The sequence below is a fragment of the Dipodomys spectabilis genome, unplaced genomic scaffold (genome assembly GCF_019054845.1).
Source record: "Dipodomys spectabilis isolate Male_0828 unplaced genomic scaffold, ASM1905484v1 ptg000158l, whole genome shotgun sequence".
Lineage (NCBI taxonomy): Eukaryota > Metazoa > Chordata > Mammalia > Rodentia > Heteromyidae > Dipodomys > Dipodomys spectabilis.
Window position 1 is genome coordinate 1,378,019 of NW_024870835.1, and position 144,179 is coordinate 1,522,197.

A 144,179-nucleotide genomic window follows, 5' to 3' on the forward strand; every position below is an offset into this window, starting at 1 on the left:
AGAAAGAGACAAACAAACAAATTGAGTTAGCAAAGAAGCATCCTTGATATCTCCTCTTGGTTCATGACAGCAAAGACTAGACTGAAGGGGAAAAGGTTGAACCAGAACTTGCTAATTGGATTTCAAAAGGTATTAATACATGTTTTACCCGGAACCAAAAATCACCTCTATGTTTCTTGTTTTGCTTTTAATTTCTCTCTCTTTTGATTTCCTTTTGGCGACATCTTAAATTGTTCAAAGAAAAAAGGAAAGAGCCTAATATGTCAATGTATGTTTTTGAAGGGAAAATGAAGTTTGGAGTCAAGATGCCATGAGCTGCTAATCCTCCAACAGGTGAATTATGACATGGCATTTAATATTTTAATGTTCCTACAGTAAATTATGAGCCATAATATCTGTGTGATAATGAACTTCGGTGGATGGAATATTGTAAAGTAATCTTTTGTATGTCATCACGATGTCCTTCCAATGTGGCTTGTCGTATGCTCCTTACCGTATGCTCTGAGCATTATTACACTATGGGATAGATAAGGAAACAGAGTAAATCGCAGACATAACATCCTTACACAGTAAGGATGAGATTTAGAACCTGTTTCAAAAAATAAACAGTTGTTTATTTCAGACATTTGATCACAACTTGATTTTTCTACTGTGTAGACAAAAAAAAATAAGGTCACAGGAACCATAGTATAAATTTTTAAATCCATTTAAAATCGGTAAAAGTGGAAAACAATGGAAGGGGAGACATTGCTTGAGATGCATTCTACTCATTACCGCATTTACAGAATTGTAACCTACTTAAGAATAATTTTGTAGGTGGTAGAAAATGAAAATGATGCCTTAGAAAGCATGTGCAAACATTGTTTTTTGTTTGTTTGTTTTTATCAGCTTTAAAATGGTCCCTTGCTGTGGATAAAAGGTCTGAGGTTTTTCGTGTGTGTGTGTGTGTGTGTGTGTGTGTGTGTGTGTGTGTGTGTGTGTTGGGTTTTTTTGGATGTTTCTATGATCTCTTTATATTCCAAGCAAGCAAATGAGGTCATAATTTATAAAGAAGAAAATCTCAACTGCCAATAAAGGACTTTCTCTGTTGCTTTTGTAAGGTTCTTTGTAAGGCTTTCTAAGGTTACTGACTCTAGAGAACAACAGAAGCATAAAATGAGTGGAAATCCACATGCCAACCAGAGGAACAGGTGTTGGATTTTGAAGAAAATTATATTGATGATGTAATTGAATAGTCATTGATTTTTTTTCTAGAGAAAGTCAACTAATGATTCACGAGTGATAGCACTGATTTTTGAAACAGTGTCAGTTAGACATGCTTACCCTTTTGGCACCAAGATCTATTGGTATAGCAAATACTAAGTCTAATTTTTGGATAGAGAAAACAAATGATCTTAAGATTGCTTCACTTTTTGCCTCTTATCTAGATCTTGCTCAGAGAATATTATTTCAAAAAACGGCAATACTTGTCTTCAAGTTCCTCTGAAGAGATTAGCAAGGGCAAATATGCACTCCTAATTAGCTGAATGTGAAGTAAACACTCTTCAAGGTCTCTTAGACCTATGGTGGGGTGAGCTGTCAGTCAGAGTAATGTGCAACTGAAAGCAAAACTAAGCAGAGCATCTTAGAAAACCATGTGCAGTAGGTTTTACTCAATGGCAAAGGAAGTACTAAATAAATTAATAACAATTCAAGCCATCTGCAGATTAGACTGTTGCAGGGTGAGGAAACAGAGAAGCCACATTTTGAGAGGTTGAATCCAGAGTCTTTACAAAAAGGCTGGTGACTGCATGGTGGGCTCCTATCTCAAAGACCAGCAGCTGGAAAATACACTTAACACTGTTAGGAAACTGAGCCACAAAAGTCAGAGAGGAATAAAAAAACAAAAACAATAACAACAAACCAATTCAGCTCCAGTGGAGACTGAAGTGCGATGACATTATGGAAGAGGCAGGAGACAAGACAGGACACGTACAGGGAGACACATAGCATGGCGTGATGGCACCTAAGCTGGTCAGGGGGCACAGTCACAGGAAACACCCATTCCCTGGCACTGTACTGACAGCTTTAGTAACCTATCAGCCAAGTCCTGGCCCCTGTCTCCAGGGATTCAGGCACACTCATCACCTGAGAGGTAGGGGCTTCACTTTCCCCCACCATGAGACAAGATGCCAGACCCTACCATCCAATACATGACCAAGATGGTGCTGGCCAAACCCAAACTCACCACTTCAGACCATTAGTCAAATAGGCAGCTAAGTGGGCAGAGACACTGCTTCTGCATATTTAATTATTTCTGTGTTACTGACAAATAAATCATCTTCCTTTGCTTTAAAGTCTCATAATTGTATATAATTTAGAATATGGGAAACTTTGTTAACTTATAGCTTCCCAATTTTTTTTTAGTATCATGGCAAACTCAGATACTGAGTTTTAACAAAGAATAGACTATACCAGACACTCGTGGCTCAGGCCTGGCCAGTATCTTAACTACTTACAAGTCTGAGATCTGGAGAATTATAGTTTGAAATGAGTGTAAGCAGAAAAATCTTCAAGACTCCAATCTCCAAAATAACTAGCCAAATATAGAGCTGGAGGTATGACTTGAGTGATAGAATACCAGCTGAGCAAGCAAACTGAGCAAATGCTAGATTCTGAGTTCAAAATTGGGAACAGAATTAATAAGAAAAAGAATGCAATGCAAACATTGTTCCAAAACTCTCTCATGAAACAAGTTGGCATGGTTGTTAAATGGTTCATTGGCTGTAAGATAGGATTTTCAAATAGGTGATGATTTGTGCCTCAAAGTGTATATTCCAAGAGCCTACACCTGAACCCAGCTGCCTACTTCTCTGGACTGGAACATAACTTGTGTTATTCTTGCCTGCTTTTCTTGATGGAAGATAATTTGTCTTCTACAATGAGCTGTTGAAGTAAAGTCACACTGTATGTGTGTGCTAACATGGCTTATCTCTGCTTCCTGTGACTATTGAAGGATGGTCCACTGTTTTCCTCCTCAGGAATTCTTTCATGAGGCTCTTTGACAGAGCTGTTTTCCAACTAGGGTTATATGCTTCCCTGGGCTCCACCTACATGCACAGGCCCCAAGTCATGTGACACCTTAAAAACATTCATGGAACATCAACAGGAGCACAGAGAACTTTTATCAAACACCATCTTTGTGTCCTTCCAAGTCCACTTTATTGCTAAAATAACAATGGAGAATTAGCAAGTAAAATTAGCCCTCAACTATCTCTTCCAGCTCCTAAAGGACCCTTTGTACTATATGCTCTGTGTGGAATAAGAGCAATGGCAGCCACAGAATCATAGAACTCAACACTGGTTGAGGAAAACGAATGTATTATGAATTGCTTTTATTATATTATAGTAGCAGCATACTAGAACCTGACAAGGTTAAGAATCATCTCATAATTTACACTCCAGGAGAACTCACAGAAGCATTCTAAGGTTGTGAGTTCATGGGACCAGAGGAATCACTTCACTAATAGTGACCTGAGTTAGAGGGCTATAAATCACAACAGAAGTTAGGAAATTGTTTTCCAGAATATGTCAGTTCATTCAGGTAACACTAATAATAACATTTTTTCTTGAATATCAGAAATTGTGTAATAAAAACTAAACTGAATTAGGTCTCACTCAGAATCTAATCACGGAGAAGCAATGCTCATAAATACGTTGGACATATATTTCTCATCATTTCCTATGAATATATATGGATATATTCATCAACACCTAACATTATTACGATAGTTTGAAAATGTATTTTAAACTAAGACATGTTTGAATGGTTCCTTTCCTTATTACTTGTATATTAATAGTACTGTGGATTATTGAACTGTTTGCTATCCATATTTATTGAGGGTTAAGTCTTGAACTTAACTCTATTTGGGGTGAATTTTCAGGTGTTAATTAAAGTTAAGTGATGACATAAAGGTGGGGACCCAATCTGACATAACTGCGGCTCTCAATAAGAGGAAGAGAAGGAGAACCTGTTTCTCTTCACTGCATATGGACCTAGAAAGGAGGCAATAGTTTGCAAGCCCTGAAAAAAAGCCCTTTTCGAGAATTCTGATCAGAAACAAAGTTCCTTTTTAACTCCAAGGAAGTGCATGCTTGTAGCTTATGTATAGCCTCTAGTAATCTTTGGTTGTCTTCTAGGCCTTTTTTCCCCTTTTCCTGTAGCCTGGCCTGCCACAGAGCACCTTGGATATTGATGAATTGTATGTATTTTCTTCCTTAAGACAAGGACCTTCCCCAAGCTGCGTGGTAAGAAAGTGTGAACTCAGAACTTCTATGACTGTGTTTGTCAATCTTCCAGATGCAGTGTAGATGTTTAATAGGGTACCTAAAATATGACAAGGAGACTTTAAAGTCACTGATGATCAGTACTCTGCTTTCTGTAAAACAATTGTCAGCTCCATGGATTGTTATATGAGAATTCAATCGCAAGATACTAAAAAGCCACATTTTGGGAGGTCAAATCAGGAATTTTTATTAGAAAACTGGTGACTGCCTGTGGACACATATCTCCCCAAAACTTGCTTCCTTGAATATACTTGACACTCTGAAAACTGAGCTGTGAGGATAGTAAAGAAAAGAAAGAACAGGAAAACCAACCCAACAAACCTGCTCAACTCTAATGGAGAGTTGAAGAGGGATGATGTCATGGTGATCTGAGAAAAATCAAGAGACATGAGGCATGATGCAAGATGGTGGCTGAGCTGATAGGAGCCTTAATAGGGTCATGGTCAGGGACAAGGTCGCAAGGAGCTTGAGAGTTCAATGAGTCCCGAGAGTTCATAATAGAGGCCCAGTAACCTATTGTCCAAGTCCTCACCCCTGCCTCTAGGGATTCATGCATGCCCAGCACCTGGATGTGGGACTTCACCTTCCTCCATCAAGAAGCCAAGATGGCATCAGTTAGGCCCGATTCCCTATCATCCACCACGTTGCCAAGATGGCACAAGTTAGATACAATATCCTTATTTCAGGATCTTTTTTTAAAGAAGATATTTTTATTAGCCTTGAGCGCATTTGTTTGTTGAAGTATAGAGAACAAAAACCATTATGGATCATGTGATCAAGGAAACAATAGACACTTCAGTTAGGAAAGTATATTTGTAGGAAACAAATGGCAGCTGCTTATAAAACTTTCTATAATGCATGCAAATCGTTCACGATAGCGCCCTGAGTAACATTAAGATATTTTATTTACTTACCATTTTGTTACTAGCATTCGATTTCCTATTTGTATTTCAAGGATTAAAATGAGTTTGCTTTTCTGTTTGCATCAAATGGCATCGAAAGAGGCAATTTTCCACATGTGCAGAAAAGGGGAAAGGAAACTCTTGCTAGGATTTTAAAACACAACCCAAATCAAGGCACAAAACCAAATTTCTCCTTAAGATAGTAAGTGAGTTAGCAGCAGGCACTCTTCCAAATGACAGTGTGCACCAGGGTTATGAAAACCAAAGAAGAGAGTGCAGATTAAAGAAGTGTGGAGAGCAAAAAACCGAACCAAACACAGGTAGTGGATCTCACAGGGAGTTCTTTCTCTGAAAGTAAGGGTAAATGGGGGTTAGTAAACCAAAATGCAACTTTTAAAAACCTAAATGATGAAAACAGAAGACCAGACAGTTAACAACTTTTTCAAGGTCACACCAATGCAGAGCAAAAATTCAACTCTCCAGATGCCTGAGCTCGGTTCTTTTTTCTTTCCACTCTATACAACTATAATGTCCCATATTTGCAGATGTGACAGTTTTCATTTGGAAGATATCAAGCTTACATTTACCCATTAAACTTAATCTTCACATAAAAATAGAAAATCTAAAAATAAAATTAACATTATTTTGTGTTTCTACTCCCCTTACCATCTTCTTCCCTTTGTCACTTTTTTTTTTTTTACCTTAGGGATATTTATATAAAATGTTACTTCCTGAGGAAAAAACATAATACCTCCAAATCCCTTAGTGAGTGTTGGTTTAAGTCTTCATCAATTAATTTAGTTTCATAAGCATTCCAGAAGGAATACAAATACCACCTGTATTTAGAATTGATTTTTTTTCCTGTAGTGTCTTGGCAGGGAGGGGGGAAGTTGAAAGAGTAGGACTATTTGGTAAAACTCTTTGCCCTTTTCTTTTTGTAAATGTTGTCTTTTTTTTGTAAATGTCAAGCCCAAATTATAGGTGAGTATTGGCAGAGTTGCAGAGACTATCTGAGACCCATTACAGCCTCTGGCATTTGTGCTGCTAAATTTGTAATGAGTTGCAGGTGTTTGTGATTGAATTTTGTGTTGCCCTTGTGATTGGCTTACAGCTTCACAGTCTATTAAGGTTATGCTTTCTTTGTGAATGTTAAAACTGTTGTGATGGGAAATCAGTTATCAGGGTAGATGGTAAGTTTGAATACAGAAAGGTATATATACTTTAGACCAGTGTCATTGTTCACACTTCTCAATATGAGAACTTACCAATAAAAAAAATATATATATCAAACATACTGATAATAGTTTGACATAATTCGTTAAGATCTAAATTGGGAGATACCATTTGGAATATAGTCTATCCTTTTAGTTCTCATCAGTAGGCATAGATAAAAATTTCAGAGATCTTTGTTTACAAAAGGTGGCTCCTTGTTGCCTTTTTTCCTTTCTCCAATATTAAGACTCCCTAGATGTGGTATAATAGAAGATCCTATGTAATTGAAAAAAAGTGTTCCATGGACAATTCATTTATAGTACAATAGCAAGATCATCTCCTTTATATAGAAGGAATGATGATTTCATGCAAAGGTAAAGTTAACTCAACTAGCCTCATTCCCATTTCAATATTTTGTGGCTTTGCTATTATTTCAAGTTATCAGTGGATTCGATTTGGGACTGCTTTTCATAAAATCCTCATAATTCTTCAGAACAAGCCTTCAAACTCGCCCCATTGATGAGTACTTTTAAAATCTAGATGATATGTTAACTAGAAAGCATTATTATTTTCCACAATTATTGTGGGAAAAGCTTTATGTCTATCATTAATGCTTATGACCATTTCATGTGATGGTTGGTTTTAACATGTACATTTTGAAAATGGAACAATTGTAGTAAGAATGTCACATGACTGGCTCAAGTTTCAAGTAACTGGTAATTGGAAGAACTGTGACTCAAGTTCAGTGTACCAGTCTTTGCGTTAATAACTACACTAATCACAGCAGTTGATATTGAAAAATTAAAAATGAACAAATTTAATCAGTCCATTTAGGATGAGAAATTTTCTCATTCCATTTTGCTATATTTTATATGTTCTGAACATTGTCTTTCCCAGAGACCCAAAGTTTTATTCTTTCTCTCTCGATTTACAAGATATTAGCACTGAGAATTATTTTTATAGGGATTAACAGTGACTGGCATTTATTTCTAACCTAGTGACAGCATAGTATGGAAGTTCAAAGAAATGATTAATTAATTCAGCAATGTGCCAACCATGTATAGTAACACCAATTCAAAGGCATTTGTAACAGGTTGCTTTTCCTTGAGTAAACTATTATCACTTTATTTTAGCTGAGATTTGTGTCCAAAGAAGACTTTGATCCCACTATTCTTTTGGAGATCAAAGTTTCACAAGTAACACTGTAGTTTACAAGGTCCTCATGTAATACACATTGTTCTAAAGTATTAAACTAATGCACAGGAATGATTTGCTTTTATGTTGGGAAATGGAACTTAGATCTGTGGTTTCTCCAACACCCTGTTGTAAACAAAGAAAAAAACATGAATCCAACACATCTTTTCTTTTTTTTCTTAGCAGTTTGCTTCTAAGTTTTAAGAGACAAGTTTGCTTGGTGTGTGTGTGTGTGTGTGTGTGTGTGTGTAAATGTGTTTGTGCATTTTATTGTTTTCTCCTAGATATTTTGGATATGTTGGATGGGGAAGTGAGCATATCAAAACTTCTATAGTCTTTCTTATTCTTTTTAATGTTGATGGTTAAATGATGCAAAATAAATATTATTATCTTTTTCACATAGGCTCAACTCACATGTAAAGGATCCAAGCAAGTATGATAAACATCCTTTCACTCTCAGGCTCATAGTTACAGCCAGTGGGATGCCTTTTTAAAAATCACATTGATCAGAGCAGAACTTTAAGTCTTCATTTGTGAAATCAGGTAGAGTAGTCCTTTTCATCTATCATGACTATAAATGTTCACTACTGAAATGGAGTTACATGTAAAAGTACATATATACAGAGAAAACAGAGGTTATACTGTGGGGGTGGGACATACAAAGCAACAAAGAAATATCTTATAAATATGTTAGAAACAATAGCAAGAAAGAAAAACCATTTGAGTCCTTATCTTGGGTTCATTTCACCTAACATCAACTTATCTGACTGTTTCTGCTTGTCTCAGACATATACTATTTTTTGCAAATAAGGGAAACCATGGGACCTATGATTCTTTGGGCCTGGCTTACTTCACTTAATAGAATTTTTTTCCGAGTCTTTCCATTTCCTAACAAATGGAGCAGTGTCATTCTTTCTGATGGAGACATAGAATTCCATTGTGTGTATATACCACATTTTCTTGATCCATTCATCTACTGAGGGGCATCTGGTTTGGTTCCATATCTTAGCTATGGTAAATAATGCTGCAATAAACATAGTTGTGCTGGTAGCTTTAGTATGGTATAATTTAGGGAAGGGAAAAAACAAATTGTTTAAATAGGGATACACGTGAACCAACTGCAGCAATGAGCTATACAAGACATTATGTCGAAAAACGAACTTTACAACTTTGTGGGGGAGGTGGGGGAGGGATGGGATGGCAGGGATGGTAAGGGGAAACAAAGGAGGAGGCAACAATGCTTGATAAGAAATGTACTCTTTACCTTGCTCATGTAATTGTAACCCCTCTGTATGGTATTTTCACAATTAAAAAAATTTAATAATAATAATAATAATAATGGCAAAAAGTACATATATTAAAAATGGCATATGAAAGACTTTCTTATCCGAATGACTACATACACCCCATTCTCCCTTTTTCTCCCCATCCCTCCATCTTTCTCACTTTGTTCTTTCTTTGTTTTTCTCTTCCTTCAGTTTCCTCTTTATCATTCCTCCCTCCATTGAGGTATGCAGTATGGCAGAAAGATTTACTCTGTCACAAAAATAGGTCAAAATTTTTTAATATATATTTTTTAATTATAAAGATACTGTACAGAGGGGTTATAGTTACATGAGTAAGGTAATGAGTACATTTCCTATTGGGCATTTTTACCCCCTCCTTTGTTTTTCCTCTACCCTTTCTTCCCTCCCCACCTCCCCAACACCTCCCTACCCCCACCCCCCCTCCCCCAGGGCCTGAAGTTGTAAAGTTCAGTTTCAACATAGTGTCTTGTACATCTTGTTGTTAGAAAGGGTCAACCTGTATCCCTATTTTGTTTTATCCCTTCCCCTCCCCAAATCAGAAAAAAGTATATACAAGATGCAGGGCACTGGAATCAAATACAGTGAAAACAGGGGTTATACCATGGGGGAGGAAAATACCAAAGAAACAAAAAAAAAATTTCACACAGTACATTACAAATATGTTAAAAACAATAGCAAGAAAGAAAAAACCACTTGTGTCCCTATCTTGGGGTTTATTTCGCTTAACATCATCTTATATAAGGTTTGGAGGTATGGCTCAATGGTTAGAGCACTTGCTTAGCAACCTCAAGGACCAGAGTTCAAACCTCATACCCTAAAATAAACAACATAAAATTATTTTTTAAAGAACATAGTTCCATTATTTATTTTGAGTTTTCTGTAGTATTTTATATGGCCTGATTATACAACTGTTATAGATTAGGTCTGTGTCTGAAAGATTATCACAGTAAATTAACCAGTAAATAATGTTAATGTTCTGTTTATACTTATAGATGTAAACTATACTGAGAGGGAAGACAGATATTCTACTAGTTCAAAAGGGCATTATCAAGATTTGATTAAACAGAGAAGCCAGATTCATACTTTTAAATATTACTATAGTAATTAGAAGGCTGAGAATAGAAAGGATCATGGTTCAAGGCCAGCTACAGCAGGAAAGTTCATCAGACTCTTTCTCAATAGATATCTGGGTCAGTGGATTATGCCTGTCATCTCAATCTGTATGTGAAACTAAGGCTGGCAAGATTATGGTGCCAAGTCAGCCTGTACAAAGACTGCAAGACTCTGTCTTCATTAAGGGATGCTAGACACTGTGGTATGCACCTGTAATCCCAGTAATAATGGGAATACTAAACTTAAGAAGACTGAGGCTACAGAGCAAGAATCAAAACTTTATGCTAAAAATAATCAACAAATAAAAGGGCTTGAGGATGGCTTAGTGGTATTATTCCAGCCTAACAAATGTGGCCCTGAGTTCAAATCCTAGGACTGCCTTATAAAACAGAAGTTTTTTGTTTTAGCATTTTGAATCTTTTATAACTACAATATTTAAAAGACATAAACACAATATAGAGCTATACAAAATATTTTTTCTAATTAATTTATGAGCCTTTTCTAAAATTACTCCTATTTTTTAAAAACTAGCATAAAATACACATAAATACATATATTAGCTTTGGTCTGTACAAGCTTAGTAGTTTCAGTATCCAAGACATCTTTGATATCTACATTACTACTGAGCAAATGTTTTCAGTTAAATGATAACAATAAAGATACTTCTTTTTGTGATCACTTCTGAAAGCGCTACCTGTGCTTCTTCTCAAGGAAAATATCATTCTCTTTAGAAATAAATCTAGGTTGGTTTGCTTTATACATGTCTTAATTACATGATAGTCCAGGACTATTTCTATTTATACAATTCTTTCAAGGTTAGCATCCTTGTTTCCACACATTTTAAGAAGCTTGTTCAAACCTTCAGAAACTTTTGATAAACTCTTCAATGTAAATGTTTCCCACCTATTCTTCAGCTATGTATTCACTAGCTAATAGTAACTGTTTAGCTCCATTACAATCCTATGGGACATCTAATGACTTGGATATGAAATGTTCCCCAATAGATGCAATTATTGAAAATGTGGTTGTGGGATGATTTAGTTTTTAGAAAATAAGGTAGTGAGTACATTTCTTGTTGAACTTGTTCAGTATTGATAGGTGATGGCAATTAAGAGCTGGGTGCAGGGGTGGTTAGACATAAATTATTAAGGATGTGGTCTGCTTTGAAGTTATCTATTTTTTTCCATCTCTTAGGCCATTTTTGATTACTTCCAGGCTGCCAGGAGATAAGGATTATTTTTTCTCTGAGGAGTTTTCATCACGATCTTCCACTATGGTATTTCAATGTCATTTCAGGCTCACAGCAATTGACACAGATGACTGGAGATTGACATCTCTGAAATTGTTAGCCAAAATATAACTTTCCTTCTTTAGGTTGATGTTCCTCCATGTGTTTCTTCATAGCAATGAAAAATTGAGTGAATCAGAAAGATTATATTAAGAGGCAGAGGTCCTTACTGAAACTTTACCTAACCATGTAATTCGTAAGACTTTGTAAGTCATTTTCAGAAAGAATCTGGAAAAGTTGCTTAGAATGTTGTCAGTAGAACTCAATGAACAATAATTGCATGTCAGGAGACAAGAATGCCAACAGAAGAGTAAAAGTCAAGATTGTGAAGTTTTAGATGGAAATGAGGGCTCCATTGAAAACTGAAATAAAGGCCATTCACGTTACGTTCTGGGAAGGAAAACTTGTCTATATTTTGTCCATGCCCTGAGACTTTATGGAAGATTGAATTCAAAGGCAATAGGCTAGTTTATCTGGTGAAGAAATTTCAAGGCACCATAGCACTCAGAATGTAGCATGCTTTTATCTTTATTTACAGTGCAAATAATGGTATAATGGAAAGATGTGGAGAACTTGCAGTTTGACTAGAAAAACAGTAAGTGCAAAGTTGGGGCCAAGGAAAGCATGGCTGTTAGAGTAGTGTCATTAAGAAGAAGCAAAGTATTTTAAACTTGTGCTATAAGAGGCTGCCTTCAGGCCATTTCAAGAATATCAAGAGCCCAGTGAGCTGGGCTCAGTGCTATAAAAGTGGGCACATAATTGATAACATGCTTGAACAGGGCCACTGAGGTTGTTTTTCTAGGATTCATTTTACCCTGATATGCTGCCCAGGCATGTAGAAAATAGTGCAGAAAAAATCACCTTTTTCCTGTATGAATTTGTGTAACAATTTAGTATCATCCAGATGATGCTTGTTTTTGTAGGCATGCAGAATGCAAGACTTGAAAGGCCACAAAATATTCCACCCAGATTTTAAAAGAAAGCCTGGAGGCGAGGCAATGTGTAGCAGAATCATATTCTCTGTGTCTAGTAGCTAGAGGTCGGTCTGTGAAGACTGGAGCTCTGAGACTGAAGCCAAAGCCTTAATAGAGACTACAGAAAGATAAAGGTGTTAAGAATTTCTGCTTAGGAAACCTGCAGGTAGTGAGCAAGGCATGCCTAAAAGCAAGGCCATGTGAGCTGCCACTGGCAAGGTCCTAGGGGCAGCACTACCAAATCAGAGCACACATCTTGTAACTACATGCTTCAAAAATCACGCATGGGGCTGGGATGTAGATCAGTGGCAAAGTACTTGCCTGGCAAGTGCAACATCCTGGGTTTGATCCCCTGTACCAATAAACAAAAGACAAAAAAAAAACAAACAAAAAACACATGGATTTTCAAGATTGGATATTTGCTCCCATTGGTTTTAATCTTGCTTTGGCTATATTTTCTTGATTTTCTCCTATTATTCCCTTCTGGCCTGGGTATAATATTCATCTACCAATCTATATTAAAAATATATACCCTGAAGTTTTGAATTTTCACATGGTATCAAGATAAGTATTTGTCTGGAGTCTCAGAAGAGATTTTGAATTTGTCTTTTGAGCAATGGTGGAATCAGTGAGATTAGAACTCTTGAAAATGAACTATTATAATTTTTAGTATAAGATTAACCTAAACTTTGAGGGCCAAGGGTGGAATGGTGTGTTTTGATTATGAATTACTACTTTAAATGTTGATGAAGGCATTTTTTCCCAATGTAATGTTCATATATACAGCTTTCCCCCCACCCCCAATCATGGGGCCTGAACTCTGAGCCTGGGCACTGTCCCTCAGCTCTTCAGCTCAAGGCTAGTGCTCTACCACTTGAGCCAAAGCACCACTTCTGGCTTTTTCTGCTTATGTGGTGCTGAGGAATTGAACCCAGGCCTCATGCATGCAAGACAAGCACTCTACCACTGAGCCACCTTCCCAGCCCATATATACAGCTTTTGATAAGAACTCAGACCTAATCAGTAGGGGAATCTTCTGATAGATTAGACTGCTGTATTGGGAGATGGAAACTATGAATAGTGAGGCATGATTGTTGGAAGGAGGTCCCTGAAGGAATGTCTTTAAGGGTGTTCTTATCCCTGCTCCTTTCTCTTTGAGTCTCTTCCCAGCCACCATGAGGGAACCACAAACCATAGACAGAAACCTCTGAAACGGAGCAACATAAATATATTACCTCTTTAAGTTGTTTCTCTAAGATATTTAGTGACTATGTCAAAAATCTGAATATACAAGTCATTGTTATGGATACAGTTTACATGGATAGAATTACTGTTATACAGTACATGAATGAATCTGCTTTTTTTCCTTTAGAGATAGTATCTCTCTATATAGCCCAGAATGGCCTAGAACACAAAGTCCAGATAGGTCTTGAACTTACATTTCTCCTGAATGAAGTAGTAGTATTGAAGGTGTATGCCACCATGCCTGCTACATGTATGCTTTTATTAATGCTCAGGATTTAAATATAAGGATATGCTTATGTACTCATATGTTCATGTTGACCAACTTCCTGGCTCCATTTTTTTTAATGAATCTTCGGTAGTATTAAAGTATCTATCTGAGTAGTAGGTATTTTCTTTTCCTGTTTAACAAGACTTGTTGTTCAGGGTAAACCATTGCATAGATGTTCTAATATAGTTATTCAAAATGTAGTGTCTATAATATGTGAAAATGTTGGTATGCTAAATCTGCAAACTAGTAGACATAGTTATATTTCTACATAAAGGCTATAAAACAAGAAGTATGGATGAATTTAGACAAAGGAAATTATACAGGTAATGGCTATATGTTGAGAAAATAAATGTTTATTTAAGAGTCAGTGAGAAAGTTAGTGTGACTAGAGAAAAAGGTGCAGGAATAAAGGAATAAAGGTAGAAGCCAGGATATAGGAACAAAACTATATAACTTAAACTCTCCTGGTCCTTAACATAATGCAATTCTCCAGTCTAAGCAATGACATACATTTCCTATCTTTACAACATTTCCTTTATTTAGCCTGTGCCCACTGTATAAAGTTGATTTTTTTTTGACTATGGTCATTGACAATTTAAATTACTCAGACATGCTTTGCCAATTCAAATTATCTTCCTAATTTGTATATAGTTTTCCTTTTGACAAATCTTACTCTTATTTTTTCTTAAGTAAAATGGATTCTTCAATTTCAGCTAAATTCATACCTTTCTTAAAAAAACAGAGTCTAATCATTTTCTTTAATAACCCCCAGAAACCCTATTATAACTTCTGGTAACACCTTCCAACTCTGTTTAATAGTACAAAACACTGCAATAGCTGAATAATTGATTCTATAATAGTTCTTTAAAGAGTTTCTCCTTAAAGGAAAGATGAATACATGCTTCACCAGGAAAGGGAGTAAGAATGTCTTTCGTGATAAATATAGGTAAGAGAAGAATTGGAATTTCAGTTAAAAGAACTCTTTGAAACATCTACCTACACTGAAACTGCTAGACCTAATACTATAACTTAATAACAAGTAATAAAAGTATTTGGCAACTAACTTCCCATTTTTCTTTCTACATACAAATTGGGACAATTGATAGGCTGGTCTTATCTGTTCTGTTATACATCTGAAATTTGTTTATAAGAAATCCAAATAGATTGTTTACAAAGAGTCCTAATAGATTGCAATTTGGGTAAGAAAATACAATTGAGTAAGAGTGAGAAAATCTGTACTCTAATTCTCTCTTAGTCTTCATGCAGTTATAGATTGTTAAGATGTTCAGTTTGCATGAAATCATGTATATAAGTTGTTTTCACTTTATAGTTATTATATATTCCATATAATAATATATTAAATGTATTTATTACACATATTTATTGTTATATATTTTATATTATATATATGTGTGTGTATGTGTGTGTATGCATGTGTGCATCTCTGTATTGTATCAACTTTCTGGAATATTTAAGAGATGACAGTCGTTGGGTTACTAGTTAGTTGGAATTTTGTGTCTGAAATCCCTCAAATAGTTCTGATTTCCCTCACCCTCTGAAAGCCAAAAAATTTTGGGTTAATGATTTAATTAACTTATACTATTATCTTTTGCACATTCTTGACTCTTAATTTAAATGACTTTTCTTGGGCTGTGTGTATGGCTCAAGTAGAAGTGCATGTGTTGATGCTGAGTTCAATTCCAAGTACTGCCAAAACCCAAGCAACTATCATAATATGACTTCAAAACTTTAAAACAAAAAGAGAAGAAAAACAGACTTTTTCCATATTGATACTTTTGGAAGAAGAGTATCTTGCTACTAGTTTTTGGCTGGTTAGTTAGTTATAGGAGCCTTTGTCCTGTATTTCTTCATTCTGAATGAAGATCAGATTATTCTTAGCCAATTCAATAAGCATCAGGTGTTATTGAGATATGCACTTGAAATAGAGACTATATCTCTTGCTTGCAATAAATAGATCCTGCTAAAGGTATATGTTGTCCAGATTCTAAATATTATTTTCAGTTTTTCTTTTCCCAGTATTTGCACAAGATGTGTGTGTGTCTTCACACATCAACACTAGCTGGAGGGAAAAATGATGTCTGGCTCTTCACTAGAGTCCCTTCACTGAGATGTCAATCAAAGTATATTAGTACAGTTGCGCGGACCTACATTAATATTGAAATAAACATTAAGGTTTACACAACATTAAGGATAAAGTAGAGAGACAACAGTAAGTCATTGATTTTAATCTTAGATTATACATTCATTTTGACAAACCAAAAAAAGTCACTTAAAATCAACAACAACAGCAGCAATAGCAAACAACAAAAACACAGCTATTGCTTTTCAGGTCATTGCAATAAAGGATCAAGGAACGAGAGATTGGCAACTGTTCTTCTGGAATGTTACTTTATTGTTGATATTTTGCAAACATGGAGCACTTATTATTTGATTTTTACCTTCTTTACAACCTAAGTTTGGCAGAAACCCTGAAGCATATTCTCAGGAAAAGAAAGAAAAAAACTTAGACATTTCAGCCATCTGCCAGATATACCTATCAAATTATTCATTTCTCAGGCTGCTTAAGGTTATTTAAATTCATAGCTTTTCAAACTACTGACAAGGTTTGCACACTGTGAAGAAAATGAATATTGTTAAGGGTTAAATGGACAGCTTCACACTTTAAATGCATTATAAATTCACCCCAGGCACTCTCCTACTGATTTTTCTTTTTATTATTTTATTTTACAATCAGAGACTCTTCATAATTGTGGACCATGCTGATAATCTGCATGATAACGGAAAGACTCAAAGAAAATGGACCCAGGTATAGAACAATAGTTGCATTGTACTTCCCAGGAAACAAGCTTTTCAAATAAATTTTAGATACACAAACAGTACTTCCAGAAGCAAAGTGATACAGTTGAATCTACAGTTTACTTTCTTGTTCACTTCCATTCTGTGCAATTTTCATGCTTTGCCATGAAGACCTACAAGATCACCTTTGTAAGTGTTCTTCATTAAAATGCAGGCTGTCTATCAAGAGAAATTGTCTCTCTGAAAATCAATACCTTAAAAACCCTTGTGGCTAACTGTTCTGACAGACTCTTTCAAATTTTTATAATGCTGAAAACAGTGTAGAGAAAGTAGAGGTTCCATGTCTTTGATTTCTTTTTATCACATTCTGTCAGTGCTCGATCAAGTTTCATAACTCAAAGACATACATTTACCACCAGGTGTAGTTCAAAGGGATGTTGACCTTTGATTTACAAAACCCTTTAGATTTACTCTATGCTTCTCCAGAGAGATTACCCCGTTTTCATGTACCAAAAGAGCAATACAAACAAGAAAAGAACTGCTAAGTCCCGGACAATTTAGGACAATGCTGGCCCTTGCACCCCCTGGTGGTCAAGAGGGCATACTTCATTATCCTTCTTTCTGTTTAGTTTTGCAAAATTGGCTAAGTGAGGAATTGAAAAATCTTTCACTAAACTTTGATGCAAAGTGGCAATCATTCAGAAAGAGGCTGAAAAATAGTGCTTGTTTGGAAATAATTATATTTGGACCAAAAATATAAAAAATAAAGAAATGTATGTTCTAAAGCTACAATAAATAACCACATTGGGCTGTCAGATTTGCTTGGCAAAAGCCTTTCAAATCTTGCCTCAGCACTGAACTTGTTTTTTGTTTGTTTGTTTGTTTTTATTTTTGTCGGTCATGGGACTTGAACTCTGGCTGTCCCTGAGCTCATCAACTCAAGGTGAGTGCTCTACCACTTGAGCTACACTTCCGGTTTTCTGGTGGTTATTGGAATGTCATGGACTTTCACGTCCAGGCTGGATTTGAACCGCAATTCTTAGATCTCAGCCTTGTGAGTAGCTAGGATTACAGGCGTGAGCCAACAGCACCTGGCAAGTGTTTTTTTTTCACCTGTAAAGTGGAGCAAAATTCTATGTAGGAAAATGTGAGACACTTGACCACTTGCAGAGGCTTTAAAGTTCAGAGGGAGTAAAACACACATATCTGTTGTCATGTCACCTAAGTTTGGATTGATTCTGGCTCTATGATTTGAAACAATTTATGATACAGAAGATTTCTAAAAAGGTCTCTGTGCCTCAGTTTCCAATCTGACTACAGGGATGCTAATAGTTTATAGATCTCATAAGGGTTTTTTAAAAGATGACATGAGTTCATATGACATGAGTTTATACCTGACAAAAATAATAATGATAGTAGCTGACAGTATAGTATTTCCTCTATTACTTTACCTGAAGACTGTTTGGTGACATAGTTTAAACTTAAAGAATCCTTTAGTTGGTTATTTTTAAAATGTTTAATTCTGGGGCAATGCTTTAGAATTATCTTCAAGACAATGAAGAAAGAATTAATAAAATTTTCTCTCTCACCCTTAAACCTTTATAATAACCATAATGTAAAGCAGTGAGTCTTTAGCTAGAGATAAAAACAAGATTTCCTAAATCTGGAATATTTTATACACTAAAATTGATCATTAAAGGAGAAAGCAGAATTGGATTGTTAAAAGTTAGAAAGTTGTTTTTGAAGTTGACAATGTCTCAATGATGAGGATGGAAAAACTAACAAAGCATCAAGACTTAGACCTTGACACTATCTCCCTTCCATCCTACAACAGTGAGTAGGGCTACATGCCTATGTGCAGAATCAGAAAACAGCACTTAAATTCCCTACTAGGAAAGTATTACCCAGGAGTGGGAACTTTGCCATTGCTGTGACTAGAAGGACATGATTGTAAACTGGAAAGGCATTGCTTGTTTCTAGAAACTAACTTCACTCAGTGTTTATCTTCTCCAACTACAAACACCCTATAAAATATGTTCAATTCCTCTAGATAAAAGCAAACTAAAAATAACTATGTGAGTGCTTCTCAACTTGAGTAGATATAGATGATGGAGAAAAATCAAAGCTAAAATTGTTGCGAACAAGCATTGGATGTGAGGGCTGTGCAACTGATAGATACGGACTTTTTCTAACAGCCCTCAAAAGGTAGGAAATAGATGATCACTGTGGTTCATATTTGTAATCTTAACCATTTGTAAGGATTGTGATTACAAAGCCAGCCAGGACAAAAAAGTTTCCAAGATCCTTTCTTGATCCAATAGATGGGCAGAGTAGTAATGTCTACCATCCTACCTGTGGTAGAAAGGGTAAAATAGGAGGATCATGGTCCAGGATAGTCTGGGAAAAAAGCAAGAACCTCTATTAAAAATCACCAGAGCATAAAGGCTGGATATCCAGCTCAAGTGGTAGAGTTTCTGCCTAGGTAGTGTGAGGCCTTGGTTTCAAACCCCAGCAACATAAGATTAAATGTTCAATATTTGAAACAAATAAGGTATTAAATGAAAAACAATTGATTTTAGGTAAAATGATGTGTGTGTGTGTGTGTGTGTGTGTGTGTGTGTATGTGCACGCAAGCGTGTGCTGGTCTTGGAGCTTGAACTCAGGGAATGGGCAGCGGCCCTGGTTTTTTTTTTTTTTTTAATTGGAAATAAGAGTCTCATAGAGTTTCCAGCCCAGGCTGGCATTCAACCCAAATCCTCAGATCTCATCCTCCTGAGTAGTTAGGATTAAAGACATGAATTACTGGTACCCAGCTGATAAAGTGATTCTTATTTCTATGTTCAATGACAAAAGCTCTCTCTTGGTTCTCACAAGAAATTGGTTAAATGCTATCCCAATGGTAGCCTTCCAAAGTCTGTAAAAATAGATTTTATAGAGGGGGAGGATGGTTTCCCCTGTAGATTAATAGCAAAATCAAATCTTCATTCCAGCAGAAATAATTCACTGTAATGCTGTAACATGGGAGCAACAATATAAACAGAGACATTTGGACTGTTGGCAAGTATCAGAATTTGAACATTCTATTGAGAACCACAATCCACATTGTCTACTCCAGTTGGAAAACTTATGAACAATGAAGTAATATGGTCTTAACAAAAATAATGAATCTGTTCCATGATTGAAAGGAGAAAAATAAAAGACAAAGGTGTGCAACTAGAGTACAAAATGAAATTGGTGTCTCAGGAACATTGCTTTTGTTCACTTATAGACCCGAGAGGACAAAGTTAGAAACAAGAGAATCTGAATGTGGCATTCTAAATATTTAGGAAGGATTTGTTAACTCCATTTCGATCACAGTAAGAATACAAGTGGAATGAGAGTCCTGATGAAAGATTCTAGTTAGAAGGAGAAAGGAAATGTGACTATAGGATATTAGGAGATTTTATAGCTTCAAGTGGTGGTATTATCTCAGAAACCCTAACAACTTACTATGTTTTTTATTTCTATTGTGATCTGAGATAGATTTTAAATCTTCTTCGTCTTGTATTTTATACTTTTCATTCCCACCACCTATTCTGTAATTTATTGCATTTTAAAACTTGGACTGTATTACTCTAGTTTTATGACATTGGGCAATGAAAGTTATATATTTATTAATACAGAAAAATATTCCTTTTTATTCTTTCTCCCTTCTGCACATTTGCTCTTAGATGGTTTTGTGTATTGTGGTAGGCTTCGTAGAGATTAAGGATGACAGCCCCAAGAGAAAAAACAGAAAAGGGGAAAATATTTTATCTACCAGGTTGACAAAAGGTTTAATTCTTTTGAGGACTGATTTAACAAAACAAAATGGAAAAGCTGAAACATCTATTTTGAAATTGTTGTCATTACATAGGTGACACTCGTAGCAAAGGAAATTGTTTTGTGTTTGAGGAAACAATTCTGTGCTGCTACTTTCTGTTCTTTGTGTAAGAGAATTCCCCCGAAGGTACGCATATGAGGGTGAAGTTCAGTAAAATTAGAGGTTGCCTGACGTGGTGTCAGTTTGAAACTTTGGATTTCTAAATAAAATTGACAAAGTCATTTATAGAAACTTCACATTTTTATCCTTGGGACTAATAGCAGCAGGGAATAGAAACATCCACCCAGCAAGATAGAAAGAAAGGTCCCCTGATGTGTTGTGATTTTTAAATGAAAATAATGTGAAATGAAAGCAAATCTTCACTTAGACTTGTTTGTGATGCCTAGTAATTATGCTTGAGGAGATAAAAATACTCGTTGGAGAAAACATTTAAAAACGTGAGGTCATACCCATGCCAATGCAGCCTTGAAAACATTTCTTTATGTGTCTCTTTAGAAAATGACCTCCTCTCGGGGCTGGGAAGGTGGCTCAGTGGTAGAGCGCTTGCCTTGCATGCCTGAGGCTCTGGGGTCAATTCCTCAGCACCACATAAGCAAAAAGAAAAAAGCCAGAAGTGGCGCTGTGGCTCAAGTGGTAGAGCGCTAGCCTTGAACTGAAGAGCTGAGGGACAGTGCCCAGGCCCAGAGTTCAGGCCCCACGACCGGACCAAAAAAAAAAAAAGAAAAGAAAATGACCTCCTCTCAGTCATCTTCTGAATAGGATTTGAGATTAGGTTATTTTTTTCCCTAGTCATTCAATAATTCAATATTGATCAACATTTTACAACTGCTATTATTATAATCATGGAAGGCACAGATGTTCCTTGGTTTAAGATGGAGTTGTACATTTAAAATATTGTAACTTAGACTGTATTACTCTACTTTGATATATGGATCATGACAGCCTAGAAACCATACCATAGAGTTTTGTTGTTTACCCTGTGATCATGTGGCTAAATGGGAAAAAGATGAAAATTCAGAATTTGAAATAGTTTCTACTGAATACATAGTACTTTAACCTCAACCCAATGTAAAAGCAATTGTAAGTAACTAGGCACTAGTGGCTCATGCCTGTAATTCTAGCTAATCAGGAGACTGAGATCTGAGAATTGTAGTTCAAAGTCAACCCAAGCAGGAAAGGCCATGCAACTCATCTCCCATTAATCACCAGAAAACTAGAAGTAGAATTGTGGCTCAAAGCAAAAGATATCAGGGACAGAGCCCGGGCCCTGAATTCAAGCTCCTGACCAAAAAAAATTATAAATCAACACATGATAAATCAAGGACCATCTGTACTGCAGAGAATATAAGAAAAGAGTAGGATTCTATTTTGTCCATAAATGAAAGAACAATATTCTTACCCTTGCATGCTAAATATTTAGCCTACTCATTTCCTTATAGTCAGCACTCAAATTATGTTGACTTTAATGAAAATAAAAATCTCAGTTTAATGAGATATAGGGAATAGGAGAATGCCAGAAGAAGTGATATTGCTCCAGATGCATTGTACTTATAAATTGAAATGCTAAATTGAAACCCCTTTGTACAAATACTTAAAGACAATAAAATTAAAAATATATACATGGTTAAAACATAGACAATTATGAAAGAAAAAAATAACAACAAGTAGTAGTATGCTTACAATGTGGCAGGGAAGGGGAAAGTCAGTCTCTTATCCAGAGAGGTCAAGAAGAAAGCCCTGGCGGAATGATGGTTGATCTAGTCAAACAGGATGAAGAGGCGGCAGTATTATCCATGAAGAAAGGAAAGGAAGAAAACATAGCCCAGGAGACCATGATATACAAGGTGTTTGTTTTGAAAACTCATCTTGAGTTGTAGATAGCACCAACCACCCAAAATCAGCTTATTCTCTATACTCAAATTAAAATAGATATGTGATCCTGTTAGAAAATTGAAAGATATAAGTAGAAAATACTTGTACTTAGCAAGGAACAGACTATTGAAAGGAACAAAGAAAACATAAACTAAAATAAGTGAGATCTCATTTTCAAATACCTGACAAGCACATTTAAATTATGAATCTAAAACTGTGGTGAAAAATATGGAAAGCCTTTACAGAATAAGTTTTATCAGGCTAATTTACTATCTTTCAGTTTATTTAATGAATCCATTCCTCAACTAGAGATTTAACTTGAAAACATAGCTCAAGTATATACCAGGATTTATTTAACATCACCTTCAGTAAAGATTAATTTGTTAAACAAATGAAAGTACAAAAAATATTAAACAATAATAATCACCCATCAGTTTTAATACTTCATATAAAGTAATATTATCCAACCCTTAAACCTGTTTTTTGAAATATTTTATAATATGTTAGCTTTTCATCACTGTGACAAATATCTGAGCAAAACAATCTAAAGCAGGAAGGATTTATTTTGACTTGTGATGTTTTATTCAGAGTAGGCTGACTTTGTTGCTTTGGGTGTAAAGGAAGACAGAAAATCATGGTGGAAGAAGCATGTGATCAGAAGGCTACTCACCTTCCCTCAGTGGCTCACTACTTCCAACTGGGCCCCATCTCCTACTTTTCTACCACCTCCCAATAATAAATCAAATTTTGATGTCATCAAAAGTCATTGAGAAAGTCCCTCAACTGGTGACTAATCTGTTAATGTAAGAGCTTTGAGGAGAAGCACTTCATCTCCAAACACAACCATCTGCCATAACAGTACCCAAAAGGCTCATGAACCTCTCACAATGCAAAGATATGTACAGTACATGTCCAGGAGTCTGTAAAGCCTCATTAATTCTAATATTGTTCAAAATCTCTTCTGAGTCTCAGGGCAAGCTCTTAGACATAAGCCCCTGTGAAAATTAAGAAAGCAAGGTTTGCACTTCTAGTAAAAAATGATGGACAGTAAACATTTCTGTTCCAAGAGGAATATACAGAGGAAAGATTAGGCAAAAGCAAGAACAAAGCCTGACAGAGAAAATGCTAAATCCACGTCCAGTATCTACATCATGTGTTGGCAGGACATGAGCTGCAAAGGGCTGAGGAATTCCTACTTGTATGGTCCAATGCCAATTGTAGCCTACACATCCATTTTCCTGTGGCTTCCTTGGAGATATTCCATTTTTCTAGCATCTCCAACTTCATGTAGTTTCCATGCTTCTTTGGCTTCACTTTTATACCTTCATACATCATCATCTCTTTGATTGCTTTCAGGAAAATCGACCCTGTCACATACTACCTGGCCTCCCAGGGCTTTTTTTCCTTTGTAATCTAGTTGGAAGCCTTCATGGCTCCAAAACTCCTGCATTCTGTGTGCCTACACAAAACAAAACAAAACAAAACACCATCACACACAGATGACAAGGTCTGATTATAGCTTTAGCAATAGCCAGGAATCCTTGAAACCCTTCACAGGAAATTTTAAACAAATCTTGTAGACATATCTTTGTAGATGGCTCTGTGTGAAGAATGTCCCGATAAAGGTGTGGGTCTGACTCTGCCCCTGAAATGCCCACAAAAGACATTTTCCTTATCATTCAAGTATAGAGTACTTGGCTTTTTCGTTACTGCTTATTTTTTGATTTTGTGATTGAGAAAGGAATTTTCTCTCTTCAACTAGTGATCCTTCTGTTTCAACTTTCTTTTTTTTTTTCTTTAAATTTTATTTTATTTTATTTGAGAACATACTGTACAGAGGGGTTACAATTACATGGGCAGGATAATGCATACATTTCTTACAAGCATTGCAGCCTCCTCCTTTGTTTACCCTTCACCTCCCTTCCCAGCCTCCCCCCTCCCTCCCGCCCAATCATACCCCCCTCCCCCCCACCACACCGACATTGTAAAGCTGGTTTTGACATGACATTTTGTACTTCTCATTGTTGCAACAGGTCCACCTGAATCCTTAAACGACTTGTTTGTCCCCGTCTCTTCCACATGTTATACTGACATCAAATATAGTGAAAGCGGGGGTTACACTGTGGGGGAGGGACATACAAAGCAACAAAGAAATAATCTTATAAATGCGTTAGAAACACATGCATGAAAGAAACAAAAACATTAAAATACATATTTGAGGGTTTGTTTTCCTAACATCACATTATCTGACTTTTTCTGCTTGACTCATACATATAGTAGATATTGCAAATAAGGGAAACCATGGGACCTATGTTTCTTTGGGCCTGGCTTACTTCACTTAATATAATTTTTTCCAAGCCTTTCCATTTCCTAACAAATGGGGAAATGTCATTCTTTCCGATGGAGGCATAGAATTCCATTGTGTATATATACCACATTTTCTTGATCCATTCATCTACTGAGGGGCATCTGGGTTGGTTCCATATCTTAGCTATGGTAAATAATGCTGCAATAAACATTGTTGTGCTGGTAGCTTTAGTGTGGTCTTGTTTGTGATCATTTGGGTAAATGCCCAAAAGTGGGATTGCTGGGTCATAGGGGAGTTCTATGTGAAGTCTTTTGAGGAACCTCCATACTGCTTTCCAAAGTGGTTGAACAAGTTTACATTCCCACCAACAGTGAAGTAAGGTTCCTTTCTGTCCACATCCCCTCCAGCATCTGTTGTTGTTAGAGTTCTTGATTTTTGCTGTTCTAACTGGAGTGAGGTGATATCTCAATGTTGTTTTGATTTGCATTTCTTTTATGGCTAGGGATGTTGAACATTTCTTCATGTGTCTATTGGCCATCCTTCTTTCTTCTTCAGAGAAGCTTCTCTTTAAGTCTTTCGCCCACTTACTTATTGGGCAGTTGTTTCTTTGAGGGTTTGTTATTGGGTGGTTTAATTTTTTGAGTTCCAAGTATATTTTAGATATGAGACCCTTGTCCGTTGTATGGCTAGTAAAGATCTTCTCCCAATCCATGGGCTTTCTATTGATCTTGCTAGCTATGTCATTTGCCCTGCAGAAGCTCTTCAACCTTATGCAATCCCATTTGTCCAACCTTTCTTTGATTTGTTGTGTTTCCGGGTCTCTATTCAGAAAATTTCGGCCTGAGCCAAGGAGACCCAGGGTTTCTCCTATTCCATCCTGTAATGTTTTCAGAGTGTCTGCTTTGAGTTCAAAGTCTTTGATCCATTTGGAGTTGATTCTGGTGCAGGGTGATATATAAGGATCTAGCTTTAGTTTTCTACATGTAGTTAACCAGTTTTGCCAGCACCATTTACTGAAGAGGCTGTCTGTCTTCCATTCTATTGTTTTAGCTCCCTTATCAAAGATTAGATGGCTATAGGTCTGTAGGTTCATTTCTGGGTTTTCAATTCTATTCCATTGGTCCTGAGGTCTGTTCTTATGCCAATACCAAGCTCTTTTGATTACTATGGCTTTATAGTAGAGTTTGAAATTTGGTATTGATATTCCTCCAGCAGTGTTCTTTCTGTTGAGGAGTGTTTTTGCTATTCGGGGTCTTTTATTGTTCCATATGAATTTTTGGATTGCCTCTTCTATTTCCTTGAAGAATGAGGTTGGAATTTTGATAGGTATTGCGTTGAATTTGTAGATAGCCTTGGGAAGTATTGCCATTTTCACAATGTTAATCTTTCCAATCCAGGAGCATGGGAGGATTTGCCATTTTTTAAGTTCTGTCTTGATTTCCTTTTTCAAGATTTTAAAGTTTTCATCATAGAGGTCCTTCACTTCTTTAGTTAAGTTAATACCTAGGTATTTTATTTTTTGTGGGGCTATTACAAATGGAGTTGCTTTCCTAATTTCAGCCACACTTTTCTCATTGTTGGCATACAGAAAAGCCATGGATTTTTGGGGGTTAATTTTATAACCTGCTACTTTGCCAAAGTTTTGAATCAGCTTGAGTAATTTGGGAGTGGAGTCTATGGGATTCTTTAAATACAAGATCATGTCATCTGCAAAGAGGGAGAGTTTTATTTCTTCTTTCCCTATTTGGATCCCCTTTATGTCTGCATCTTGTCTGATTGCTGTAGCTAGGCATTCTAATACTAGATTGAAGAGAAGTGGAGAGAGTGGGCATCCTTGTCTTGTTCCTGAGTTAAGAGGAAATGGCTTTAGTTTTTCACCATTGAGTATAATGCTGGCTGTAGGTTTGTCATATATAGCCTTTATTGTATTGAGGAATGTTCCATGGATTCCTAATTTTTCCAAAACCTTCATCATGAAGGGGTGTTGGATCTTGTCGAATGCTTTTTCTGCGTCTATTGAGATAACCGTGTGGTTCTTATTCTTGCTCCTGTTGATGTGATGAATAATATTAATTGATTTGTGTATATTGAACCAGCTTTGCATCCCTGAAATGAATCCTGTTTGATCGTGGTGTATGATTTTTTGGATGAATTGTTGAAGTCGGTTGGCCAAAATTTTGTTGAGAAGTTTTGCATCAATGTTCATCAAAGAAATGGGTCTATAGTTCTCTTTCTTTGATGAGTCCCTGCCTGGTTTTGGGATGAGGGTTATGATGGCTTCATAGAATGTGTTCGGTAGTGAGCTTTCTCTTTTGATTTAATTGAAGAGTTGCAGGAGAATTGGTGTGAGCTCTGCTTTGAAGGCCTTGTAAAATTCCGCTGTAAAACCATCTGGTCCTGGACTTTTCTTAGCTGGGAGGTCTCTTATTGCTGTTTCTATTTCAATGCTTGGTATGGGCCTGTTAAGATAGTTTAACTCATCTTGGTTTAGTTTTGGCATGTCAATATTTGCTAGGAAGAGGTCCATTTCTGTCAAGTTCTCAAACTTATTAGCATACAGTTTTGAGAAGTATTCCCTTATAATGTTCTGAATCTTGGTTGTTTCCGTGGTGATGTTTCCATTCTCATCTCTGAGTTTATTAATTTGGGTGTGTTCTCTTCTTTTTCTGATAAGATTTGCTAAGGGACTGTCAATTTTGTTAAGTTTTTCGAAGAACCAACTCTTTGTTTTGTTGATTCTTTCTATAGTTTTTTTGGATTCTAATTCATTTAATTCTGATTTAATTTTGATTATTTCTTTCTGTCTACTGGATTGGGGTTTATCATGCTGCTCTTTTTCAAGGAGGTTTAGATGTGTCATTAGATTGTTAGTTTCAGATCTCTCCAATTTGTTGATGTAGGAGCTCAGAGCTATAAACTTGCCTCTGAGTACTGCCTTTGCTATGTCCCAGAGGAGCTGGTATTTTGTGTGTTCATTTTTGTTGAATAGCATGAACATTTGAATTTCCTTTCTTATCTCTTCCATGACCCACTCATGATTCAGCAGTGTGTTGTTCAGCCTCCATGTGATACAGGACTTTCTTTGGTGGCTTTTGGTGTTGAGTTCTAATTTTATTCCCTTGTGGTCAGAGAGAATGCAAGGTATAACTTCCATGTTTCTGAATTTAGACAAGTTTGCTTTGTGGCCTAAAATGTGGTCTATTTTAGAAAACGTTCCATGTGCTGCTGAGAAAAACGTGTATTCTGATGCTGCTGGGTGAAATGTTCGGTAGATGTCTGTTAAGTCTAGTTGATCTATGCAGCTGTTTAGATCTGCGGTTTCTCTGTTGAGTTTTTGCCATTGATTTATCTAGTGGGGAGAGTGGTGTGTTAAAATCCCCAACAATTAATGTCTTTGGATCTATATGGGATTTGAGGGAAAGTAGTGTTTCTTTGATAAATTTGGGTGCTCCATTGTTTGGCGAATAGATATTTAGAATTGTAATATCCTCCTGAAGGAAAGATCCTTTAATTAGTATGTAGCGACCTTCTTTATCTCTTCTCACGAATTTTAATTTGAAGTCTATTTTATCTGATATTAGGATTGCAACTCCCGCCTGCTTATGGGGTCCGTTTGCTTGGTAGATTTTGTTCCAGCCTATAACATTGAAAATGTGTTTGTTTTTACAGGCAAGATGTGACTCCTGCAGGCAGCAGATAGAAGGGTCTTGTTTTGTAATCCAACTAGACAGTCTATGTCGCTTAATTGGAGAGTTCAGTCCATTAACATTAAGAGATAGGACTGAGAGGTATTTGGGAGTTCCTGCCATGTTATCTACCTTCTTGGGGGCTGCGAAAACTGGGTTCTTCCTATGGTTCTTGGATTCTCAGTTTGGGTGCAGTTTCTTGGCCTTTATTGTGGTCTTGTTGGTTTTCTATGTGTAGGACATCTTTAAGAATCTTTTGTAGGGCTGGTTTGGTGGAGATGTATTGTTTCAATTTTTCTTTGCTTTGGAAGGTTTTTATTTGGCCTTCAGTTATGAAGGAGAGTTTAGCTGGGTACAGTATTCTTGGTTGATAGTTGTTTGTTTTTAGGGCATGGCATACATCATTCCAGGCTCTTCTTGCTTTGATTGTCTCTGCTGAGAAATCTGAGGTGATTCTAATTGGTTTCCCTTTATAGGTGATTACCCTTTTCTCCTTGACAGCTTTAAGGATCTTTTCCTTGTTCTGAGTTGATCCTGTGTGGATTACAATGTGGCGGTGGGATGTCCTATTCTGGTCTGGTCTATTCGGGGCTCTAAAGGCTTCTTGTATCTGGACAGGCCTATCTTTTTGCATGTTTGGGAAGTTCTCTGCTAGGATCCTGTTAAACAAATTTCCTAGACCATTAACTTCTGTTTCTAGGTGCTCCTCTACACCCATTATCCTTAGATTAGGCCTTCTGATGGTGTCTTCCAGGTGTTGGATAGATCTATCATATTTCTTGGACTTGTCTTGGATGGTTGTATGTTCTTTCTCTATAATATCTAGGCTGTCTTCAATCCCTGAGATTCGATCTTCTGCATGGTCTAACCTGCTGTCAAGACTCTCTACTTTGTTTTTTATTTCTTTTCCTTCTAGTTGGTCAGCTTTGATGGCTTCAAGTTCTTTGTTGAAGCTCTGTTTTAGGTCTTGTATGAATTTCTTTACTTCCTTAATTTGGTGTTCAGTGTTTGTCCTCAAATCACTTAGTTGATTGGTTATGGTTTCTTTGGGCTCCCATTCCTTCTGTTGGGTTCCATTGAGCATTCCCTTTGTGGTCTCCCTGACTTCCTTCAGCTCTTTGTTAATGGATTCCATGAATACCTTTAGTGATCTTTGTGTGTTCTCTACCTGGTCTCTCAATTTCTGTATTACTATTTGATTAGCTTCCTCCCGTTCGTGGGATTCCTGCAGATCTCTTTGAGTGTTCTCAGCCTGCTCACGCCATTCCTCCCTTTCTCTTTGAGTATTCTCAATTTGTTCACGCAAATCCTGTATCAGTTTTTGAGTAGCTTCCTCACGCTTATGATATTCCTGTATAAACTTCTGGGATGCCTCCTCTCTCTCCCTATCACGCTCATACAGAGTCCTTTGTACGTTGTCAAACTTCTCATTTATCATGTTTGCCAGCAGTGTTTGTAGAGCTATTTGGGAACTCTCCTCTGGATTATTCATTATCTGTTCTAACCCCTGATTATCAAGATTGGGAATTGAGATACCCGAATTTGCCATTTTTCTTGTGTTTTTCCAGCTTACTCTGCCCATTTGAGATGAAGATAGCACCAGTTTTGTGCTAGAACCCTATCTTAAGGCAACCATCAACCAAAGTTTGCATTTGTACAGTCAATAGTCTACAGATACAATCTAGTTCAACAGATACATCTATTCGACATCAAACAACTATATGTTAAAGGACTTTGAATCGCAGAGAAGAATTTGGAAAACCAGAAATTATTAGGGTTAGGGAGAGATGTGGGTAAAAAATAGGAATAGATTGGTGTGGGGAGGCACAGGGAGAGTTAACTATGTCCTAATCACAATGCAGGAAATAGGTTGGGTAGGATGCAAGTAGAGAGAGAGAGAAAAAGAAGAAAGGGAAAGGGGAATGAAAAGAGACCAGAAAAAAAACAGAAACGTAAAAATTAATGTTATTATAGAGATTAAAAGACCATCTATTTAGAGAGGAATGTGAATATGTTGAGAGAAAGGGAGGGACATAGAGGAGATTTGAAAAACTTTAAAAATATGCTTAAAATATTATATAGGTATAAAGAGGTAGTACTGCTATTAATGAATTTAAGTCTCAGAGGTTTTGAATTGAGTAATAAGTTTGTGGATTAAGTGTGTACACAATGGGGGATAGGGTCTACTAGTTAACTACGGGTTTATCTGAGGATGTGCAGGACAAGAGTTAAGTCACACAAAGAAGAACAAAAGAGGAAAATGTGGAAATGATAGGAAAGTGAGAGGAAAAGATCAGAAGTTCAGTAGAGCTAGACAAAAAACAAAAAGATAATTAAGAATGAAAGAAAAAGAGAAAGAAGACAAGAAAAGAAAGGAAAACACACATTCACGTATTCCTAAAATAAAAATTATAAGAGGAGAAAAAAAAAGTTACTGGAAAACAATTATTTTTTCAGGAGAGGCAAAAATTAAAGATTAATAAAAGTTTTAGAAAAGGAAAAAAATTTTTTTATATATATAAAGTAACAAAAAACGAAAAAAAAAAACAAAACAAAAAAAAGAAAAAAAGAAAAGAAGAAGAAGAAGAAAAAAAAAGTTCTTTGATTTTTTTTTGGGGGGAGAGGGGTGGGAAGAGTCCTGTATCTCCCTTTTGTCTGTAACCAGAGTCTGGTTGGAGTCTCTGGTCAGCTTGAGGTCCTGTGCCTTGATTGGTTTCTTAAGTCAGTTTGTTGGAACAGGCAGAAAAATGCTCTGCTTCACCCAAGATTTTGAGATCCCCCTCCCAGGTTAGTTTACTGGGAGGGTGATCTGCTTTGAGAATCACAAAAGAGGGGGATGCAGTGATGAGGCTAGGTTCTGGGTAGAGTTGAGGCCTTTCAACAAACAGTAGCTTTTCCCTGGGGTTATTTTCTGAAAAAAACTCACAGCACCCAGCCTGGAGCCATTCTCAGGGTTTCTGTTTTTCAATTGATTGTGGTGGCTGCTTGAGGGAGGGGCAGCCTCTGGCTCTGGTTACCCGGTGAGGAGAGCCACTCCAATGGCTGGCGCCTGAGCTGGGTAACTTTTCCCTGGATGGAACTGAGTCTGTGAGGTCACTTCGCTGTTAAGTTCTTGTGACCTGCTAAATGACTCGTTTTATTCCAAGGCCTGAGCTGGAGCTAGCCGCTCCTCCGAGCTTTGTCGGTATCCAAGATGGAGATCACCGGTGCTGGGGGGGGGGAGGGGTGGCCTTCCCTCCTCTGCTCCCTGAGAAGGAGTGAGGAAGTCGGGCTTCTACTCACGCTGAGTCTTGGATCCTGGGTCGTCTCTGGTCTGCAAAGTGCAGGATGCAGTTGTCCGCTCCTTGTCGGTTCTTGCTGGTGTTGAGTAGAATCCGCTCGTCCGCTGCATCTGGCTCCTTCGTCCCGGACTATGTCTCAGGTATTCCCCTGCAGCGGTGGTCGCCACCGCGACCCTGCCGCCCCAGCGGCAGCTGCTGGCAGGCGCTCAGATGTGTCTGCTTGGCTTCCCCTCTCTTGACTAACTCTCTGTCCTGTGATGGCACACTTGGTGTGATTCTCTGGCTTGGGACTGTTCACTGGAACTCTGAAACTGCTTTCTATGCAAGAGCTTGTTCAGATTCCAGCTTCTCCTCCGCCATCTTCCTGGAACTCCTCTGTTTCAACTTTCTGAGTACTGGGATTACAGATGTATACCAACATGTTCAGCTCTTGGCTTTTATTGTTGTTGTTGGTAATGGGGATTGAATTCAGGGTCTATGTGCAGTCCCTGAGCTTTTTCTCTCCAAGCTAGTGCTCTTATACTTTGAGCCACAGTAGTACTTCTGGTTTTTTGGTGATTACTTGGGGATAAGGGTCTCATAGGCTTTCTTACCAAGCCTAGATTTGAACCACAATCTTCAGATCTCAGCTTCCTGTGTAGCTAGGATTAACAGACATGGGCCACAAGGACCTGGCTCCTTGGTTTCTTTTTTTTTTCTTTTGGTCATGGGATTTGAACTCTGGGCCTGGGTGCTGTCCCTGTGCTCTTCAGTTCAAGGCGAGCACTCTACAAAGTGAGCCATAGCACCAGTTCTTGTTTTCCAGTTTTTTACTGGAGATAAGAGTCTCACAGACTTATCTGCCTGAGCTACCTTTGAACTATGATCCTTAGATCTCAGCCTTCTGAGTAGCTAGGATTACAGGCATGAGCCACCATGCATAGCCTTGGTTTCTTCTTAATGATGCTAACCCTTCATGAAACAATCTTCCTTACACAAAATTTTCTCACCAAAGACTAAACTTTTTAAATATTTTTCCATTGTGATGTTACTCCCCCAAATCACCATAAATTTGGCTAAAAGTTTGCTCAAAATATAATATTCAATGAATTAAAAAAGTATATGCCACAATATATCCATTGCATTCTAAAAGCAAACACATCTGTTCCACCACCCACTCTATTAAAAAAATTCCTGATCTTGTTTGGGGATTTGCAAGCACATTTAGGAAGTGGGATTGGGATCATCACATAGCAAGTTTGTATTGTGGAAGGTTCTGTACACTGGCGGATATTCCCAAAGAGAGAAAATGCACTGTATATGAAATAGGTAATAATCTTTACAAACCATATATCTGACAGAGGATAATACTCCAACATAAATAAGGAACTCTAACAAGTGGTAAAAAATAAAAACAAACAAGCTAGGCATCATGGCCATACATTTAATCCCAGCTACTGAGGAGGTGAAGATTGGAAGAATCACAATTTGAGGTCAGTCCAGGGGAGAAAATATCAGCTAGATCCCCATCTCAACAAACAAGCCAAGTATGGTACCATGTGTGTATATTGGAAGCAGTGATAGGAGGATTGCAGTCAAGAGACCAGGTTTGATCTGAAAAATTAACTAAAAAAGACTGGAAGCTTGTTTCAAATCATACATAGCTGACCACAAAGCTCAGCAATGCCATCCTCTCCACAAAAACCAACATGCTAATAACTAAATTAAGAATTTCTTTCGAATGCCAGGTGTTGGTGGCTCATGCCTGTAATTCTAGCAACTCAGGAGATTGAGATCTGAAGATAATGGTTCAAAGCTAGCCCAAGCAGGAAAGTATATGAGATTCTTATCTCCAATAAACTACTCAGAACAAACTGAGGTCGTACTGTGGCTGAAATGGTAGAACATTAGCCTTGAGCACAAGGAAGCTCAAGGACAGCACCCAGGTCCTGAGTTCAAGCCTTAGTAATGGCAATAAAAGCCTTTATGACATAAATATATACGAATAAATATTTATAAACATTTTCTTTTATCCTCTCTGCAGCACTAGGATTAACAAGCCCTCTACTACTGAGTTACTAATTTCTATCATTAATATCATTAATCAGTAAAGCTTCTGGGAGACAATTTTTAGGTACTTGACCTGTACATGGTACCATGGTCAGATTCTCATTTGTCTTGGAGCATGTTTCACTAATATGTTCCTTGACTTATCAGCCAAGGCAGATATCAAAATACAAATCCTCAAGTTTCTCTAAATAAAGAACATAGGCCATATATTTATAGCTTTATTCATCAAAGGATATATACATATATATATTTTTTTTTTGAAGAAAAGTTGGAAGGCTATATTCCAAAATATGTATTGTAAATATTGTATTTATATTTTCCATTTTAACCTAATAATATAACAAAAATGTAGCTCACATTGTGTAATGTAATAAATGCCAATGATGAGGCTCAGGTTCTTACAGGCTTTTATATTGAGTGACTTCCCCAAGAAGTCTGAAAGCCACACTTGGGTCAGAAGGGCAGCTAATCCCTTCCTTGTTCTGTGTTTCTACATTGATTGTCATTTAGTTGGAAAATGCTCTTGGGCTCTTACCCTGCCTGTTGGACTCGTTCTCTTTTCTGTGGATGGTGTTGTAAGCAGGAGAAGCAAGGGGGCATACGACAGCCATTTTGCCTCATTTCTGTTAAGATTTAGGGGGAGATCAAGAAGAATTTTGCCAAGAAGAATTTTTTTGCCAAGCTGTTAGCTTGGCACAATAATGCCACTTGTAGGACGGCCTGCTGATTCTGCCTATCTCTGAATAGATAAGACTGCTAAGCAAAGGGCTTTCAAAGCCGGAAGTCAAATAGTTGACCATGGCTGGGGTATACTTTACTATAAACTTTAGCTAGGGTGATTATGTATTCTTTTGCTCCTACTAGGAGACTTTTATGAATAAAGCAGAAAAATACCAAATAGAATAAAAATAGGAATTGTCTATCATACTTAAATTATGACTGTCCTTGGCAAACAAAGATGGCCATCCTAGCTTAAATGTTAATATGTTGCTATGTTGAGCTCTGTCTGACTTGTACTTTTGGTTTATTTACACAAATGAGTCAGTTTTATGATAGGAAGAATGCTATTATTTTTGGTCCCCTTCAAGCCCTAACATTGATCATTTCTGACAGTCTTTTGTTTTCAGATCAATATCTTCTAAAAATACCTTGTCTATACTACTCAATGTAAAAAAATAAATCTGAAAGGGTATACATAAAATGCCATTATTACTTTTTCTGAATGGTAAAGTTTTGAGTTAACTTCAATACATTTCTATATTATCTATGCATACACATGTGTGAAATTTTTGTGTCTGAATTTTTTTATTCAAGAAAATAGTTTAAAATGTGAACATTATGCAATTAGTGTATTTATTGAGTGGTAAGTTTTGTCTATCTTACTTAATTCCATTGGCAACCTGTGATGTAGTTGTTGTTTCACTATTGTATTAATGAGGATACCAGGACTCACAGATATTATGCCCAAGGAATAGTGAAGCAAAAATTTGAACTTAGGACTATTTGGGTCCATACGGTTAATGTCAGTTATACTGCCTCACAGTTCAGCTCAGGATGGCTGATAATTAAGTTGGGAATTGACGGCTCCTTTCTCATTTTCTTCTATGTTATATGAATGGCTCGTGTGTGAGGATAAGTGCACCTGAGCTCACTTCTCAGATCAGCAGTGAACATTCATTTCTAATTAGCAAGAAGAGCTAGTATCATATTTTTTACAGCCATTCATCTCTTTCGTTGTTTCTAACAGCCACACTCCAGTGGAAATTTTATCCCTTGGACTTGTCTTCTACATGGTCCTCATATGATTGACTTCAATGTTTTGGATGTAGCATTTTGCACTTTTCAGTATCTCTTACCTTTATAAAACTCAGCATATTATCTGCTATTTTTTGGTTTTGTTTTTTGTCATAACTTCGTGTGGAATCAGACAAATATCCTGAAGCACATAAGCACAAGATTGATTGAGAACAATGTATTCTAATCAATTGTGTGTGATGACAATTGGAATTAAGTTTCACACTAAATATTATTTTCTCTCTAATAGCTCACTTGTGCTTTTAGAAAAAAGTGTACTTATGCTGAGTAACCAGCTGTGGATGAATTAGACTTAGAGGCCAGAATGAATGGCTGCAAAGGTGGGTGTGTGAGCTTTTAACCATATTACAAATGTTCTTCATTCACTTCTAAACATGTCTTTGCTTTAAAAAGTAAATAGTGTGGGTTTTATTGAAAATAAACTTGACTTGAAAATATTAGCCTTCTGGTGGCTATTAGACGCTGATTTGCTTAGGAATTTTGATTTTTGATACTGCTCTGAGCAGATGCGTAGTAATTGACTCTTAAAGAAGAACAAAGGATAGAAATGAGGTGAATGAATGAAGAAGGAGAACAAACGCAAACGCTTCCTATGGAAGAAGAGTACTGAGGAGCTCTTTCCATTCATTTACAAAACCTTTGATTTGATCTACACCTTGATTTTCCTCATTTAAAATTTAAGTGAGGGTTAGGTTTGATAGCAATTAAAGCCATCTAGTCCTTCTCTGTGTATCCAGGAATATAAAATCAGAAAATGCATAGCTTCTGGGAGAAGTGAGTGGTAGCAAAAGACAAATGGGGATAGCAGTAATTAGCAGGCATACAGTGAAATCTAGAGACACTGTCCTTTTAATTTATAGCAGAACAATACATTGTAACATAGATCACTTTTCAAAAGGGTATGGAAGAGAGTAAGTTGTTCCCACTGGGTCTCCAAGTAGGAGAGAGAAGGCTTGGGTGTTCCAAGGTACACATGCTGGCACTCTTGTCAAGATGAAATTTACGATGGAGTTCTACAAACAGAACTGGAGAAGAGACTGTTGCATTCCTATTTTACTCACTGGTGTCCTGGACAAAATGATCTTATGAAACAATCTTATATTCAAACCATTAACCTCCCCCCAAACCCTAAAAAGGTAATTTTATATATTCAGACTGCAAAGGCCTCCTGTGTTCACTTGCTAAGCAAATGACCACCCTAAAGAATCAGTGTGGACTCAGGAAACTTGTTTTGACTTGGACTGAGATTCATAGATACAGTTCTACTTAGGTAGAAATATGAAGAGTTTGGATAAAGAGGTTGACTTCTCTTCCATTGGGACTAATATCTTGTTAAAGGTATCACCATCAGCAGGTAAAAAATGGCATTCTTACAAATGAAACCTGCTTAAACTTCCCCAGGCCAAACTGAGCTTTTGTCTCTTCTGGAATACGAGGAAAACTTGATTTAAAAAATTGTACAAGATTTTTCTCCTGTACAATTCTTACCAACAAAATAGGCTGTATATATTTAATATAAAACATCATACATGAAAGCATTAAATATTTGTTGTCAAACATCTAAAGGTTTACAAATATCTCAACATGGTTAGCTAAAGAGAACAAGGCTTTTGTAAGTGGTCAAAATGTTGTTGCATTTTTTACTTGTACTCCAATTACATTGGTGTTTATTGTTTAGCATGAAAATTTGAAAATATGAGGGGAAAAATGAAAGCATTCTCTTTCCCAAAGCATTTTACTTTTGTCTTAGATCTCAACTTAAAACAGATCCTTGACATAAAAATTATATTAATAATTCATGGACTATATTAATGGCTGAGTTAAAACTTTAACAAGTTGGTGTTACAAAACTGTCAAAAACGTAACAGCCCTGCCTTCTTTAATTTCAACTGCTGCTGGTGAAGCATAGGGAAATGCTTTCTTGGTGTGCAGTGTTACCAATTATCTGACAGAGCCAGAGTGAATTTCCAGCTAATCAGAAATAAGAGTGCAGAATTAAATCTCCCGTGTGAAACTCATCATTTACATATTTATGATTCAAAAATGATAATAAGGCTAATGAGAAACTCACATACTGCCTTTAAAAGTCAAGCTAATCTTACAGTTAATTTCCAACAGATAAAGCTCCTGCTATATGATTGTGGAGAGACTACATCTGTTGACGACAGCTTAAACATTTACAGTTATTTGCATGGCTGTAGCCATACATTATATAAGAAGATATGTTTTAAAATTACTATTTTGGGGGGGTTAAGAGTGAGATACAAGTTTAATGCAAATGAGTCTAACAAATTTATACACATAGAGTACATTGGGGAGAATGGTATTAATACGTGTGTGTGGTAATAAATATATCTCCAACAGTACTTCATATGTTCCTGTAAGTACCACAGAAGAGGTAACTGGATATACTTTACGAGGGCTCTTTAATGCTGTGAAGAACCCAGAATTGTATGTTGCATTATTTCTGAGTTGAAGCACCATCTTGTATGCTGTGATTGTACTCATTAAATGGAAGTATTGTCAGCGCCAAGGCATTTGAATGTGTTCACTGCTGCCACATCATTAGCTCAGGAGGTGATGTGCTCATACCCCATATCCACCCTCCCTGAGAAATGTCTTCCACCTGTCATCAATTTGCTGAGGCTAGCAGATGACCCTTTCTTGTATAATGCAAGTTTAAGTTCTCTGTGGGTATTCTCATTTGTACAAGATTTTAGGGTATACTTTATGTGGTCTTGACTGTCATGCACTTAACTTTCAAAGTATATTATTTTATTCTCTAAGGTAGCTTTCACTAAAACAGAGTTGAAAAGTTTTTATATCATAAATAAATTTTTAAATTTATTGTACTTTATGATTACTTTTATTTGAGAAGAATTTTTGCACTGGATAACATAATACTGTGTGGCTATGGAAACAATGAAAGATTTGGTAATTTTAAGGTTTGTTATGGTGCTGTGAAATGCTTTATTGTCATAAACACATTATTAAAGTAATGATGTAGCATTATCGAAAGCAATTACAATAGCCTGTATGGTCATGGGGACTGTATTGGGCTCTAGAAGTGAGATATGTAACCATCATATCTTAAATAGAATTTTCTATTTATAGTGAATATTAGTTTTCTGTTGTTACATAATAATGTACAACAAACAATGGCATAACACTATATATATATACACAGATATATATGTATATATATAGTATTACATTGTTTGTACAGTCAGAAGTCTGGGCACAGCTTAGCTCAGTTGCTGCCTCAGGGTTCCACAGATGGAGGCCATAACATTGAGTGGCGCTGTGGGCTCCACTAAGGCTCAGTGTTTTCTTCCAAGCTGACATAGTTTTGATAAAGTTCACTTACTTGTCATGAGCCTGAAACTGTAAATTCCTGAAAGTTGTCTGTAATTTTCTCATATGTGTCTGTTTTAAGCATATGTTGGTGTTCTCCTCAGACTCATGTATTAAGGTTCTAGTCCTCAAAGTGATGGAGTAAGGGGGTGGGCCTATAGGAAATAATTGGTTAATGACAAAAGAGCCATTATAAATGGGATTAATGCCATCTAAGAAGAGACAGCATAGCTCAACCTCTCTTTTTGCTCTCTACCACATCAAGATACAATAAGAATGCCAGGGAGAAGCTAGGTGCTGGTGGCTATGCCTCTCCTCTTAGATCTGAGGATCTCAGTTCAAAGCTAGCCTAGGCAGGAAGGTCTGTAAGATTCTGAACTACAATTAAGCACAAAAAAATAAAAAAAACCAGAAGTGGAAATTTGGCTCAAGTGGTTCAATGTTAGCCTTGAACAAAAACAAAACAACAAAACAAAACTAAACTAACAAACCAAAAACCCTCAGGGACAGCTCCCAGGCCCAGGTTCAAGCCCCAAAACTACATCAAAAAGAAAAAAGAAGAAAAAATAATCCAGAGAGAGCCTTCATTGTATACCAGGGAATACTGGTCCCTTCAACTTTGGCCTTTTAATTTCTCAAACTATCAAAAATAATAAATGAGTGTGTGTTGTATAGCTGTCTCATAACTGATGCTTTGTAAACACCTAGTCAAAATATTGGTTTTATCCATAGACAAGTTCCCATCGTCACTTGATTAAGGGAAAGTTGGTAATTCTATCACCTTAGTCTGCTAAGAGAATTATGAAGTACAGTCTAATCCCAAGAGTATTACCTTTGCAATATTCTGTTGGTTAGATGAATGTCACAGGACTTGTTCTTTAAAGGGATTATTCAAGTTTTTTTTATTGTGAAAATACTGTTCAGAGGGGTTACAATTACATGGGCAAGATAATGAGTACATTTCTTATCAAGCATTGTAGCCTCCTCCTTTGTTTCCCTCCCCCCCCCACCCCCCACCCAACCCTCCTCCCCACCCCTTACCAAAGTTTTAAAGTTCGTTTTCGACATAACGACTTGTATGTCTCATTGTTGCAATGGGTCCACCTGTACCCTATTTAAACGATTTGTTTTTTTTCCCTTCCCCTCCACAAATTATAGCAACATCAAATACAGCGAAAGCAGGAGTTATACCGTGGCAGAGGGACATACAAAGCAACAAAGAAATAATCTCACAAATGTGTTAGAAACAATCGCATGAAAGAAAAAAACATTTGAATACATATCTTAGGGTTCATTTCCCTAACATCAACTTAACTGACCTTTTCTGCTTGACTCAGACATATAAATATTTTTTAGTTGTCTTAGGATATTTTTGATTGTCAAATCACATTCCTAAAAAAAGCAGCAGAGTATAGTGGTTAAGATTACATTCTATCTCATACCTGCTGGATTATCAGCTCTGTCATTCCTTGGCTATATTACTTCAGGAAGGGACTAACTATTATTCTGTCTTGAAGTTTAATTCTTAAAAGAAGAATAATGATAAGGTCAATTCTTAATATGATTGCAAGAGTTAAAAGCATTAGAATGTCATTTCATAGGTAGCAAGATTCCAATAATGATGGTGATGATTTTTTATAGCAAAATAAGCACTTTCACTTCCATATTCTTTTGGGAAGAGGTAACACTGCATGCACATATTCATATTATATATGTGCATAAGTATGTATGTATATAGAGAAGGTAGTCTTTTAGAGAAATGACAAATTATTATTTCATCTCTATATTATTTTTGTTGAACCTGTAACTCCAGTAGAGCTGTTTGAAGAAATTATATCATTTCTTCAAATAACGATGGTTAACTTATATTGGACTTGTTTTGAATTCTAAATACTTTACATATCTTGAGACAAAGCTACTATGATAGCACCCATTTTATAAAGGTTGAAATTGAGGTCCTGTGACCTCAAGGTCTTATCTGTGAGGCTAAGAACTACTAAAACTTGTGAGCCCGTGCACAGACAAGGCACACTGTTATATTTTGTGCTCAGTTTGATTATCATTTAAGCTTGAGGACTAAATCCATATATTTCCAATGTGTTTTAAGAGATATTATTTAGCACCCTAAGTTGGTGAAATGATGTGTAGGAGCAACCATGTATTAGAATATGAGTGAATTCAGTGATCTGAGATTCAAATAACAATAGGAAGAATCGGTTTTGAAGAGTAATGTCAGTAAATTCAATTATCAACTTCATAACAACTATTCTCTGAATTTAAACTATTCAAAAGATGTGATGTATAGTTAAAGCATGACAAAGAATAACATAACCCAAAAATGACAAAATATATTGTCATATTGTGAGAAAAAATGTTGAATAAAAATAATTTTAGGGCTGGGAAGGTGGCTCAGTGGTAGAGTGCTTGCCTTGCATGCATGAGACCCTGGGTTCGATTCCTCAGCACTACATAAGCAGAAGAAAAAAAAGCCGGAAGTAGCGCTGTGGCTCATGTGGTAGTGCACTCAGCTTGAGCTGAATTGCTGAGGGACAGTGCCCAGGCCCAGAGTTCAGGCCCACGACCGGGCCCCCCCACCAAAATAATAAATATTAGGCACGTGTTAGGGACTTATATTAAATTGTACCATAATACAGTATACATCATTTATATTGAGTATAATAACTTCCAAATCAGCAAATGAATAAAACAAAACCATGAATTAAAGAAAATAGTTTTGATAGTAGCAGACAGTAAACAAAAAAAGGGTAAATACAAAAGTCAGTTTAAATGGTGGAAATCAAACTTTACTATCACAAGAAATATAAATGGATTATATATGCCTACTAAAGCCTAAATATTTATCCATAGGAAGAAATTAACTAATGTGCTCTGCTTTTGAAAGATATTAAATTGAACTATATTAAAAAATTCCTAATAAGGAAATAGCAAAAAGTCACATTGAATAGCTTCAACATAATGCTATTAAATACAATTACAGATAAAATTAAAATTATGAAGATAGACAAGTAGATATGTGATAATAAAAAGAACATTTTCCCTAGAATATTATGCCATGTTATGTATATAATAATGTAATCAACAGATTAAAAAGTATCAATAGGATAAAGCTAACAAAGTGAAGATTCTTAAACTCAAGGTATTTTTATACAGAGCCTGACTATAATTTTAAGAGGACAGATCGAATATAATGACCGAGAAGAACAGATATATTAAAAAAGACTTTGCTAATATCTTAAGGAGTGGAAAGAAAAAAAATGAACAACATAGTAAATAAATCATTTAACTTGTGGATATAACTTGTCTTTGAAGTAGAGAAATCTTTCTTCATTTACGTAAAAAGTAACAAGGAAAACAATAAAAAGCTACACAGCATTGATTTCTAGTTTTTTATCTCTACTCATGCAGTAAACACTAACCATAAGCTTTGCCTCAGACAATTTAATGCATTTAAGGAAGCCAAAATAGAAGGGAGAACTGTGATTTTGTCTTAGGTACACTTTTATGGCTGACCTTTTAAGTCTGTTTACCTCCATAAGATACATGGGCAAATGAAAACATGTTCAAACCATGAAAATATGTTCAAAATCATTAGCCATCAGGGGAATGCAAATCAAAATGACATTCCATCTCTTTATTATAAGAAGATGGTGTGGATGTTCTAAAAGGAAGACTAATATACTGTTGGTAGGGATGTGAGTCTAGCCACTATGGACATCAGAATGGAGGTTCTTTTTTACACTAAAAGAAACTGGACATTGTAGAACACTTTTGTAGTATCAGTACTCAGGCAGTGGAGGCAGGAACAAACATAAGATCAAGGCCAGTCTGAGACTAAGGTTAATAACTAAATAATCCTACTTTGAAGAACTTGCCAAATATTATACAAGAAGTGTTTTTATAGATATGTCAATTTATGTCAACTTAATTTTCTTTCTGTTTTTTACATAGCTATAGCTATGTAAAAAGGAAGAAAAATGTTTAACCTAGTCACGAATCTTAAGATAATTTTTTTCATTGTTTCATATTTAAATTGTCTGTAATATAAAGACTAGAAAAGTCCTTATCTCTTAAGGCACTGGAGATCATGAATGGATGGGATTTATTTCTATTTTAGGCTCACATTAAGCTCTGGTATTTTGGGGATAAGGACTGTATTTAAAATTACTTGAGAACAAAAACCTACATATTTGACACCATAAGTACTGTACATTCTTATGGTTTGCTTAGTTGTTAATAAGTTTCTTATTTTTCTCCAAGAATACTTTTAATAGATCAGTTATGAACCATGTTTTACAACTGCAGAGAGTGGTTAAACAGTAAACCACATTCCAATCTCTTGAAGATACAAAATTTGCCCAGCAAACTTCACAGGTAATTCCAATGGACATTTTTGCATTTCATAATTTCAATTTCTATTATGATCAAAATTAACATATGTAGTATGTTATTAAGTTAAATATGAAATCAGTGAGCAGCACAGACTGAGATATGGATATTTGATTAGATTTATATTTCTTGGGTCATATGAATATAGTAATAAACAAAAGTATGTCATAAGGCAAAACAATCTATTACATTTTAGAACAACAGGAATCTGTGAAGATTCCAGGCAAATAAAAAATAACTGTAGCAATATTTCAATCATATTCTAAATTCCAAATTTACTTTGAAGTTTACATGCATATTCATATCACTTTATATCTAAAATTTTCTTTTTAAATTATTAAAAAACAGATTTATTTTCTTATTCTTGATCTTAGAGATAGGAGGCATATCTTCATAGTTTGCAAAATGACATTCTTTTAGAATATAATGTTCATTTTGGGGGTTCATTTTTAAAGAAAAAAATGATATATCACTAAAATCCATAATGTATGGTCTAAACATTTTATCTGTCTTACAATTTTACATAAAAATTGGCTGCTTATTTTTATCTTCTGACATTATGCTAACTAAGCAAATATTTACTGTAATGGGGCACATTTAACCTTTCTTGAATAACAATACTTTTTTCCTATTATTATTCTTTCTGTAAGTTAAATTTGTACCCTATAGTAAACTACAAAATATATACTTTGATCTTCTACAAATAATTGCTATTTCTTTTCCCTGAGGCAAATTAATTCATCTATTATTTTTCTCCATAAATGGTATTCTAATAAGCAATCAAATTATTACAATGAATCATTAAAGTCATTATCTGTTTCTTAATCCATTGACTCAGTATAGGACAGGCAGATAATGAGGTCCAGAAATCTTCACAGAAATGCCATTGAATTTCTGGTTAGATACATGACTGTACATGCAGAGGGCAAAATGCACCCATAATGGACAAGAATAACTTATTAAGGAAGAACAAGTAATGAGATTACTGAATGGAAAACAATTCCCAGACACAATACAGAGTTGGATATTTCTCATGTTGCTGCAAGCTACAGTAGAGAGAACTCATTAATTATACAGAAAACTAAATAGAATCTGTAAGCTGTGAAAAAATAGGGATGGATTAGTTCTAACATGAACAGTAGATCTCTCTAAAAATAATGATAAAAAGAAACCAAAAAGAATCACACCAAATAGCAAATTTGATCTGTGTCTGCCAGCTAAATACAATAAGTTTTAAAGAACTACAACAAATTCCCACACTCAATAAGACAATATTCAAAATGTCTAGTATCCAACTAAAAATCACTATACATAAACTGAAGCAGGAGTATGTCACTAGTTACTAGGAGGGGAAAAAATAAATAGAAACAGACAGATGGTAGAATTATCACTCAAACACATTAAAGTAGACCTCCAGAAGATTCTTTATACATACCATTATCTGCAGGACAACATGAGCATGATATATGAAAGGCTAAAAATAAAGGTTAAGAGATAAAAATATAACTTATGAAATCTAAAATAGACTATATAGCTGAAAGAAAACCAATCTGTATTTGTATCTGTGGAAAAATGGACAAAAATATATTAAACTTTCTTTTAAGATTAAAAAAATCCAAGTAAATGAATGAGACACAACTAGAGTGAGAAATAAAAAAAAATCAAAAACAAAAATTGACATCTACCAAGATGTGTGTCAATGAAATGTTGAAAAAGCATTGAGGAAAGAAAAATATTATAGAGCTCCCAATCCCTGAGAAAATAACAGCGTCAAGGAAAGAAAAATATTATAGAGGTCCCACTCCCTGAGAAAATAACGGCATCAAACTCTTCTTCAGGAGCAATGAAAGCTACAAATCAATGTGGTGATATTATTAAAGCACTAAACACAAAAAAATTCAATCTAGAAATCTATATCTAGAAAGTATACTTATAAAAGCAAACAACCTAAAGCAAAATAGGGATTAATTTTAATGACAATAAGTTGCAATTATTCATAACCATCTGATATGCCTTATGGTAAACATTCAAAGCTTCTTTACCCAAAATCATCCAAGCCAGCATCCCCCTTTGTAAAGCAGTCAGGATAAGAGAGGAATACTTCCAGCCATAAACATCTCCCAGTTTATCTTCAATTAGTGTAATAGATTAAAATCATAAAAAGTGTTTGAAAATAAGAGCAGAAATTAAAGATATGTAAAAACATACTTCAGTAGGAAAAGTGACTTCACTTTTTTTTTTTAGATCACTAAAATGGATGAATCTCTCTACTGAGACTAATATGGAGGCAATTTTATTAATTACTAATGAGCAGTGGAAAAAAAGACATCAGTATAGATTCTACACATAAAATGAACAGGAGAGGGAAGAATGGCAAAGGATGTCTCATTATTTTTTTTATTATTATTATTTTTGCTGGTCATGGGGCCTGAACTCTGGGCCTGGGTGCTGTCCCTCAGCTCTTCAGCTCAAGGCTAGCGCTCTACCACTTTGAGCCACAGCGCCACTTCCAGCTTTTTCTGCTTATGTGATGCTGAGGAATCAAACCCAGGGCCTCATGCATGCAAGGCAAGCACTCTACCACTGAGCCACTTTACTAGCCCCTGATGTCTCATATTTTGATATCTGCATTTGATTCATACATATATACATATACCACATATTACAAAATTATGAAACTTAAATAATACTGTATATTATACATCAATTATTTTCCAGGTAAGCTGTTATCATTTATACTTATTCCTATGTACTATGAATGTCTTACTGAACAAGCAGTGTGTGTGTGTGTGTGTGTGTGTGTGTGTGTGTGTGCACATGTAAATGTATATAAATGTGTGTTAATAAGTTAATATACTATAGAGTTTTTAAAAGTTATTTTCACATTTATTTCTGAATGATCTTTTCCTATTATTATTAAGAACACTTGATTTCACTTTCTTCTTATAGTTCAATGACATAGTTTGAATTTATATGTTTCAGACATGAAATGAAAATAATATTTTGCATGTACATTATAGAAACATTCATTTTATTCATGAATGAGAAATTTCATTACAACCCATAGCTCTTCAGCCAAAAAGTGTGTTTATTCAGCATTTGTATTATGTGAGCAATACTAATTTAATCTACAAATAAACTAAGTTGGTTAGCTGGTATTTTTAAAAAATGTATTTGACAGTGTTAGGATTTTACTTCAGGGCCTTGGAGTTGATAGGCAAGTGTTCCACCACTTGGGCCATACTCTCAGTCATTTTATTTGGTTTATTTTCAGATTGTTTCCCCCTGGGTCCAGTTTTCTATCAGGAATCACCTACCTCTACCTCTATGTAGCTAGAATAATACACATGCATTTCTATGGCCAATTTGGAAATATCTTTCCAAATTTTAGTTTGGAATTACCTCAAACTATAAACATCCTATCCATAATTTTCCAAAGTCTGGAATTGCAGAAATGTATTACCATTGCAAGTCATAAGGTAGTTATTTTTATTATTCATTTTATTGTAGAAGATACTTGAACAAAGAGAAGTGAAGTAACTGTGCAAGGTTATATAGATCATAAATATTACCAATCAAATCTTGTCACCTTGGGGAGTAAATCTTCATCTGACATCCATATTGTCATAGCAACCTAGGAAAATGGCCATTTCTGGTTATTTTAGTTGCATTGCCACAGAGAGAAAGAAGTAAAAATCATGGAAATTGGTCACATTCAGGCAACAATGCAGAGTTTCTGATGCATGTCATGTATTGTACTGTATCTGAGGACTAAGTAATATATCATCTGAGTAAGTACAGTATGAATGATAAAAATACTCATTGTATATTCAACACAAGTTTTCTTGGTCCTTTTTTAAATCTCAAAATCCTAGTTCTTCCAAGCGATAAATTGAGACCTTTCAATATTTTTTCAGATTCTCTACTAGTTTTTAATATTTTTAAATAATGATACTAATAGTGGTTTCCTTTTCCCACTTATGATGAGTAGAAGTTAATTTTGGAATAGAATATTCTTTCAGCTCTTCTTGGTACCTTATAAAATCCTAATAAAAGCTAGTTACTAGATTTTTAAATTTTGAAATAGAAATAAACTCCCACATTTGTACTTAATAGAATTTAACAACAACAAAAAACAGTACACCTGGTTGTTGGTGTTCTTTTCCTTTCAAAATTTTGGTTGCATGTGTTTTAATTAGTTGAATTTGTTTTAATTAGTTAATCGAATTGTACCTTTATTTGAAATTATTTCACTTCCTTGCCTATTAATTTTCCCTCCTGATACTTAAATTCCACCGAAGTGGTGTCTGTCATTTACTTACACATGTGGAGTCCTGAAGCCCTTTGATTTCTGCTTCTTCTCAGCCACAGAGAAGTCATCAAAATCAGAGGCTAAAAGCCATCTTGAGAATGTCCCTAAAAGCACTCACATCTCAACTTCATTGTCGGCTTCTAGGATGCACACTAACCACACAGGCCTAGTTATCCTCACTGAAATAGAATTTCTCTTTATAGTGGCTAGGGAACTTACATTTTAGGAATCTTCTACCGGTAATAGAATTAGACTGTGAGTTAAAAAACTGGACACGGGGACCAATAATGGTTGACATGAAATACAATGTTTTCACAATTCTCTGGACCCCATAGTTCCTTATATCATTCATTAAAGATCTTGCTTCTGGAAGTGCCTTCTTCTTTGTACTTCTCTTTACTTCTGTTTCTCTTTTCTTCTTGGCCAATTCCTGGGCAGTTTGCTCTTGGTTGATACTCTACCACTTGAACAATGTCTCCAGCTTGGTCCTTGCTAGGTAATTGGAACAGGAATCTTGCGGACATTTTTTTCCCCTCAGGATGGCTTTGAACTATGATTCTCCAGATTTTAACCTCCTAAGTTGCTGGGAATACAAGTAGTGTAAACTGACATCACTGGATAGTTTTTACTTTTAAAATATTTATTTCACTTGGGATATGATCTGTTCAGATGGCTTCTGACATTTTCTAGAAACAGAAACCATTAATATTTTGTACTAGGTCACATTATAAAGGCCAAGGGTAGAAGATAGGAGAGGGGGAAACTTTAACCTCCCACATCAAACACTAGAATTTCCCTCATCACCTTGACTCTCCTTCCTAAAAGGACTTTTCTTTGTGATCTTTTAGGAGCATCACAAAGAGCCAGGAGCACTCAGATTTGCTTTGAACAAGAAACTTTTCCTACAGCTCTAATTAAAAGGAAGTTTCAAACCTACAAATTAACAAGTTTAATATGCTGTTCTTGGTGATTAACTGCTTCATTTTAACAGGCATTCACTGTTAACACTGCAACTGTTAATTTTAACGACTTGATTTCTAAATTCTGAAAGGAGAAAAACTGGTTTAAAATTATTCCTATAATTGTTTTGCCATTCGTCTAACATTATTGTTCTCTCAAGAATTCCATCTCTTTTACCTAGAATTTAAGCTGAACAAAAATTTGTTCTCCCTTCCTTCCTTCCTTCCTTCCTTCCTTCTCTCCTTCCTTCCTTCCTTCCTTCCTTCCTTCCTTCCTTCCTTCCTTCCTTCCTTCCTTCCTTCCTTCCTTCCTTCCTTCCTTCCTTCCTTCCTTCCTCCCTTGCTCTCTTCTCTTTCTCCCTCTCTCTCTGACTTTAACTTTGTTAAATCCAAGGGAAAATGTTTTGATAAATTTGTTATTTACTATAACATTTACATGTGTATAGCTTTTGACATTTCATGACAAATTTTAGGAAATACGATTAGTTAATATTTATCTAAATATATTAATGAAATTAAATATACATTGTTAGTTTTGAAAAAGCTATCTTGCAACTTCAGGGTAATTCTTTTTTATTTATTTATTTTTGGTGTGAAAATACCATACAGAGGGTTACAATTACATGGGCAAGGTAATGAGTACATTTCTTATCAAGCATTGTGGCCTCCTCCTTTGTTTCCCCTTACCATCCCTTCCCATCTCCACCCCCCCCACCCCCCGCCCCATGCCAAAGTTGTAAAGTTCGTTTTTCCACATAATGTCTTGTACATCTCATTGTTGCAATGGTCCACCTTCCCCTCCATACCTACATCAAATACAGTGAAAACAGAAGTTATACCATGGGGGAGGGACATACAAAGCAACAAAGAAATATCTTATAAATATGTTAAAAACAATAACAAGCAAGAAAGCATATGTCTGAGACAAGCAGAAATGTTCAGATAAGTTGATGTTAGGCAAAATGAACCCCAAGATAAGAGCAATTTGTTTTTTGTTCTGTTGAATCCCTAGAAGACACAGAGCCCCTGGATAATCAAGGATGATATAAAACCTATTGATATTTCAAAATTTCCTTTTAACTCTAGTTTTTAGTACTTTCCATAAAGACCCTCATTGGAATCTGTTAATAAACAGAGTGGCTTATATAAATCATATTCAGATAGTTGTATCTTAAAACTTGCATTAAGTGTCACATTCTCTCCCATTAATCTTTCTATCATTCACAACATATTTCTGCCTATCTGTTTTTTTGTACATTTTTTATTGTAAAAATACTGTACAGAGGGGTTAAACTTAGATGAGCAAGGTAATGAGTACATTTCCTATTACCATTGTTGCCTCCTCCTTTGTTTGTGCCTATCTTTTATAGAAAACCAGCCTCATTTACTTCTATTTTCCTTTCTGTTTCTTATTGCTTTTTCTGATTCTTTTATAAAAGCGACTAAAAATATATTTACATATGTAGTACATCTTTATGTATGTGAACATATTATCATAAATATTTATCTTTTTAATATATTTTCTTTGTTCTTTCCTACATAAAAGGTAGACCTATATCATTTCCCTTGTTGATTTTTTTTTTTGTCTGTTATGGGGCTTGAACTCTGGGTTTGGGCACTGTCCCTGCACTCTTCAGCTCAAGGCAAGTGCTCTACCACATGAGCCACAGTTCCACTTCCGATTTTCTAGTGGTTTATTGGAGATAAGAGTCTTGCAGACTTCCCTGGCTGGGCTGGCTTTGAACTGTGATCCTCAGACCTTAACCTCCTGAGTAGTTAGGAGGTCCCTGGTCTCCCTTGTTGAATTTATACTAAGAATACAGATCTTGAAATTTGTCCCATATTAATTCTTTATTCTTTTTCTTTTTTGGGGGGGGGGTCCGGTCATGGGCCTGAACTCTGGGCCTGGGAGCTGTCCCTCAGCTCTTCAGCTCAAGGCTAGTGTTCTACCACTTGAGCCACAGCGCCACTTCCGGCTTTTTTTCCTGCTTATGTGTTGCTGAGGAATCGAACCCAGGGCCTCATGCATGTAAGGCAAGCGCTCTACCACTGAGCCACCTTTCCAGCCCGACTCTATTCTTTTATACAGCTATATTTTATTATTCTGTGTATACCAGTGGTAATGCACTTTTCTATGAATAGCTATTCGCTTTATAGTATTTTGCAATTATCAACAATGTGTTATTAGAAATGATATAAATTATAAACCATACGTAGGTTGTTTATTGCATGTCATTTATATCTATTTGTATATATGTATGTATACACATGAATGGATAGAATGGATAAGTAAATATCCATAAATATCTATAGCTTTGTGTCTTTAAAGTTATCATCTTTAAATTTTTTGTTATTATAAAGGTGATGTTATAGAGGGGTCGCATAAGTTTCAGTTACATTAGTCAGATAAATAGTGCATTTTTTTGAACAATATCATCCCTTCCCTCCCTCTCTCCCAGTTTTTCCTTCCTATCTCCACCCACAAGTTGTATAGTTCATTTTCAACATAGTGTCTTATATTTGTTTACATAGTGCTATATTTGTTTACCATATATCCCTCTATTTGTGTGCCTCCCATTACACTTCCAAAAACATATTAATAAATAGGGTAAAAAGAAAAGCAGCAAAAAGTAAAGCACCACAAACTCACAAATAACAAAAACAAAAAACAAAAACCCTTGTTTCCATTTCCTGGAGTCTAACTTTAGAGTTAATTTTAAGAAGTGAGACTGTAATATCAAAAAAGTAAACATGCTGCTAAGCAGTTGTAGCTCACACCTGCAATCCTAGCTCCTTAGAGGTTGAGATCTGAGGATTATTATTCTGGGGAGAAATTCCTTGACACTCCATATTCAACTAACTAACAAAATAACAGACTGGAGGAATGGCTTAGATCATAAAGCGTTGATCGTGGTTGAAAAAGGTGAGTGGAATCAAAAAGGCCTGAGTTCAAGCCTCAGTAACAACACACACACACACACACACACACACACACACACACACACACACACACACACGAGTAAATATGTGAGACTGTGTCTCCCTACAGCTATTGTCATAGAGATTCCTATATGTAAATGAATCTATCAAAACTTGGTTTTATGCATTTTAATTTTTGTCAGTATGATATTTTAGATGTGATTATGACTGAGAAATTACTTTTGCATGATAAATAACAATGTAATATATATTTGTGAATTATTCAAGTAGGAAAATGTCTTTGCCCATTTTTTCTGTTCAACAGAGGCATTTTTGTCTAGTATGTTCATCAAGTTTGTTCTTCATGTAGTGATAGTTACTCTTTATAGTGATAGCTATTGAAAGAATTTCTACTAGTCCTTCAGTGTGCTTTCATGTGTATATATTTTGCCAAGAGTTTTCACAAATAATTTAATAGTATAATTTAACAACCCTGTATTCATTCCATCTGGACTTTTTGTCATAGTAAGGAAACTCCTTCCCTTAAAAAAATGTCTCCTGTCTTCTTTCATTCTTGAATGGTTGCATTATCATTGTGACTGATGTGTGTGTGTGTGTGTGTGTGTGTGTGTGTGTGTGTGTGTGTGTGTGTGTGTGTGTGTGAATCCTGAGGCTTGAACTCAGGTCCTGGATGTTGTCCCTTAGCATTTTTGTTCAAAGATAGGGCTCATCCACCTAAGCCCCAGCTCTACTTCCATCTTTTTGTTAGTTTACTGGAAATAATAGTCTCACAAACTTTCCTTCCCAGGTTGGCCTTGAACTGTGATCATCAGATCTCATCCTCTTGAGTAACTAGGATTACAGGCATCTAGCACTCTGTTGGTTGTGAATATTTTACATTTAGAGTCTGGTCCAGTTACAGTTTTTCTTTGACATAATGTGAGGTATGTATTTAATTTTTATCTTTTTGCCAATCTTAACCACTTGTTTTGGTTTTATTTTTAAAACTCCACGTTTTATGCTTCAGTTTGAGATGGTACCTTTACCTATCATTCTTAAATATCTGTGGGCTATTCAAATGTATTGGGGGGGGCATTTGTCACAATAAGGAAATTTAAAAAGTTATTTATAGATGTAAGGTATAAAACAAAACAAACATGAAACTAGCCTGGGATCACAGACATGTAATCCCAGATATTTGAGAGGTGGAAATTGGGAAGATCATAGTTCCAGCTAGCAACAAGAAATAGTTAGCAAGACTCTACCTTAACCACTCAGCTGGGTAAGATTGTACCCTCTGGAATCTCAGCACTCCAGGAAGCACAGGTAGAAGAATTGTGGCCTGAGGAAGCATGGGTAGAAGGGCCACACAAAGCTAGCCCCAGCCCCCACCCCAAAAGAAGTGGCATCCTATCTGAAAAATATGCCTCACAAGCGGGAGACTCTGAGGGCAAATAAAAAGTGGAAAAGAAAAATCAAAAAAGTAAAATTATCTCATTTGCAAATCTTGTGGTAGTATACATGGAAAACTCTAGGCAATCAATTATAAAACTATCAAGGAATTTAATGTGAATATATCAGAGCAGGAAGTCTACAGTCTGAAAAGAATAATACTTGCAAATATTAAAGATCAGTTTATGAAAGATGCAAAAGTTACTAGTTTAAGATCAACAACATGAGTGTAAAAGTTGTACGAAATCAGGGAAAAAGAAGCCGGTGCCCGGCTTATTCTTCTCTTAGCTAAACAATATTCTGTATGTGTGTGAGAGAGAGTGTGTGTGTGCAAAAGAGAAGGAGGAAAAGAGGAAGACAGAGAGAGAGAGAGACAGAGAGAGAGAGAGACAGAGAGAGACAGAGAGGGAGAGGAGGGAGAGAGGGAGAGAAAGGGAGACTGTAGTGGGGCTTGAACTCTGAGCGTAGGTGCTGTCCCTGAGTTTTATGCTCAAATGTCCAATGGTCTACCAGTTGAGCCACCCATTCTTTTTCTGGCATTTTTTGTGGCTCATTGGAGATAAGAGTCTTATGGACATTCCTGCCCAGTTTGGCTTTAAATCATGATCCTCAGATCTCAGCCTCTTTAGTAGCTACTCTTGTGAGTCCCAATGCCTAGCATTAAAGAATACTTTTATTCTTTTTTAAAAAATATGAAAAACCACACTGTGGTTTTAGGTTTTAAGACATCACTACCAGAGTTACAGAAGCTTCAAAAGCTCAGAGGGTCTGTGTTCACCTATTCTTTTGTATATATTATTTGCAGAAAATGGAGGTGATTTGATGGGACACTTTGGTGCTCTTCTCAATCCTCTGACTAGGTAACTTTTCAGTTCTAGACAGTATAACAAATATTCTGCATGTTTGCAGTCTCATGAAGTCTCCTTAGCCATCTAGTGTTACACTTGATATTGCCACCTTCTTCCCTAGAATAGGAATTTGAAAGTGTGGATGGGTCCTGTGTACAATTAATACTTACATATGAATCTTTTACAGACATTAGTCTGTTACATATTGAGATATATTTCACTGTGACAAAATGGATGAAAAGGAACTTAGAGTTGACTGATTCTGTTCCAATTCCTTTTAGACTGTCAATTACGTCTGCTAATTTCCTAATAATACCTTTCCTGCTTTACCTCAGAAGTTCTCAAGTGAACGGACGACCATGAAAGCATTTTAAAAGAACTCTGTATCCATATTCTGCTTCCAAAGAATATAGTCCTTTTTGTGGTCACAGAGGTGTATACCAGTGCTTTAATTGGATTGGCACCCCTGTGTGTTCTCTTTTTTCCCATCCCCCAGACCAATTATGCAACAACAGCTTTTAGTTGGACCTCAGTTATTAAGAAATCCTCTCACTCTCCATGCTGATTGTTATTTCATTTACTATTTCTTTCAAGTCTTCTGATGGATTTTGTGGTGCTTGGTTCTATGTTATTAATGCCTCATACCTCATGTTGGTTGGACCTCTGGTCCCTGACAAGCAAATAAAAGGCTTCCTTTTTATTTTGCCAAATTCTGATCCCTTGGGAAAAAAATAATAGGAGTGAAGGAGGGAGAGAAAAAGAATGAGAGAGATGGACTGTAACATTTTTGTTAAATGAGTCAATTTCAATATTAAGAACATTTTTGTTGTCTGTATCATCCTGCCATTTTAATAAAATATTCAAGATAAGGGAGCTTAAATTTCCAGAAGATCTTAACTTTGTCACTGGCTTAGATTTCTGAAATAGATTTTGATGGCCTGGGTGTTGGTTTTCTTTTCTTCTTTGGTAACAAACCTATATATACTGTAGGATAGTTTCTATTTTTTGGTGGATAATTCACTTAGCAAATAATTAATAGTTATTTTTGAAGGTAGATACTCACATACTGAACTGTTAGCATTTGTATGTAATACAACAGGTATAAACCTGATTGAATTAAATAGCATATCCATATAGTAGGTATATTTATCCATAGAATTAATGGATATTTTAAAACATAGGATGAGCTGGGTCATGGGCCCATGTGGTAAAGCACTATCTACTAAATTTATTCCATAGTATTAATAAACTGGGAAATTTTGGAAAATTGGGAATTTTGATGCAACAAATCGCTTGACATTTTGGAAGAAAATATCTTTAATATGCAAAACTTAATGTTCCTTTGTTTTCTTTTATTTCTTTTTGGGGATAGGGATTGGACTCAACTTCTTCCCACTTACAGATTTGGTATCCTACCACTAAGTTGCACTCCCAATAAAGTTAATGCTTCTTTGCATTTTAATGCCTAACTCATTGATTTATGGTAGAAATGATGATTCTGTGAAGACAGAAAAAAGATCAATGAAAATGAAGGCAACAAAAAGAGAATGATATTAGGATTAAGTAAAAAGGATATTTTCTTTTCATTTTTTTCCTTTTGTTCCAGGTAAGGATGGAAAATGGCCCTGCATATTTTTTTTCCATCTTGTTAGTTTCAAATGTTTTCCCTTCAGGAAATATTCAAGTTTATCCCTCTGTACACTGTTTCAATAATCAGAATATCAAATACAGAAACTATCTTGCATCAGTACTCTATAAAAGCATGATGGGCATAAATATTACTAAGAACTTGCTACCTGATAAAAGGTGGCTGGGGTTAAATTGAAGGATGTAAATTAGAATTGTTTTATAAATCCTCTTGATGATTAAGTAAGTCAACATTTCACTTGAAACAAGCCGTGGAAGAAAGAGATTTTTGTTTGCTGCTCTATCTCCAGTGACTAGCATATTACCCAGTGAGTCATAAGGTGATAATTCAATTCAAAATTATTAGTTTACTAAACTACTTACTGAAGAATAAAATGACAATGAATAAACAAATTCATGGGTTACTATAAACCTATTAGCAGAATTTAGTAATTGTCTTGACATTTGGAAGATCCGTGACTAGAAATTTGAGTGAGACAGGGTAAGGTGTTTTTGTTTTGTTATTTGTTTTTACTTTGACACTTTCTTTTCCATGTGAATCAACATTACTTGCTGGGATCTGTAGTTGAGTTGGAAGAATGAATATATCAGGTTCAAAATCCTTAGGTGGCATTGATACCCTTCAAATGCAGTTTGGGATTATATACATTAGCCACAGGCACCTGATGGAATTTGTATCCCTTCTTCAAATTGCACAATACAAAATGAAGAGAATAAATGTAACTTTTGTAAAGCAAAGGAAAGCCCATTTTATAAATGATAGTATGAGTTATCAATAATTCTTTTTTGGGGTCTGGTCGTGGGGCCTGAACTCTGGGCCTGGGCGCTGTCCTTCTGCTTTTCAGCTTAAGGCTAGCGCTCTACCTCTTGAGCGCCACTTCTGGCTTTTTTATTTTTGCTTATGTGGTGCTGAGGAATCAAACCCAGGGCCTCATGCACGCAAGGCAAGTGCTCTAACATTGCGCTACCTTCCCAGCCCATCAATAAATTTTAATAGCACCAGATTTTCACTCTCAAGTAAATGGATGATAAAACAAGAAATAAGACCAGAAAGATTACATAATATACAGTAAATCCAAAATGAAAAGGGGAGCTGTCAGATTTAGAGATAAGTATCTGAATTTCAAATATATATTTCACAATATATATTGTGATGCACATACACCCCCCCATATGTCAAAATGATTAACAAATGTTTTCTGCCACTTCATAATTAAATATGGTGCTTTCCACTTGTGACCTCAACAGTTTACTGATAAATGTCTTTATCAAGATGTTTTTGTTGTTGTTTAATAACAACACCATAGCCTGTACTTAGTATCTGGAAATCTATGTGATTGAAAGCACTTTAAGAATCTGACAGCTACTTTGTGGAATTCCCTAGAGAATATTATTTCATATGCCTGAGAAAATATTATAAAGTTTGATATTCTAAAGTGTAAGTATTGTGGTGGCAAAGGAACATTGATTCAGCTTCACAAATTCACTAGTAAATCAAGGACCCATCATTTTGGTACAAGTCCTTCAATGTGAGTTATTTAATACAAATTTAACTACAAATGATACTAAAGAGCAAGGGACTTTGGGAGTTAAAAATCTGTTAGGAAAAGTTATTTTATAGTATGTGGATAAATTGTTTTTAAAATAGCTTGGAAATGTGGCCTTTCTTTTTTTATTTTTAAGTGGTTGTATAAAGGAGTTGCCATTCAAACAAAGCAGTTTATGGATACAATGCATGTTGATCAGTATCACATCTTTGTACATTCTCTTTCAAACCACCTCTTCCAAACCCACCTCTTCCCTGAATTTTCTTAACTTTTTAGGATATGCATTAAATTTTATAATGGCATACTCTCTTCATTCATCTACCCTTCACCTCTTGATCCAACCCCTCCCTTTAGAGTACCTATTTCCTGGTGTTTATTTTGTTTGTTGAAGTGTGAGTTAGCCTTTCTAGGAAATTACACCATCTGAGTTCTCCCCTGAATCTACCATATTTTGTTTAACATATTTATGTTTACAAATTAATTCTAGCTTCTATATATGAGAGTAAACATGCATCCTTTGTCTCTCTGAGACTAACATACCTCATTTAACATGATGTTTATTCTAGTCCTTCTATTTGTTTGCAAATGACGTAACATCATTCTTTCTAATGGATGAGTAAGTTTCTATTATATAAATACCACATTTTCTCGATCCATTCACCCATTATGGGACATCTGGGCTGATTCCATATTTTGGCTATGGTGAATACTGCTTTAACGAACATGATTGTGCAGGTGGCTTTAGTGTATTCTACTTTGTAATCTTTTGGATACAAGAGTATCCCAAGAGTGGAATTGCTGGATCATGAGGAAGTTCTATGTTGAATTTTTGGAGGAACTTCTATTCTGCTTTCCAGAAAGATTGAACGAGTTTATATTCCCATCAACAGTGTACTATGGTTTCTATTCACCCATATCCTTGTCAGCATCTGCTATTGTTTGTATTCTTGATGATGGCTATTCTAACTGGGGTAAGGTAGAATCTCAAAGTAGTTTTGATTGCATTTCTTTTATGGCCAGAGATGTTGACAAGCCTGGTGGCCATTTTTACTTCTTTCGATCTATTTAGCTCATCTTCCCATTTATAATTAGATTGTTAATTCTTTGAGTGTTTAGTTTCTCAAGCTTTCTTTATATTTTGGATATTAGGCCATTGTTTTGTGTATAACTGGCAAAATTCTCCCATCCTGTAGGTTGGATTTTTAGCTTGTTAACTGTGTTCTTTGTGGGGAATTATTATAAAACTAGAGTGCTAGGAAGGTCAATAAACACATGTAACTAGATTGCTGAAAAATTCCAAACATATTTGCTGTGTCAATTTTTGTATTTTTTTCCTTTATTGTCAAAATTCATCACTCTGACAAGAGTCAAATAACTTTTTCTGTATCATTGTTTTTTCCCCTAGTTCAAGCAATGTATACATCTGGAAAATTTAGTCATTCTTAACCATTTGTGGTTCTTTAAAAATGGTTCTTTCATTTGAGGATTGAAGCCTGTAGTTACTGTATGGTCACTCTGACCATTCACTTGTGAATAATAAAAACATTTCAATTCCAAGTATTGCTTAAAACAAACAAGACATGTTAAATACATTTTATGTAGTTCTTTATGTTGAGGCAATATTTTCTGAGAACTTAACTGATAATTTTTCAAAAATGAAGATATTTATATGCATGCATTGTTTCTACATATTTATGTAAGTATGTATGAATATCCACACATACATAATATCTTTTAAATAGATTCCTAGAAGTGATCAAAACTGTCTATTTAAATAATTCAACAGATCTATGACCACTTTAGAAATAAATGTTATTGGAATATTATTTTTAAAGTGTTTTAACTCAGTAATCTTTATGAAATCTTGTCAAAGTGCATAAGGAAACCAGTCAGAAAAATGGGTAAAACTAATTTGAACTATATAGATGCTAAAATATAACAGCTTATTGCATGATGAAATCATGCTTTTATTTTATGCTAAGGTGTTTCTCTTTTCTGTACAGTTATCTAGGCATTCTTGTGTAATAATTTATCTTTATTCAAAATCAACAGTAATGACCAAGAAAACTCTAACAAATAGGCCAGATATAAATTAACATCTGCCACTAACTTAGAAAGACATCTTGGGAAATTAGTTCACAGTAAAATAGGAGCAAAGCAATTGAAGTTAGGGTGAGTCATTCACAAATTAAATTCCATTTTTTATAGATGAAAGTATTTTCATCCCTTTATAAATCTTAGACCATTTATATCCAGCAAGTATTTATTGAGTATTTTTATCTTATGTTAGACATTTCTGTACACGTTGGTGGCCAAAGCTAGTGGCCTTTATGGAGTATTATAATAGCATGAGGCAAAGAGTGAAACAGAGTACAATGCCCTGGTGATACACCAAATTTAATGCCTGCACAACATTGTCCATAGAGTCCTTTCAGGGAAGGAAAAAAACCTGACTCAAGGCCGGGACAAGGATATCAGTCAGGAGATAGATGATTTCAGGTAGAAGCCATGATTTTAAAGATAAAAACAAGAGTAGAAGATGGCAAGTCCAAGAAGCAAAAAAGAAAGTTTCAAGGTAAATGGTTATAGTATCAAATCCCACTAATAAATGATAACAATTTAATGAGAATTGACCCTGTGATTCATAATATGGAGTTCATTCCTTACTTTTCCCAGGGGCAGTTCTGGTGGAACTGTGTAGGAAAAGCCTGGATAGAGTGGATTTTAGAAATACAGGAAAAGGAATTATGAGCCTGTGAGCATAAATAAATTGTTGTAAAGTGGAACAGAGAAATGTGTTCGCCAATGAGAGAAATGGACTTAACAGAGAGGTCTGTTTAATAAGAGAAAGAATGCCTATATGCTAATGGAAAAAATTAGATGTAAGAGAAAAAGAGGAATTGCTATTGTACTATCCCTGAATTGGACATCCCAGGAGAATCAATAGAATCTATTGTATAAAAAGGAAGGGTTTCCCTAGAGAAGTACAATAACAATTATTAGAAGAAAACGAAAGAATATGGAAACAAAAGCTCCTAGAGGAACAGTCCTATTGTAGAATTGTGGAAGTATGTTTGTGATTGTTGATTTGGATTCTTACCATTGGATAAAAGTAAACAATCACAAAAATAAGGAGAAGACAAGATGGTGGTAAAAATTTGGCAACATCCACTAATGTATGCCAAATGATTGTTTAATTAGTTCCTAGAGAGATGATGACATAGCAAGACACCATAACTGCTGTTTCATTATGTTGCTCAATACCACCTGTTTCTACTACACATAGAACATGGAGTAATGTGCATAAAAATGAGTACCTAGAACTCATATAGTGATGCAAATAATGAGAAATTTGTTAAACTAAATAAATATAAATTAATTAAAATATACAAGTAGTATCATTTTTATATATTAGCAAGTCTTTTTCAATATGGAAACTAACAAATCAAAATAACTATTTCAGAAATTGGTTGATGTCACAACCCTAAATTATTCAGTAGGAAACACCTTAATGGGTGAATTATGAAATACAATGTTATAATGTATCAAGGAAGTTATTTTTAGGTGTTTCTCCTACCCATTAATCATTAATTATATTTTCTTATTGTAATACTATTTTTTGACAGTTCTAGGAAATGAACTCATGGCCTGACTTTCGCTTTACATATTGAGCCACATTTTCAGCCCTTTCATTTTAGTTATTTTTGCGCTCTTGTAGCTGGGATTACAGCAATATCCCACCACAACCAGACCTTTTCTTTGTTTTTATTGTTATTGTAGAGTTGATATACAGAAGAATTACAGTTACGTGAATCAGGTATTGAGTACTGAAATGCAATTCTTTTTGAACCATGTTTCTCCTTTTGTTGCCCTCTCGTTTTTTCCTCCCATTCCCTCCCAAAAGGTGTACAGCTCATTTTCCATATAGTATCTAGTAACACTCCTGTGTTTGTTCACCCTTGTTCCACCTTTTCTGTGCCTTTCCTTACCCTCCTAAATACAAACTGACAAATAAGAAAAAAGGAAAAGAAAATACAATAACAACAATAGCAATTAAAAATGTCTCTTCTTTCCTTTTCTTGGACTTTATTTCATAGAATATTATTTTATATTATCATATGCACACAGCTCTTGAGCCTTTGTGAACCACTCCTATGAATATCCTCCTTTGACCTCAGTATGTGAATGTCTAGAGACCTATATAATTTATCATGTCCCAATATGTGTGCACACACAGACATATGTATATATATATATATATATATATATGTGTGTGTGTGTGTGTGTGTGTGTGTGTGTGTATGTATATATTTCAATTATGCAGTGGTATGTTTGCTGTCGGTTGGAATGTAAAATAGTACAACAACTCTGGAGAGCAGTATGGAAATTCCATAAATGACTAAATGACCTAGCAATGCCAGTGTTGGGCATTTATCCAATAGACAAACTAGGCTACACTAAAGCCACTAGTACAACCATGATCATTGCAGCATTATTTACCATAATCTAGATATGGAATCAACCCAAATATCACTCAGTGGATGAATGGACCAAGAAAATGTGATATATATATATATATATATATATATATATATATATACATATGATATATAAGTATATATGTATGTATGTATATATACATCTATATGTACATATATATAATGGAATTGTAGTCATCCATCAGAAAGAATGATATTTTACCATTTGCAAAGAAATGGAAAGACTTGGAAAAATTATATTAAACAAAATAAACCAGAGAATAAACTTAGGCTGCATGGTTTCAATCAGCCCTTTTCTACAATGTTTTTATGCTTTGGATTTAAAACTCTAATAATCAACATTTGGCCAGATATTGTGAGTATTTCTTCTTCCTAGGTCCTTTCTAACTGAAATTCTAGAACATGTGGTATTCATTGCCTCATCATCCATCTTTTCCGTCTCTGTTATTGATGCTTCTTCCTTTCCCTGAGATGTTTTATGTTGTTGTTTAATTTTATTGTAAACTTGATGTACAAAGAGATTACAAAGAGATCAGGTAACGAGTACATTTCCTTTTGAACAATATCATCATCTGCTCCCTTATTCTCTCCCAGGTTTTCCTCTCCAATCTCAGAGTTCAATCTGTTGATATTTCCTCATCTGCACTCACTTTGATGATGTACCCTCAAATCAGGGATTTAAATACAAACTAAGCACATACATATGGAGCTTTGACAAATGTATAAGAAAAGCAGAGAACATTTCTTTGATTCCAAAAACTCAGCTAGCTTTAGGTAACCACTGTTTTGCTTATATTATTTTAGAATATTTTTGCCCTTCATGTGAATGGAATCATACTGTATGGTATATTTGTGTCTGGTACATTATGCTTGACATAATGTTTTAAAAATTCATCCTTTGGGGTGTTTGAGGTGGGAAGGAAAGGGAGGAAATGAGAGAGCACATAACAAGTTCTATAAGAAATGTACTCACTGCCTTATTTATGTAAAGGTAACCTCTATATACATCATCTTGACAAAATTTAAATTTAAATTAAAAAAAGAAATTCATCTATGTTACCAGTATCTGTAGTTTGCTACCTTTTGTTAGTAGATTTTTATCTTGTGAATATGTCACAATCTGTTTATTCTTTCTTCTCCTAGTAGATATTTGGATTGTTCCTCAGCTTGAATTATTATGAGTGTAAAGTAGGTTTGTAAATTAGTTGTGAACATAGATGTAGATGTATATATATATATATATATATTCATTTCTCCTAAACTGAAATTTTAGTCAAAAAGCTGTCTCTATGTTTAACTTTAAAAGAGACTGCATGAATATATTTGACACCATGAATATATCATTTTACACTATCATAACAGTTGCATGAGGGCTCTAGATATTTCATATTTCTTGACATTTGGCATTCTCAGATTTTTACATTTTACCTATTGTAATCTGTTTATGGTAGCATCTGTTTTCATTATCTGATGTATTAGTCTGCTAAGAGTTAGATTATGTCATCTTGGCCAATCCAAATTCATGTAGCTGCTTTTGTGATGTATCTATCAAAATATGGGTGTCCTTATACATTAAACTATATTTTCAACAACTTGAACACAATCCTTTTCAAATATATATATATATACACACACACACACATATATATATATATATATATATATATATATATATAATAGATATTTTTCTTCTGGTTGTGATTTGTGTACACTCCAGTGAGGTATCTTGGCTCTTTGCCAGAATTGCATTGATTTTTCTGTCTATCTCTGTGTACATTCTTCTGTCCCACTGATGACTTCTGTTAGATTAACATGATACTGCATTAAAGCTTTACAGTAATGCTGAAACCTGAGAATGTGTCTCATCTAATGTCAATTTATGTAACTATGAAATAGTTTCCCATGTATTTACATTTCTGGTGCTAAACAGTATTTTTTTTCTTATTTTCTTAAAGAAATACAATTGGAAATTGAATCCTATCACCCCAATTCTCTATTCGCTCTATTTTCTATATTCTTTAGTGTTGTTAGGGTTTATATAAATAATACTGTAGTATATTAATTAAGACAGTTCTTTCTTTTAAATATGTATAGTCATTATTTCTGGTTTTTGTTATTGCTTTGGTTAGAATCTCTAGAATCTTGTTGATTACAAATGATGTGCATGTGTATTCTTGTTTTTTTTTCTAAAAAAGGTAAAGTTTGAACATGTCACCATTAAGTCTGATGATACTGCTATGTGTTCTGCAGAAGAACATCCCTTCTATGTTTCTAAATCATCTATGTCATTTTCTGAATTTTGTCACTTCTTAATAAAGTTATAATATTGGTGTTAATGTTAAATTAGCCTCAAATTCTTAAGAGCTTACGTAACTATTGTGTCTTATTATTATCATTATATTTCTGGGGTTTATTATTTAACTCATTATTTATACTGTTTTTATACATGTGTATGTAAGATATTTGTAATCGATCTTTTTCTATGTGCTAGATTTTGAGTGCTGTAGTTGTCATGAATTTATTTTAAAAAGCTTGATGAATATTTTCAGAGAATTTTTGTGTTATTTGTAGTATTGTTTAGAATTTAACGATTAATTTCTTTAGGTAAGTCTATTAAACTTCATAAACTGCTATATGCTTTCTTGGATTGTTTTCAAAAGTTATGTATTTTATTTCTGAATTTAGAAATATTTACATTTTCTAATTTTTATTTATGTTCTTTATAGTTTGGCCATTGATTATGGTGTAAGGTATCCTCTCTTGAGTTTTGAGAGAAAAAAATAGAAAGAAAGGAGGAATAAGAGAGAAACATAGAAATCTTAGTTACTCTAGCCCTTCGGCATGATTCTGCAAAACCAATAGCAATATGCAAGAAGATTTTTGGAAAACTAGTTCTAAATCCAAAGAGAAGTATCCAATTAGTCTAAAATGGCTACACAGGTGATAAGATATACTTACTTTTATGAAAATAAGTAATGAAATAATGTTTTAATTTTAATATTTTCAATAATTTTACAAATAATTTCAATGCATTTAAAAAATTTAAACATAAAGAAGATTGGCTGATGCATTTTTCCTCTGTAAGGAAGGTCCTCAAAAGAACTATTAGAGGTAAGAAAAACTCTGGTAGATATTTTAATATTTGTCTTAGATTTAGCATTAAAAGTTCAACATATTTTAAAAAAAGGAATTCAGAGTAAAGGCCACCGAAATGGAAATGTAGGTCATAATAGCTGAAGAAGTTCACTGAAGATAATCAAATGAGGCTGACCCACATGAAGTTCCCTGTTCTTTACCTCTTGGGTCTCACCCAAAGCTGGCAGTGCAGATTTTCTCTTCCATGGTTGACCCATTTGTGCATGGTGCTGATAATTATTTTACTCTAAATTGAGACTTTTAAATCCTTACAGGTTTTGCATAATGCCATGTAAGACGATCATGATATGAGCTACAAGTTTAAGTATAAAGTTTTTATGAGTGGTCAAGTAACTTAGATGATACAATACCTGTGTTTGAAGCCATAAAAATGTCTTGGACATCTGTCACTTGATGTCTCTGGCCTTTTACTTACCTCAGATTGGAGGCTAATATATGAACATTTTGACACTATATTGGCTTCTCTTAGAAAGTCAGAAAAAAGAATTTTCTTAGAGTGGGTTATTTATATTTAAATAGGATAGAAGCTTGTAAAAGAGAAACGTTAATGGTAAAAGTAATACATAAGAGGCAAAGAATTAAAGGAGTGACATTGATCAAGATAAATTGTATTCAGAAACTACTTCACCAAAAACTTAAAGATAATAATAAAAAGAAAAAAGGAGTAAAAAAAAAAACACCTCCCAAAGCACAACTCTTAAATTACACTTTTTCAAAAAGTCTCAGGGCTTCAATATGTTGAAAGCAGGATAGAGGTTCCTCAGAAGACTCCACATAGAGCTCCCCTATAACCCAGCAATCCCACTTTTGGGCATTTACCCAAATGATCACAAACAAGACCCTACTAAAGCTACCAGCACAACTATGTTTATTGCAGCATTATTTACCATAGCTAAGATATGAATCCCAAGATAGGGACACAAGTTTTTTTTTCCTTTCTTGCTATTGTTTCTAATGTATTTATAATGTACCATGTGATTTTTTTGTTTCTTTGTATGTTCCTCTCCCACGGTATAACCCCTGTTTTCACTGTATTTGATGTCGGTGCCCTGCATCTTGTTTATACACTTCTCTAATTTGGGGAGGGGAAGGAAAAAAACAAAATGCTTAAATAGGGATACAGGTTGACCATTTTAATAACGAGATGCAGAAGACACTACTACAATTTAGGCGTGGGTGGGGTGGGGGGAGTGTAGTTGTGGAGATGGGAAGGAAGGGATGGTAGGGGAAAAACAAAGGAGGAGGTAACAATGCTTGATAGGAAATGTACTCATTACCTTGCTCTTGTAACTTTATCCCCTCTGTACAGTCTTTTACCATAAATAAACATATAAAAATTAGGCAATAAAAATAAATTAAATAAAATAGGCGGGTTGGGAAGGATGGGTAGGAATTTTGAAAGGGATGACTGTGATCAAGATGTACTATATTCATAAACTGCTTTGGTGAATGGCAAATCTTTCGTGTAAGTACTTAAATATAATAAAAATATTCAAAAACAAGAAAATAGTTTTGCAGTAAATAGCTATTAGTGAAATAGTCAATAAAGTGTCCTAAAAGGTGAAAAAGAATTTAAAGTAACTGAAAATGTTGTGAATGGTTGACAAATTAGTTATTTGTTAAAGCAATCTTTGCATCATTTGTAGGAGTCAGCATCACATTACTATAAAGAAATGCCTGAGACGATTACTTTAGCAAGAGAAATTGTCTAACTCAGTGCTCTGGATGTTCCAGTCTAATATGAATGGCTCCATTGCTTTGAGCTCTGATGAGAGTTCCTTACTACAGTGAGATCAACATATATTAGAATCCACCTCTCATATTATGAGCCAAGAATCAGAGCATTGAGTCCTCAGTCCTCATAACACCACACCTGCAAAGATCTAGGGAACACAACATGTTCCTAAATCCCGGAATTCAAACCCATATCACATGGACATTTACAGAATATCATCATCCACATCATATGTCCATGCATTTTCTAGATTTATCATTTTAAAATGTAAACATATTTTATAAAAGTCATCTATTCAATATCAAAAGAATTACAATTTATTTATTCAATAACCAAATTAGTACAGAGCTTACTGATCCTGAATAAAGGCCATTTAAAACTAATATCAAAATGCTAAAATAAGCCAAATGGTATTGAAAAGTTATTTTACATATTTGCAACTGACAATTTTTATAACATAATGCTAAAGACATGTTTACTTGTTTGCAAAATAAATGACAAATTACATTTTACGAAAACACACATTAAAATGTGTTTCTATTATACCTATCAAAATGACAAAGATAAAAAGCAATAAGGTCCAGTGCTTAAAGAAAGTGTAAAGCCAATATTCATATCATTTTTGATCATCAGTACTGTGCATTAATTTGTATATTTATTCTATGTATTCTCATAAATCATAACTCTGAAATGCCTAGCAAGGGAAATGGGCACTAGTGGAGTTTAAATGACCAGCACAGGATCATACAAAAATTTGAAAAGCAATTTTATGGCCTATAGCCAAAATACTCATAGAAACCAAGGTAATTTTTTTTAAAGAAACACTCATCATGAAAGAGAGAAAACTTAATTCAAAGGCCAAGGATAGAAAAAAAAAAACGTATGTGTCATTCAAATCTCAACAAGTTACAGTTACACAACATTGTAACCAATGGAATAGTGGAAAATACAAACTTGACAGATTTAAAGGGATACAAATATCAAAGTGTAGGCTTAAATTTATGGTAGACAGAGCTGAAAATTGAATCTGTGACACATAGAGTTAATAGATTATTTTACAATATACTGTATAAAGCAAATGAGATAAGAAAGTAATGCAGGCACTAGAATCTTAACAATCTGTTTAGGAGTAGTAATAACAAAAGTGAATAAAGGAAATAGAGGACATAAAATTTAAATGAGGCAATTATTTTTTTCTTCCAAACCTTGAGCTTTGAATGAAAATTATCTAGTGAATGCTTAGGAAGATGATGTTGTGAGTGAACCACTGAACTCATAAAATATGAGAAATTGTGTTGAGCAAAGGAATCAATAAAATTTATAATTAATGGTATCTGAAAATTGAGAGTTCACTTGTTAATCTTAAGATAGTCAATAACATTTACATCTTTGAAAGAAGAAGCATATTGAAAATATAATAAAAACCAGAAATTTTAAGTTCTGGAAGATTTCAACAAAATATGGGATATTGGAAGAAAGTGAAAGTGACAGCTTGCAAAAAGTATTTTTATTTGGAAAGAAATGTTATAGTTGCTGATTAATTTTCCATGTTGATAGAAAAACATGTTTAAATATTAAATAAATGTGTAATATAAATGTTACATAAAAATTGTGGAGTCACCATTCTAGTATGACATTACCTACTTCTAAACATTCTTTTTATATGAGAAAATAGTATCTCCACCTCTTGGTATAACTTATTGCTATATGTAACTGAATGTAATTCTGATTGATATATCTTCTCTTTGGATGCAAGTTTAAATTCACTTTTTTTCACCATAGCAGTTAAGATTTTTTTCCTCTAAACTTCTATTTACTTTTCAGAGAACACCTTAAATATAGTGGGAGATTATCTTTTATCTTTTATCTGGATCCCATTTCTTACTGGATGTATTTTTCTTGCCAAAATTCATTCGTCTATAATTCTAAATGCTTATTTTTAATATATATTTTTGCATAGATACTGTACAGAGGAGTTAGAGTTTCATGAGTAAGTAATGAGAACATTTCCCCTTGAGCATTGTTACCCCCTCCTTTGTTTCACCCATATCATCCCTTCTCACCTTAACTCCTCCCTCCCCCCACAAGTTGTGAAGTTGGTTTTCAACATACTGCCTTCTACACCTTATTGTTACAATGGATTCCTAGTTTTTCTAGAACTTTCATCATAAAGGGGTGTTGGATCTTGTCAAATGCTTTTTCTGCATCTATTGAGATAATCATATGGTTCTCCTTGCTTTTGTTGATATGATGAATTATATTAATTGATTTACATATATTGACCCAACTTTGCATCCCTGAAATGAATCCTGTTTGATCGTGGTGTATGTTTTTTGTTTTTTATGAGTTGAAGTCCATTGGCCAAAATTTTGTTGAGAAGTTTTGCATCAATGTTCATCAAAGAAATAGGTCTATAGTTCTGTTTCTTTGATGAGTCTCTGCCTGGTTTTAGGATGAGGGTTATGATGGCTTCATAGAAAGAGCTTGATAGTGAACTTTCACTTTCAATTTCATTTAAGAATTGGAAGAGTATTGGTGTGAGTTCTGCTTTTAAGGCCTTGTAGAATCCTGCTGTAAATTCATCTGGTCCTGGGCTTTGCTTGGGTGGGATGGCTCTTATTGCTGCCTCTCTTCGATGCTTGATATGGGTCTGCTAAATTGATTTAAATCATCTTGATGTAGTTTGGGCATGTCAATATTTGCTAGAAATTCATCGTTGTCTTCCAGATTCTCAAATTTATTATTATAAAGGTTTGAAAAGTATTCCTTTATTATGTTCTGAATCTTGGTTGTTTCTGTGGTGATGCTTCCATTCTCATCTCTGAGTTTATTTGGGTGTGTTCTCTTCTTTTTCTGATAAGATTTGCTATGGGTTTGTCAGTTTTGTTAATTTTTTTGAAGAACTAACAGTCTTGTTAATTCTTTTTATGGTTTTTGTTGAATCTAATTCATTTAATTCTTATTTAATTTTAATTATTTTTTTTTCCATCTACTGGATTGGGGTTTAGCTTGTTGCTCTTTTTCAAGGAGCTTTAGGTACCTCGTTAAATTCTTGGTTTCGATTTCTCCATTTTGTTGATGTAGGAACCATCTTGTTGATGTAGGAGCTCAGAGCTATAAACTTGCCCCTGAGTACTGGCTTTGCTGTGTCCCAGAAGAGCTGGTAATTTGTGCTCATTTTTGTGAAATATCATGAACATTTGAATTTCCTTTCTAATTCTCTTCCATGATCCACTACTGGTTCAACAGTGTGTTCAGCCTCTATGCGTTACAAGATTTTCTTTGGTGGCTTTTGGTGTTAAATTCTAATTTTATTCCCTTGTGCTCTGAGAGCATGCAGGGTATAATTTCAATGTTTCTGAAATTTGCTTTGTGACCTAAAATGTGGTCAGTCTATTTTGGAAAATGTTCTGTGTGCTGCTGAGAAGAAAGTGTAATCTGATGCTGCTGGGTGAAATATTTGGTAGATGTCTGTTAAGTCTAGTTGATCTATGCAGTTGTTTAGATTTGAGGTTTCTCTGTTGAGTTTTTGCTGCTTGACTGTTCTTGCTGTGATTACGTAGTTCTCTGTTTGTGGGGCATTTTATTGCCAATATCCAGTTCTTGTTGCTGGTTGTTTTTTTTTTTTTTTTTTTAATGTGTATAACGTCTTTGAGGATTTTTTGTAAAGCTGGTTTGGTAGCGATATATTGTTTCTGTTTCTTCTTTCTATGGAAGGTTTTTATTTGTCCCTCTGCTCTGAATGAGAGCTTAGCTGGATAAATTACACTTGGTTTGTAGTTATTTGTCTTTAGAGCATGGCATATCTCATTCCATGCTCTCCTTGCTTTCATGGTCTCTGCTGAGAAATCTGAGGTTATTCTGATTGGCTTACCTTTGTAGGTGATTGTTTTCTTCTTGCTGGCAGCTTTAAGAATTCTTTCCTTAATTTCTATTGATCCTGTAAGGACTATAATGTCCTATTCTGGTCTGGTCTATTTGGGGCTTTAAAAGCTTCTTGTATCTGGATAGGCTTGTCCTTTTATATATGTGCTACAATTCTGCTGAATATACTTCCTAATCCATTTGCTTCCCTCTCCAGGCCCTCCTCAATACCTATTAGTCTCATATTAAGCTTTCTGATTGTAACTCCTGCAATGATCTATCATTCTTCTTGGTTTTGCTATGAATATCTGTGTGCTCTTTCTCTTTCTCTATGGAGTCTAAGCTATCTTCTGCCTCAGAGATTCTGTCTTCTGTCTTCTGCTTCCTCCATTCTGCTTTCAAGGATTATACTTTACTATTTATCTCCCTTCTTTCTTGCTAGTCTTTCTTATTGGTGGCAAGCTCTTTATTGAGGTTTGCTTTTAAGTCTTGAATAGATTGCCTTACCTCCTGGAGTTGGTTTTTGGACTTCTCTTTCAACTCCTTTAACTGGGTGTCTATCTTTTCATTGGATTCTTTCCCCTTCTGTTGAGTTCCTTTATCTTTTTATTTGTGGAGATGATGAACCCAACTATTAATTTTTGGTTGGCCTTGTCACCTTCTTGTATAGCCCTTTTCACTCAGCAGATTTACCAGCCATGCTTTTAAAATATTTGACCATTATCCTCTAGGTCATTCTGGGACTGTTCTTTAGCTTGTTTATGTGGAGATGGAATTGGGGTTAGTTGATTGGCCATGTTTCTTGCATTTCTGCAATTAGTTCTACTCATTTGGAGCCAAGAGTCACTCCAATATGACAATAGGATAATCTTTTAGGGCAGGAGCCAACCTGGTGTCATATAGATATATAGAACTTAGAGTTTCAAGATTATGGGTAGGTTTTTTCCCCATTTATCTCTCTTTTTCTTTGCTTAGAGGGGAACGTTGTGGTTCCTGGGCAGAGATTATGTATAATTGTACCGTGTGAGATGATCTCGGTTTGGCTGTTAAATAATCTGAGCCTTAGGGTTAACAAGATGGGCCTCTTGTACTCAGTCAAAATGGATCCAACTGCAAGTTGCCTCAGATATAAACCATTAGGGATCAATGGACTGAAGAAAATGGAGAAGAGTTAGGATTGGAGAGATATGAGTTTAAATTAAGAAGAAATTTGGATATAATGATAGTAGAGTGGTAAGAACAGCTTAGAGGAGAGGTCTGTGTAGTAGGAAGAGAATAGAGATCTTGTTTCAGAGTGTAAAAGGTAGAAAAGTTTGAAGAAAGATTATGTAAGAAATAGCTTAGAAATTTAGATGAAAATAAGAAAAGAAAAATATATATGTATTTTTTGAAGAATTGCTGATATTATAAAAAGTTTTATTGAAAGAGTATTGGAAAGTTGACTAATCTAAGATAATTCCTGTTATTATTATGTTTACACACATAGAAGGCCTGGCTTGGTGTATAAAAGTAGACAGGTTAGCGCTGAAAGAGTAGTAGTACAATGTGGAGAGAAATGAAGAGGAAGGAGTGAGAGGAAAAAGAATTAAAATTAAGAAATTGAAAAGTGAAAAAAATGAAATAATAGTGAAAAAATAGATCAAAGTACAACAGCAATTCCTAAAAACAAAACAAAAAATAACATAAAGAAACAAAAACAAACAACAAACAATCAAACATAAAAAAACAAATTAAAAAAATCTAAACTAATGAGTTTTTCAGCTTGTTTGGGGAAGCTTGAGTCTCCATGAAGTCCTCTAATCTGATTCTTGGTAAAACCTTGTATGCCTTGCAATAGTCCGCTTTCCTTGTGGCTTGGTTAGATCCAGACGGCCTTTTGATAAGGGAAGGTGACTGCTATCTAGAATCCCCTATCAGGCCTGATGGCAGGGAGTTGGAGAGGTTCAGATTTTCAGGCTGCTATCCCAGGCATGGAGCTGTGTTTCCAGACTTTCCCAGGTAGTCACAGGAGGTTTAGGAACAGAGCTTAGATCTGTGTTCACTTCTGAAATGATCCCTCCCTTTGGGGAGGTGACTTGGGTCAGAGGGCTTTGGGACCCTACAGAGAATTGCCACCCCCAGGGAGTAGACTCAATTGGGTTACTCACAAGATCTGTAGCTGGTGGTGCACTGGACCACAGATTCTGTGTTGTTGCGGCCAGGACAGTGTTGCCAGGTTCTCAGTGGGAGGGTCTAGGTGTTGGAAGGATCAGGTGTGTGGCAGGGGTGGGGGGTGGGGAGGGAGTTGGCATCTACAGCAGCTGAAAGGTCTCACTCTGCAGGGTGGGGAATCTGAGCACGGGGAGGACCAGGTGGAATTTGGGACAGCTGGCTGACATGGGTGGCAGTGGTGCTGGGCTGCAGGGCCGTGGTGGGTGATGGCAGACAACCTTCAGGGCAGCTGTGTAAATGTTTATTATTTTTGTAGTTCTTAAAAAGACCTCTGTTTTCTCTCTCAGACATACATGATCATGTAGTTACCCTTATCTATAAATCCATAGTAACTATATATGTATAATACCTGGTGTTTAAGTTTTAGGACATTACAATGAATATAATGTTTTACTGTCTTGTACTCAATGTAAATGAAGGAGAGAGCAGGGTTATTCTGATTCCTGTTGTTCTTACTAGGAAGATTTTATTATTATTTTCTTTTTAATTCTAGAGTTCTACATTTTTGTCATTATTTCTCTAAGACAGTGGAATTTGGTCACTCCTGTTTAGTGTTCGGTGGTCCATTTACTTCAATGAATATATATATATATATATATATATATTCACTGAAGAGGGGGGGCAGTTGAACTCAACCTCAGTACTGTCCCTGAAGACTAGTCCTGAAGACGAATGCTCACCACTTTGAGCCACAGCATCACTTTTGGTTTTCTAGTAGTTAATTAAAGATAAGAAACTCACAGACTCTTCTGCTGGGGCTGGCTTTGAACTGCAAACCTCAGATCTCACACTCCTAGGTAGCTAGGTTAGCCACCAGCACCCGGCCAGGGAGAACATTGATATTTAAAGGTTTGATATGCCTTTTAAACACTATTAATTCTTCTTCTTCTTTTTTTTTCGGGCTGTCCCTGCGCTCTTCAGCACAAAGCTAGTGCTCTACCACTTGAGCTACAGTGCCAGTTCCGGTTTTCTGATGGTTTATTGGAGATAAGAGCTTCACAGACTTTCCTGCCCAGGCTGGCTTTGAACCACGATCCCCAGATCTCAGCCTCCTGAGTAGCTAGGATTACAGGCATGAGCCACTGGTGCCCGGCTACTATTAGTTCTTTTAGTGGGACTCAGGTGGGATAACCAGTGTGTCAAAATTCTTCCACCTAAAATATAGTTTGACTGTATATGCATACTTTTGGTTGTCTTTTGTGTCTAAAATAACTTGAGCTGATTTATATAAATGTAGATTTAGATTTACAACTGATACATACATAATAATTCTTCATGAAAGATATGAAATTTCAGCAGACATTATTTAAGTGAAGATAGATACTATACTAAAATATAGGGAACAAAATCAAGAGCAATTCAAGAGGAAGTGATAATGCTCTTAGTTCTCAGGAATTATGGACTTAAACATTGGCTTTGGTGGGAGTGTGGCATTTTGTCCAAGATTTCTAGAAAAAAGACTTAAAGTGGGGTCCCTGAAGAACTGTAGTATCTCTGGATATGGAGGCTAGATATACTTCAAGCTCCTACTGAAGAATTAACAACAAAAAAAGTCTTAAACTTGTTGGCCATGAACGTCCCTTGTGAGAAATTAAGTTGCATTGATCAATAAATTGAAGGAATTAGAAATGTACAAAGAATTGAGGGTCAATGGCTCTGTGGCTCCTTCCCCTTTCCTTCCCTCCTTATCTTCCTTTTCTCCTCCCTTCCCCCTTCCTTCCCCTTCCTTCCCTCTTCTCTCCTCACCTCCCTCATCCCTTCTCCTCCTTCCTTATCACCACTGCTCCCATCTCCTCTTTTCTCCTCTCTTTTCTGTCTCTCTGTCACTCTGTCTCAATGTGTGTTTCTTTATTTCCTTCTTTATAGTCTTTTCTGGGATATGGTCTTGCAAACTTAGCCAGATCTAGATTCCATCTCACAATGCTCCTGTATCTCATAACTGGCTGGTATTACAGGAATGAACCATCAGACCCAGTTTTGCCTCTTGCAGATTAATAGCAAAAAAAACCCCTGTATTTTCATGAAAAGTTTAAATCATTTGTATTTTGAATTCTAACCACTCATTTCAGAAGCAAATAGTACTCACTGACAGTTATATTCATGAAGTCTACAAAGTCAGGGAAGGTAAAGCCATTCACTTTCTAAAGTTTAAAACTGAATAATTTGTACATCTTTCTATCAAGCATGCAGTTCAAGCCCAGATCTGATATACTACACACTAAATGCTTGTGTTTGGTCATTTATTAAACTCTTGGGGTATGTTAATCATGTGGGTTTCGACTAAGGAGATAGTTATCATAAGTTCTAATTACCCTACACAATTTCATTGATCTTGAATTCCTTAGATCAGGCTGCCTATACAAGATGTTTGCTCATCTGTCTCTTCTCAATGAGCCCTTCATTTGCCCTGCTTTTTTGTAGTGGTTGTTCCACATATATTATTCTGTTCTTCAGCTGACAAGAATAAGAAAATATGAGTTGGAGGATGAAGAAGATATATCTTTCAATGAAGAGTGTGGATTTTTATGTCTAAAGCAAGTAGTATTCCATGACTCAGTGAATGAAACAGGAATAGAACTATGAAGGGTGATGTCCACACTGACTCAATTACTCATCATAATGCATTTGTAAATGGATGATTAATTGTATGCGGAGTACAAAAATGAACATTAGGAGATTGAAGAACCTTTGTAGATATAATGGTAAGAACATGCATCAGACATCCAACATCTCTCTCTCTGTATGAACAACCCCATCATTATTCCTGTACCAAAATGGCTTTAATACTTGATAATAACAAATATGTATATAAAATGATATTGTGGCATAAAAAGCAATAGGGATATTATTGAATATAAGATAAAATTTCAGAATGGATTGGGCTGGGAAGGTGGCTCAGTGGTAGAGCGCTTGCCTTACATGCCTGAGGCCCTGGGTTCTATTCCCCAGCACCACATAAGCAAAGCCGGAAGTGGCACTGTGGCTCAAGTGGTAGAGCACTAGCCTTGAGCACACAGGTCCAAGTGTTCAGACCCCATGACTGGACCCTCCCCCCCAAAAAAAAATTTTCAGAATGGAGAAATTATAACATAGCACGTGAACTAGATATGCTAAGTTGAGAATTAAGATTTAAAAAATTAAAGGAACAAATACAACTCATGAAACAGATTAAAATCATTTAAGACTAGGAACAATTTAAAAATAACTGAACAAATCTTTGAAAAAGTACCAGATAAATACTTTATAGGCAATATATCCATATCAGATAATTGAGCAATCTAAAAATGAGTGGATAAATGCAATTCATAAGGAGACCTTTGGTGTTTATAAATAGCTTTGCAAATACTAATTGAGTGATTATCTTCTAAAATTTCATAACCCATCCACAGAATTTTATCTGTGAAGAAACAGAACAAAATTAAATCACCTAAGATTTATATTCTTTCTAAATAATGAAATATTTCAGGAAGGAATAAATCAAATTTCCATACAAATACTGAAGTCCCTAATATTTAAAATCTTACATAACGTGCTAAGAATTATTTTTATCCAAGATTATACCAAATCTTGCCATTGTCCATATTTTCCACAGATAGATTTAAGAAGATACACAATAGATTGAAGCTACTAATCTAGCTAAAACAGCACAACTACATTAAAATATTATACATCATTAGCATGAAGGTTTTACTGTGATTAAATACACATTTGCAACATGTAATATTGGGTTCTGTTGTAAGTTTATGAAAATGCACAGTTATTATCATAGGCTAATTTATAGGTAATACTAAGATTTACAATTCATTCACAAGTTGACGATAAACCTGGAATATTTAACTTGATTCTTCCATCTTATTTTCTTGTAAAATATTATTTTTAATTATTAATATTGCCCTTAAGTAGTTATATGAAGTGGTTTCATTCCAACATGCTAATGCATGTTTACTATGTATCTTGATCAGTGTCACACAAATGATCTGATTTCATTTGCAATTATATTAATGTACATTCATTAAATATTAATGACTATATTCACACATCCTCTGTTTTCTTCATTCTTCTCTCCTCCTTTTCCCTTGAGTTCTATTCTCTCTGACAAACATGTTTCAGCTTCCTGGTATTATTTTGTTAAACAGTAACTTATCTGACCATTAGACTCCTACCCTACCTAGAACATAGCTTAGTCAATTTCTTTGTGGATATATGATTATATAGTTCTGTCTACTTTTCATAAATTCTATCTAACTTTATAAGAACTTAATTTCAATTAACTTCCATATTTGAGAGAAAACATATGCCTTTTGTCTTTCTGAGCCTACCATTTTTCACTTAATGTAATTTTTCTGCATATATTCATTTTTCAGAAAAAATGTGATATTTTTCTGAAGGAAGAATAGAATTTAATGTGTAGATATGAAAATATTATATATAGATCCTATTTTCTTGATCCACTCATCCATGGTAGGACATCTGGGCTGATTCTATAACTGGCTATAATAAACAGTGCAAATGGTACTTTCACTTTGATGTTTGAATATATTTTTTATCCATTTCCATACGTGTGGGTATTAAAATTATTTAGATTATCTACATAATACAAAATATGACCTATATACACTTTCATTCATATGTATATACATATACACACATAAATGAAATAGTGCAATCCACTTTGTTCCTACTGGTTTTTTCTCTTGCTTTTTATTTTCTAATTAGGGTACTCATGCACAACTACATATGGCAATGTGTGATTATGCAGAATTAGTCACTTCCTGTTCTATCTAGATACTTATCTATTTAGATATCAAATCTTGGCATAATATTGTTACCAATTTAAACTTCATTGAGAATGTACATGCTTCCAGTTCTCCATATTCTCATAAGCTTTTGGTATGATCTGGCCTTCATATCTCTGACAATAAACTTGAGAAGAAGTAATAAATTATTGCTTGTAATATATTTTCCTGAGTTATGGTAAGCTCTTTCATTTGTTTTTCTTCCTGAATAGTTCATTCTCTGGAATGCAGGGCTCAAACTTAACTCCAATTTTTAAAACTAGATTTCAGGTCTTATTGATTTATTTGAAAGATAGTTGTGAATATTTTTAATTTCACTGCATTTGTCTTCTGCCTGATACATCGCCAGCTTTTACATATTTGTAAATGTATATATACATTTAAATATATAATTATGTATAATTGATGTAGATTGATGAATTAGCTGTTATAAATGTTAAATTATTTTAAATTATACATATATAATTACTGTTATGAAATTTTTTGTAGCTTTCAAGTCAGTTTTAATATTTAGACTTCCATTCCAGCTGAATTATTTTTATGTTTATACCCCTGAAGAATGTATTTTCATTTACCGTAACATTATTGGATACTTACTTCTTCACAACAAGATTTTTATAAGCAACACCTCTTCTAGGAAAGCATACCTTTCTTATTGTGTTATAGCTATCCTAGCTCTTATTTGACTAGTTTTTACCCATGTGTCTTAATACAATATTAGACTATTTACAGGTAATGTAAATACTCAAATACAATACTCAATATATTTGAATTCAAAACTACCATCTTATTATTTATTTTCTACTTATCATACCTCTTTGTTTCTTTATCCACATCTATCAATAACTTTATGTTTGAAGGATGGTTAGAATTGTGATTCCACTGTGCCTAGGTAAAATTATCAACTATTTTCAGCCCTAAATATTTAAAAATCTTTTTTTTAGGTTTTTAAAGAGAAGTGCTGAGTAAGAACCACACCACACACGTGGTATTCAAGTAAGGGGTAGGTTTATTCATTGATCTGGCTGGCACCAGGCCATGTTGGCACTCCACATGGCTGGAAAAGACCTGGGAAAGGCTTTATTTAGGGTAGGGGCAGGGAAAGGTGTGGCCACATGGAATTCAGATGTGACCTCTTCCAGGTGTGCCAGTTGCCTCGGTAATGCAGGTACTGGGCTGAGAGTTGGCTTCAAGGAGGGTGGAGTCTGCTAGCCATCCAGGAGAGGACCTTACATTCCAACATTTTAATAATCATGAAACAGGGCACGTATTCTCTCTGGCTACTTCCTGCTGACAAAGGGCATTGACATTAGGGGTAAAAGGCTGGAATATGGTCCCCTCCCAGAGAAGGCAGCAAGCAGCAGCTGTCCCTTGGTGGTGAGAGTCCTTAGATGAAGTCTGGAGAAGGCAAATCTCTTGAATGAAGTCTGGAGAAAGTCTCATGAGGCATTGAGGGGCTGGAAAAAATACTAAAGAGCAAAAAAAAAAAAATGGCAAGAGGAAGGACTTGGGGCTGAAATTTTGGGTAGAAATGTCTCTAGCTACTTCTGACATCTGGCAACTAGTAGAGGAGAAATCAGGTAACAAAGGCAAGAATGCAAATTGCTGTCCAGTTAAAAGGTAGACAGGTATGGACATTAGATGGGCAGGCTTCTTACTTCTATTGACCTCCCAGCTCTGGTTAATTTTGAAAGGGCAGGCACAAAGTGGCTGATGTGACATCATCTCCTCTTACTCCTCTCCACGGTCCCTTATTCCCCAGACTGGCTGAGTCTAGGTGCTCATTGCTGGGATGGCTTGTTCCAGTTGGTATTCATGGAGGTTTGAACTCAAGGCCTGGGCACAGTCCCTGAGTACTTCTGCCCAAGTCTAGCACTCGACCACTTTGAGTTATAGCACCACTACCAGCGTTTGCCGGTTAATTAGAGATAAGAGTCTTGAGCCATGCTTCCAGCCTGGCTTTTTGCAGGTTAGTTGGGAGATGGAGTCTTAGGTATTTTTGGGCCCAGGCTGGCTTTGAACTGCAATCTTTGCCACAAAAACCCTTTATTATTTGCAATTAAAGCAACAAGGAGATCAAACGGAATAAGTAGAGCTCACCTGCTCCTTATGAAGAATTGACCAACAAATATTCTGCAATGACAAAACTTGTTTGATATGATGAGAATCTTAGCACAGATATGCCCAATATTTTAGAACCATGTAGTCAGTACTAGAATACACAACACAAAACAAAAAAGGCAAAACTCAAAACCTAAAATTTTTGACAACAATGATCAGATATCTTTGCTAACAAAGCACATCAGATGGTTGGGCCTCAGTTACCAGGGCCTGTGAAAAGAGCAACTTGTTAGCAAGGCACATTAGAATAGTTGGCAGGAGGAGTAGTAAGCTTGATGGAAGGGTATAGGTCAAATGGGGCCAAACCCTTAACCCACCATGTGGCCAAGATGGCAAACTCAAGATGGTGAATTTCTGAAGAAAACCTGAATAAATGGAAACTGATAATTTTCAAACCTAGAGTGGCTAGCCTTTGAGAGAGAAGCTAGAGGTGGGTCTCCAGGACCCAGCCTGTGTCACACTCTTCGGGGCACAAGCCAAAAAGTTGTAGAAAAGAGAAAGGGAGAGATAGAGAAAGTTGGACATGATTAGCAGAGAGCAAAGAGAGCCTGAAAGTAAACAGGCTTCTGACCATATACCATTGTGGTGGCAAACATTGTCTAAATCTGAGAAAAGCATAAAAAATTAGGCACTCTGGCTTTCCAGGGAGTGCAGGAGGCATTTCAGAGGGGTTTCACAGCACCGGAGTGACACACAGAACCCCATTAAAGTGAGTGAATGAGGGCTTATCAGATGGAAGTGGCATCCCAACTTACCACCGAGGCCTCTAGGGAGGAGTGGCCAAGCAACAAGAGTCAAGCGTCCTCAGCTTCAGAGGTGACTGGTCTTTCAGTTAAAGACCTAGCAGGTTCTCCAGCATGGTACCACTTCTGGAGAGTTTCTGAGCTAGAGAAAACCCTTAGAGAGTACTTCACTCACCCAAATGTAGAAGCGTGGATGTAGATGCAGAGGCCAGCAGTGGTATTGATGTGCTGTGTCTGCAGCAGACCGATTCACAAAAGACCTGTGGATATTCCTCGGAACAAAAAAGAAAAAAAAGAAAAAAAACAAAAACGGAGGGGAATCCCACCTATCCTGACTTTAAGCCCTTCCCACGTTCATGGTAACATTTATGTTAGGTTTTTAAAGGGAGGCGGCCCAGTAAGAACAGCACCAGGCATGTGGTATTTAGGTAAGGGGTAGGTTTATTCATCATTCTGGCTGGCACCAGGACATGTTGGCACTCTATGAGGCTGGGAAAGACCTGGGAAAGAGCGTGTCTGGTCCTGGGCTAGGCCTTATCTAGGGTAGGAGTGGGGAAAGATGTGGCCACATCGAATCCAGATGGACCTCAGTGGATGCAGATGTGACCTCTTCCAGGCATGCCAGTTGCCCAGGTAACTCAGGTATTGGCCCAAGACTTTGCTGGGAGGAGGGTGGAGTCTGCTAGCCATCAGGAGAGGACCTTACAATTTTCACTTCCTTCTTACAGTTGTCCCCTTTGACTTGAATATTTAGATTTTACTTAAATCTGCTATCTAATCTTTAGCCAAAGGCAAAAATTCTGTCTGTAGATCTTTCAAACTCTCTTTCTGTTAAACTTTCAGTACTTTCCCCTAAATTCTAGCACCCCACAACCTGACTCTGACTCATCTCTTCTACCAGATTGAGACTGCTGGCCTGTTTACCCTCCTTGTTCTGAGTGCTAGAAATTGTTCCTAATCACCTAGCTAGTACTTTACAAGTGTTCTTTGCTTCTTTTCCTTTCCTTGTGGATCTTAGTTTAATCACCAAAGGACTAGAGATACTTCAGTTGTTTCGTTTATCTTATTTGAATAATGGCTTCACATAGCTGAATATTTCATAGTCTACTTGCTTATATATTACCAAATTGGTTAGGACAAAACAAAAATCTATTATTATTTTGATGAAGAACAGGAATTCAGGTTCTTTTATTATACCTTTTTCTTAATGGTTTGTAAAAAATCTTTATGCATATGTATAATTTACCAATATCTTTCTCAACTCAGATTTCTCTTTTCATTATTCAATGACTCCTTTTGTGACTAGCATTTATGACTTGTTTTGTTTCCTATTTAAGAATCTTCCCTTTGTTGTGGAGGTGGGAGGGAAGAAAGGGTGGGGGAAAAACAAAGGAGGATGTAACAATGCTTGATAGGAAATGTACTCATTACCTTGCTCATGTAACTGTAACCCCTCTGTATAGTATTTTTACAATAAAAATGTATTAACAAATCATGAAAAAGAATCTTCCCTTTAAACTGTAATGGTGACAGTTTTCCTTATCTGTTTTCTTTCACATGACTCTTCATTTTACATTTCACTATTGCATAATTGACTTTACATTTCATGTGTATTAGTTTGGAATAGATTTTTATATGTTGATTAAAGTTATATTTTTAAAGTGTATATCCATCTAATCTAATGTAGTTTACTAAAATAATTTTTTCCCTGAGTTACAATAATAATTTTTATTAAACATGTAATATTTGTCCCAACCTCTTCTCTCTGATTGGTCTATTTGCCTATCATTGCATTAGAAAAACACAATTTATGTATGTTTAGTATTCAATCTGTTAGTATATATATTCTTCCAACTTTGTTACTTTATTATTTGTCCAGGTGTGTTATTTGTCCAGGTGTGTTATTTGTTATTTTATCTTAGAATGAATTTCACAATTCACACACATGCATTTACAATGAGTGTATAGACATATTAGAAGAATGGTTTAGACATATTGATCAACTCAACTCATAAATATCATTATATCCTTTCAGAATTTAGCTGAGAATTGTTGTTACATTTCTGTTAAAATACATTGGTTGTACAATGGGTTTATTTTATGCCCATGCAGGCCCTACCTACCTCACTGCTTCTCATAGTCTTGTTCTCAGATTTCACTGTTCTTTCATACAATGTACAAAGGTCATTGATCATGCTCAAATTCCTATATTCCTTTTTCTTTTACCTCTTTGTTTCTTCTGATATCTATCCACACACACATACAGAACCTATTTTATATTCTTGTTATTTAAAAGACTAGATTCTCCATATGAGAAAAAAATCATCTTTACAGTAACAATAAAATAAACGTAAAAAGTCAAGACACTTTTTATTTTGGCTTATTTCACTTAACATGATAATATCTTGTTCACTTGAAAATTACATAGTTTTATTCTTCTGTAGGCTTAATATTACTTCATTATATATAAATTAATTGGTTGATAAACAGCTAAGATCATTACATATTTTGGATATTATAAACGGTGCTGCTGTTAACTTGCTGGTATAGGTATCTTTATTGTATGTTCATTTACATTCCAGAATATAATATGCACAGGGGCTGAATAGCATATAGTACTCTCTCTTTGTATTGTTCCTTTCGCCAAACAATTATTTAAAGGTATATGTTGAAATATTCCATTTGGGAGTGATAATCACACACACAAGTATATATATATATATATATATATATATATACATATGTATGTGTATATGTATGTGCACACGTGTGTACAGATAGGTAAGTTTTAGATGTGTATAAATTGATGTTTGTCCTTTATTAAACTGAGATCATGTTATCATGCAAAATCACGGGTCTCAGGTCAACCTGGAGATTCTGTGTCTGTCACATGCTCATAGATTAGCTAGAGGCTACTGATCCAAAAATAATTCTTTGCCAAACAAGAATCAAGAAAGAGATTTGAAGTTAGTATTGCAATTATGGGTTACAATGTCCTGTTGTAGCTAAATTAAAATGTTCTACAGTATTTCAGTGCTATTTTTAGTAAATAAAATTAATGCAAAATAAAACAAAAAAGTATTTCTTTAACTAGAATTATATTATGATTCTACAAAATTAGTTACTCATACCACAGAATCTTGCCTTGACATATGATTCCTAATTATTGTACTAATCAAAGGAGTGACTAACTTCTTGCCAGAAAATATTGCTTCTTTGTGAAACCCTCTTAAGATAATTATTTTGCAATATAGTAAACTCACGCCTTCAATAAGGGATAGAACATTAATGATCCAAAAGGGAATAGGTCCAAAATGTAATTATGTTTCAGAATTCTCTAACTGTTGACTCCGGTTATAGTTTGTAAAACAGATGAGAAATATCATCAAACAAATTGTATGTGAACCAAAAAAATTACAGAATGAGTTCAATAAAAACTTAGGACATTTTTAATATATATTTTTATTGTAAAGATACTGTACAGAGAAGTTACAGTTACATGAGTAAGATAATGAGCACATTTCCTATCCAGCATTGTTACCCCATCCTTTGTTTTTCCCCTAGTATCCCTTCCCTCCCCTCCCCACCTCCCTAACTCCCCTCCATCCCTCCCCACTCCTGAAGTTGTAAAGTTTGTTTTCAACATAGTGTCTTGTACATATCATTGTTACAATGGGTCAATCTGTATCCCTATTTAAGCATTATGTTTTTTTCCCTTCCTCTCCCCAAATTAGAAAAATGTATATACAAGATGCAAGGCATCTACATCAAATACAGTGAAAACAGGGGTTATACCGTGGGGGAGAAACATATCAAAGAAACAAAAATCACATAGTACATTATAAATATGTTAAAGACAATAGCAAGCAAGAAAAAAACACTTGTGTCCCTATGTTGGGGTTCATTTTGCTTAACATCATCTTATATGGTCATATGTACATAGCTTTTGACCTTTTATGCTGTCCTAGTTGTATATTAGTTATATACTAGTTATTGCAAATAAGGGAAACCATGGGACCTATGTTTCTTTGGGCCTGGATTACTTCACTTAATTTTTCTAAATCTTTCCATTTTCTAACAAATGGGGAGAAACCATTCTTTCTGTTGGAGGCATATTATCTATCTATCTATCTATCTAATATGTATATATATATATATATATATATAATTTTCTTGATATATTCATCTACTGAGGGGCATTAGAGTTGGTTCCATATTTTAGCTATGGTAAATAATGTTGCAATAAACATAGTGTGCTGGTAGCTTTAGTATGGTCTTGTTTGTGATCATTTGGGTAAATGCCCAGAAGTAGGATTGCCAGATCATAGGGGAGTTCTATTTATAGTCTTTTGAGGTACCTCCATACTTCTTTCCAGAGTGGTTAAACAAGTTTACACTCCCACCAACAAGGGTGGCCAAAGGTTCCCTTCTGGCCACATCCTCCCCAGCATCTGTTGTTATTAGCGTTCTTGATTATAGCCATTCTAACTGAGGTGAGGTGGAATCTCAAAGTTGTTTTGATTTGCATTTCTTTTATTGCTAGAGAAGTTGAGCATTTCTTCATGTGTCTATTGGCCATTCTTACTTCATCTTCATAGAAGTTTCTCTTTAAGTCTTTAGCCCACTTATTTATCGGGCAGTTGTTTCTTTGAGGATTTGTTGTTGGGGTATTTAATTTTTTGAGTTCCAGGTATATTTTAGATATGAGACCCTTGTCCATTGTATGGCTAGTGAAGATCTTCTTCCAATCTGTGTGCTTTCTATTGATCTTGCCAGCTATGTCTTTTGCCATGCAGAAGCGTCTGCAATTTCATGCAATCCCATTTGTCCAACCTTTCTTGGATTTGTTGTGTTTCTGGGTCTCTATTAAGAAAATTTCAGCCTGTGCCAAGGGGACCTAGGGTTTCTCCTATTCCGTCCTGTAATGTTTTCAGGGTGTCTGCTTTGACTCCGAGGTCTTTGATCCATTTGGAGTTGATTCTGGTGATAAGGATCTAGCTTTAGTTTTCTATAGGTGTTTAACCAATTTTGCCAGCACTATTTACTGAAGAGACTGTCTTTCTTCTATTCCATTTTTTAACTTCCTTATCAAGATTAGGTGGCTATAGGTCTGTGGGTTCGTTTCTGGGTCTTCAGTTCTATTCCATTGGTCCTCAAGTCTGTTCTCATGCCAGGACCAAGTTGTTTTGATTGCTATGGCTTTGTAGTAGAGTTTGAAATTCAGTATTGATATTCCTTCAGCACTGTTCTTTCTGCTAAGGATCGTTTTTGCTATTCAGGGTCTTTTACTGTTCCATATGAATTTTTGGATTGCTTCTTCTATTTCATTGAAGAATGAGGTTGGTATATTGATAGGTATCAGATTGAATTTGTAGATAGCTTTTGGCAGTATTGCCATTTTCACGATGTTAATCCTCCCAATCCAGGAGCAACAGAGGTTTTTCCACTTAGTAAATTCTGCTTTAATTTCCTTTTTCAGGTTTTTAAAGTTTTTATTGTAGAGGTCCTTCACTTCTTTAGTTAAGTTTAAGATCATGTGTGCCAAATCTCACACCTTCTAAAATTTGAAAAGGGAAAACATGATACCTGTTTTGACTTAGAAAATACCAGAGAAGCCCATTTGCCTAACTTGAATATCTGATTTTTCCAGTTTCCACTCAAACATAAAAAGGAAAAATGAAGAAAACAATGTTATTCCAAACGTTGACCTTAGCAAACATTTTGAAAGCAGCTGTATATAGTTTGTAACAATCCTTCATTTACTATGAGGAGGAAATAAACATTTTCAGAACTGCTAAGGTTATCTACAAATATTCCCATCAAGGCTGGACAATTGGCAATTTTATGACTTTTCCTTCTGTTTATATATTTATATAAAGAGCTAAATGCTGGATTATTGGTCTTTATGCCCTGATCACAGGAGTTAACATAGGAAAATAGTGAATGATCTTGACTACCCAATGACTTGTGAAATTCAAGAACTGTTTCATAGATTAATGACCACTAATAGCCCATACATGCACAGCCGGTTAAACAAAGAATATGACAGTGGATGGAAATATAAACAGAAAATTTATTAATTTATTTCCTACTTTCCTTTAGCTGGTCTTGTGGACTACATTATGGCATGCATTGAATAATAAACCTAGTAGGACACAATGAAAAGGATCAGATGGTCCATAGTCCATTAAAACCTAGTGCCTAGCAAACCAATGTCATAATAAATTTCCTGAGTCTCAGGAATGAGGTAAGGATGTCCACTTTCTTCACTTATCTTCAACTTAGTATTAGAATGCCTAGCTACAGCAATAAGACAAGATGCAAACATATATTTATATATGTTTTTTCCTCTTCCTGTGTTTACTAAGTTTATCTTCTACTGACTTTTTCTGATGTGTTTCATTGATTCTGATTGTTTTCTTCCCTTTAGAATTATTTGTAATGCCGGTTTAATAATCATTAATTTCTAAATGTTTGTTCGTCATGGAAGGTTTAGGCTTCACCATCTAAAGTCAATCATAGTTTCACTGGGTAGAAATTCTTCACACATTCTTGTCTTTCTGCTCTTATTGCTTTCTTTTTCTCTTCCCAGCTTTCATTATTCAAAGAAGTCATTGCTTACTTTTTGGTATTCATTCCCCCTTTTGAAGAGGGAATGGCCAACAGATGAAAAATGCAAACTCCTGAGCATTAAGATAAATACAATAATAATAGTCATGATGGAATATTTGAGGTTAATTTTATCAAATTAAAGGGAGTTATTTATACTAGAGTAACAACAAAGCATAAACAGAGCATCATAAAATGTGATATCTATATATGTATATATATACATATGAATTATATATACATACACACATATGAATTCTATGCCTCCATCAGGAAGAATGACACCACGCATTTGTTAGGAAATGGAAGACTTGGAAAAAATTATACTAAGTGGAGTGAGCCAGACCCAAAGAAAAATAGGTCCCATGGTTTCCCATATTTGCAATAACTAGTATACGTCTAGGATAATCTTACCAGACAAGCAGAAAAGGTCAAAAGGTATGCACGTATGCTAAGTGAAATGAACCCAAGATAGAGACACAAGAGGTTTTATCTTAGTTGCTTTGTTTTAATGTTCTTATAATGTACTATATGATTTCTTTTGTTTCTTTCATATGTTCTTTCCCCATGGTATAACCCCTGTTTTCACTGTATTTCATTCTGGTACCCTGCATCTTGTATATACATTTTTAAATTTGGAGAGGGGAAGGGAAATAACAAAATGCTGAAACAAGGTTGACCCATTGTAACAATGAGATGTACAAAATACTATGTTAATAACAATTTTTACAACTTGGGGGAGGGGAAGGGAAGATTTGGGGGAAGTGAGAGGGAAGGGATGGTAGGGGGAAAATAAAAAGAAGTGGGTAACAATGCTCAGTAGAAATGTGGTCATTACCTAACTCATGTAACTATAACCCTTCTGTACAGAATCTTTACAATAAAAATATAATAAAAATACAAAATAGAGAGTATCATGGATATTTTTATGTTACTACTTACTTTTTATGTTTTACATAATTTATTTAGTACAGTAACAATACATCTCATATATCATGTAAACATTATATTTTGTAAGTTATAATAGTGAGCATTTATGTGTGTGTGTGTGTGTGTGTGTGTGTGTGTGTCATAGAGCTTGAACTCTGGGGCTGGGCGTTGTACCTGAGCTCTTCAGCTCAAGGTAAGTGCTTTACCACTTGAGCCACTGTACCACTTCTGGTTATTTGGAGGTAAGAGTTTCATGGACTTTCCTGCCCCGCCTGGCTTTGAACTTCTATCCTCAGATCTCCCCTTCCTGAGTAGCTAAGATTACAGGTGTGAGCCACCACTGTCTGGCTAATAGTGAGCTTTTTAATGTTATTGTTAATATTTAGACAGCCTCTTGTGGAATTTCTACTACTTATTTATACATAATACTTATTAATACTAATGTGGTAGTCATAACATTATTGTAATTGTTCTCAGCCATTATTATTAACACTCAGCTCTACCTTTGTCATTGTGTACATTGATGAAAATGATTCTTGTAAATACTGGTCTAGAGTGACACTCAGATCATTTATTGTGCTCCTGTAGTACTAATATCTTGCCTTTTTTCTTCTACATATTTTTTCAGCATCTGCTAATGGTAACTCTCTGCCTCTGTGGTTAGATTTTCTGTCCCTGTATGTCTTAACATACAGGAATTTTGAACTGTATTTTGATCTGCAACTTTAACATACCCTTGATTCTGGCATCTCAATATTAATTCTTAAGTGTTCTTTAGGAATTAAATTTTCTCTGATCCCTCAAGGATTACTCAATTCTTGCCCCGACAATTCTTCAACCACTACTGATAAAAGAAAATTCATTAAGTGCCCACCACTAGTGAAATTAAGGATAAACACATAAAATGAAAAGTTTATGGTATTGTCCTACCAGCCCCTGTATAACACACTCACTGAACTCCCTGGTTCTGGTGAGTTATGTGTTTGGAAATGGAATTCATCATTTCATTAGTTGCCAAGTGTCATGCTTGTAACTATGGAAAAACCAGTTTTCCTTAACAATATGCTTGCAATAATCATCTTCAGTGTCAATCACTCTCTCCTGGATCACTAAATACATGGTATTGTTATTACTATAATTATTGCTATTATTGCATGTCATTGCTGAATGCTGAGGGGAATTCTAAGAAAGGAATATTTTGAAAAGAAATGGTACTGACACTCTCACTAAAAGGAAATGAATTATGCTAAATGTAACTGAAAAATTTTGAGTCACAGAAAAGGAACAAATGGTGTGTTGCTCGTTAGAATTTTTCTTGCTGGTAATTATAGTATCATGCATTTTCCTGGATATCTCAGAATCAGATTTATATGATTCATTTGTAAGAACCCACTAAACATAGAGTCCTTTATTTGTGCACATCACTATACTTATGGGGATCATGTAAATTGGAAGAAATTAGTGTAAATAGCAGACAGTCATAGACAAAACCGGACCAAGGAACTTCATAGTTCCACTCAGGCGGAGTCCACTCAGAACTACAATGATTTTAGACAACTTTCTTTTAGTTGTCCCATTTTACCATTTGACAAGATGTTCTCTCTCTGGGAAGGCTTAAGCATCTTCATTTTGAGGTAAAGATAAATACAAGAGAATGAGAGTGAGAAGTTTACAGAAAAAAATAAAAGAATAAAATAGCATTAACTTCTAGGTGTTTGAAGGAACATTTTTGTGGCTCACCCAATACTAATTATAATATGATTTCAAATGTGTTAAGTTAACATTTCATGAAGTCCCTCTCATATGCCAGCCTTAGCAGGTCTTATTTTGGCTTCCTGCTTATTTTCAGGCATTGAGATAAGTAGTTCATATTGCTTCTTTTCCATTTATAACTCTTTAAACATGTGTGCACTCAGACATTATTTCTTAACTGTATCTGTAGTTCTTCCCTTCACTCCTTTAGCTCAGATATTTTAATTGAATCATTTCCAATATATTTTAAATACAAACAGCATATGAAATGTGTCATTATTCATGTTGAATTTATAAATAAGTCTGGTCATAGTCAAATAATTTCACACATTGCCCAGCATAAACGTCAATTTAAATTACAAAGCTCACAAATAAAATGAAAAGTGTTACCTTGTGGATCTGGAAACAGTTATTATGTCAGAGTTAATCTTTGCACAAGCTCATGGTCTTTCTGCACACTGCTTTGAATATGAGCCCCTGAATACCAAGGGTCCTGCCTAATAAATCTTACTATGCTACCTCATTTGCAAATTTAAATTGCAAAAGCATTATCATTTACCTGAATTGGATTTAACTTTGTGGTAATGGAGATAACTGTGCATTTGCAAAAATGTCAAAATAACATGAGATGGGGGCATTTTTATTGCAAAATTGGTAAGGCTGTGTGTCTTACGTGGTGCTCTGCAAATACTACAACTCATTCAAGCATTGAGAAGCATTTGTGGCAGGTCATAGTGTTTGAACCAAGCCGCCTGACCATTCATTAAACAAAGTCTATCAAACATGAGTAGAAAAGAGACTATTAAAAGATGTTTCATTCGCAAAGAGATCTACTCAGTAGGCATTTTGCATATTTTCATTTGTTTTCTCAATGACTGTGTCAAAAAGTTTACAATTTGTTTTATTACAAAAGCAAATTTAAGGTTTTTTCTTATTTGCCCAAAGTTGCATGATTAGTGGCAAAAGAGTTACAATTCAAATCTAAATCTAGCTGACCTCGTAGTCTGGCTTCTAGATTCAAAATATGTATTTTATAATCAAAACCTTAGTTGGTGTGTGTGTTTGTATATGTGTGTGCACATGCATATGTGTCTACATAGAATGTTTTCTTTCCATTGACCTGGGTTTCTTCAGAGTTGGTTGTACTACCCAGACATGATTGTAATTGTTAGGCAATGAAAATGTCTATCTGTTTTGTTTGGGTTTGTTTCCATGGTCATAACATTATTTTCTTAGTTTATAATACCAGCTATTTTCTAACATCTTTCTTCTCATCACTTATTTTTCCACTGTCTACATTTTCCTATTGGTGAACATGCTCATCACTGTAATTTTGTTTTTCTATCTTATTTAAACTTTCTTCAGAAATAGATTCTCTGAAGGAATGATCAATAATCCTGTTCATTGTCATATTCTTTAACAAGATATTTTTCTAGTGCAAGTGAAGATACTTTGTTATAATTATAAGGGAAGAATGAAATTATGGTCAGAATTACATATACTTTTTTATACTTAGTTGGAGGCTGGATTAGTTGGAGGCTGGATTATCCAGCCTCCAACTAAGTATAAAAGTTAAATCATGCCACTGGATATGATCTTCAGCTTTCAAGCTGAATTGGGATTTGATAATTGGGGATAATCCAGAGTGGTTAGTGTTTTCTATATTCAACTAGTTAATTCTCAACAGATTTTTTTTTTCTTCAATAATAGAAGACTCCTCTGGAACGATGTAGCTAGGGTAATAGAGACTGACCTATCATTTTTAAGTATGGGAGGGATTTCCATATAAATGATCCAGAACTGCTTGACCTTGAACTCCTCATGTTCAGCAGAATTTTTGGGATTTGAGTTGAGAAAGTTTACAATCTTACTCAAGTGATTCTATTTTACACTGAATTCTGGGAACAAAAACCATAATATGAAATACAGCTAATTATTTTCTTTCTGAAGATGATACTTTTAAAGAAGTTTATGAATTTAGTAAAGAAACTCTATTCACTCTTCTATATTTCAGCAAATCTCAGCAGAAAAATTACACAGTGAAACATGAAATATGAGAACAAAGTATTTAATACCTAAAGAGGGATCTTTGTTTCCAAAAGGGAGGTAGGTAACAGGAAATGAGATGGGAATAGAATTGTTAAAAATACTAGTATATTTATCATCCATAAAATCAAAGTAATTAGGAATTTTTCAGACCCAAAACAGATGACTTATGTGAGTTGAAAATATAACTATTGTGTATGTGTTTTTAGGAAAATCTTTCTTTGATGGGTTGTGGAAATGGATAACTGCATTGGAGAAGTTTTTCACATTTGGGAAGGAGGTACTTCTTCATTGTTCATTAATAAAGTTACTGGAAACCAAATGATTTTTTTAAATATTCCTAACTGTAAAAACTATATGACATAATATAGGAACAGTGAAATAATATTCAGTTTTACCTGTTTTGCTGTTTTTATTTTATTAAAGGACAAAAATTTGACTTATTAGCAATGATGGCAATAATGGCTTCATAAAGAATTTTATGTGATTTTTGACACTTTGCCAGGCAGTGGTGGCTCATGGCTATACGCATAGGTACTCAGGAGGCTATGATCTGAGGGTTACAGTGCAAAGCCAGGTGGGGCAGGAACATCCATGAGATTCTTATCTCTTCTAAACTACCAAAAATATGGAGAAGTGGAACTTTGTCTCAAGTGGTAGAGCTCTAGTCTTGAGGAAAAATCTTGGACAGCACCCAAGTCCTGACTTCAAGTCCCAGGACCAGCTTCAAAAAAAAAAAGAAAAAAACTGCTGTTAAATTAAAAAAAAAAAAAAAATTAGTGAATCAGAAAAAAAAAAAAAAAAACTCTGTGCCAAAAGTTGTGCAAAATAGCCAGGCACCAGTAGCTCATGCATGCAATCCTAGCTACTCAGGAGGCGGAGATCTGAAGATTGCAGTTCAAAGCCAGCCTGGGCAGGAAAGTCCATGAGACTCTTATCTCTAATAACCCACTCAGAAAACCAGAAGTGGCGCTGTGGCTCAAGTGGTAGAACACTCTCCTTGAGCGGAAGATCTGATGGACAGTGCCCAGGGCCTGAGCTCAAGCCCCATGACAGACCAAAACAAAACAAAACAAAACAAAAAACAAGTTATGCAACATGGATCCTTGATTCATTATGTCATTCAGACAAATTACTTTAGGCAACACTTTTACATTTTTCAAACATAAATTTATTTTAATTAATAACTTCTGTTTCAAGCCTGTTTATAATCAAGGAGCTTTTTATTTTAACTTTTGTTTGTGATTATGAGAAGGCAGACTTTTACTTTTAAGCAAAAGATAATATATATATATATATATATATATATATATATATATATATTTGTCAGGCATTGGTACTCATGCCTGATATCCTAGCCACTAAGGAGGCTGAGAGATGAGGATCGTGATTCAAAGTCAGCCTGGGTGGGAAAATCTCTGAAACTCCTTATCCCATTAACTACCAAAAAATTCAGAAATGGAGCTGTGGCCCAGTTGGTAGAGCATTAAGCTTGAGCAAAATGCTCAGAAACAGTGCACAGGCCTTAAATTCAATCCCAAGGATTGTCTCATGTACATACATACACACACACACACACACACACACACACACACACACACACACACACACACATTCTCTCTCTCTGTATATATATATAATGTTTCTTTAATAACAGATATGACATTATACATTAAGATTATTTGCAATATACAGATATACAATATAGCATTCAAACTATTCACTTGAACCTTTTTAAGGAGGTTGACAATCTTTATATTACTACTTGTTTATGGATTTTTCTAGTATCTTAAGCTGAAAAACTAAATAAGATAAAAATTATCTTGCTGTGCTTTGTTTATGATATCAAACATTTCTTCTTTTATAATGGATGGCTATCTTCAATTTTTACCGTACCATTTTCCCTCCAAAATAAATCTTCAGTAAAACCTCAATTTTTTGTGAAACATAAGAATTTTATTATACAAATTCACATACGGACTACTTATATTCTATTTTTATGGTATCTTTTCTTTTTCCACATTTATATTTAGCATCAATAAGCTGTGCAAAGGAATTTCATTTTGACATATCTATATATGCACAAAATGTACCTACATCAGACTCATCCCCTCTGTCACTCTACCTTAGTTTCCTTCCTCAAATCTCAGCAACTTTATTTTCCAATTTTCATACCTCTAAATAATTTTAAGCATATTCATTCTCTTTCACTTTCTCAATGTACTCTAATACTAATGTCACCCTTAGTACTCATATACTGTGTAGGGCTTGTTTTACTTTCCTATCACTCCTTTTTGAGTGTACCTAAGGTATCCTGACAATCTACAATTATATCCATTATCCTTGCAAATGATACAATTTCATTCTTCTTTATGGTTGGATGTTTCATTGTGCATATATAAAATACCTTTATTTTAGAACACTTGCTTAGCATGTGTGAGGCTCTGATTTAATCACTAGAACCACAGAAGGAGGAGGAGAGGGAGAGGAAAGAAATGGGGAAGGGGGAGAGAGAGAAGGGAGACAGAGACAGGAAGAGTAAAAGGGAGAATGTATGCTTTTCTTTTTGAATAAACAGCACCATGGAATGCCATAATTGCTCTTAATTTTTTTATTGTGAAAATACTGGACAGAGGGATTACAATTACATGGGCAAGATAATGAGTACATTTCTTATCAAACATTGTAGCCTACTCCTTTGTTTCCCCTTCCCATCCCTTCCCATCCTCCCCCCACCCCCCCATTCAATCTTCCCCCCCTCCCCACACCAAAGTTGTAAAGTTCGTTTTCAACATAACGACTTGTACATCTCATTGTTGCAATGGATCCACCTGTATCCCTATTTAAACGATTTGTTTTTCCCCTTCCCCTCCACAAATTATACCGACATCAAATACAGTGAAAGCAGGGGTTATACCGTGGGGGAGGGACATACAAAGCAACAAAAAAATAATCTTATGAATGTGTTAGAAACAATCCCATGAAAGTAAAAAATTTGAATACATATCTTAGGGTTCATTAAGTCTTAATTCTAAATATTAACAAGTATGTTATTACACAGAGCAAAGGATGTACTAGTTACCCAACAATACTGGCCCAGCTAGATTGAATGTTGTTTATTAGAAACTTCAGTTAGGAATTTTACTACAGCTTAGTCTTTCAATTTTACTCATTTCTCTTTTTCAGAGAGCAATATTAACGATGAATAATCTAAATGCCCAATCATCCTCTTTGGTTTTTGTTTTTGTTTTTTTGAGTGAATATTCTGCCTGAGCTCTTTGGACTGACCCTGGAATCTGGACAAATATAAATAAAAGATAGTAGCATTACAAATACCTTTCTTTGATCCATTCATACATCATAGGGCATTTAAAGTCTTTCCATAGCTTGGCTATTATGAATAGTGTCACAAAGAATATGAGTTTATAAATATCTCTATTATATTCCTGGCTTATATTCCTTTGAATATATGCCCAAGTTATATCTTTCTGTCAATAAGTCAAAGTAAGATTCAGACATCAATACATTTGACCCTTAAACACTTCAGCATTCATATTACTAACTAGAAATCAGTGTTTCTTTATGATTCTCTCAAATTGCTGTTTTTTAAGGTAAAACATCCAGACAAGGAGGAAAGCAAAAGTAAATATGAACTGTATGTGCAATGGACACTGTGTACCACCTGTTTGGTGAGCCAAATGACCAGAATACAGAGACTAACCTACTATGTCCCAGAAAGACACTTCATGCATTTTCCTTGTCAATTCCTACTGCCACTCTACATTTAGAAGCAAATGCTGTCCTTTGTTTTGATATGATATGTAATTTTGTATCAGGTATCTATATAAGGAGCTCTAAGTCTTCATAATTTTTGCCTTTTGGAGGAATGTGCTCATCAGAAGTAATTATTCATTCTTCCTTTATGAACAATCATGTGGGGTATATTTTTATTTTCCATCTCATTTATCTTATATTGTATTGCTCTCTTTTGGTAATAGTGTATGTTCTGGCTAGCTTATATCCTTTGCACACCTGTCTGGCTTATCCATTTATTTTTTTACTTTCTTATATTGCTTGAGATTTTCAATATAAGCACCTATGTCTTCTTGGAATGGTGACAATATTTCTCATTTTTCATTCTTTAAGAAATTAATCTTTTCAGCTTTATTAAGGTATAATTGAAAAGCAAAAATTATACATGTATGAAAGTTGTACAATTTGATGATTTCCTATGTGTTCATTTTAAATGACCACCACTATCAAATTATGTGCACTAAGAATGAAGTCTGAACTTGATGTGGCTGTTGCTGGTGAAACTTGTGCATGTACCTGAGGATGTGTGCAGATGCAGATTATAGGCCAATACATATATATATACATATATATATATATATAGTGATTAACAATCACTAATTGTTAATGTGCTTACTAATAAATGAAGCAGCTAATACCTGTCATATGATTTTCTTTTTGTTTCCTTCTTAAAAATTGTTCTTATCTTAGCTATGGTAAATAATGCTGCAATAAACATTGTTGTGCTGGTAGCTTTAGTGTGGTCTTGTTTGTTAACATTTGGGTAAATGCCCAAAAGTGGGATTGCTGGGTCAGTATAACTTGTGGAGGAGATGGGGAAAAACCAGTTGTTTAAGGATACAGGTGGACCTGTTGCAACAATAAGTACAAGTTGTCATGTCCAAAACGAGCTTTACAACGTCGGTGCGGGGGGGGGGGGGGGGGGGGGGTGGGGGGGGGGTGGGGGGGGGGTGGAAGGAGAAGGATTGGGATTGGGGGGGAGGGGGGAGGCTGGGAAGGGATGTGAAGGGTAAACCAAAGGAGGAGGCTGCAATGCTTGGTAAGAAATGTACGCATTATCCTGCCCATGTAATTGTAAACCCTCTGTACAGTATGTTAACAAATAAAATTAAATTAAATTAAAAAAAATTGTTCTTGTAAAGGTGATGTGCAGAGGGGTCACTGTTGCATAAGTCAGGTAATGAGAACATTTCTTTTGAACAGTGTCACCCCTTCCATCGCTTTCTCACAGGTTTCCCCCACAAGTGTTATTTTCTCCTGCAAGTTGTGTAGTTCATTTCAACATCTTGTCCAGTGAGTATCACTGCTGCTTGTGTTCACTCTTGGCTCCACCATTTCTGTGCGCCCCACCTCCCCTCCCCTAAATAGAATAATGTAAATACAAGACAAAAGGTACAGAAGACAAAAACAGCGGGGAGGAAAAAACAAAACAAAACACAAAAACCCTCTTGTAGGATATGATACAGTAGATCCCTCACTGATCTCGGGAGTGAGTTTCCAGAGACACGCGTGGTAGGTGAAAATCTAGGAAACAGCAGTGTTAGTTGTCGCTGTATCGTGGTTGACTCATTGCTACTTCGCAGATTTTCACCTATCACAGGGGTCTCTGGGATAGGTGAGGGGTCACCATTTAAGTTTTTTTCTTTTGTTTTTAACCTGCCATACAGTGAAGCTGCAAGCGGTGCAGCGAGAGACAACAGTAAATTCCACAGGACTCTGAACATTCACACAATGGAACCCAAAGAGGATACTCTTAGGCGAGGCTCACAAAGGCTCAATAGTTATGTGCATGTGGTCACATAAAATAATATTTATTGAATGAACTCTAAGAAATGAAAATAAGAGGTTATTTTTGCTTTCTAAGGACTCAAGTGACTATTTGCCTTCTTTTCTTTTCCTTCTAAGAGGATATTTTTCTAGTCCCAATTGTACACAAATATCCTAGGTTGGTAAACTTTGAACATTCTTCATTGTAGGTAGCATAAACAAGGAAGCCCAAGAGGAGGACATAAGAAAAATCTAGAGCCACAGTCTTTGTTAATATAGAATAGAGAAAGAAACATCAATAAAGATGAATTAAAATTGTGTTTGACTTGCTCATGAATGAATAATCAGTATATATTCAACATAGCTTCTGGTGCATCGAGCATTAGTTAACTTTATTTCAGATGGGGGTCTTACTTATAGTCCATAAGATACTTTCTCTCTTGCTTCAACAGAAGCAGAATTTATCAGAGGATGTTAGACATTTAGAATTCTTTAGATAAACTAAACCAGAGAATTGCCATACAAGGCCATACAACCCGTTACACAGTATGATGATGTTCAGATGTGTAGTACTGCCACTGAATATTGGCATTACAGTTTGGAATCATGGGCACTGGGTATAAGTTCATAAATGCAGCATAGTAAGTCTCTGTCTTTGATGGAGAGGGGGTGAAAGCCTAAGTTAGTTTTCTACATTGTGCCAACCATAACAAAATAGATTTTGCTCATTGATGTATATCAAATCAATGTCCGCTCTGGGTGCATCTCATTTGTGAAATATGAGTCATGTTGCTTTTATGAGGACAATAATGATGAAGACCAAACATTCCCTAGCTCTGCCCTGATCAGCAGGAAAAAAAAAGACAGAAAACTGACACCTGTGAAAGGCTGTTGAAAAATGAATTGGAGAAATAGTCAATAAAATATTATCTTTATAGTCCCTTCAGTACACGTATTTTATGACCAGACCTTATATTTGCTTCTTTTTCAACTTTTTGAATCTTTTTATTGTCTTTAAGCAGTTGTACAAAAGTGTTGCCATTCAACAGCGCAGTTTGTGAATAGAGTGTCTCCTGATCAACGTCACCCCTTTCTGCATTCTCCCCCACCCCTCCCAAACCAGCCCTTCCCTCACCTGTCTTTTATCTTTAGGATCTGTACTGATGTATTTGCCATTTAACAAAGTCGTTTATGTAGATACAATGCATCGTGATCTGTGTCATCCCTTCCACCATCCAGTCCTTCCCTTACTTTTTCTCAATTCTGTTATATATACAATGGTTTCTTAACTGCGTTCTTGTTCCTTTCCCCCCTCATTTATCTATCTTACCGCCCCCATCATTTGCAAGTACCCATTTCCTGGTGCTTATTTTTGAGGGCTGTCTTTTTGTAAGTCTCTCAATTTAATAATTAATCTCCACTTGTCCCTGCAGGCATACATCTCCCACAAAGTCTTGGAGTCTGAACTTAATCTTTGCAAGTTATATCTAAGAATCATTGCACTTGGAATGATTTTTTAAATATTTCCTAGGATTTTAAATCTCCTATGTATTACTAATTATTACTATAGAATTCCAACAAATTAATCTGTTTCTTACAATGTATCTGTATTTGTGCTAAAGTAGGCAGACTTTTCTAGTATTGCATTCTTTCTTTCCAGATATACGGAATGTAATAAAAATGAATCTGCAAGGTGTATTTTTATTTATCCTCTCCATTTTCCCTTCCTCTCCTCTCCTTTCCTATCCCCCTCTTTCCTCTTTTCTGTCCTCTTCTCTCCCCTTTTTTATTACTTTTACTATTTTGCCCTTGAAGTTAGTCCCTGAAGCTAGTCATAGTTCTGTTGTCCCTTTGAACAAATATGATAAAATGAGAAAATCTCACATATATCTGAACAAGGGAGCAGAACTCTATATTTAGTATGAAATAATGTCTTATAGGTCTCATATTTTAATTTTGGTTCAGAACTTAGAAACTGTAAAGAATGACCAAAATGCTTCTACTAGGTAAAAGGGGATTATCTTCATGGAGTATAAAAATGTTGCATTTTCATAAGAAGAAGATGGAGTCAGTGGATAAAATAGGGGATTTGTTTGCTATCATTTATGAGGCTTTGAAATAATGAACTATGATTATAAGAAGAAATTTTCATGAATAACAGCCATCTCACTATAAGTAGTTTATATTATATAAACATAAATAAGTATACTAGGGACAAGAGGCAAAAATACCAAAATTAATTGCTCAGAGGGTTAGATGTAAAGATGTATTTTATTAATGAAGTTGCAGGATTAATGATTGTCTCATTTTCTTCTGCTTTATAGAATTCTAAAAGAAGAACAAAATAATACTAATCTTACTGTAAATGAGTAAAGATTATAAAAGAGTAGATATGGTATTAATTTAAAAAGAAAACTATTAAAATATTTGTCTTACAGCCAAACAAACTCAGATAATATTGTAAGATCTTAAGTTTACTCTTTAAGAAAACATCAAGTTAAATTCTTCTTGATAGAAGAAAAGAAGTTGATGCTAAGCAGTTGAGGCATATACATGGTTGAGGTGGTTTGAGATTTTCAGGAGCAACAGGAGAATGGGATAAATTCTAGAGGAGAAAAATTCATATTTGTTGTAATTTCAGTTTTTGCCTGTGCCTGATGTAGCTAATAAGTAGATTATTTTATTCTCTGCATTGAACAATATGTTTGGGATTTCAGAATCTAATTTTGCAATAAAAAGTCAACTTGAAAGATCAGACAATTTACTTTTTTTCTTGCTTAAGCAGAACAATTGTTTTGCTAAGTAATTATTGAGCATCTACTATACTGAAAACTCATTAATAAGAAAGGGATCCAACAGGAAATGAAAGATATACTACTTTTCTCCTTGCGGGATATACATCAGGAGTAAAATAGTTTAAAAAAAAACACATCCTACTTACTTTTATAGTTAGTAATGATAGAAATGCAAAACTGTGTTAAGCTTCAGAATTAAACAAGAAACATTTTTATATGCAAAGTGTCTTTAATTTTGCTATCACAGTTTGCATGGTAATGATAACAAAAATTTGAAAAGAATAGCAAAGCATGTCAAAACTCCTGTGTAATTTTTCAGCATTTCTTCTTCCTGGCATTATGTATCTGTTTAATATCTGTTTCTGACTTATATCATCCTGACACTGCCATATGTGTCCATGTTGTACCTAGTTACGAAGCTTCAACTCAGTGTCTGTCACTGTTTATGGCTTTAATTCTTCTTTTCCATTTCTGCTGGTTCTGACTTTTACATATATAATCACATCCAGGTTGATCCCCTTCCTAGGTTGTCTTATATAACACAACTTGGAAAAAGAACATCCTTATTGCTTAGCTGTAGCTATATTGTTCTCTAACCTAGAAAGTATCAAATTTCCTTTATTTTCTTCAAGATACAGTTCAAAATTATCAGGTTGGTAAGGAAAATTCATCCTACCTGAAAGTCATTGTGCTATCAACATTATCACATTATCTCTGTTGGAAGGCTAGAGTTTGGCTGTATTAAAAAAACAGAACAAAATAACATATTTACTCACTGAACCATATGTAGGAACTAGTGCTGAATGATATTTCTTTCTGAATAAGCTAGCAAGGTGGTTCTGAAAAGTTTTGGCCTCAAAGTTTCTTTAGAATTATAGCTATTGAGAGCTCTTACTTTTGGTTACATCCACCAATATTTAAAGAATTAAAAATTAAAATATATTTTGAAATAAATTCTTTTCAAATCAGTTAAGATAACATAAATAATGTTTTATGTAACTTAACTGCATTTACAACAATGAAGGTTAATATTCACTTTTCCCCTTAAGATATATAAAATGTTTAAATAATATTTAACAGGATATTATGTCTATTTCTACCTTTGGTTTGGGAGAACGTATTATCTTAGTGGAGTGTATTGAGAAAAAAATGTGATCTCAACACATTTTGTAGGGATCACAGAAGATTATTCTAATAACCTTTTTAGATAATAGAGACTATTCCTCATTGAAGGCTGCTTTTTAAAAATACATTACTACTAGTAGTTTATTGAAGGCCATAATAATATGGAATCTGAAATAAAAACTGTCAGCTTTTTGTGCTTGTGGCATTCATCAAGAAAGTGCAAATGTAATAGACAAATTATGCCATCATTAAGAAAATATTTTTATATTCACAAACTGCCAGAAAGTATTTTGAGAACCACCATTTAAAGAGGGGTAAAAAGACATGATCAATCACATAATCAATGTATCCATCAGCTACCAAGGGTAGGGATATGATGTGGCTCAGGTGGCAAATCACCTGCCTAAGAGCTTGCAACCCAGAATCTATACCCTGATATCACCAAAGTGACTGACTCTACAGCTCTATTTCAAAAGAAGTTTTAGGTCTGCTGGTTACCATGACACATACCTAACATAGTTTTTGAAACCTCTCTAGGGTGGATGGTCATAGTAGTGATGCTGTCAACTTCAACAAAAGGTTATCATGATTCTTACTTAAGTGAGGAGATCATAAAATGCTCGACAAAGTGGTTGATCTATTGTAATTCCTTACAAAATGGCAGCTATAATCACTACTGTTGAATTTTTTATACACATCAAAAGTCAAAACACAGGACAAGAGTAAAGATTGAATGATCATGTAAATTAAATGATCTTCTATATGTGATAGGCATTTTGGGAAAAAGTTCCTAACTTCTTGGCTAAGAACTCTTAGCTCCATGGCACTTTGGGGTAGTAAAATGCTCAGAACACCCATTCAGCCCAGAGCAGGACTGAATTGTCATAATGAAATAGGCACAGTGGGATGACAAAAAAAATCATCGTATGCTTGAAAAAGATGTAACTTCAAATAGAAACCAAATGTGTTTATGCAATAGGAAGAGGAACTACACCAAGAGTGTGAAAAAAAATCAGTGGAACTGATTGCAATAGAATTGAGTTGGCCATGTTTGCTTTGTTTGAGAAAAATATGTTTCTATCCCTTCATTAGTACATGCACTGCATAGTCCCATATGATTAACAAAATCATCGTGAAACACTGGCATGTGTTGGACACAGATGAAAATTAAATGGCATCTTTAAATTCCTACCCCCTTGTCTCATTTAAGGGAGAATGTTGTTGCACTTGGATTGCAGTCCTTCTAATCAGGCAGTACATTTCCTATCACATCCAACACCTGGCTAACTCCCGTGTGCCAACTGTGCCCAATGCAATGATATGTCTGGAAGCAATTATTTCTATCACCCACATAAGGACAGAGGATATGAGATTCATCACATGCTTACCTCTTACACAGATTTCATTTTTCATTTTAAATGCTTATGTTGGCTGGCCCATGTAGTATCACCTGAGTCTCCAAAAGAGAAAGTTCCCAAAAATAAAATGAAGATGAGAAGTACTAGTAAAGGGAAATATCCTCAAACATTTCTGCAAAGCAAATGTACATATATGTCATTAATACCATCATGAAAATATTCATGATGCTACTTTTATTAGATTTGGAGATTTGATCTGTTTTCAGGATATGTGTGCATGAAAGAGAGAATTCTCTTTTTTTAATATATACATTATAGAAAGATAAGTACATTGATTGATACAGATATAATATAATTTTGGAATGATTGTGATTACCCCAAATTAATCCCACCATGTTGACCTTAGATAGTACAATCCTGTTTCTTTTGCTAACTCTTTTGTGTTACAAAAATTGATTAAATCATCCCTCCTTTTTCAGAACCCTCGGGTAGGGAGATTAGGATAAGTTTACAGGCTTCTGGCAGTCAATCAATTCATGCAAGAAAATACACGGTATCACATGTAGAAGACAGCTTTTAGGAAATGACTCCTAGGTAGTTATTGGGTATGTTTTTGGAGCAGAGTTTCTAAGTACTTCCTATGTCTATTCTTGGAACACATTACTGGATATGTTCAAAATAGAGATGGGCTGGGGGGAGGAAAGATGTCCCAAATAAAGCATATTTATCTGATCTAAATATTTGGAAAGGTTCAAATATGCATGCTTTCACCTTCTATTGTTGTTGTATTTGGAGCTTTGCATAATTTAAGTGAGATAATCAATATGAAAATCAAATTCATGAATGAGCTTAATAAAGTTTTCCTTGGCAAAATGCAAAAAACGAATGTCTCCCATAACCTACTGTATTTCCTTTCAATAGTATATAAGAAATACATGTGTATATTATGAAAATCAGAAAACAGTTTTAATATTACACTGTAATATTAAATTTCATGTTCACAAATAAACTGAAATTCTAGTAAAAATCACTCACACAAATACCTTGTAGCCTTCAGTCATACCATGTTTTGAACCCAATGTTTAGAATTCAAAACCCTCTCATCTTGATTTTTTTGTAATATATATTTTTATTGTAAAGATACTGAACAGAGGGTTAACAGTTACATGAGTAAGGTAATGAGTACATTTCCTATCAAGCATTGTTACTGCCTTTGTTTTTCCCCTACCATCCCTTCCCTCCCCACCTCTCCAACTCCTGCCTATCCCACCCCCGAAGTTGTAGAGTTCCTTTTCAAAATAGTGTCTTGTACATCTCATTGTTACAATGGGTCAACCTGTATCCTTGTTTCAGCATTTTCCTATTTCCCTTCCCCTCCCCAAATTAGAAAAAATGTATATACAAGATGCAGGGCACCAGAATCAAATACAGTGAAAACAGGGGTTATACCATGGGGGGGAATAACATACGAAAGAAACAAAAGTACATTATACAAAATGTACAAGTACATTAAAAACAACATTAATAAAGATAAAACTTCTTGTGTCCCTATCTAGGGGTTCATTTCACTTAGCATCATTTTATGTGGTCATATGTACATAGCTTTTGACCTTTTCTACTTGTCTGATAAGATTATCCTTATCCTACACATATACTAGTAATTGCAAACAATAACAGTTTCTTTGGGCCTGACTTACTTCACTTAATATAATTTTTTCCAAGTCTTTCCATTTTCTAATGAATGGGGCAGTGTCATTCTTTCTGATGGAGGCATAGAATTCCATTATGTATGTGTGTGTGTGTGTGTGTGTGTGTGTGTGTGTGTGTGTGTGTGTGTGTGTCACATTTTCTTGATCCTTTCATCTACTGAGGGGCATCTGGGTTGGTTCCATATCTTAACTATGGTTAGTGATGCTGTGAGAAATATAGTTGTGTTGGTAGCTTTAGTATGGCATTATTTGTGATTGTTTGGGTAAATGCCCAAAAGTGGGATTGCTGCACCATAGGTGAGCTCTATGTGGAGTCTTTTGAGGATCCTCCATACTGCTTTCCAAAATAGTTGAACAAGTTTACACTCCCACCAACAATGCAGTAGGATTCCCTTCTGTCCACATCCCCTCAAGCATCTGTTGTTATTAGATTTCTTGATTATAGCCATTCTAACTGGAGTGAGGTGGAATCTCAATGCTGTTTTGATTTGCACTTCTTTTATGGCCAGAGAAGGTGAGCATTTCTTCATGTGTCTATTGTCCATTCTTACTTTCTCTTCAGAGAACTTTCTCTTTAAGTCTTTAGCCCACTTCTTAAAGGGACAGTTGTTTCTTTGAGGATTTTTTGTTGGGGGATTTAAGTTTTTGAGTTCGAAGTATATTTTAGATATTAGGCCCTTGTCTGTTGTATGGCTGTGAAGACCTCCTAATCCATGAGCTTTCTATTGATCTTGCTAGCTTTGTCCTTTGCCATACAGAAGTTCTGCAGTTTCATGCTATCCCATTTTCCAACCTTTTTTTGATTTGTTGTATTTCTGTGTCTCTATTAAGAAAATTTCTGCCAGTGCCAAGGAGCCTTAGAATTTCTCCTATTCCGTCCTGTAATGTTTTCAGGGTGTCTGCTTTGACTTCAAGGTCTTTGATCCAGTTGGAGTTGATTCTGGGTGCAGGTCGATATATAAGGATCTAGCCTTAGTTTTCTACAGCTGTTTCACCAGTTTTGCCAGCACCATTTACTGAAGAGGCTGTTTTTCTTCCATTCTATTATTTAGCTGCCTTATTGAAGATTAAGTGGCTATAGGTCTTTGGGTTCATTTCTGGGTCTTCAGTTCTATTCCGTTGGTCCTCAGGTCTGTTCTTGTGCCAGTACCAAGCTGTTTTGATTACTATGGCTTTGTAGTGGGGTTTGAAATTTGGTATTGATACTCCTGCAGCACTGTTCTTTCAGCTAAGTATTGTTTTTCCCAAAACTAAACCAAGATGATTGAAATACAACCAGCAATTAGAGAATTCCCACCCAAGAAAAGCTCAGGACCAGATGGATTGACAGCTGAATTCCACAAGGCCTTCAAAGCAGAACTCACATCAATACTCCTCCAACTCTTCAATGAAATTGAAAGCGAAAGTTTACTACCAAACTCTTTTTTTATGAAGCCATTATAACCCTCATCTCCAAACCATGAAAGAAAGAGAACTATAGACCCATTTCTTTGGTGAACATTGATGCAAAACTTCTCAACAAAATCTTGGCCAATGGACTTTAACAACTCATCCAAAAAATCATACACCAAGATCAAACAAGATTCATTTCAGGGACACAAACCTGGTTCAATATACACAAATTAATTAATGTAATTCATCACATCAATAAGAGTAAGGGCAAGGACAACATGATTATCTTGATAGATGCAGAAAAAGCATTTGACCAGATCCAACACCCCTTTATGATAAAATCTCTAAAAAAATAGGAATCCAGGGAACATTCCTCAATATAATAAAGACTGTGTATGACAAACCTACAGCCATAAATTCAGAAACAAGACAAGGATGTCCACTCTCTCCACTTCTGTTCAATTTAGTATTACAATGTTTAGCTAGAGCATTAAGACAAAATGCAAACAAAAGGGGACCCAAATAGGGAAAGATAAAGTAAAATTCTCCCTCTTTCCAGATGACATGATCTTGTATCTTCAAAACTGCATCTTCATACTACCACCATCACCACCAGCAGCAAAAAAACAAACTATACTGAAATTTTAACTCCCCTTAGATCCTGTAGAGAATTATTATCACAGAGAAAACTCCTGCTCTTCAAGGCAGACAAGTAGATAGAGAGAATTGAATTGTAGGGTACTGGAATAAAGTTCCAGGAGTAGAAAACATTGACAAAATCAGAACAGGGTTAAGAAAGTATTGTCTGTATCAGGTGAATACCTAGAACCTCAGCATAGATAAGTTTGAAAGTTAAGACACAAGACAATGTATCATGAAGAGATCCCTTTCAACTTTTTGAAGTTTACTTCTAGGAGCAGTATCAGCTTCTCACACTGAAAAAAAACTCCTTTTATACTTTTAGCAAGGAGAAAGGTAAAGTTGTTATTTTCAAATATGTCTTTTAGTTCTGAGCTCTTATACAAAATCTGCAGCAGAAGAAGATATTTTTTTTTACCATTACTGGACTGACTCATGCTTTATCAGTACTGACTGGTCTCTCTGAAGGGAAATACACAAGTCCAGCGTATGGTAGTCTTCTACAGGGAGAAAGGAAAATAACTCCAGCTACTTCTTATCTCATTTCAGAGGGAAATGAAAAGAAATCATACCTCAGAAGCAGTTCTGAAGGTCATAGCCCATAAACACAAGGCAACCAATACAATGAGAATTACTCATAGGATCCTCTTCCTTAACATTTTGTCACTGATCCACTGAGTTTCTAGATAATAACATGGGAATAAAACAGAAAGAACCCAAAATCTCAGACATTACTTAACAATATTTAGGGAAACCCACAGACAATATGCAGAGCACAAAAGAACACCAGAGAAAATTGTATCCGCTGCCCTCACATCTATATCAGATAGTAAATAATCTAAATCCTAACTGAATAAAATATATCTGCCATATCTTGTCCAGCTTTCAACAAAAAATTACAAGACATGTTAAAAAACAGCCTGAACAATAATGACTTTTTAAAAATCTTACAATAAATAGTACTACATATACCAACACATACATTAATGACAAAAAAAAGCACAGATTAAAGAGTGAAACAAAGCATCAAGACAATATTCAGATATGGCAGAAATGTTGAGATGATCAGTCTAGCAATTTTAATCTATTATGATTAACACAGTAACAGTTTGGTAGAAGAAGAAGGCACAATCTTCTAATAGTTGTTGGTATAGCTCAGCAGTAAGTTCGTGCTCAGCATGCATAAGGGATAGGTTTCAATCCTCAATACTGCCCCCAAATTTTGTCAATATACACTAACACAGATGTATTGAAGTTAGAGTTAGGAAAATCTTAAGAAGATGCTAAGAAATAAAATGCACTCCAACAGAAGTCTGGTAGGCTTATTAATAGACTAGATATGATTAAGAAAAGAATTGCTGAGCTTGAAAGAAATGTTGATATAAATTTCTGTCTGTTTGCCAAGCAGTGGTAGCTCAATTCTGTATCCCTAGCAAGTCAGCAGCTACAATCTGAGGACTGAGGTTCAGAGCCCCATAAAAGAAAAGTACATGGGACTCTAACTCCAAAATAACCAGCAAAAAGCTAAGATGGAAGGGTGGCTCAAGTGGTATAGAACCATCCACACATGCAATTAATATAATTGAAATATAAAGTGGAAAAAGATACAAAGATAAAGTGGAATAAGATACAAAGATAAAGTGAAGTATTCCAAAATGGAGAGACAATTCCAAAATATATAACATATGTAATTAATTGGGACACAAAATGTAAAATCCAAAGAATTAAAAATTGTTAGACTCACTTAACTGTTTTTGGAGAAAACCACAGACAGTAAGGAAGATATAAAGGGGATGCCAGAATTAATGTTGGCTTCTGCCACAATAGATACAGGAAATAATAAGTACAATCCAATTAACATAAGATCTCATTCTTAGAGTTATACAAATGTCTGCATAAATATACAAAAAACAAAATGAGAGTTGAAATAAACTATCTAAGACACTGAGAAAAAGAAAAACTACGTAACACTTGATGAGAATGTCAAAAAAAAAGATAGAAAGGATCTAGGAAGTATTTGATGTAATAACAGCAGAGAAATTTCTGAAAAGAATGGCAGAACACCAAGTGGGATAAATATTATATAATCTATATTTTAAAACATATTTAGAGCTAAAGAGACTCAAATGAAATGTATTAAAACAATTCTATAGAAGTCAGAGGAGAAAACGCCTTGCCTAGAAAGGAACAAAGATAAGAATTACGTTTATTTCATCAGGAAGATTGCAAGAAAATAAGATGGTGGAGTTTAATATTTGTGATCTTGGAAAAGAAAAGAAGGAAAGCTATTAATATAGAATTATTTATCCAGTGAAATCACCCTTCAAAAATGAAAGAAGTAAAAATGTTCCCAGAGAAACAACTGAGGAAATTTATTGCCAGTAAACCTGCCTTAGAAGAAATGTTGAGAGAGTTCTTCAAAGAAAAGAAAAATGACACAGCTCAGAAACTTGAATTACAGAAGAAGGAAGAGGAGGAGGAGGAGGGAGGAGGAGGAGGAGGAGGAGGAGGAGGAGGAGGAGGAGGAGGAGGAGGAGGAGGAGGAGGAGGAGGAGGAGGAGGAGGAGGAGGAGGAGGAGGAGGAGGAGGAGGCGGAGGCGGCTTAGAGGAGGAATATGTGAATTTGGAAGACTCCTATTATTTTTAATTACTATGAAAGTTAATATTTTCAAAATAAAAATAACACTAATGTACTTAGCGATCATTCTTAAATCCTCTCGATAACAGAAAGGCAAAAAGGAGGAAGAAAACAATAACAAATGCACACACACACATATATGTGATATATATATATCACATATATGTGTGGAAAGAGGGAGAAAGAGAGAAGGAACAGTAGAGAGGGAGACAAAAATGACCAATTTTGGAAATAATCCTAAATATTGACTTCATGAATATTAAAAGGGTAGTAAAGAAATTCTATAAATACTTCTATGCCAAAATTTGGTGATCTAGAAAAAAATGGCTTGGCAATTCCTCAAATGGCAATACTTACCAAAATTCAAAACAAAGAGAAATAAATAATTAACATGTAACAAGGGTTTAACAACTAATCCCTTCCAAATCCACTGTCCCAAATTAGTTTACTAATGGATTGTGCTGAACATTTAAAGAAGAAATTATCCTAATTATTCACAATCTCTTCATGGAGAGAAACAGAAAATGACCAGAAATGGTCTATGGTTTCATAATACCCAATCCAACCACAGAGATTACAAGAAAGGAAATTTTAGAACAGCATTGCTTGTGAGTGCATAGATTAATTAAATCCACAAAGCATAAAATAAATTATATGCTATCACCAAGTGGAATTTATTTCAGTTGTGGAAAACTGCTTGTAGGCATTTAAAAAACTTATTTATATAATATACCCCACCAACAGTTAAAAAAATCACACAAATGTACAAATAAATGCAAAACACATATTTGACAGAATTCAATACTCACCTTGTAAACCAGGAAAAGAAGAAACACTTTTCAATTGGCAAATATAATGCACAAAATCTTTGATTAAAGTTGTACTTAATAGTGACATGGAAAGACTTGGAAAAAATTATATTAAATGAAGTAAGCAAGACTCAAAGAAACATAGGTCCCATGGTTTCCCTTATCTGCAATAACTAGTATATGTTTAGGACAAGCAGAAAGAGCTCAAAAGTTATGTAAACATGACCTATCTGATGCTAAACGAAATGAACCCAAAGATAGGAACACAAGAGGTTTCATCTTTGTTGCTGTTTTTTTTTTTTTAATGTACTTATAGTGTACTATGTGATTTTTTGTTTCTTTGTGTGTTCTTCCCTCATGGTACAACCCCTGTTGTCACTGTATTTGATTTCGATGTCCTGCATCTTGTATATACACTTATCTAATTTGGGGAGGTGAAGGGAAATAACAAAATGCTGAAATAGGATACAGGATGACTCATGGTAACAATGAGATGTACAAGACACTATGTTGAAAACGAAATTTACAACTTTGTGGGGAGGTGTGGGGGAAGGAGAAGGAGGAGGTGGGGAATTGGGGAGGAAAAGGATAGTAGGGGGAAAATAAAGGTGGGTGTAACAATGCTCAATAGGAAATGGACTCATTACCTTGCTCATGTAACTGTAATGCTTCTGTACAGTACCTTTACAATAATAAATATATATTAAAATAATGAGGTGACATATGCTTCTTCACTTGGATCAGAACAAGACAAAAGTGTTAAGTGCTGGAATGTCTGGTCTACAACACTGAGATCAAAATTTAAAACAACAACAACAACAAAAATCACAAGGATCTTCCTTCTCATCACTCCTTTTCAACATCATATGTAAAGTCATAGCTAATACATTATGAAAAGAAAAGAGAGGTAAGTGGAATATAGATTTGAAATGAAGTATTAAAGTTGTCTGTGTCTTTGCATGAAAATGGCCCAATAAAGCCCACTAAAAACTGTTAACATAGAGAAAAGGAGAAAACAAAAGGCAATCTATTGAGTGACAAGCATATCAAGGTTCACTATATATGAAATTATATATATATATATGAATATATTATCTCTCTCTATATAATACCCTTGTGAAAGCACCCTTTATATAATTAATATCTGCTAATAAAAAACTAAAATCATCCTAAATACATTACTCAAATTCAAACTAGAAAGTCAATATAAGCAGCTAGCATAAATGCAGTATTTACAACAAACCTCCAATAAAACTTCAGAGCAATAAAAGGAAATGCAATTTTTGAAACAGTTACAATTATGCCATCAGAAATGAAAAATAATTCTGCATGCCAGCCATTTCTGTGATACATTTTCCCAAACGTATGTAAATTGGAATCCACATTTCGTGGACCAAAGAGATGCTAATTTCTGAGGATTTACTTTATACTACAATGCTTGATAAGAAATGTACTCATTATCTTGCCCATGTAATTGTAACTCCTCTGTAGAGTATTTTCACAATAAAAAATTAATAAAAATAAATAAATGAAAAAAAGAACTTTAAACTTTACAATCATGATGTTACTGAACCATCAGTCCAGTTATTTGCTTTAAAGGGATTAAAAAGTTTAATAAATGTGTGACTATGAGATGTCAACCTAATTTATTTGACCATAAAGAGGCTGAGGGAAACTTGTATCCCTTACCTTCTTTTTTTCTCTCTCTTTATTATTATTATTATCAATGTTTTTTATTGTGAAAATAATATACAGAGGGGTTACAATTACATAAGCAAAGTAATGAGTACATTTCTTATCAAGAATTTTTGCCTAGGAAGTGGCGCTGTGGCTCAAGTGGTAGAGCACTCGCCTTGAGCTGAAGAGCTGAGGGACAGTGCCCAGGCTCAGAATTCAAGCCCCACGACAGACCAAAAAAAAAAAAAAAAGAATTGTTGCCTCCTCCTTAGTTTCCCCTTACCATCCCTGCCCTCCCAAACTCTTCCCCCCCCCAAACTTGTAAAGTTCATTTTTCAACATAACATCTTGTACATATCAATGTTGTAATGGGTCCCCCTCTATCCCTTTTTAACAATATGTTTTTTCTCTACTCCTCCACAAATTACACCAACATCAAATACAGTGAAAACGGGTTATACCGTGGGGGAGGGACTACAAAGCAACAAAGAAATCATCTTATAAAGATGTTACAAACAATCGCAAGAAAGAAAAAAAAAACATTTGAATCTTTTTCTGAGGCTCATTTTGCCTAACATCAACTTATCTGACCATTTCTGCTTTTCTGGAACATGTACTAGTTATTACAAATAAGGGAAACCATGGGTCCTATGTTTCTTTGGGACTGGCTTCCTTCACTTAATATAATTTTCCCAAGTCTTTCCATTTCCTAACAAATAGGGCGATGTCATTCTTTCTGATGGAGACATAGAATTTCATTGGGTACATATACCACATTTTCTTGATCCATTCATATACTGAGGGGCATATGGGTTGGTTCAATGTCTCAGCTATGGTAAATAATACTGCAATAAACATAGTTGTGCTGGTAGCTTTAGAATGGTCTTGGTTGGGATCATTTGGGTAAATGCCCAAAAGTGGGATTGCTGGGTCATAGGGGAGCTCTATGTGGAGTCTTTTCAGGAACCTCCATACTGCTTTACAAAGTGGTTGAACAAGTTTACACTCCCACCAATAATGCAGTAGGGTTCCCTTCTGTTCACATCCCCTCCAGCATCTGTTGTTATTAGAGTTCTTGATTATAGCCACTCTATCTGGGGTGAGGTGGCATCTCTGTGTTGTTTCGATTTGTATTTCTTTTATGGCTAGAGAGGTTGAGCATTTCTTCATGTGTCTATTGGCCATTCTTATTTCTTCTTCAGAGAAATTTCTCTTCAAATCTTTAGCCCACTTATTTATTGGGCAGTTGTTTCTTTGAGGATTTGTTGTTGGGGGGTTTAATTTTTTGAGTTCCAGGTATATTTTAGATATGAGACCCTTGTCCATTGTATGGCTAGTGAAGATCTTCTCCCAATCTGTGGGCTTTCTTTTGATCTTGCTAGCTATGTCTTTTGCCATGCAGAAGGCTCTGCAATTTCATGCAATCCTATTTGTCCAACCTTTCTTTGATTTGTTGTGTTTCTGGGTCTCCATTAAGAAAATTTCTGCCAGTGCCAAGGAGACCTAGGGTTTCTCCTATTCCATTCTGTAATGTTTTCAGAATGTCTGATTTGACTACAAGTTCTTTGATCCATACGGAGTTGATTCTGGTGCAGGGTGATATGTAAGGATCTAGCTTTAGTTTTGTAAAGGTGATTAACCAATTTTGCCAGCACCATTTACTGAAGAAGCTGTCTTTCTTCCATTCAATTGTTTTAGCTCCCTTATCAAAGATGAGATGGCTATAGGTCTGTGGGTTCATTTCTGGGTTTTCAATTCTCTTCCATTGGTCCTGAGGTCTGTTCTTGTGCCAGTCCTAAGCTGTTTTGATTACTATAGCTTTGTAGTAGAGTTTGAAATTTGGTATTGGTATTACTCCAGCGCTGTTCTTTCTGCTGAGGATCGTTTTTGCTATTCTGGTTCTTTTATTGTTCCATAGGTATTTTTGGATTGCCTTTTCTATTTCCTTGAAGAATGAGGTTGGAATATTGATAGGTATCACATTCAATTTGTAGATAGCTTTGGGAGGTATTGCCATTTTCATGATGTTGATCCGTCCAATCCAGGAGCATGGGAGGTTTTTCCACTTTCTAAGTTCTGTTTTGATTTCCTTTTTCAGGTTTTTAAAGTTTTCATCATAGAGGTCCTTCACTTCTTTGGTCAAGTTAATTCCTAGGTATTTTATTTTTTTGTGGGGCTATTACGAATGGACTTGCTTTCCTGATTTCAGCCACACTTTTCTCATTGTTGGCATACAGAAAAGCCATTGATTTTTGAGGGTTAATTTTATATCCTGCTACTTTGCCAAAATTTTGAATCAGCATGAGTAATTTGGGAGTGGAATCTATGGGATTCTTTAAATACAAGATCATGTCATCTGCAAAGAGGGAGAAATTTACTTCATCTTTCTCTATTTGGATCCCCTTTATGTTTGCATCTCATCTTATTGCTGTAGCAAGGCATTCGAATACTAAATTGAAGAGAAGTGGAGAGAGTGGACATCCTTGTCTCATTCTTGAGTTAAAAGGAAATGGCTTTAGGTTTTCACCATTAAGTATTATGGTGGCTGTATGTTTGTCCTATACAGCCTTTATTGTATTGAGGAATGTTCCATAGATTCCTAGTTTTCCAGATCCTTCATCATAAAGGTGTGTTAGATCTTGTCAAATGCTTTTTCTGCATCTATTGAGATAACGATGAGGTTTGTATCCTTGCTCTTGTTGATGTGATGAATTATATTAATGGATTTGCATATATTGAACCAGCTTTGCATCCCTGAAATGAATCCTGTTTGATCGTGGTGTATGATTTTTTGGATGAATTGTTGAAGTCGATTGGCCAACATTTTGTTGAGAAGTTTTGCATCAATGTTCATCAAAGAAATGGGTCTATAGTTCTGTTTCTTTGATGAGTCCCTGCCTGGTTTTGGGATGAGGGTTATGATGGCTTCATACAATGAGTTTGGTAGTGAACTTTCTCTTTCAATTTCATTGAAGAGTTGGAGGAGTATTAGTGTGAGCTCTGCTTTGAAGGCCTTATAGAATTTGCTGTAAATCCATTTGGTCCTGGGCTTTTATTAGATGAGAGGTCTCTTATTGCTGTTTCTATTTCAATGCTTGATATGGACCTGTTAAGATGGTTTAATTCATCTTGGTTTAGTTTTGGCATGTCAATATTTGCTAGGAAAAGGTCCATTTCTGCCAAGTTCTCAAACTTATTAGCATAGAGGTTTGAGAAGTATTCCGTCTTAATGTTCTGAATCTTGGTTGTTTCTGTGGTGATGTTTCCATTCTCATCTCTGAGTTTATTTATTTGGGTGTGTTCTTTTCTTTTTCTGATAAGATTTGCAAAGAGTCTGTCAATTTTGTTAATTTTTTCAAAGAGGCAGCTCTTTATTTTGTTGATTCTATTTTTTTTGGATTCTAATTCATTTAATTCTGATTTAATTTAAATTATTTCTATCCATCTACTGGGTTGGGGTTTAGTTTGCTGCTCTTTTTCAAGGAGCGTTGGGTGTGTCTTTAAATTGCTGGTTTCTGATCTCTCCAATTTGTTGATATAAGAACTCAGAGCTTGCCTCTGAGTACTGCTTTTGCTATGTCCCATAGAATCTGATAATTTATGTGTTCTCTTTGTTGAATATCTTGAACATTTGAATTTCCTTTCCAATCTCTTCTATGACCCACTGGTGATTCAACATTGTGTTGTTCAGCCTCCATGTGTTACAGGACTTTCTTTAGTGGCTTTTGTTGTTCAGTTCTAATTTTATTCCCTTGTGGTTTGAGATAATGCAGGGCATAACTTTAATGTTTCTGAATTTGGACCAGTTTGCTTTGTGACCTAAAATGTGGACTGTTTTGGAAAAAGTTCATTGTGGTACTGAGAAAAACGTGTATTCTAATGCTGCTGGGTGAAATATTCGGTAGATACTGTTAAATCTGGTTGATATATGCAGTTGTTTAGATCTGCAGTTTCTCTGTTAAGTTTTTGCCAAGTTGATAGTGGTGTGTTGAAGACCCCAACAATTAATGTCTTGGATCTTGTGAGATTTGAGGGAAAGTAGTGTTTCTTGGATAAATTTGTGTGCTCCATTATTTAGTGAATAGATGTTTAGAATTGTAATATCCTCCTGAAGGAGAGATCCCTTAATTAGTATGTAGTGATCTTTATCTCTTCTCACTAATTTTAATTTGATGTCTATTTTATGTGATATTAGGATTACAACTCCTGCCTGTTTATGGGGGCCATTTGCTTGGTAGATTTTGGTCCAGCCTTTCACTTTCAAAATGTGTTTGTTTTTATGGGCAAGGTGTGACTCCTGAAGGCAACTGATAGAAGGATCTTGCTTTTTAATCGAACTAGACAGTCTATGTCTCTTAATTGGAGAGTTAAGTCTGTTAATGTTGAGAGTTAGGACTGAGAAGTATTTGGGAGTTCATACCATGTTATCCACCTTCTTGGGAGATGCAACAACTGAGTTCTTACTATGGTTCTTGGATTCTCAGTTTGGGTGCGGTTTCTTGGCCTTTATTGTGATCTTGATGGTTTTCTATATGTAAAACATCTTAAAGTAACTTTTGGAGGGCTGGTTTGGTGGAGATATATTGTTTCAGTTTTTCTTTGCTATGGAAGTTTTTTATTTGACCTTTGATTATGAAGGAGAGTTTAGCTGTGTACAGTATTCTTGGTAGATAGTTGTTTGTCTTTAGGGTGTGGCATACCTCATTCCAGGCTCTTCTTGCTTTAATTGTCTCAGTTGAGAAATCTGAGGTGATTCTAATTGGTTTCCCTTTATAGGTGATTGGTCTTTACTCCTTGACAGCTTTAAGGATCTTTTCCGTGGTCTGAATTGATCCTGTGGGGATTATAATGTGACAGTGGGATGTCCTGCTCTGGTCTGGTCTATTTGAAGTTCTAAAAGTTTCTTGTTTCTGAATCTTTTTGCATGTTTGGGAAGTTCTCTGCTAGGATCCTGTTAAATAAATTTGCTAGACCATTAACTTCTGTCTCTAGGTGCTCCTCTATATCCATTATCCTCAGATTAGGCTTTCTGATGCTGTCTTTCAAATATTGAATAGATCTATCATATTTCTTGGATTTGTCATGGATAGTTGTATATTCTTTCTCTATAATATCTAGCCTGTCTTTAATCCCCAAGATTCGATCTTCTGCATGGTCTAACCTACTGTCAAGACTTTCTACTTTGTTTTTTATTTCTTTTTCTTCTAATTGGATGGCTTTGATGGCTTCAAATTTCTCTTACCTTCTTAATAATTAATAATAGTAACTAATTTCAAATGCTTTATGTATGTAATATATTAAGTTTATGGTATTTAATATGAATTATTTATTTACATTTTCATACTAATATAAATGACCAGAAGCTACAAGACCAATTCAAATTCATGATTCTAGATAGGCAAAGTATTCCAAATTGAAAATAAATTTTGTAGTATATGTAGTTTTATTATTTTTAACTTAATGGGAAGTATAAAATTAAGTGTTTAACTTTACCAAACACTAACTTAACGATACAATAAGCATGTGAAATTTTGTTAATTAAAAAAATAAAAATACAAAAACAAAAACAATCTACAGCATTTTGACTGAAGTCTTGGCTATTAATTTTTTGTTATTTTTAGAGGAATATATAGCAAATACAGTTTGTACAACAATGGATGATCTACTTATTTATTTATACTAATTTTAACAATTAAGATCACTGTATAAGAGCCAACCAAAATGTAAAAACTTAAAGCCAAGCACCGGTGGCTACTGCCTGTAATTCTTGCTAATCCAGAAGCTGAGATCTGAGCCTCATGGTTTGATGCTAGCCTGGGCAGGAAAGTCCTTGAGATTTTCATCTCCAATTAACCAACGAAGAGCCTAAAGTGGATCAGGGGCTCAAGTGGTAGAGCCCTACCTTGAGCAACAAAGCTCTGAGACCATGCCACACCCCTGATTTCAATCCTCAGTCCTGCAGGAAAAAAAGAGGAGCTTATTTTGTTGACTTTTGATTTAACCTTTCTAAAGAATTATACTATTTGACTTCTCCTTTTAATCTACCATATTTCAGTTAATGAATTTTTGTACACTCACTACTTCCCAAAGTATTCACATATATATATGTATATAAACTGGTTCTTGCTTCCACATGTTAGAGAAAACACATAACCTTTATCTCTCTTGGCCTGAATTATTTTACTTAATTTCATTTTTTCCAGGTTTTTCCATTTTTGGGTGGAGGGGAATCAAAAGAGGAGGGTAGACAAATGAAGATAAGAAAGGGGGAAAAGCAAGCAAAAATTCAATACATATGCTACAAACTTAAGACAAGAAAGGGAAGGGGATTGGGATGTAGGGATAAGAATGTTCAAAGGGGTGACACTGACAAGAATCATTGTATTAACAAACTCTTGTTGGAAGGCAATTCCTTTGCACATCTACTTGAAGATATTTTTGTAAAATTTAATTTTATTGTCAATGTGATGGACAGAGGGTTACAAGTATGTATATAAGTTAATGAGTACATTTCTTGTCAAACATTGTTTTCACCTCATTTTCACCCACTTTCTCTCCACTCAACTCTCCCACACACAGTTGTAAAGTTCATTTCCAACATACTGTCTTGTGAGTATAATATCAAAACTTTCAATAGTGTCAGAGTCAGATTACATAGTACCTTACACAGTTGTATGGGAGCATGAGCCCAAGGAAGCATGATAGATCTGTTCACAAATTGGTAAATCTCTCCCTTTTCCTTGCCTCCACTTTTCTTAATGCAATTCACTAGCAGCAATTAAATTTCAAAATGACCTTTACTTTTGATACAGCAAATTTTCTCCTAGGAGTCAATTTGATAGAGATGCTTGCATATGTATATAAAAAGCTTTGTGGGCTGGGAAGGTGGCTCAGTGGTAGAGTGCTTGCCTTGCATGCCTGAGGCCCTGGGTTTGATTCCTTAGCACCACATAAGCAAAAAGAAAAAAAGCCGGAAGTGGCACTGTGGCTCAGGTGATAGAGCTCTAGCCTTGAGCTGAAGAGCTGAGGGATAGTGCTCAGGTCCAGAGTTCAGGCCCCATGACCAGACCCAAAATAAAAAAAAAAAAAAAGCTTTGTGTTCTGGTAGTCCTTCTAGAAGACACCTTGCTTATCATTCACACATTCTAGGTAATGTATAAATAATAAATAAATGAATAAAATACATAAATAAACATATTATATATAAAACCAATACAATATTGTATATAAATAATATACAGGGCATATTATAAAATAATACAGCCCAAAAGATTATATTGTCCTATATATCTTTTTTATTTATGAGTATGTATATACAACACTGGAAGTATCCATAGCAACCTTTTCATATCTGTGAGATATGGAGAAAAGTTTGGAAAAGTTTGTGGAGGATAGAGTGGAAGAGTAAGAATTCTGTTTTTATTGGCTAAGAATTCTGTTCAGTTCTTATTGGAAGTTTTAAAAGAATAAAGTATTACTTGAAAATTAAAACCTTAGATTAACATTAACCTCATATTAACATTGTAAGAAAAAGATATTATTGCAACTAAGAATAATGAGTTGAAAGCATTACGTATTTTTTGCTGATTATAATATTATATGAAAAAACGTATTACTTACCTATATCCACATCCCTCATTAGGTTTGTCCTCTGACTTTAAAAGTCTCAAAACAGTTTTCCATTAGTTCAAAATTTTGAAGAGTGAGTCAAAACCATTTTCAAGTATTAGGATATGCTTCATAGCTCCCACTGAAGTCTAAATGTGACCCAAGTTGGGATCTGGTTGTATTGACTCTCTGTCACTACTTGCATGTCAATGTGGATAATGAAGTAAGTCATGGACACCTTCTTCTTACACTGCAGTGGAGCCACAATACTCAATACTGTAATATATACTAAAGGTTTGCTAAGAGAAATAAAGTAACTATAATAGCATTGGAAGAGTTCATTGAATTACTTATAATAATAATCATTCCATTATAGTTATGTATATGAAATCCTGTTGTTATAAACTTTAGCTATATGAAATAAGTAATAAGTAAGTACAGCAATGCAATGGTATTGATGGTATGATTTATTTTCTGAAGAGTTATAGTTTCTGTGTCTCATCCATGGCTGTTTTCTGTTTGTTTGTATGTTTTTGTTTTTCCTGATTTATAGCATCTTGCCCTAAGGACCACAATCATTCTGAGTCAGCAAGAATACTGAAAAGAATGAATTCTTGGCAGGATTTTGCACAAAGTAATAAGTTAGGCATTTTTAGAAACATTTTGTGTTTCTTCAGATTGTCTCAGGATTTCTTGTAACCTTATTGATTGTACTTGGCTTCCTCCAGAATAGAAAACACAGGATATACCCACGCTTCTTTATCTAGATATTCTTCTACTTTCTCTTTCCTTCTATTTATTTGTTATTCATCTTTCCACCCATCCATCCATCCATCTAGTCACTATTCCCTTATTAGACACAAATTCTAACTTATAGATCAAATTATTATCTATAGCTGTCTCAACCTACCCTTGCTGAGATCCTAAGAGGTGACACAGCTACTCCCAGACTAATATCTCAATAATCCTTTGATTATAAAACTACCTGCTACAGGAATATGAAAAGAATACAAAGGAACCATGAAAAATTTCAATTTGGAAATATTTCATTTGGCCTAATTGAATTGAATTGTATTTGCAAATGAGGTTTGTATTGATAATATTAATTTGAACTGCAAAAAGTATGTTGATCACTTTTCACTCAATTGCAATGTTGGGAAAGAAAAAAAGGAAATAATATAACTGTTATCCCTAGGCCACCAAAACTAAATAAAGGTAGTGTACTCATAAGTTGTATATCCTTGATTGGCCAGCTGTTCCCTGCATGTGGATAGTTGGATAATGGCTCCCTGGGTTCCATCAACCTAAAACACAACAACAACAAAAATGCTGTCAGATAAACATGACACCTGCACTGTCAAATATGTCTCCAGCCATCTGGAATTCAGCATAACCACATCACATCTCACATTTTCACTTACTCTACTTTATCTACCTTTTCTGTAAAGCACAATTAAACACTTTGCAAAGACTTTCTTGAAATGTAGGACATGATCTTATTCTTTGCAAAACTATGGAATGTCATCAAGGAATTTATGGACCTTTAAAATGTCCAAAATCACAGTAACCTAAACATGATATTTCAAAGAGAGCATATATTTTATATTTTTCAAAACTAGTCTATGGTTTGAACTATATTTTCATAATATATATTATTTAATTATCTAACTGCACTTAGTTTACTTTGTGACTATTTAAGACACTACTAATTTCTACCTCTGAATATTTTGGTTAAAATGGAAATAAATTATGCCGGGTGTGGTGGCTCACACCTGTAATCCTAGCTACTCAGAAGGTTGAGACCTGAAGATTGTGGTTCAAAGCCAGCCCAGGAAGGAAAGGCCATGGGACTCTTATTTCCAATAAACCACTCAGAAAACTGAAAGTGGCTCTGTAGCTCAAGTGGTAGAGCCCTAGTTTTAAAGCCCCATGACTGACAAAGATAAATAAATAAATAAACTGAAATAAACTATGAGTTTTGAGAATACAGAATATTTATATAGACAGAAATAGCTGTATGACTAAAGTTTTACTCTGTTAGCTTGTGTAATTATACTTTTAGCCATCAATTATTCAAGTAGAAATCCCCATATTTATGTGTAAATTAAATAACAGAAACTTCCAAAATAGGCTTGTCATTTCATATCAAAGAAAGAAATTTAAAGAATTCAGGAAGACATTTTGAGATAAAATTTTTAAAAAAATTAAAGATGATTTAATGTAGTGAGCATATTACTTGATAAATTGAAGCCTTCAAAATTGTTGTAAAACTTGTTGAATTTATAATAATATTCTTTCAAAAAGATATTTTTCAATATATAATTTTTTACTTATGTGTTGATGAAAATTTTGGCTCTTGATAGTAGTATGAACATGTGAAATACTGTAGATATTTTACTAAAGCAAGTGTTGTTCCTACACTAAATGCTAATGCATGATCATCGACTTTATTGCAGAACGATTTAATAACAAATGTCATATATTGCATCTGTAGATGCTAGCATGCTAATGTTGACAGTAGACACATGCATATAATATAAGCTGTGTGCCCAAGACAAACTCATTATATAGTTATATACACTTGGTTCTATGATAACCAGAGAACAACATGGATTTTATGTTACCTACTAGGAAGCTCTTCTGCTTATGTCAGTTTAATATTAGTTAACCAATATATCATGCCTGGTAATAGAATTCCTTTTCCCTTACAAGTCAAAATGTTTTATAATTTTTTGATCATTTTATAAATTTTCTGCTTTGGGAGTAATTTTACTGTCATCTTGTAAGAAGTTGTGAATGTCATAAAACTTTCAGAAAGTATCGTACTAATAATTAAAATCCAATCACAAGCAACTTTGACAGTATCACTTGATGTGCAATTTCTTCATACAGCATATGTGAAAGAAAGAGAAAATGCTGTAAAGTGAACAGAGTTTTGACAGAAAACACATATACTATACAACACATACTTATATATGTCACAGTGGCAGCTTCTATAACATAGAACCACACTGGAAAATGAAAGGCACAAGGACATGAGTCATTTGATAGTACAGGCTGCCCTTTTTCATATTCACAGAATATTTTGTCAGTCTTATCTAGCAAAACTCTGATATATAAAACAACTTTTCTAACAGATCTGTCAGCATCTGTCCTTCCTTTTTACTTTGCATGTACATCTCACAAGTCTCTTAAGGGCTTTCCTTTCCATTTAGCCCTTCATGAAATCTCCGAGCTGCCTTATTCATCGGATTCTCTGTGCACAACTGTGAATACTGCATCTTTCATCTCACCTGATAGGTAAGGCTTTTGCAAATCCCCAGCAACTATTAGACGACTTGAGGAATGCTCTGTGAGAGAGAAAGGAGGCCCTGCTCTCAAGGGAAGCCATTGAAAAAGAGGTCAATCATGTGAATAAAGAGCTTTGGATAAATACATAATTCATATACGCTAGGTTAATTAACCAATCTCCAAGTCAGATTTAGGATGGCGTTCTGGAATTCTCCAGCATTGCATCAACGGATATGTAACCATTTGGCTTTACTTCATATGATTTTCAAATATGAAATGATGGTGCCAAGTTGAAGGCTACCATTTAAGAGAATATAGTAGCCCACACCTGGTGGTTGAGCACACCCTTTTGAGTGACTAAAACAAGTACTTCATAAACACCCTGACCACTGCATTTAGTAGTGTTGACATTTACATAAATGGATTGCAGTGCAGTTGTCGAACATATACTGGGACGATTCCATAATCCTGTTTTAATTAGATGGATGTTGCAAGCATACAAAAATCACAAGCTGAACTCCCCGTGGTGATGCCATACTGGCAAGGAATCAATCACCACGGCTCTGGTTGCCATAGAAACTGATAGCTCCTGCACCACCATCTAAGTGGCAAATGATTGGTGGTGTACTCATAACACAGGGAGAGCAATGTGTTTTTCTATCCTGTCCAGCAGCTGTGCCAGAGAGTTAATTAAAAGCAGAGAACATGAAATAAATCTAAATCTGTGAAGAAATGAAATGTACAGTACAAATTGAATTCCCGTGTCGGACAGAAATTAATATGCAGCGCAAACCACAGAGCTGCCTGAACAAGCAGCAGCTGGGAATCTTGGGAAATGTTGCCTCTGAGGTGGTTGGAGCCGAAATGTGGAGAGAGCACCTCCTTATCTTAGAACCTAAACAAGCACTTTTGTTCAGCATTTGTGTTGATGGATGCATGCAAATTGCAGCCTCAAATGTGAAGAGTTCCTGTTTCCAAACAGGAAGGACAAAGCTTAACTAAGATTTAATTAGCAAACTGTTAGCAACTGCAGTTTATCAGCTGTGAACACAATGTAAGTAAATGTTTCTCCTCCTGTACTAGAATTCAGCAGACAACCTCTGTGAAAGTCAATGTGTTTTTATTGATAAGCCACAAATTCAAAATTCATATTTCAAATATCACAAACCAAGGAGCAAAGACCTGAATAAAATGCTTTCTCAAGAAATAAGGGAGGCTTGACTGAGAAATATTTTTCTCTGTCCATATAATGAGGTACAACAGAACAGGCATGAAATATTTAACTAGACAGAACCAAATTTTCTTGGTTCAGTCCACTTCCAACTTATAATTTCAGTTTTATCTCTTGAGAAGGTATCTGAACCACATGTTCTCTGGGTGAAATGTATCACTTCCATAAGGAAAAATTAAAACAACAACAACAACAACAACAACAAAACACATAGAGACCCACAATTGTCTATCTCTGCAGGCGCCAAGTATACATGATGACTATGATTTTAGGAATAAGAGGCAAAAAAAACCCACTTTAGATTAGCCAAAAAGAGGACTATTCAGGTCTTTGATGAGTGGACATGGTTGAGAGCCAAAAACTGGGATAGAACTTCAGACATGTTTGCATATAGTCATGGCCATCTGCTGAACTGCTAGAACATTCCTTCTATCAGTATGCATTTTTATCTGGCTAGACCTCTGTTTCTGATGCCAGTTGAATTGCTCCCCTAGGGAGAATTTATACAATCCCTCTAATCACCCACTTTAAGTATATTTTCCAATGTAATCAAACAAGATAAAAACAAACACTATGTTTCCATGGACTTGTTTGTGATGACACATCTGAATGAATCCAAGTTTTATATGTACTGAAGATTTGCATAGTCTGAACATATTACATGCATGTCCTTGACATATGGAGTGAAATCCTAAAGTATCTATTTCAAGGGCAGTTCTAAACCCTCTGCAAACCATGACTAGGCTTCCAGTGACTAGTAGAAATAATGTGATTGTAAGGGAAAGGCTTCAATTTGACATCAGGTGGGAGGAATGAGTAAAACTGTTATTGAAAAGGGAGAGGGAATTTCCAATATTATTTTAAGTGTACCTTTTTAGAGTTTAAATGTGTGCAAGTTAATTATACCATGCCTATTATTATCTCTGAGTAGAAACATGGTAATAGTTAGTGGAAAAACCACCTTATGTCTTCATGGGAGTGAATGTCTGAGTGCTTAAGAAGAATAATTTTGTAAAAATTAAGTGATATATCTAGAAATATTGAAATGTCATGTCATAAATGTATAAAGGAACAAAGATTGGTGTAGTTAACATGTCAGGTGGGAAATTAACATCCAAAATAGATCCCTTTTTTAAAAATGTTGATGATATGGGGTTCAAACTCAGGGCCTCCTGCTTACTTGTTTGATTTTCTCACCATTTAAACCATATTTCCAGCCTTGGTTATAGCTTCTTATTTTGGAGAGGGATCTCATACACTTTCCTGACCTGGCTGACTTTGATCTTCTGGCTCTCAACCATCTGAGTAACTAGATTACAGGTAAGAGTAATTGCTGCCTGATGTGATACATATACATATGTTGATATATATATATATATATATATATATATATATATGTTAGAATTTCAAAATAGGAAACTTCAGAATTTTATAATTTTTGAATGCCTTTCAAAATATTGCTTTGAGTTCAAGATTGTTGGTAAGTATTGTATATAGTTAGAACCTATTGTTTATTGAATTATGTGTGAATAAAATTTCGTATCTTGACCATGCACCAGTGGCTCATTCCTGTAACTCTAGCTCCTCAGGAAGCTGAGATCTGAGGATCACAGTTCCAAGTCAGCCCAGGCAGGAAAATCTGTGAGACTCTCATCTACAATTAACTACTTAGAAAAGGCTGGAAGTAGCAATGTGGCTCAGTTGGTAGAGTGCTAGCTTTGAGCAGAAGATGTTCAGGGACAGGGCCCCAAGACCAGAAAAAAAAACTTTTTACTATTCTAATTTACTTGATTTATCTCTTGTACTCTCCAACTTGGAATTTTTTATTTTTACTTCTTTATCATCTTTAAGTAGTAGATTTAAGTACAAAGGGTTATATTTCAACATATCAATCTTTGATTAGAATGCATGTTGGTATGTGGTGGCTTCTTATTAGTGTCCCCTAACCAATCCTTTTGGAATGCCATTTTCATTTTATGTGTTAGACAGAGGTTGATATGATTAGTTTGATGTGTTTCAGAAATTGCATTGCTTTTTCTTTACCTATTCTACAAATTTAAGGATCAGGGTTCTAAATAGTTGTTCTCAAACCTGTTGATTTGTCAAAATAAACTAGGAATAATGAGAGAGAAAGGGACATAGAGAGAGATGGAGACAGATTCAGACAGAGAGAGATAGACAGATAATACAAAAACAGATTCTCATCTAGAGGCTTTACTTAACACCCGAGGATTCAAAGTTTTAATAACTTTCGCAAGTCAAAAGTACAGACTTTCTTTAGAAAACTCAGAATTTTAGCTAAAACAAAATGTGACATCCATTGATCTTTTGAGCATTTTCATGGACGAGTACTTCATCTAGTGAGTATGGTGTGGCTCCACACCTTGTATTAGAAAAGCTCATGTTGTCCCCTCCGTTGCTAACATGCCTCTCCATTTTGTGGTGATTATCTTGAGACTGTAAAGTCTCAGGGAAAAAAAAAACATAGTATAACCCAGGAATCATGGCTGATCATCTGGGCAAAGAATGTCAGTGTATTCAGTACTTTAGCGCTAATGGAGTTAGAGGAAATCTAGTTTGGAAGTTTGCCTAATGATTTCTGTGGCCTTTGTGAGAGGATAAGAATAAAGACAACTAAACAAGGCTCTTTAAAGAACAGAGTCTTTCGTCTATGGAAATAAGGTAAAGCATTTGATTGAAAAAATCATATGGTTGAAAACAGAAAATCAACAAAACAGAAGCACAATGTGGAGAATGAGAACAGAGACTAATTTTGCCTTTTCCAATTGCTCTGGTGGCCTATGGTTTGAAAGATTCACGAAAGTCATAGCTAATAACATCAAGAAAACTTCACATGCATTTAAATGACCAAACTAGACTGGAGGTAATGTCTCAAATTTAATGAAACTCGCAATTTCTATTCAGAAAGAACTTTTTATATAGAACAACAAAGCAAACAAACTTTTAGTATAGAAAAACAAAGCAAACAAAGACTTTTTGTATTGAAAAACAAAGCAAACAAACCAAACTTGTTCTTCTTACACAATTCTACAAGTTTGGCTTGTTAAATACATATTTTCTTTGTCCTGGTCCTGGAGCAGCAAGCTCTGAGCCTGGACGCTGTCCCTAAGGTCCTTTTGGCTCAAGGATAACACTCCCACTTGATCTACAAAACCACTTCTGGCTTTTTCTGTGGTTAATTGGAGATAAGAGTCTCTTGGACTTTCCTTCCTGGACTGGATTTGAACCATAGCCCTCAGATCTCAGCTTCCTGCATAGCTAAATAACAAAACTATTTTAACTAATGTTTCTCCTATTTTGTTCTTTTGAGACCATGTATATTAGTTTACTTTGTATACAAAATCTGACAGTATGCATTCTTACTTTTTTCTCTGGTCTGATATTTTCACATGTATTAAACCAATTCTAAAAGTTCTGCTGTATGGTAATTTGTGTATTTTTACAATTCAACAAAAATACTTTGAAATGGTCCTTCATAAATTATATACATGGTTTAACATACATGTACATGCATATGAAATTATGTGGTGTACTGTGAAGTTGCTATAACATATTGATGTGAAAAGGGAGGAAGGCAAGACCAAACAGATTGGAATGAGGTGAAGCATTGGCAAAAGAGTTATGGGAAATTCAGGCATTATTATCTTTATGATAGTATCCATGAAGCCCTGCTTTCTCTAGTGAATTGTCTGTAACAGGTAAGATATGGATTATAGTCTGCATGTCTCAGTATTTACTCACTGAGAAAAAATATTTGTTTGATTATGCTTTGTCTGCCACTGTGTGTGAGCAAAACAGGCTAACTTTGTGCATGACTGGGTGGGAAGGAAACTGAAATGCTGTTTCAGACTTGTCTGTATAGTTGCATGGGGCCCCATACTTAATAGGATTCTGCTCTCTTTTTAATGCCATGCTGTTACCATCTTAAAATTCATAGCCATTTCTAAGCAAGGGTACTCCACAATTTCCATTTTGCACTTTGTACCATAATTTATGTAGTTAGTCCTGGATAGTAGGCTGCATATTTGAAATCTTTGTCTCTCTACAGATTTCCCCAAGCACTCTCATGTCTCATCTGGATTTTGCATTCAATTTTTTTTGTGCCTGTGAATGGATTTAGACTTCTTTGTTAAGACACAATGCTGGTCCATTATCTTGTCCCTCTCAGAAATAAAAAGGAACAGTTTGAAAATGTACACAAATCCTCTCCTGTGTCAGCAAGACTCCAGAGTGACTTATTTAAATGATTAGTTTATAATGTGCTTCTGCTTGAGGAGAGCAAGTTCTGTGGGGGGAAAAAGAATTGGACAAATTGAAGAAATTGTGGTCTGTTTTTAGTAATCTGGGGAGATGGTGAATACCTACTGTATATCACCCTTCATATACATGTTGAGTTCCACTGGGTAATGCTCTCTAGCTATATCCTTAAGAAAAATGAAGTCTTGTGGGACATCAATTTATTTTTACAGTTCTCTTCCATTCAGTTTTATCTAATGCTTTGGACACACATAATCTTTTAGTCTACCTATGGCTCCCTCCCTCCTTCCCTCCCTCCCTTCCTTCCTTCCTTGCTTCCTTCCTTCCTTCCTTTTTTCCTTCCTTCCTTCTTCTGGCTAACATTTCTTTTTATATCTTCAGTAAGAACTAAAGGCAAAGACTGTAATGGGAACATTATTTACTGAGAGATTAAAATGACCTTTCACATCAGGCATTCAAATAAGTGCTTTAAATATGCCATATCATAGAATAAGGAATTATTTATTTTACATACTATAATTTTGTTTAAAATACAGAAAGCTCAGTTTGATATGCTTATTTAAAGATAACCCGATAGGCTCACTTTGGTATCTTTGAAATAAGTATTTTCTGAGATGCAGTTCTACTATGTTGAGGTCTTTTGGTTTCTTCAAAATTCCTCCTCTAATATGAGGCTTAATATTCACCTTAGATGTGACCTGTGGTACCATGTTAATTTGCTTTAACACGTAGGTTAATCATGGCCCAAGGATAAATTCTCTAGAAGCTCAGATGATATTGAATGTATGATATTTTTGAGACATCAACACAACTGAGGTACAAGGAAGTAGCAGAATCAGGGAGGGCCAAGAAGTCTATTGGTAACTCATACTTCATAAAACGATCTAATCTAACAAAGACCTTTGATGAGCACCTCACATCTGGCGAAATAAGTGTGTACTCTGCTTACTCAGTCACTGAAGGCATATCCTGCCTTGAGCAGGATATGGTCTTGAGCAGAGTGATCTTTGCAGTTGAGGCAGACCTAAAGGAACAGAAAGCTGAAGTCCTGATTGGTGTCTTCCTTGTAGTTGTGCAGCAAGTTATTCCTTGAAATGAGACATGGCTAGCCAATTTCCAGGACTACCACAGAAGATTTCCATCATCATCTGAACAGTAAACACTGGACTAGATTAAAAAATGTTAGGTAGAAGTGAGTTGTTCAAAACTGGTATTTCTTAACATGAAAATTGGAGCAGCTGGAGCAGCTATAATATCCTGTAAATCTCTGTGAACAAAATTCTACATTGTATTTCCATTAGAATTATGTCTTTAACATATTACATTGTCTACTTATTAAAAGCGTACATGGATCTAATATTTCATGTCACTGTTTACTTATTCTCACAATTTGGGTCATGCGTTGTTACTTTTTTTTTTGGTCGGTTGCGGGGCTTGAACTCTGGGCTTGGGCACTGCACTCTTCAGCTCAAGGCGAGTGCTCTACAGCTTGAGCCACAGTGCTACTTCCAGTTTTCTGGTGGTTTTTATTGGAGATAAGAGTCTTACAGACTCTCCTGCCCCAGCTGGCTTTGAACCATGATCCTCAGGTCTCAGTCTCCTGAGTAGCTAGGATTAAAAGCATGAGCCACTGCCCGCCTGGCCCATGGGTTGTTTCTGATAGACCTTAGAGACTCTGAAAAAAAATCTATTTGGGGAGGAGTATATGTTTCAAAACAGAGTTGTTCTGGCTTTGTGAACTACATGGAGACAAAATATTTGGTCATCAGTTTTACTAATTTCTATCCTATTATTCCATGTTATTTTATAGCCTATATAAATTTTGAAAACTTTGTTTTACTAAGTTTTGTACAAATCTCTTTAACGTAATTGATTTTTTGCTTTTCTTTGTGCCTTAGCCCCAGTATATACAGAAGTTACTGGTACATGTTAGGAGGGAAATAAATATTTGAGAAATGGCAAAAAGTATAAACAAAGATATGGATGAATATGAGTTGGTTTCACCCTGGGAAATAAGCAGTGTTAAATGAGCACAGGGATGGTACAATAGCATAAAAGTTAAAATAAAAATATATTACCCATACAATAATGAGTAACTTCCATACTCCTCTCTTCCAATGGCACTTATACAGTTTCACATGACAAAAGCCCCCACATGTGCAAAGAAATTGAGTATATGATAATTATGATCTTTAATATAATCTTTTAACAACACTGGCAAGTCCTATAGGTTTGCTAATAAAACCATAGAATTTCAAATAATAGTAAAACAAATTCTTTATTAGTTCAATCATATCTGAGGGTAGTAAACTTTCAATCTTAACAAATGAAAATTAGTTTCAAGGCCTAGAGAGGCAGAACAATGAAATATGAAAAATCTACCTGATGATTCCAAAGCAAAAACGATTAAGAAAGAACTCAAGTAGATATAGGGTTAATCATTTGATTTATTAATAGAACTGGTGTGGTAGGAGAATTGTCAGTCAGCTAGAATGTGGCACAACCAATGAAAGTAGCATTTGGTGGTACTTGAGTTTGAATTTGAGGCCTCATCCTACTTGACTTGCTTATTTGGCTGGCACTCTATTTTGGAGCTGAAGACAAGTGGACTTTCCTGCCCAGGCTGGTTTCAAACTGAGATCCACTGAATCACAGCACTCTGAGTAGCTAGGATTACAAGCATAAATTATCAATTCTCTGCTAGACATTTGAGATGAACTTCTGAGTAAAATGTCATAAACTGTTAACAATGTAAATTTAGTATATGTACATCTCCCTTTGGAAGGAAATAATGATTATTAATGATGATTAATAATGATTGCAATGATTAATTATGATTGATTAATAATTATTAATGATTATTAACAATGATTATTAAATATGATTATTAATTTTCTTCCATAGTCACTATATTTTCTATAATAGTTACATTTTACTTATTTCTTAAACATCAGGAAAAGATAGTTTTGAGATAAGCAAATTCTTTATATTTCTCTTATATGGCTCCAGTGACTAAACTAAAACTCATAGTTTATGAGAAAAAAATATGCTTTTTTGTTAAATACTATGGATCAAGTTTTATATTGTACTTTCTGTGTCTCCTAAACATTATTATTGAGTTGAACCAATCTGCTTCCAAAAATTATATAATTCTGACTTTAAAATATGAAGAAAGATTAAGGCCAAAATTATGATATAGGATAAAGGAAAAGACAAGAAATAAAGGGAGAAAATATATATACACATACATATATATATATATATATGTATATATACACATAGGCTGAAAGAAAATCCTACCAGAAGTTTAAACCAGTGTAAATTTTCCAATAGTTTATGAGAAATAGGTACATTATTATAATAAATTAACTATTAACTCTGGGAAAGTATTAGCTAATCAAGAAGGTCTGAGCATAAACCTTGAATTTTTTGTGCTCTAAAATAATTTTACACTGCCATAGTGTGCAACAAATAAAATTTTTTTACTGCTTAGGAACAAAAGCTGGCTTAGGTGTGGGAGACAGGGTCAGGAATGTAATTGCAAATGGAGGCATGGATTTTATGAATGATGGAGAAAGATACAGGGGTACAATCCTCAGCCACTTTATTGCTGAGGGGTTGGCTTTTATTGTCAAGAGGTGCATCTTTAAAAAATTTGTATTGTAATATCTTTAAAGGCTGTTTATTATATTGTCCTGCATTTTGAAATACTGATATCATACCCAGTTTTTTGTCTTATTAATTTGTCATGGGGTTTGAACGCGGGGCCTGGGTACTATCGCTTAGCTTTTTTGCTCAACGCTAGCACTCCACCACTTTAAGTCACAAATCTACTTCTGGTTTTCTGGTGGTTAATTCGAGATAAGTATCTTACTAACTTCCTTTCCTAAGCTGGCTTCGAACCCTGATCCTCAGATCTCAGCTCCTGAAGAGCTAGGATTACAGGCATGAGCCTTTAGCACCTGGCTCAAACCTTGTTATTTTATTTTATTACATATACATTTTTATTATTTTTAAGTAGTGGTAAAAAGGAGTTGCCATTTAACAATGCAGTTTATGAAGATAATGTCATCCCTTCCCACCCTAACCTCACTCTTAATTTTGTAGGATACGCATTGCATTCTTTTTCCATGTATTTGTACAGGAGTTACAGTTAGCAGGTCAGATAAAAAGTACATTTCTTTTTGAACAATGCCATTCCTTCCCTTGCCTTCTCACAGACTTTCCCCTTTGTCTCCACCCACAAGTTGTATAGTTTATCTGTTTTTGGCAAAAGGGGAAAAGAAATGGTGGGACAAAGGGAAAACAAATGTAGCAGTGATTCCTAGTTATTTTAATACAGCCTGAGTCATGTCTGTCTTGCTCCCTTGAAAATTTTCTATCCATTCTGCCAACAAAATTCTGTCTTAGGAGTTGTATATTTGCTCATGTCCTATATTCAATGTATAACAGTAAGTTTTCACTGAACATTCCTTTACATATTGGTGAAATGATTGAATTAATGACTACAACTTTCTAAGGCTCATAATTTAACATGATACCTTTAAATTTATAATTACAGATACTGTTTCCTTTTTAATTATGCAGATTCTCTAAATTCATCTACTAATGTGCCAAGGACTTTGGATTTTTGTTTTCTTACTATTGGCAGCTCAAATGTAAATATTACACAAGTCATCCATGGACTTATTTATGCAAGAAAGGCTTTAGAACCCTCCTTGACAAAAATCTTCCTTTGTTATTATAATCTTCAAATAGTTTCTCCTTTGAATTCCAGGGTCTTTAGATCTTTACATGTGATATACAAGTTTTGAGATGTTAGAATAAGGCATAAATAATAATGCACTTCAATATGAGTTCATGGTTTTAGAATATTGTCTGGACATAAAAACTCTTCATCAAAAGAACTTCCATGGGTGGGGGGGGAAACGCATGTCTAAAGATTTAAGAACTTGTCTTTTTAGCCTGGGACTGGTGGCTCACGCCTGTAATCCTACCTACTCAGGAGGCTGAGATCTTAGGATCGCAGTTCAAAGCCAGCCTGGGCAGGAAAGTCCTTGAGACTCTTATCTCCAATAAACCACTAGAAAACCAGAAGCAGCACTGTGGCTCAAGCAGTAGAGCACTTGCTTTGAGCTAAAGAGCACAGGGACAGTGCCCAAGCCCAGAGTTCAAGCCCCATGACCGACTGAAAAAAAAAAGAACTTGTCTTTTTGAAAAGACATAGGGGCAGATAAGAGAAGATATGGTTTCCCCCTGCCTTTGTTTTTATTCTTTCTCTCATACCATCTTAGTCCTTCATGTGCTTCTATAGCAACCAAAGGCTTCCAAGAGTTAGAAAAGTACTGTACTAGATATGTTTTGATAGTTCCTATCAAGTGTCTCTTTAATGGGAAGATCTCATCAATATATCTGGCACCATTACTATGTCAAATCTGCCAGAAGAAAACACAACATGTTCTATCTAACTCAACTAATGTTGTATCTAGAGAAATATGTGAGAAGCAAATTTCAGACTTTCAAGCAAAGCATTGTGTCTCAGCACATTAAACAGTTGAATAGCAACTCATAGACCAAGAGTTTTCAAGTTTTCCTATTGCTGGTAGGTGTGACATTGAGATCATCACTGCCTTTCTTTACATGACTGACTCATTAAGAAGGCTGCACATGAATCTGCTGACTTTTATCATTCTCAGTGCTCCCTCCCCATCACCAACCCTAATCTATTTAAGTAGACAGGGTAAAATACTCTCAAGAATCCATGAAAGTAGTCATATTTGTAGTTAAATAATAACTTGAAAGAAGCTAATATGCTTCAAGGTTTTATGTTTGTAATAAGAAAAAAGACATTGGCTAATTTAGGTAAGATTTCACAATGAACATTAAAATATTTTTAATGGAGATCTACAAAGTGGAGTGAAATATGTTTAATTTTATTATTAAGAGGGGAGTAAAAGATTGGGAGATATGAGTCAAATTGAAATATGGGCTATAATTCTAACAAGATATGAATGCACTGTTTAAGAACCTTGAAAAGATGATGATTTAAATTTGATGGGAATTTAAAGTAGGTCTTGTATGCTCTGTAAACCAGAAAGCTAATAGTACAATGTCCACCATTATGAATATGATGTTAGAATGATACTCTTTTTAAAAAATAGAATAGTTCTTTTATCAGTGAGGGCATGCTCCATGATTCCTAGTGAATACATGAAAACATGGGTGTTACTGAATCCTATATATGCAGTGTTATTCTTTATGAAAAAGTTTAACTTATCTATTAGGCACAGTGAGTGACTAACAGAAAATAACTAATAAAACATTCTGGAATAAAATCACCTCCATTGCTGCTATTGCAATTTAAATTTATTACTTGAACACAAAGCAGTATGTTCTGATTGTTCTGATAACCCACATAATTACTAAGAACTAACTGGCAGGTATTATACACAGTGTATATAAGCCAAACATAGGTATGATTCATATCTCAGAAATAATGAAGTGATGGCTCAAGATTTCGTAATGCTAGTCTGAACAGAATTGAATTTAAAACTTATTAATGGAATTTATCATTTGATATTTTGGGTCCACATATGAACATGGGTAGATAACAAAGTAAATTAGGAAATAGCTCTACCAGGGAAATGAGTCTCTAATAGTGAAGTGAGTACTCTACTTGAAAATGAACTGTTCTATCTGTTACAGAAACATTTTTTTAAATGTTGCTTCTTAAGGTAATCACATCTTATGACCTAAGCAAGAGTTCTTGCCTTTCTCTTCTTAGTTATATATTCAGCAAACTTATATTAATAGCTAAATTTTCTTGGTGAAGAGCTTGAACTTCAAGGAAGGTCACTTCTCCTACTTCAAAATGTTTTTCTTACCATTCAGTCACTTTGCATTCTTATCAATTCTCCTTCTGAGTGGCTCAAATCATTTCACCAAATGATCTTGCCAGATGAGGTGAGTCAATCATCTTTGGGAAATTCATTAAATTGAAGGCCACTGGGGTACCATTTGCTCAGCTGAAGTACTGTTCACAGAAGCTCAAGGAGTTAATGTGCATACTAAAGTATTCACAAAATAGTTTATTCGCCCAGAAAAATTTCTCCCCAAAACTCATTAATTCTTTTAACATGCTTGCAAAGCAAGTACATTAAAAAGATTTGAATGCTGATCTACTGGATAAATTACAGATTACTCAAAGTGATATTTTATTACATTAAGAGGTAAATCTGAAGAGATACCAATTGCAAGGGAAAAATAGAAAGAGACTGAAGAAAAGAGAACTGTATTGAAGTCTTGACCTTGAAACTTTAATCTGCAAGTTAAATATTTTATTGGACACCTATAAAAGTCACCAAGTTAGAGTCCTTGCCTTGAAGTAATACACAGGAAAGCCATAAAACTAACCTTAAGCAATCAAGTCAATTTCCCTTTTTTGAAAAGAAGAATATATACCTCACCAGTTACTGTACTCAAATAATAAAGAATAAAGGTACTAGCTAGAGTTAGATAGTTCTGAACTTGAGTACAGATTATACAGATTCAGCAAAAGCTGAAATGAGACAATGAGACATCACAAAAATCATCTGAGCATGTGTTTTATGTCTTTAAAATTATATGTAGCATTACTTAGCTGAAATCATTATTGTGTGGATTTGATCAGATAATATTCACAGGACTTCATGTGATGCCTGACATACATAAGAAGCTATTAAAAGTTGATCAGAAAATTACTCTAAACTATGTACTGATTTTACACATGTGTTATACATATATCTGGATATTTCAACCTCTATGTCATAATAAACTTCTGATTTCTCTTTTACTTGACAACCTATCAACAGGAATCAAGTGAGTATTTTTATATTAAATGCTGAAAAATGTTTTACAAAACAAAACTTTCACAATATGAACACAGTTGTATTATTTATTTCTTTAATCATTTCGAAAGCCTTATAAACTGAAGTAGGAAGCAAAAGAATAATTGCTTGCCACATTTTGACCAAGGCTCGTACACAAGCTTCCATTTTTGTATGAGAAGGCAAGTACAGTTATATTCCCCTGGAAAAAAAAATAGTCCTCTTTGTTAGTGAGTCCATAATGAACATTATTCTAACTATAATTTGTATGGAAATAGTTCCTGCAGGAAATACGCCCTGTGTGTTCCCATTGAGCCCTAATTTCCAGCTCCTTGTGTTCACCTTGACTAAGGATAGGAACTATGACTCTTTTCTACTCAGTAAAATATGGCAAATGTTCAAGGATTATGGAGATATTGTTAAGGCATTAAATAAATTGATTTTGAATTACTCAAAAGAGAGATTATGTTGGTTAGTCATGAATTAATCTGCTGAAAGCTTTCGAATTAGAACCAAGCTTCCATTGAGGGAATAGCCTCTTCCATTGGTGTGTTGGAAGAAATAAGCTGCCATGCTGTGAGAGGTCCTACTGAGAACCCTGTGAAAGGGACTGCTGGAAGCTTCCAGGAGCTAAGAGCAGTCCTGGCTAACAGCCAAAGCAAAAGTGAGATGTCCCTAATCTTACAATCACAGGATAGGAATCCTTCCCAGAACTGTAAAGACATGGGAAGCAGATCTAACCCCAGTACAGCTTCTGATAGCAATTCAATCCAAGACAGAGTGCAGAATGACGAGAGCCTAAAGTAGAAACCTGGACTAAGCCGTATATAGATACTTCTGAACTATGGGAACAGTGAGGTAATAAATCTGTGTAATTTTAAGACAGATCGTTTATGGTATTTCATTTTACAACACAGAAAACAAGTGTATTCCTCTTGATAGGAATGTTTAAACTCAGGTTGCAGAGAGAAAAATATATAAGAAGAGATATTGGTATCCTCTTTGTACTATGAATGAATATTTTATACCAATTGAAGATGGCAGTCTGTAATAAGAGAGTAGATAAAGCAAAATAGTAGTCACTACTTTGAAACTTCCTAGTTAGAGAACTGGCACAATTGAGATAAGCATGTGAAGTAGTCCCGAGTTGTATGTGCACTGAATCCCAAAATTATATAACTGGAAAAAGTTACTGCTAGTATTGAACAAAAGACCTTTGCTGCTTAGTTTATTTATTTTACCAATTACTCTTTCAAGAAGAAGTGAAAAAGAAAAATGAACAGACAAAAAACTGTAGGTGCACCTAAAAAGTATGTTAGGAATTATACTCAGGTGCAATAGTATCAAGAAAAATAATCTGTCTGTGAGCACTTGTTTAGGTAGTTTGAATGAAAGAAAGGATCGAAAGTTTCTTATGTCAGTATACTCTATTACAGTTTCACAGAAATGGAGCATGAGTCACTTCAGGGAAAAGGAGGAGAAATGCTTTCCTATAGGTCTGTAGTAACGGCTGAAGAGATATTGGTTAGAATGGCAGATGATTCTAGGGCCTGACTACCAGCATACCATATTGGAGTGCTTTCATTGTTTGTTTGTTTGATTTTTGTGGGTCCTGGGACTTGAAATCAGGGCTTGGGACTGTCCCAGCATTCTTTTTTGTTCAAGGCTATCACTATGAGCCACAGCTCCACTTCCAATTGTTGGGTAGTGAATTAGAGATAAGAATCTCATGGATTACCTTGACTGGGCTGGCTTTGAACTGTGATCTGGAGAGCTTTTAAATCAATGGGACTAAAAGCCATAGCTTCATTTTACAGTGGATCTTTGAGCATGTTTACCATTTATATAAAGAATGAACACGTGAGATACTAGAGCTGAAAGAGAGTGTAAGAGCCCTCAAGTCTAGTTCATTCTTTGACTGGTGAGAAAACTAAGAAGAGCTGATAGATTAGCTCTCTATTTTCATTTATCATGTCATTGTGATACCCGGGGCTACAACTTAGTACTGCGAATACTCAAATCAATATTCTTTGTCTTTCCCTTTACTCTTATTAAACTGGTGTTAAGTGGGGACAGAAATTCATAGGTCAATGCATAAACGTTAGATTTTATGTATTTATCTATAAAATATAAATACATTGTATATTCACCTACATACATACATATATACATATAGTATGCATGATATAATTTAATAGATCAATACTTTTTCATAGATTTGAAAGTTGAGATGCTATAGGATTACATAATATAGCTTCTATATAAAACAAATAGTTCTGAAAAATGAGTCAGAGGGAATATGTTTGGGATACTTTATGCTTTGGAAATTAATTTTTTCTTCAGAAGCATCTTCAATAAATGTTAGTCCCAAAATGGCAGATCTAATCATTGAGGGGTGACTAGATAATGAGAAATTTCACCTTATCAATGGCTTAATTTGTAAAAGTGCTCAAGATTTAATGGCATCATATGGAGGTGGTATAAATATTAAAAGGTAGTGTCTAGTTGAAGGAAATGGTGCAGTAAGGGCATGCCATTGAAGAATGTAGTTATTTTTCTCTTTTCTCTCCTTTATATATCTTTTATCTATTTTTCTTCTTCTTTCTTCTTTTTTCTTCCTTTCTTCTCTTTCTTCTTTTATTTTTCTTCTCTTTCTCATTTCATTTTTCTTCTCTTCCTTCTATTTTCTCCTCTTCATCCTCCTTCTCCTCCTTCTTTCTCTCTCTTTTTCTGCTATTATTCTTCTTTTATTCCTTCTCCTTTTCTTCTTCATCTTCTCCTTATCTTCTCTGTCTTTCAGCCTCTGTCTTTCTCTCTGTGTACCATTGTTTCTCTCTTTATTTTTATTTGTCTCTTTCTCTCTCTTTCTTTCTCCCTCCTTCCTGGGTGCCATGAAGTGAGCAATCTTCCTACTTCCCCTATTCTTCTAAAATTATATTTTATTTCACCACAGCATCAATAGCAATGCAGCTGGCTGACCAGAAACTAGAACATCTGTAACTGAAACCCAAATAAATCTTTATTTCCAAGTGTTTTTTTTCAAGTGTTTATCACTGCAATGAAAAGCAGATGCTGTTTCATTCTTCAATGTTATATCTTTCTAGTACTTTTCCGCATACAATCCTTCATGGAAATTCTAACATGAAGTTTTTAATTGGAGCTGTCTTGATATCTGCTCCTCCACCTGTGAAGTTCCTATTCTACTCTCTTAGTGCTCAGCTCATCTTCTTTAATTCATGGCACAAATCACAATTTGCCACTCTCCTATTCTAGGCTTCCTGAACCTTTTGTGAAATCATAGCTTTCTCACCACTCATAAAGTCATACCGAAATGGCAACGGGTTACCATTCTACTTCTCAGAGATATATATGCTGTAAAAACAATCATGCACGCCACATCTAAATTTCCCCCAATATTACATATTTTACGTGGATCTGAAAGTGCTTCTAGAGGATATATTAGAAGCTTTATAACCATAAAACCACTTCAATATTCAAATAGCCTGGCTGCTAGGAAGTGAATCCAAAATATAAATTGAATTAAACTTAATAGATAATAATAAATGTTTCTTTAAAAATAAAATACCCTGTAAGTCACAAATGCAGATACTTTCTAGATCTTTTCTCAAACTAGAATGTATGCTGAATCTATCATGCCCAGCCCTGCAATGGAAAATGCCAGGGATCATGTTGGTGAAGCTGTGTTGTTGGTCCCCTACTATTTTTAATGATACTTCTTTCCTTACCTGAACAAGCCGAGGCTGAGCAAACTCAACCCAAATCCTGTAGTTCTTTTTAAACCTAACTCTCTTCTCACCTCTCACTCTGTCTCTTCCCACCCCCCACTCAGTTGCCATGTTCAACAACACTTCAGTGGTGTGGCTGGCTTCATTTCTGTGCTTGGATTCTGTTTAAAGAAGCAGCTAAATTGGAATGTGTTTATTACCCTTGGCTAGGATTTTTAACAAAATTTAAAACTAAAGAGGGCCTCCTGTCCACATCTAAAATGATACTGAGTGTATCAGCTGGGTTCTTCATCTTGAAAGGAAGCAATACCTTGGCGAAAAATCACTGGTTTTGTTAGATTGCATCTTGAAACTTCTGTCTCATGGTTTCATCGGTTCCCTGTGCATTTTATTGCTTTTATTTTTCTTTAAAAGTTAAAAATTCATTAAGTGTACATTCACAATTCTCTTTTATATGCATATGCTTTATAACAATTAAATAAAATTGAAAGAATTAAGTGTTGATAGATACATAAGCACCAAAGAAAAATACTCAATTTAATCTTCTCTAATGTATAGAAATTAGGTCAGCAGTGTTAGAACTTAAAGGATAAACACCGACCATCAGATTTTAAGTGGTAGAAGAAAAATAAACCACCACAACTTATCTGTGTGGTATGGAAGATAGGGTTAACTGAAAGCACAAGTATTGACTTTAAAAAGTAGAAATGCTTTTCTACTTTTATTTGTTTTTAAGCTTTTTATAGTATGTGTCTTCCATTTAGCAAAGTCTTTTTATGCATTATAATCAATGACTTGGATACAGTGTTTTATCATTTGAAAAATTCATGATAAGCTTTTAAAGACTTTCCTTTTGGGATTTATTTTAAATGGTGGACAAGTTCATCACAGAGCTGAAATGGAAAATGCTAAATAACCATGGTAATGTGATGAAACAACCTGACTTATTTGTGGAACTTTATGTACTTCAGAATAGCTAATGTGTATGGTGGAGGCAGACATCAACCGATGGGAAAACAGATAAGGGAAAGAGTTTTGTTACTCAGTTTTGATTGGCTGTCTGAGCATGGGGATTTACTATAACTGTATACAACATGTAGAAAAGAGAAACCCAAGGAACAAGAGGGTGGTGTGACAGGGTATCAGAACAAAAGGAAAAGTAGCTAGTAGGATAGTAGACAGCAAAACCCAGAGACACTTGAAAGTGAATCAAGGTGAAGGAATGACAGAAAGAACACAGTGATACATTGGCATAGATAGCAGCATTTAGGGATATGAGACAGTGAAATGGAATAAAGTACTGAAGCAGAAGAATTTTCTAGTATAGGAAATTAAACATAATAACATAGAAATTCAACCAAAGGGGTCCAGGTGGAGACTATCCTATGGAAACAGAGAAAATTCTTCAAATGTGTATTTGTCAGACTATGTGGTTTAGTGAAAAACCCACAGGTTTAATACATGGATATACCTACTGGGAGTTTATCTGATCCTGTGTATCTGTGAGATCTGGAGAATTTATTTAACTTCTGCAAGTATTGATTTTTAGCATTTATACGGTGAATGCTAATGATATTTTGCTCAAAAGAATACTGTGAATTTTACTGAAATATATGTAAACCACTGGGCACGGTTTGGGGCACAAATTGGGCATGAAATAAGCAGTAGTTTTTCTTCCTTATCTTAAATCTACTTGAGAGTTAAATTTGCATTCTGCAGGATTTTAAAAGGGGGTTATTATAAAACACGATTCTACATGACAAGCAGAATTACATAAACACCACAGGAGATCAAAAGAGCTGGGGAATGAGCTATGGGTGAAGTTATTGTGGCCAAACCTGAGATAGTTTAGCAAGCAATAACCTCTAGGTTATTGTAACAGAAAGTTGAGCAAAAGAGCTGTTTCTTAATAATTAGGACCTTATTCATTCTATTAATTCCATATTCATTCCTATATTCATTCAAAAATATTTATAGCAATTTATCCTAGTAGTAGTAGTAGTAATAGTAGTAGTGATAGTAATAGTATTGAAATACTGGGGCAAATGTGCTGGCACATGAGCCACATTCCAGATCTTCTACTTTTAGTCTGTTTTTCAGAGAGGATCTAGCATCAATTTTGTCTAGGCTAGCCTCATACAAGAATCTTTTTGTCATTATTTACCAAGTTCCCGGGCCTCCAGGAATGCACCATCATGCCTAGCTTCTCTTTGAGATAAGGTCTCATGAAAGTTTGACCTTGCTTTTTTGTCCTCCAACCATAGTCCTCCAATTTTTACTTCTCACATAGCTGGGATTACAAACATACTCAAGTTTATATGTTTATCTTTATAATATGGTGCCAATTTCCTGCCAAACTCAGTTATGAACAAATTAAGAAATGAATTCAACTAGCAAAATATTGTATTCAAATGCTTTGTAATATATTTTTCAGAGTATAATGTGTAAATTGTTTGGTAATCCAACTTATTTCCGTGCCATTCAATTAAATTCAACACTCTGAAGTTGTGTTTTTACTATACATGCTAAGAGTAAGGGATACATATGTTATAGTCTACTCTCTCAAATATCACCTTATAAACTCAATGTTCTTTCCTATTAGAATTTTGTCTTATTTTGAGTATATTTAATTAGAAGACTAAGAATATAGAATGTTAGTTTCCAGAATCACTTACTTAGAAATTATTTTCTAGGTCCCTAAACCCTAATATCAAGCAAACCTTGCTCCAGCATTAGAATATAGTCCTCATAAGTAGATATGATTTTCTCCTCCACTTTCTCAACAGCAAGGTTGGACTGTCCAAGTTATCCTGGCAAACTCTATTTAGAAATCCTAACCCCAGGTCAGCAGATATATATTTCTCCTCCAACATCCATGGCTCTTATTTCCCCATCCAAATCAGGGTTTCATTATAGATTTCTAAATGCTTCTTGAATCTATGTGACTTTCATAATTTAGATTAATCCTTTAACAACCTAACCAACTTCTTCTTCCTTTGTTTAACTAATTTATCTACTCTTATTGGCATAGTAATAATTCAAATAAGAAAACCTGACATGGAGTTCATTTTCAAAATGGCTTCAATGGAACCTTTTGGACAAGAAGATCAAATTCAGGTTTCTTTACTTAGAATAATCTGCTGTCTGTCTGCCTGTAACTCAGTTCCTTTTTTATAGCCTCTTTCTGTTTCATATTTCATCGTCCATCATGAAACCCTGCATGCTTCTTGCCATTTCATGGATTCTATCTGTGTTGTCTCTGAATCTTGGAACATCCTCTCCCTATCTCCTACTCCTAAATTTAGCTGTGCCCTACTCCTATGGCAAAGATAAATTTATTTGGCATTACTTCCAGGAAGCATTCTCTGATAACTTCCCTAAGGCAAGGTCAAATCCTAGTCCTCTGAGCTTGAAAAGTTCTCTTGCATCTTTTTGCCACAATACCTATTGTTGAAGTGACCTGGATAGACTGTGAGCAAGTTGAGGAAAATAAACAACAAAGACATATTATCTCAGTCTTTGATTCATTATCTTCAGTTTTGCCTGAATCGTATTTTAAAAAAAGATTTAGGAAAACACACCAATGATCATTCCCATTAGATATGAGGAAAATATCCACCATAACTGCCATTTTTATTCAAACACTCCATTCCACTGAATATTTCTAGAAAAATTTGACAACTCTAACACTGGTGTGCATACTTTTTTTGAGTCTTGGTGTTAACTCTCCTAGGTGTTTATATTTGGTCATTCACAAATGTTCTGTTTTCTTGTCCTTAATTACTTATATACTTTATCAGGAAACTTAACTTCAGAGCTATCAGGTTTCTTTGGTAGCCTGTGGAGAAAGACTCAACAAAAGCTATTCAGAATCTAAGTTAATTAAATTCTCTGTCATAGTTACAAACACTCTATGCATTTTATTAACTCCTTCAAAGAACCTTTATCACATGAAAAAAGTAAGACTTTCTTTGTAATAATTACACTAATGTAGTCTTGCTAAATTTATCTACCATATCCTAGCTCTTAATGTCTAAAATCTTTGTTGCAAAATCATCAGGAACTTCATGCTTGCTACTTTGCCATTGATTTATCACTCTTGCAATTGTTAATGAACATTAACTAAAGTGGAAAGGTGTATGGATAAATTCACATTATAAAAATCATTTTAATTTCAACTACACACCAGTTTCTAAGTGCATTGTAGCCTATGCTAATTTCCTGTATCACTAGTAAACATTTTCTAGAGTATGGAAATACAAGGAATACCAGTAAATATTGACTGATAGCTTTTAGCTTTTGCACATAATGATTCTGATCATCTAAATATAAAGTAAGCTTCATTTGAAATCCAATAATTTGACTTTTCCACCAACTTAATCAAAATATATGAAGCTGTATTCTGATCTCATGGGGAATTTTTTGAATGAGAGAATAAATGAATGAAGCTTTTAAAAATGTGAGCATAGAGAGAGATGTATTAGAGAATTTGCTTTCTAACACATGGAAAGGAAGCATGCTTAAAATTATTGCTGTTTTACATATAACTGTTCTAAGAAAATGGTAAGACTATATATGATTTCTATAATTAGGTGACTTGGATTGTGTGTATCTACTACCTCCATATCAAGAATTGCCCTCTGTTAACATGGCCATAGGTAACAAAAAGAGGTGTTTATACCTTTTCTGGCAACAATGAATTATTTCAACTAAAGCTGATTTGCTTGTCCTCAGTTTTTAATGCAATTTTTTCTATAGGATGAAATGTATCTATGAATATTCAGCTAGCAAATTAGTATTTGCAAATACCCTCCCTCTCAAATACGCAATAATACAATTAAAGCAGATAATTCCTTATCAGATGCACAAGAAAAAAGGATTGAAAATTCCCTTTGTACTGACTTTTTTGGCAGCCATATATTTTGCTGTAAGAAATAGATAGAATATGTTAGAAAGAAGAAAGATAAAAAGAACCATTGCAAGGTACAGTCAACATCCCTTAACCAAGTGTT